This window comes from Crocuta crocuta, unplaced genomic scaffold (assembly GCF_008692635.1).
Source record: "Crocuta crocuta isolate KB4526 unplaced genomic scaffold, BGI_CrCroc_1.0 scaffold62, whole genome shotgun sequence".
NCBI lineage: Eukaryota > Metazoa > Chordata > Mammalia > Carnivora > Hyaenidae > Crocuta > Crocuta crocuta.
Genome location: NW_027529173.1, coordinates 7979148 through 8123326, shown reverse-complemented (window position 1 = coordinate 8123326; position 144179 = coordinate 7979148). Strand labels below are relative to the sequence as shown.

General features: G+C 36.3%; 1 protein-coding gene across 4 annotated transcripts; it reads right to left on the bottom strand.

The window, feature by feature from the left end:
* Nucleotides 1–26669: 26669 nt before the first annotated feature.
* ETV1 (ETS variant transcription factor 1) lies at nucleotides 26670–118380 on the bottom strand. Of its 4 annotated transcripts, none has more exons than XM_077757673.1 (14): nucleotides 118286–118380; nucleotides 116988–117184; nucleotides 116727–116858; nucleotides 115833–115920; nucleotides 114383–114430; nucleotides 105156–105209; nucleotides 69117–69246; nucleotides 66409–66597; nucleotides 62176–62420; nucleotides 43832–43898; nucleotides 41919–41989; nucleotides 38741–38910; nucleotides 33518–33619; nucleotides 26670–28487 (listed from the first exon to the last, which is right to left on the bottom strand). In XM_077757673.1, the coding sequence occupies exons 3-14, from the start codon at nucleotides 116769–116771 to the stop codon at nucleotides 28266–28268; spliced, it is 1431 nt and encodes a 476-aa protein (XP_077613799.1). In that variant the 5' UTR covers nucleotides 116772–116858; nucleotides 116988–117184; nucleotides 118286–118380; the 3' UTR covers nucleotides 26670–28265. The 4 variants fall into 4 exon arrangements, with proteins under 4 accessions (XP_077613799.1, XP_077613798.1, XP_077613800.1 ...); XM_077757672.1 differs by lacking the exon at nucleotides 118286–118380 and adding an exon at nucleotides 117283–117338; XM_077757674.1 differs by lacking the exons at nucleotides 116988–117184; nucleotides 118286–118380 and adding an exon at nucleotides 117283–117341.
* Between the last annotated feature and the right edge of the window lie 25799 nt (nucleotides 118381–144179).

Here is a 144179-nt window from a genome sequence, read left to right as displayed (position 1 = left end):
AGGGGTCTTGGCAAGGATTCTTATATATAACACCTAAAGCAAAAGCAACAAAATAAAAAATAAATAAGTGGGAACATATCAGACAAAAAAGCTTCTGCACGGCAACAGAAACCATTAACAAAGTGAAAAAACAAATTAGGGGGTAGAAAATATATGTGCAAAGCAAATACCTGTTAAGGGATTAATATAAAAAACATAAAAAGAACTTTTACAAAGTTCAAAAATAACAGTAACAACAATAAAAATAAGCCAATTAAAAAACAAGGACCTGGATAGACATTTTTCCAATGAAGATATACAAAAGTCCAACAGACGTATTAAAAGATGCTCAACATCACTAGTCACTAGGGAAATGCAAGTTAAACCACAAGATGCTGGTATACACATGAAACTAAAATAACATTGTACTTTAATTACTCTTTGAAAAATCACAGTGAGATATCATCACATGCATTTTAGAATGGCCATCATCAAAAAAGACAAAAGAAAACATATATTGACATGAATATGGAGAAAAGGGAACCCTTGTGCACTAACGGTAGAATTGTAAATTGGTACAGCTGCTATGGAATACAGTATTTAGAATCCTCAAAAAATCACCAAAGGAACAACCATATGATCCAGCAATTCCACTTCTAGGAATATATCAAAAAAATAAATGAAATACTTTGTCAAAAGACCATTCCTGTGTTCATAGCAGCATTATTTACAATAGGCAAGACATGGAAACAACCTAAGTGTCTATCAATAGAAAAGTGGACAAACAACTTGTGGTGTATGTATTCAATGGAATATTATTCAGTCATAACATATGAGGAAATCCTACCATTTGTATTAACACAGATGGCCCTTGAAAGCATTATACATTGTAAAATTAGTCACACAAAGGAAGACAGTGTATGACCTCACAAATGTGTGGAATATAAATCAAACAAACACAGAAAAACAAAAATCATGTTGCTAGAAAAAGATACGACATTTGTAGTTACCAGAGACAGAGTAGGGGGAGAGGGAATTGGAGGATGGTAGTCAAAAGGTACAAAGTGCCAGTTGTAAGGTAAGTACCAGGGAAATAGTGTACAACATGATAGCTGTAGTTAACATGCTGTCTGGTATGCAGTAAAAGCCATTAAAAATAAATCCTGAGAGTTCTCATCACAAGGAGAAAAAATTTTATTTTTCTTCTCTCTTTTTATTTTATCTACATGAAGGGATGAATGCTAGCTTAACTTCTCATGCTAATCTTTTCACAATGTATATCAAACCACCATGCTGTGAACCTTAAACTAACAGAACTATATATGGCAATTATTTCTCATTAAAAATGGAAAAAAACACTTAAAATAATAAAATAGTTAAGGACGGGACAGAGGAGTCACCAACTTTAGCCTTCACTTTGTCAACTGTTGGGAGTTCAGATATTCTGGTAATATCTGTAAAAAGGATGAAAAGAGATGAAAACTACTTGCATGGAGTACTGTGAAGCCTCCCCCAGCCAGATCTCATCCCCAGGGGAGATAGAGCGATCGGTGATCAACGTGCTTCCATACTGCAAGGAAGTATAAGTTTCCCTTATTATCAGAAGTGAAGAGTTATTCTGAGCACAGTCTCATGTCAGAGTGTCACTGGCTAAGTGCCACAGAGGTCTATCTGGGTCCTAATGGAGACAGGACTTGGAGTTAAAACCAAAAGGACATTTTGAGTTAATTTGTGTGTGTGGTGTTACAAAACGGTTCAATTCCATTCTTTTTTTAAAAAATCATTATGCCATACATCTAAAATGAATGGAACGTTGCCCGCCAACTATACTCAAATAAAAACTACAAAAAAATTGTTTTTTAAACCCAAAGGTACAATTTCACTGAAAACTTTTAAGCCCTGGAACACAACTTGTATTGTTTTGGTATGCCTCCAACAAATTTTTAAACACAGTGGTGATACAAGACATTCTATTCCAAATTGGCCAAATATCTGTGAAGCTTTTGAGGCCCCCTATAATGCCTGGTGGCCACAAATATATCTAGTAAGAGGCTCAGCAGGGTAACAGAAACTGCAATAGTCCTTGGAAGACACCAACAGGGAAGCAGGATAATAGCTTAGATGAATATGAAAGTTAGGGACAGTAGAACCGATAGTGCTTAACGTATTTAATTCACCCTAGCAATAATGCTGATAGAGAAGGATTGTTATTATGCCCATTTGATACCTGAGAAAAACTGAAGGCTGAACATTGGCAATGTGTAGTCCAAGGTCACCAAGTTAGCAGACAGAATAGAAAGAATTTTAACCCAAGCAACAGGCTTTCCAGAGTGGAGACTTTTCTTAAATGCATGTTAAAAACCCTCTAGTGTAGAGGTCAGGCATTTTTTTTCCCTGTCAAAGTTCAGATGATAAATATCTTCCTTTTAGAGAGCCTTATGGTCTCTGTTGCGACTATTCAACTTTCTCATTGTATTGTAAAAGCTGCCAATGACGATATGTATAAAAATGGGCATGGTTGGGTTCCAATAAAAACTTACTGCAAAAACTGAGTCTGCCAGATTTGGCCCACAGGCCATGGTTCGCCAACTCCTGCCTTCTTTTTACTGCGGTGGCAAATGATTTGCTCAGCCAGGAAAACATGACATATAAAAACAGCTTTTGGGCCCAAATCGCCCCTTTCGCTTCTTTGACTCTTATCCCCCGTGAAACTGCTAGATGCGAGTAATCAGTATTGACTTGTTTCACCTAGTGAGACTAGGCTCCTTCAGTAACAGAAATAGAAATAGATCCTTGATGTGAGTTTTCCATAATAAATCATTAATTTTTGTACTTCTTATGCTGCATCTGTTCATCACCTGTATGCTGCTTCCTTACATTTACCCTCGTCTTTTCTGATACCTGTACTGGTCCAGATCCTCTTTACCTTTTACTTCTAAGCTACCTTTTAACTTTTTTTCTCTAAATTTATGACTTTTCCATTTGCTGTTCCTATTTCCCATATACAGTTGTGATTGCAACACATTTATTTATACCTATAGCCTCTCTGTTTCTGTGGACACCACATAAATTCTATAAACACTTCCAATGATTAAAGAATTAGCATTGGGTGGGTAAACCCTTAAGAGTTCAATGTTGTTCAAAAATTTAATTATGTTAATACAGTATAAAGACACGGAGAAAGAGATACAAGATGAAACAAACAAACAACTCTAAGGTGAACGTAAACTCACCACATTCCTCCAAGAGACTTGTAGGCTAGTCAAACGGGTCGTAACTATGAGTATACCACTTTCTTCCAACAGAAAGGAAGGAAGGAAATTAAGGGAGAGAGAAGGTGGGTCAGAGGAGGGAGAAAATGAGAGACATCTGGAGAAATTTCCCAAATTGGTTCTATAGTTAGTTAGTTTATTGAAGAGCTTACCCTTAAACTGAAATCTGCTGATTCACCAAGTAAGTTTTTTCCACCTACTAACAGGTGGGAAGAGAAACAGCATTTCTAAAATGTTCCTTCTTTGATCTAACATATTCCTAGTTCTAAGAACTCAAGCAAAATGACTGGGGCTTCTTCCTGCATCTTCAAATATAAGCGTTCATATTGGTTACATCTTTAAAGAAAGTCCAGTTTTAAATACTCTTCTCAAATCAAGCATTGTTCTTTCCTGCTGATTTTCACCTACAAAAGATTTCAGCGTGAGCTAAACCTGTTCTTTGTCTTTCTACCTGTAAGTTGAATTTTCCTAAAGCACAGTTCTGAAAATGCCACTCTGCTGCTCATTCAAAAAACCTTTAGTGGATCCTCAATGTTTCCTCATACAGGTATTTCCTAATCATATTTTGCTTTTTTTTAAATCTGCAACTCAAGTACACAAAGCATCTCTTTATCTCTCTTACTATTTTCTTGTCAAACCCCATGTATAAGTTTACCAGGGCCGCACTAATGAAATACCACAGACTGGGCGGCTTAAATAACAGAAAAGTATTGTCTCACAGTTTTGGAAGCTAGAAATCTAAAATCAAGGTTAGCAAATTTCCAGAAGTTTATGTGAAATAATTGTTTATTTGTTTGTTTTCTGAGGGAAGTAAGGGGGAATCTGTTTGAGGCTCTCTCCTAGTTTCTGGTGTTGCTGGCTATCTTTCATATTCCTTAGCTGTGGCAGCATAAATTCAGTCTTTATATGGCATTCTCCCTGTGTCTGTGTCCAAATTTCACCCTTATATAAGGACACAATCATATTAGATTAGAGCACACCCTAATGGACCTCATCTAATCTTGGCTACATAGGCAAAAATCCTATTTTCAAATAAGGCCACACTGTAAGGTATGAGGGTTAGGACTTCAATATATGAATTGGGGGGCGTGGGGGAGACACACAATTAAACCCATAACAATCCCATCCGTATTTCCAGGCCTTATGCAAAAGCACTATCTCCCATTAGACTTTTCCTTACCCCCTCTGAGAGAGTGTTTTCCCCTGCTGAGCCCATTCATGATAATTTCCTGGCCTCACTTGACAAATTTTTTGAAAGAGAGATTGTATTTTTCTCCATTTGCTACTTGATCCCCAAGTTGATCATGCTGTTTGACATGCAGTAGACCTTCCAGAAATGTTTGCTGAGTGGAAGATAAGGTTTCTGTTCCCTAGAGGTGAAAGGGATTTTCATGGGGCCAGGATATCCGGCACGGGCTCTGCCTCTTCTGGTACACGAGGGCTGACTATGTTCAAACACTGATTTTGTCACTTACATCTCCTTATAGCCTGATGATGTTGCTTAACCTCTCGTAAATTTCTCACATTTCCTCATTTATAAAGCATGCCTCGTCATCTGTGCCTTTAAGAATTTGACTGAATGTTAATTAGTACATACCACCTCCTAAGCAATGGCAGCTGATACTACTGTTGGTGGGGTGGCTACAAGCCCAAAGTGCTGACACATTTCTTAAAAGTTGCAAGAAGATGTAAAGAATTGAGCATGACTGTAGCAGAAAGGCCTCCATACACACATAAAGAAACCTTGTGAGCCAGATTCACGGAAGAGGAAAAAAAAATAAGGGACACTTTGTATAACATTAAGGAAACGGTGGTCACCAGTGGTCAAGGTGAACAGGCAGCAATTGTGCCGAATTAAGCTACAGATCCTACCTTTGACTTTTCAGTCACACCACACAATTAGCCAGAAGAGCCATTTTCAAATATCAAGGGCAATACAAATACAGTTATTATCATCACTCACTCTTCAAAGCAGTGACCTTTACTTTGGGCTACTTTCTTTGGCAAGGAAATTTGGCACAAAGCTACTAAAGTAACATTAAACAGCAAAAATCTGTTCTTGTAGCTACACTTTCTTAATGGCAATTTCACAAACACCTAACTTCAGGCTCAGAGGTAAAAATGCTAAAGATAACCCACCTGAGACTCCCAGGAAGCATATTTATCAAAACGAGTTAAAGTCACCTTCTGAGTAATTGCTGTGGAGGTGTTTTAGCACAGCAGACAGGCACATTTTCTGTGGTTTGAGCGATTGATCACTAAGTTCTAGTAACAGGTGCATCTTGTTTCTGAGGCCTTGAAACATGACAGCCCGTAGAAAGACTATTAAAATCACTTTGCTAACAAAGAAAAATCAATTGTTCTCCACAAGGAGGTGCCCTCCAGCACAATCAATATACAATAGTACAATGCTGGGCTGTAAAGCCTGTGAGCAGATTTAAGCTTTTGATTAGGTAAAAGGTGGCGGTTTTTCATTTCTGATGGACTAAGTGAGATAAAGGTGTATTTTGCTGCAGGTTGACTTTGGTTTTCCTCCAGTAGATCAACTTGTTAAGGGGACAGGTTTCTTTTTCTGTTGAGTCTAATCCTTTATAAAGTATCATTTTACCTGTTTTCAGTTAAAGTGTGTGGGAGAGGGTCAGAGTTGGTAAGGGGCATATTTATGAGACTAGTCTCAGACTCAGAATGAAGAGAAACATAGCAGTGGTGACACCATCAATTCCACTGTTAAGAGCCCTAGTTGAAAAATATATAATATTTGTGATTTCTTTGCTAAATGCAAGACATATATGAGTTGAGATGTCAGTAAGGTCTTGGTACTTTTTGTGCATTTTTCTACCAATAAATCAATAATCGTCTGTCATTTACAGACACATATTTCAAGAGTAGAAAAAGAGCATTTGGGGGGCATTTATAACCTCCATGTATTTTCATAAAGCTTTATCTGTGTGCCAACAGTCTTTGAAGCAGGTACAAAACTCAACATAAAACTCAATTCAGGCTATTCAGATGCAGAAAAAGCACATTCTTAGTAACAAAGACCTTTATGATGAGAACATGAAGTGCTTTTTTACTCAAAGGAATGTTATAGTTGAATAGTGCAGTTAAAATCCATTGAACAATTGCCAGTAATTTTTCATACTTATCTACAGTGTGTGTATATTAATAGATTTGAAGTTCAATGTCAAAAACATGTTAAATGGTCTTGATTTTACAAAATCAGCAATGTAGTTTAGTATTTTCATGGAAAATTAATTATATGTATTGTTGAGCATAAAAAAATGTCTTGTAGTTTACATGATTTTGAGAAATACACATTATTAAGGGGATACATTTTCTTCAACTAATAAGCATCATTTACTAAAATTTTTAGGCTCATGAATTTGAGTTTAGCCAGATTAACGTATGGTTATTCTTATCCCTGTGAGGCTTTTTGGCCATGGAAAAGTCAAGTAGATTGCCAGAAAGAAAGCAATTTGGTTCTCAGTCTATACAACCAAAATAAACACCCAGAAGTTTAACAGGTGGTTAGGAACTGAGGTCAAAACTCAAAGACAGTAGAATACTGTAGAGTCAATAACCACGAGAGGTCTATGAGTATTTACCCTAACAACAACCTAGATACTGCTGCAAGTTCTCAACTGGGATGAGTTAGACTTAGCTATAAATTATCCCTGATCTGCATCTAGTGGAAGAAGGCTATATTCATCTCTGCTCAGACACCCTCAATGCCCATATGTTTTACTGAATATATTCTAAAGGGAGTTCTTCAGAAAGATGAAATTGATGCAAGAGGGAAATAGAGAGATGAAGGGAAAATATTTGTAAGAGTGATATATTTGGAAACTTATATGGATATTGACAGCATAAAAGAAATAACATGTTTTTTGTTTAAAAATATATATAGTGGGGGTTCCTGGGTGGCTCAGTCAACCGTATGACTCTTGATTTCAGCTCAGGTCATGATCTCATGGTTCATGAGTTTAAGCCCCGCATCTCTGTCCCTCCCTTGCATGCACTCTCTGTCTCAAAATAAAAATAAACATTAAATATAAATATGTATGTACATGTATACATAGCATATAAAGGTCACTGTATTGCCTGGAAAATTCATTTATATTTGTCTTTCATCAGCTGAAAAAGAGTGTTGTAATCTCTAGGGTAGATGTTAATATGTCAAGGAATGTTGTAATAGTAAAAATAGCATAAGAATGTGTAACTAACAAGCTAATGGATGTCAAATTTAGTATTTAAACACAAACAAAAGAAAAAATAAAACAAAAGAAGGCTTAGAGGGAGAAAAAAAGGTACACAGGACAGATAGAAGAAATAGGAAACAAATTGGAAGATGGTAGATTTAAATGCAAATATATAAGGAAATTCATTGAATGTAAAAGTGAACTGAAATTACAATTAAATGATGAATATTAAAATAATTTTTAAAAACTAAATTCAAATAAACTACTTATAATAGATATACTTTCAATATTACAATTCAGAAAAATTAAAAATAAGTCACAGCATTTTTGAACAACATATTTTATATTTTTAGATTTTGAAACTGCACTAACATCAGACAAAGAAGACTGATGTAAGACATTATTAAAGATCAAAGAGACATTTCATAGTGATAAAAGGGTAAAGTCACTAGGAAAATATAATGGTTCTAAGTTTGTACATACCTCATAGCCTCAAAATAGCTAATGAAAACTGTTAGAGAACTATAAGAAAAATAGTTTCACAATTATGTTGAAAGACTTAAAACAACTCTTTCAGCTACTGTTAGGACAAGCAGGTAAGTCAGTAAGTATATAGAAGAGTTGAACAATATAACTAACCAACTTGACATAATTGACAAATATGGAATATTCAACCCAACAACTTCAGAATATAAACTAATTTAAGCTAAAAGTACAAGAAATTTATTGACTTAGTGTAATTTTTTATAATAGGGAAGTATGTACTCAAATCCTTGGGTTTTAGATATTGGACCCAAGGAGTTAAAAATATCTTATAGGCTTTTTTTTTTTTTTCATTTTTTCGTAGTTCAGATCTACTTTTTTTACATGTTTTAGATCTCTTTATCTTCTGCTGCAAATAAAGTGTCTTTTTGAGGCCTAGGAATATGGACCCAAGCAATTCTAAATTTATATTATTCTAGCATTGAGATTCCAAAGGCAAGAAACAGTCATCCAGAGCAGCACTTGCTAAAAAGATTTGGAGAATATCCTGATTGACCTGGCTTTGGTCTCATGCTAATCCCTGAATTAAACACTGAGGACAGGAAGGTGGGTTAAGGGTCTAATTCTACAGCAGCCTTATTAAAATCCCATGGAGCAGGAGAGAAGTTTGCCAAATAAAAATGTTTTATGACTTCATAAGGAGTTCTAAACTTGTATCTTCCAGTATTGTAAACCCCTCCCGCCAAAGACAGTCTTTGATGCCACATCATAATAGAAAAGTTATAGGAAGAATTATAATTGGTCCATTTTGGGTCACAAATTCATCCTTGAATAATTTTAGCCAAGGGAATATAGTATTCTTATGTTTTCTTTCAACTTTTCATTTGGAAATAATTTCAAATTTCATAAAGGTTGAAATAATACTATAAAGAACCCCCTTATTTCCTTCACCCAAATTCACTGAAAATATTTAGTCACATTTATTTTTTTTAATGTTTATTTATTTTTGAGACAGAGCATGAGCACAGAAGGAGCAGAGAGAGAGGAAGACACAGAATCTGAAGCAGGCTCCAGGCTACAAGATGTGAGCACAGAGCCCAATGCAGGGCCTGAACTCACAGACTGCAAGATCATGACTTAACTGAAGTCGGATGCTCAACTAACTGAGCCACTCAGGCGCCCCTGGTCACATTTATTTAATGTAGTGTGTATGTGTGTGTGTACTTGTATGTGCTTATGCTTAAACCATCTCAAAATATGTTGCAAAAATCATGTCTTTACCCTTCTCAGCATTCATTTCTTAAGTACAAGGAAATTATTTTGCATATTAGAACATAATTATCAAAATCAGGAACTTTAGCATTAGCACAACACTATTGTATAAGGTACAGTCCTTATAGAATTTGATTAACTTTCTATTGGATTTAACCAATTTTCCAATGTTGGATAGTCACGGTCTTCTTTTCATTACATACTAATTTTGATCCTATACCATCTGGACCTCTGCTTACCATAGTAGGCTCTTCATTTTCTACATCTCATTTGTCTTATTGTCTTCTGCTATTTCTTTCGCTCATTTCTTCTCTGTGTTCCCTCTATGAGATCCAAATATACAGTTGGTGTCTGCTCCTTTCTCCTGCTATATAGAGCTACACCACTGTGTTTATCTCCTCCTGATGCCAACAGCTATACCTATAATTCTATGGACACAAGATATTATTCACTCTAAACAAACAAACAAACAAACAAAAATCCTTCAGAAGTAGAAAGGAAACAATGTTTCCAGGTCTTCCTCAATGTTCTTCCTGAGCCCAGAGTGTATTTATATCTCCCTGTAGCTAGGAATAAGTCAGTTACTTGAATATTCAATTAACCATCCTGAACTTTTAGTGACTTAACTGAAAAAAATTTTATTGATTTGTTTTTGCATGGTTACCTTTTATTCAGGAATATGGCTTCGTTATTTTCTCTGAAATGACTTTGACGTGATTTTTTTCTACTTGATTAAACTTCAGCAAAAGTTTAAATAATGGCACAATAGCATATCCTGTGACCCAGAATTCTCACTCCTAAGAATTTAAAACTCCCCTTTAAAAAATGATAAGATAAAAACACAAAGATAATCTATCTGAAATTTACAATAATGCCAAAAATATAGAAGCAACCAAATATCCAAATCGGAAAAATAGTTAAATAAACCATAAAGCATCTACACAATTAACTATTGTATAACTTTTAAAAATCATAATGCACAATAGTACTTAACACAAAAAATTGTTCAGGTCAATAAATCAGGTGATAAACTGATTATTCTAGAATTGTTCCTATGTTAGGTAGCAAAAATTGGTATTTGATAGATTTCTTACTCTGGACACAAAAGGAAAACAGAGCCTAAAGCAAAACCTAGAAGTGTTCTTGAGGGAAATTATAAACAAAATCTATGAAACCCAAAAGACTTTTCTGTTTTCTGGGCAAAAATCTGTCTTGATGCAGTGTCTCCTATATTAATAATATTCAATGATATTATACATTGATAAGTGTAGCTCCCTCATAACTACTTGACTGTCAAATTCAGAGCTTCTTTATATTTAGCCTATACGCCTATCACACCAAGGATTCAACCCAGTAGCTTATCAAGCTCACTGAGAGGGCCAGACTCTCTCAGTAATGTATAAAGTTTATATTCCTCTTCTCTAACCCATCACTATTGGTCAACTCAAACACTCGTGCTATCTGTCCTAAGCTTAGTGGTGAAACAAAGAACGTAACAAAACTCTCCTTTATGCTTCCTCCAGCCTATAGGCAATGTTAGGTATATCTTACACCAGAAACAAAATGACTCAGTTGTCTCAATGCAAGAAACATTGGACATAGTATGGGCTCTGCAGCTGAGGGCAGGGTAAAGAAGAGGAAATCGGGTCTAAAATACACAGTGAACATAGTCCAGGATGATTTTGTACCTGATCCTTATGGTTTTTATCTTCTGTTTCAAGATGATAGTTGCAGGGGATAATAACAGCTTGCTTAATGCCTTACTTGGACCACATATAGAGGTAGTGAATGGCTGTAGAGTGATTAGCTCATTCATATCCTTGATTCTCTTGATGTTTATATACATAAAATATTTGGAATTCCATTGTCCATGTCTGTGTCTGTGTCCATGCTCTGTTGTCCTCTTGCCGTGTTAGTCAAACTAGCAGTAGTCCATGATTATCCAATGTTTGTCAATGTCTTATAAATACATCTTATAGAAGGTCAACTTTAAACAACTTTTTATTTCCATCTGTTATGAGTTACTAATACAGGGTATAGATAGAGCAAGGAGGAAGATATATCTGAAGGCAAGTTTTAGAAGATGTTTTAGAGTAAATCCACATACAAAGGGAACAAAGGGTGTGTTAGAGCGTAATTGTTGAGTTTTGTTTAGAACACATTAAATTTAAGAAATTTGTGGAAGATCCAGTTTGAGATGTCCAGTAGTGTGACATTAGGATTTGGAGCTGGGGTTAAAAATTAGATATTTAGAAGAAGTCAGAATAAACGGAGGTTGAAACCATAGGTTTCAAAGAGATAATCCAAAGAAACTAGAAAAGGGCCAAGGATGTCCACCAGATCAAGAACAGGGAACTGACAGGTATTGCCAAAAAGACAGGACAGAGCAACACCCTGAAACTTCTTAAAGACAGAGAATGTGGCCAAGTGTGACAAAAGGATTTGGTCTCTCTCCAAGCCCCACACATGTCATCTTAGAACTCAAATTTATGTAAATACTAGCAATATTTTTAGTATAACATACTGTCTCCACGCAGAGTGGAAACTGCCCTTTCTGTTCTGAAGTATCTGGGGCATGACAAGAGGGTTCCTTTCCAGTTTCCTGTGTGTAGCCTCCATACGTGGGTACATTGACTCTGGCTGCATCAAGCTCCAGGTCCTGTTATGATCCTTCCTGCTCCACTGGCTCCTACTCACCTTGATGACAGTTACACATTTTGTTTTGGTTGCTCCATCCTTTGTCCAGCCCCATCCACTCCTGTTCATGCTGCAATACCACCAAAATACTTATCTGGTTTCCATTGGCATCAAAAGTTTTCAGATATCCTCTTTTTTCTCAATGCCAGTTATCTTAGTATGTCCCAGTTATTATAATATGCTATTGGAGGGTTAATTTTGCTCTTTTGACATCATTCTGTTTCTAGTCTCTTTATGACCTATAATTGGGGCACTGGAAACAGAAGCCAGGTTGATTAACTAACTAGCTAGATATGTTCAAATTTATACAAAGACATTCTACTCAAATCATGTATAAAGGGTCATCTCCAAATATATTCAAAGATACTCTATTCAATAATGCATAAAAAGCCATTTTCCTCAAGCTGAAACCCCCAAACCTCAACTCTGGAATCTCCTATCAGAGCAATTTGATGGCTCATGATGGGTAAAGAATTAAGGCACATCTCCAATTCCCAATCTTCAGGCCTGAACAGTATTCTACAATAAGTTGCAGCACTGAGTAACTGCTTAAATAGGCCTGTCCATCCAACCTCTTCTGTCATTTATAAATGGACCCCAGTGCTACCACTGTGCTGATTTGGGGGACAGAATTTACCAGAACTTCCGTCAGCTTGTTTCAATCTGGGTATGCTGATCTCCCCCACCATCACTGGTGATGCATTTAAAAGCAGTCTCTCTACACTAGGGCACTGCTGTTCTTATTCGAGACCAAACATACACTCAGAACCTTCTCATACACCCTTTCTTGATTTATTTCTTTTTATCATTTAGGGATATCATATTGAAATATCCTTGAGAACAGAAATGAAGATGGTATTCTCCACAATCTTGTACTTCAAACATAGAAAAGAGACAATAATTTTGGGTGGGGGACAAGGAGGAACACAAACGTACGGCTCTTCTCTTAGGTTTTTCCCAGAGGAACTCACAGTTGCTAGAAAATGAGGCTCCAGGGTCTATTATAGTCCTCATCCATCTCTTGCGTCAACTAATTGCCTCCTAATTGATTAGCTTGCCTTCACTCTTGATAGGCTCCAATGTACCTACACATATCTATGAAAGAACATTTGTAAGACCAAAATATCACTCTTCACCCTTCTGCTTCATACTCTTTGATGACTACCTTAGCCAAAACCTGAGTTTCTAAAATGTGCTTTGTATTAAGAATCACTGGAGTCTTATTTTATTTTATGAATTAAATTAGCATACAGCAAAATGGACTTTTTCCTTTTGGTTTACAGCCTATAAACTTTAACACATGTTGTAGGCAGAATAGTGGCCCCCAAATTTGTAGGCACCCTGAATCCTTTATCTTGCCAGAGCAGAATTTCAAACTCCAGTTTCAGCCTCTCTCAGTAACCTCAATCCCAGGCATACTTCCTCATATATTCCATCTCAGGTAAGGTCAGCACATCACCTATAGCCTGAATCATATGGGATTAAGATTTCTGGACCTTTATCTTAGACCTACTGAATCTGAACCTCAGACATCTTTATCTTAAAACAAAATCCCAAGTGATCCCACTGCTGAAGAACCTAGTTTTAGTAAGTCATAGTGTGGAATGGCTGTGTTGTTCATCTAGGCTCAGGGTGCAATCATCTTAAAAGCTTTATTAGAAAAATGTGTTTTGGAGCACCTAGGTGGCTCAGTCAGTTAAGCATCCAACTCTTGATTTCAGCTTAGGTCACTATCTCACAGTTCTGCTCAGGTCATCATTGATCTCATGGTTTGTGATACTGAGACCCATGTTGGGCTTCATGCTGACAGCATGGAGCCTGCTTGGAATTCTCTCTCTCTCCCCTCTCTCTCTGCTCCTCCTTCTCCCTCTCTCTCTGTCTCTCTCTGTCTTTCAAAACTAAATAAACATAGAAAAAAGAATGAGTGTGCCCCAGCTTTTTTTGTGTGTGTCACTGGGAGTTGGGTGATTGAAGTACATATCTTAAGAACGTTTCTCAGAAGATTCTGATAGTCCCAGATTTTCATTCTCTCCCTCTCTCTCTCTCCTCTCTCTCTCTGTCTCTCTCTGTCTCTATCTCTTCCTCTCACTTGCCAGTCCCTATTATCTACTTGAAATTTTCCACCAAATTTTTACATTCTTGGCTCAAATATCATTTCATCCACAAAGATGTCTCCATATCCACATTTAGGAAAGATTAACTGCTCTCATAACTGTACTCCAATACTTACTAGATATTTATAATACAAAATTTCACATACTGAATTATAGTCAGTTGTTTCTTTCTTACCTATTAGACTGTGAGTTCCTTAAGAGAAGGAGCTGTGTCTTCTTTATTTTGTCATCTCCAGAGCCTGTTGAATAAGTATGTGCTGAAGTAATTACAAATTACGTTTTATAGACACAGAAAAACAAATATCTCAGTAATAGGAAAGTCAGTGGGATGGTTTCTAGAATGGCAATTTTAATTTTCCCAACTCCAGAAAACAAAGCAACTCTGTTCCATGTTTTCCTAGATTCCTAACTATGAATATCAGTGTAGTAACTTTCATCTGCTTTAAATGTGTCATTTCTGCTTTGGGAAACACTATGATAAATTTCAATATTATTTTCCTTGAAATTCAGAAAGAATAGTCAAGGCCAATGGTAGTTTATTCACTGAAATTAAATATCCCTCCCTGCAGAAAAGTTATATAGTCCCACTTTCTGGAACTCATATATGGCTAAGTGACATTCTTTGGCCAGTGGCTATTAACTGAAGTGCTTGTGTAAGTTCAGAGCAGAAGCTCCAAGAGCCAGCAGATGGTTACCATGTTTTCCCCCCATGCTGTAACAACCAGCAGTGTTCTGGTCTGCAACCGCACCATCACTAGCAAGTCTGAAGCAGGACTGCACCTGAGCCGCGGTGGGTAAGTACAGAGAGAAAGAAAGAAAAGTTGTTTGTGCAAGCCATGTAACACAACCTGGAATAAACTGACAACAAGCCTCTTGTGACGTTGGACCCTGGAACAATCACAAGTATCTTTGATTTCTCAAGCAGGTATGGAAATAAACCTGAATGTGGGAACCTTAACTATTGGTATGTTTTTATACTAAGGTTAGTTATAGTAAATTTTTTGAGCTTTGGAGGCACATGTGTGAATCAGTCAGTTAAGTGTCCAACTCTTGGTTTCGGCTCAGGTCATGATCTCATAGTTCCAGCCCCATGTCATGCTCTGTGCTGACAACATGTAGCCTCCTTGGAATTCTCTCTCTCTCCCACTGCCCCTCTCCCTCTCTTACTCTCTTTCTCTCTCTCAAAATAAATAATCTTAATTTTTTAAAAAAAAATTTGAGTTATTTTGGGGTGGGGGTGACATTAGGGACACTTAGAAGTGTGTGTGTTATATGTGTGTCTGTGTGTGTGCATGTGTGTGTATGGGGTTTGGCTGTTAGAGTTACTGGAGGTCTTACTGGCAGGTAGTGCCTTGGGGGTGCCAGATGCTATACATCCCATGATGTATTGGAGAATCTTGCTCAAGAATTGCCTAGCCTGTATGTTCACTGCTCTGGTGGAGAACACTAGACCACACAAAGTACTTAAAATATGCAAGTTAATTATGTTGAAGGTAGAAAGAAAGAAGGAAGGAAAGAAAGAAAAGGAAGGAAGGAAAGAAGGAAGTTATGCAGATCCAATAGCTATGTTTATAATGAATAAATGAAAAGTGAATATATCAGAATTTGAATTTTTATTCAAATAGGTTTTTTAATTTATCTGTTTGTCAAGAACATTCTCATGTTCCTAACAAATACTTGTTCTGAAAGCCATTGCATTTCTAATTTTATAGCATATTCTTAAATCAGTTCTTTAATCAAAGGGTGAAATTTGAAGACTATTTCTCAGACATATAGTGTCTCCCCCTCTCAGGATTTTAATTTTTACTAATGTGGATATAAATTTATTTATTGTCAGTTTTTTTTTTTTTCCAGTTGGGTGTTTTTCCTGCACTTCACAAAAGTTTTTATTCTCTTTTACCACTTTCCTTAACAGATGTTACACATCTCCAGACAAATGCTATAGTTCCTTTCCCTTTGAACAATACTGTACATATCTTGTGCCTTCACCATGAGCCCATCCTACCATTTTGCAGTGATTCTTTGTTGCTATACTATGATTTCCCTCTGTACCTTCTTGCTGTTCTAGAAAAGGATATTTCCAAAGGGAATAAATTCAGTCTTCCAGAAGGGAGTTTAGCATCATATTCAGAAACTGATAAATCTTTTCCAGTCTCATCTAATACATCAAACATTGTGCATCATATTCAGAAACTGATCAATCTTTGCCAATCTCCTCTAATACATCAAACATCATGTAACATCTCTTGGATGAGAGCTGATGTTGTAAACTCATATGCGGATTGCTGTTTCCTGTCATCTTGCTGCATCCTCTGGCATTACTGCTGAATATTTCTCCTCTCCTAGTCACCTGGGTGCTTTGCTTTTGATGTAAGCATTTCTCAGTTGTGTGAGGGCACTGCTGTCATTTTACTGGCCCCACTGCTTTTACTAATATTTCCCAATTTAGTATCAACAACTGTGAGTTTCACTGGAATGCTTCTACTCCTTTCTATTTATTTCACTAGGTATCACATTTAACTTGCACTATGGCGGCAGTATCTATCATGATGACTACACACTACAGTAGAATTCAGGTCTCCTGAAGACCTAAGAGTCAGGGAAACAGGAGAGCTTATGCTATCTACCTGGTACATCCTTCGTTGAAGTCCAGGTGGATTGGATGACGAAAGAATTGGCTTGTCTTGAGATACAGAAAAAGATCAAAGAACAGCATCATGACAGAAACTTAGAGCATTAAGTGAATTAAATGATCCAGTGACATAAGTAACTATTCTCAAAAGTGTCAGTATTTGAGGCCAAATCTATTCTCTCCTCCCGATAGATCTCGATGGATTGCATATACTGTCTGAAATCATGGGCTACATTTCTTTTCACCAAGCCTGAGAAAGCTGTGTGAATGTTAATGTGTACTGAATAAATCCTGTGATCACTGTAGCACTTTATAATGATGTGTTCTCAAGCTGCCATATCACGGTTGATTATTACTTCTTTTTCTTTGCAATCCTTCATTTAATTTCCACTCCTTACACCGGTGTTAATATTCCTGACTATTTGAATTCACTTTTGAGTTCATGAGATGCTGTATCAAATGTTTTGCTAAAATCCAAATGTATTACATCTCCCACATTGCATTCATCCACTAATCTTGTAATTCAATAAAAAAAAGCAATCAGATTTGTTTGGCATGATTTGTTCTGTGTAAACCCATGCTGCTTATTGCTCAATAGTGCTTAAATGATAAGTAGTGCTCAACGCAAATTTCCTCATCTAACTTCTCATTTTAGCTCAGAAAAGTCTATAGTGTTTTTGTTCATGGATTTTCTCCTGGCGCATTGCTAGTTCCCAGGTCCTAAACACCAGGGAACAGAAAGAAGATACTAGTTTTACGACGGTACCATTTTTCTTGTTTTGCCTTCCTATTGTTTTTCCCATTTGTTATCCCTACACTTTCATATCAGATTTTCATTACATTTATTATGTGACTAATCCCTTTATTCCTATTTTCCTATAACAACATTTTAGTGCTTGGTATTCTCAGAACACTGACAATAAAATTTATTTCAAACATCTTTGAGAATAAAAGGCAATACCTTGGTTCCATTTATGCAATGTCTTTATCCATATTTGTCATATAAGAAAGATAGAGTTGTAATTTCACACTTAATGAATGATAATAATTTCATTTTAATGGATTCTTTAGTTTTCACTTGGCCATAATTTAAATCCTTGTTACGGGTTGAACTGTGGCCTCCCTCCAAAAAAGAGGCATGTGGAGTGCTAACTGCAGTTCTTTGGAATGTGATTTTATTTGGAGATAGGATTCGTACAGAGGGGACGAAACTGAGGTCATTATAGTGAGCCCTAGTTCAATATGACTGACATCTATCTGAAAAGGAGAGATTGGATAAAGGGGTAGAATCACAGAGAAGACAATGTGAAGAGGCGCAGGGGGCAAAGGCCAACCGTAAGCCAAAGAGAGAGTCCTGGAAGAGATTCAGACCTCAGAAGCTACCAACCCTACCGGCACCTCGATTTTAAACTTGCAGTCTTCTGAAGTGAGACAACATTTCTGCTGGGTCAGCTCTCCTGTTTGTGCTCTTCGGTAAGGGAGTCCTAGCAAACTGAGTACCTGTCCCATAGGCATATTGTTTGTTTTCATCATTATTCCTCTTAGATTATCCTCTTCGAGAACTGGGTAAATATGTCCATGTCTTGATAATCATGGCTTCTATGCCCATGTACCATGTGAGCAGGCTTTAAGGTCCTGTAGGAATCAAAGCATTTTTGAAGGAAAGGGAAGCACAAAAAAGACATTCTATATTCAGCAGTTTCCCACTCTGAAGATGAACGCTAATATTATTTTTAGGGACTGTGAAAAAGACTAGATAGCCAGCAGGCAATTTTGATTCTTTTTAAGTTGCCAGTAACTTGAGGGAATTACTTCTCATGCATTGTACAGGGGCTGGATGGGGCTGTAACAAAGACGCCATGCCCTTTTAGAGGCAAGACTTAAGGACACAAACCAAGGGTCAGCTCTTGGGTTTTCTCTCCTGGGCTCCTGAATCTTGAGTTAAGTGATGTAAGAATGGGAAGACAGCTGGTAATAACTGATTTCAGTATTGGGGACCTGAACAGATTTGTCATTATTTCTCTCTACTATACTTTTTTTTTTTAAAAAGCTCAGTTCTTTAACATATGCATCAGTTTTGCCATCTTACTATCCTTCTACTAAGCACCTTTTCCACTTAAAACAGGTAGAGTCACAGTGCATTCATTTTCATGAGGACATATCTAAAATTCATAAACCTTAAAAAATCTCTCCAGTTCAGCTCCACAGACACCCAGATAGATGCCTACATCCCTAATGCCTATAAACCTCCACCATTCCCTGGATGATAAAGTAGAAGATCTAGGAATATAAAAAAAATAAATGTTTCGATAAAATACTATGAGTTACCACAGGTCTGAGGAGGAGGGATGTTACCTTTGTCAGGTCCAGGAAAGATTCCCAGTCAAGTAGATCTGTCCTGGAGGGATGGTTTGACAATTCAATCAACGAAAGTCATCATGCGAGGCAACCCAAAAAGAGCATTGCAATCAGGCTTTCTGCTATAGAGTGCAGGTAAAGAGTGAATTTATTTTCCAAAGTTTGAAAGTGAAACATGGGCACTGTTAATAATATGCAGGGGCAATAGGTAAGTTGTGCCAGGCAAACAAGAACTATCCTAGTATCCCAATGGTACTTAGGCAGGTATCAATCTACGAGTTATTTGCTATAAAATAGTCATTGCCCCTGCAATTATGAGATGGGGTGCATCAAAGAGTGGAAATAACTCAGTGTTAGGAGGATGCTTTACTCCTCTCTATTGACCTTTTTAAGCATCAGTGGTAGGGTAGGGACAGGGGCTAGTCTTCAGGGCAGGTACAAAGGAAAGCTACAGTGTCTACAAAATGGTGCCTCTTGGCTTTGAAACCTCCCAATCAGTGGTTACTGTTGCTTGGAACCATTAAACCATCAACCAAGAGTAACACAATAATCCCTTCATAACTTGCTATGGAATCCCAGTATGTACACATATGCAGCAAGTGGGCATTGATAAATGCTTTTAATCAAGATGTTCAGGATCAAGGCAGTCCAGAAGTTAATGAGTCAGTGGTCTGTTCTGCCTTGATTTATAAATTTTCAGCATTCTACTGCATTATGGGCCACATAAACTTACACTTAGTGATTAATTAAATGCCTCTTTTTATGGTAATAGGCATGATTGAACTTGTATCCTCATTATACTTGAATAAAAGTATCCCTGCTTCTCACTGCCACTAGCATTCTTAAAGCTACTTCTTTACCATACTTCTTTTGCAGAGTCTGTGCACTAAGTAATAGATTATTTTAGCATAACGGATGCAGCACATCATATAAATCTCTAAATCTATGTTAGATTTACATGGGTTAGTCTTATTTAGATTGAGGACAGGGGTTGCTTTTTAGATCTATTGTATATTTCATATAGTTTACCTGTGAAATGACACATTTAGTTTGAATGCAAAAAATACACAATCAGTTGATTTATAGCTGTGTTTACTATCAATCTGTGGAAGATTCATATTTGGGGATTTTGAGAGATTAAATCAGTGGATTTCCAAATATTGAACAAATTGAAATGAATCATCTCAAGTCTGTTCTAATATGAATGAATTAATATTCAGTCAATGAATAAATCAGTGTGCAATATACTTCTCCTTTGGGATCTAAATTTTCCAAACACTTATTTTCATTTTTCTCCTTGTTTTGATTTTAGAAATACTGCCTCAGGGTATCTAAATAATCATAATTTTTTGTGAAAATAAGTAAACAGCAAATTGTGGGGAAGAAGTCATTTTTCAGTTGATTCTATTTCATAATTTTCATAGTAGTGAATTTCAGCAGTAAGTATGCACAATAATTAGAATGGCAATATTATGTGCAGTTTGTAACATTTACTATTTACAAGATCTTCATGAAACCAGCAACAATCAATAAAGAAGATTAGAATGATCACATATGGATCTAAGATTAGAGAGCGGAGAAAAGATTAAATCTGTTATCTCTTTACATGCTACCCTTTCAATAATGAAGCAGTTTACTCCATAAGTGAATGATTCTCAACAAGCCACCTTAATCTATATGTGACTAAGTTCTAAATTGCAAGGAGTAGATTTTGAAAGGGATCTATTATAAGGGATTTGAAAAGTCAGAGAAAAAAATATTCTATATCTTTTAATTTAGAAAGATATTAGTGTTTAGACTTAAAAATTTGGTGAGAGGGTAGTGGAGACATGCCCATTTATCTTGATAGCTTACTGTCATTAATTAAATGTTATTGAAACTAGTAAGTGTGATTTTTTTTTTGAAAGAGTGTGCAAGCTGGGGAGAAGGGCAGAGAGAGAATATTAAACAGGCCCCATGCTGAGGGTGAAGCCCGACGTGAGGCTTGATCCCATGATCCCATGATCTTGGAATCATGACCTGAGCCGAAATCAAAAATTGGGCACTCAACCGAATGAGACACTAGGGTGCCCTGAATTTTTTTAATTATCTGAAATTATCACTGTCTTAAAAGAGCTTAAGCCTAGCTTCAGTACATTTGTGTTTTTATGACATGTTAATCAAATGTCACTTCAAATTTAAAAACAAGAATGCAAAATATCAGTTCATTGCTTGACATGGCTTGTGTAAAAGGGCTGTTTCATTTTTTAATGTACACTCAAATAATGGAGATATTTTCAAAATAGCCAATAAGCTGGTTATCTAAATGACCTTTTCTCCCTCCAACAATAATTGGGGCTTTCTAGTGTTTATACATAATGTTCATTTTTTTTTCCTTAATAAAGCTATTAAACTACAGGCTAAAACCAAGAACAACCTATTAATAAAGAAACTACAGGTAATATGGAATATTGAAAAGCAGAAATAGCTTCATTGTTTACTTTTCTAATTCTAATAGATAAAAAAGTACTTCCTGTAGTATTTTTAGTAATACTTTAAGAATAAAAGGATCTAGGGACTCCTGGGTGGCTCGGTTAAGCACCCACCTCTTGCTTTTGGCTCAAGTCATGATCTCAAAGTTTGTGACAGTGCTGATGGAGCAGAGCCTGCTTAGTATTCTCTCTCCTCTGTGTCCTTCCCCAACTGGTGCACACTCTCTTTCTCTTTCACTAAGAATAAATAAACTTAACCAAAAGAATAAAATGATCTCAATGTTTTAGAAATAGTGGGTTTGGTTGCACAACATGGTGAATGCAATTAATGTCAATGAATCACACACTTAAACATAGTTAAAATGGCAGGTTTTGTGTTATGTACATGTTACTACATTTTTAAAATAGAAAAACTAAAGGATTTAATATTTATGATTACTTCTTAAAAATTTATTTATTTTGACAGAGAAAGCACAAGTGGGGGAGGGGCAGAGAGAGAGAGGGAGAGAGAGAATCCCAAGCAGGCTCCCCACCACCAGCACAGGGCCCCATGCACAGCTGAAACTCACAAACCATGAGATCATGACCTGAGCTGAAGTCGGATGCTTAACCAACTGACCCACCCAGGTGCCCCAATATTTATGATTAAGTATAAAATAAAAAATTTTGTAGTATTAAAAGTAGGATAGCAGTTTAGCCTGCAGGTTAAAAAGTAGTGCCACACACATTGTCTTTTTTTTTCTCCCATTTTTTCCCACTACATTTTTTTCCCTGACAATTGAATTCACGTTAAACTATAGGATAAATACTTTTACTAACTATTCAGGAAATTAAAATGTATAAATATGTCATAGTTCACTTCACAGTAATGTGATATTTTAACAAATTAAGACTTCTTTGTAAAATAGTTTCTATGCTTTCAGCTCTACTTTCTAATTTAAAAATCTACTGCTCCTTCTGAATCATGTAAATTCAGATTTACTGTGCCTTAAAAGTTTTCTGGAAAATCTATTACTTTCACAAGTCATGTCTAATAGCATAAATCATGGGGGCAGTGTTTACAACTTTCTGACGAATTTGATCAGTACATCTGCCTCTTTTGCGAGCAGTAAGCTGTATGCTTCTTGAGTAGAAAAAAAAAGCCAAAAACAAAAACAAAGTGGTACTTCAATCATTCTGTCTTTAAAATGCTTCAAGATTTGGGGGGAAAATCATCATTTGATGTGTTGTTTAAATGGCACTTGATTTCTTTTCCAGATTTTTCTATAAAGACTATTCAAAAATGGTTCAAGAAATGTTTTAAGACTGCGCTTCAGCAAAATGTGAATCATTGTTACATGCATTTTTAAGTCATTAGAAATTTAAATCAAGAAAGTGGCTAGGTCCAAGTTACAGAAAAGAGTTAATGAATTTGCCTGTGATTGCATGACATCTTGACATGACACTTTTGTTTTGCCATGAGACTCAGCTTCTCCCCAAAAAGAGCCTGGAGTGATAGAGGCAGTGCTGTTGGTCACACTTACACACTGGGTAGCACATGGAAAACACTGAAATAACTCAGAGTTCCCATGAATTATTTGGGGACTCAGAGTCCCCAGATTTCTTCTTCATACAGGTGCTGAGAGGATTAAGTGAAGTAATGTATTAAAAGAGATTAGAACAGGGGCGCCTGGGTGGCTTAGTCGGTTAAGCGTCCGACTTTCGCTTAGGTCATGATCTTGCGGTTCGTGGGTTCGGGCCCCGCGTCGGGCTCTGTGCTGACAGCCAGCTCAGAGCCTGGAGCCTGTTTCAGAGTCTGTATCTCCCTCTCTCTCTGACCCTCCCCTGCTCACGCTGTCTCTCTCTCTCTCTCCTAGAAATAAATAAAACATTAAAAAAAAATTAGAACATGAAATTAAAAATAATTGATCACGTGTCCTGAGAACTAAGTTATCAGAAAGAGAACAATACGTGGGAAGTAGTGGACAGCAAAGATGTTACCCAAGTGTTCGGTCAGACATTAAACGATTAAAATGATTTTGATGCAAATGATTAGAAGCAAGTCAAAAATTTAGACATTTACCAGTTTTAGATGTGCCACCTTCCAGAGTGATCACGATCATGTTTTCAGTTTCTGGGCTTTTATTTTAGATTTAAGTTTTGAGCATATTTAATTTTCTATCATCACAAATGTCATAGCATGTTTTCTCAAACCATAAGTATAATTTCAATACATCCAAGTGAATTAAAAATGTTTTCCCCCTAGAAACATATATTGTTAGAATGAAAGTAAATAAGAATAGGAGAGCCTACGTGCAAAATAAAAACAAAAGCAAAAATACCCCATAAAATGCTACCTTACATATGAATTCAGAGACCATAGCTATTCTATATATAATTGAACATTCTAAAGCCATCATTACTTCAATAAAGATACCCACTACTCCACTCTCTTCTTAAACTATATTTTTCCATAATTTTTTAAAATAAATATTTCTAAATGCATGTTATGTTAAAAAAAATTAACTCAGGCCCTGAAAGTACTAGTTGTGTTCTGAATAAATTGGGTCAAGTTCTCCAGCACCATGTCCAACACTGCTATTTTATGGAATGTTGGCCGTTATGGAACTGTTACCACAGTTGTTTAATATGTTCATTTGCCTCCTTTAATTTCCTTCTATTTTTTTTTTACAATTCTATTTTCCCCTTCTTCCTCTCAAACTATACTGGAAAATAGCTCATTCACTTACTTTTAAATATTACTTCTTCTAAGATATCAAGTATGAACATTCAAATGGCCTTCTCCTCTGAAATGTTTTGTCATTATAAGCTCTTAAAATGTTGCCTGATAGACAAAGGGGCTCGTTTTAGAAACTCCCATGATCTGCTTAAATGCTATAAAAGTGGATAATAGAGTTCTTTCCTTGTCATATAAAGATAAGTTGACTCATATTTTAGAATTGTTCTTTTGAGAAACAGACACATTATAAAATTCTTACCTAATAAATAGTAATCCCTTGCAGATGTTAAGATTGTATAGTAACCATTCATACTAGCACAAAAAGAAATTTATTTAAAAAATATATCATCTGGCTTGGACAAAAGAATTAACTGTGCTACTACTCTGTATTTATCCCACCTTACTTTCTTTTCTCTCATCACATAATATTTACATGAGGGGTTATTAAATCATGTAATAATTTCATGCAATTACCAGATCCTTTACTGGACTAGTAAACTTTAATAGAATGCTTTCAGTACTATTTATGCAGAGTAAAGTAAAACTATTTCAATGGTAAACGAAAATGCTGTTCAGTAACTTCTAACCCTATCTCCATCAACAAAACTTTTGTCTGTTGGTAAATCAATATTTTTACTATAGCGTCTTCATCTAGGTGATAGGCTAAATGACAGCACCTTCCCAATGCCCCTTCACCTCCATAGCCAGATCCTGGGAAGCTGTGAATGATACTGGCAAAAGGGACTTCAGAGGTGTGACAAAGAAAAGATCTTGAGATGGATAAGTCATCCTGGGTTGTCCGTGAGAACCCTAAATGCAATTTTAAGTGTCCTTAGAAGAGGTAGGCAGAGGAAGATTTGACTTCAGTAGAATGAGAGATGTGACCACATAAACAAAGATCGTAGTGATGAAGCCAGGAGCCAGGAGTCAGAAATGTCAGTAGCCCCTAAAAGTAGAAGAAGCTAGAATGGGATTCTCCCCTGGAACTTTCAAGAGAAGCTCTACATGCACATCTTGATTTTAGCTCCTGTGGGCTCCTTTTGAACTTATGATCTCCAGGACTATAAAAGGATAAATCTGTGTAGCTTTAACCCATTACCTTCGTTACAGCAGCCACAGAAATTAAAACAATCTGTAGAGAGGAGATTCAAACAAATGACCTCCAACAGCCATCTGTGATTTGAGAAAACTGTTCAGCCCTGCTAGGCTTGTGGATTTTTATTTTTCAGTATTCTTCATAGGCATAACTTAAGAAAAGTCATTTTTCATTAGTTATTTAGAATATACCATTCTTTGTTGTAATTAGCCTATGGGTAATAGCATGTCCTCACCGAGAGGCAGCAAACACCCTAGGTGAGAGACTTCTTTTAATTTTACCAAGTTGAAGGAAAATGTTATATTTTTAATTGATTTTTAATAGCCAATTCAATTAGAAATTCAAAACACAAGAATCTTGCAGGAATCAGCTGCCAGATTTATTAATCTATCTGCAACTAAAAACACAAGCAAACAAAAAGTAGACTAAAAACAGAACTTTAAAAAAAAGAACTTTAGATACATTTCCCAAGAGAGTTTAAAATGTAACATTTGAATCCTTCTATGTTGGAAATATTCTTAATGTTGGCCAATTACTCATTTTGTTTTGTGAGTCACTACTTTAAGCAGAAAAATAGTTTGTCCTTAAATATTATATAATTAATACCAGTTCTTCCTTTGATCCATTAAGATTACTCGTAACCAATTCTTCCCCAATGGGAAATTAGAACTAGAATATTAAAATGAAAAAAGAAAAAAGAACAAAAAGGAAGAGAGAAAAAAAGAAAAAGAATCCTCAATACAATTTCATTTAGGTGCTATTTTAAAGACCCACTTAAAATTTTTCCTTCAATTTCTCCAAATATGTTAATACTCTTTCCAATAAATCTTTAGCTGAGTATTTTAAAATTTGTTTTTATTCTAAGTGCTGTAAATGGCCACATGAGCATAGTAGGGGGAAAATTCTCATTTTTAAGGCATACTTATTAACCCATAATGGGCCTAATGATATATAATGTATATGCAGAACAATCATTGAAATCACAGGTTACATACATACGCTGAAATTAAAATAGACCTTTTTGTAGGATTAAACGTGACTAGTATTGATTACAGTATATGGGTTTCCCAATAACTGTTCAATTTAGATATATGAGCTGTGATCTGTGTCATTTTGGAAAATGGGTAGCCAGGAAATCATCTTTCAACAATCGTTCCTGTGCTCATCAAGAAATGCTTTTGTAGGTTCATTTGGCTTTGTGTGTTGGATTTTTTTTTTTTTAACATTTCACTATATACTCTTAAAAAATGTCGTTCCTCTGGGATATTGATGGACTGAAAAAAATTCACGCTTCTTGTCTGAATGGTTCAGCCAGCTCTTCAAAGATATCATAACACCATTTACTTGGTCTTTTTTCAAGGTGAATGAAACAACATATTCTGCTTTCAATATTTTTTTTCCAAATGCCAAACAAAAACAAAACAAAAACTTTTGAAACTTTAAATCTTCTTTCAAACAATCCAATCACATTTACACAAGTGTCCAAAACAAGATGATGAGTATCAGTGCCAGCACTATGTCATACAGCAACTTCCTCAGATTCTTTGACAGTTTGTAAATAATTTTCTATTTCACCAAAAGTTACGGAAGTTTCCACAGTTTCCCTTAGCAAGCTGAAGCTTACTCTTCATTTGTCAATGTGCATAAAAGCTGCTTATAGCATAGCATGGCGTAAGCTAATTTTTAAGCAATAAATGGTTTGAGTCATCTATTTTGTCCTGAAATGCTATCTGTAGTTAACTGCATTGCTTATAAATGGTCATAGTAAATTCAGCATGAAAGAGAATATTACAGAAAAGACAGCAGCAGAAGCATTAGCATTATCTAATATTTATATATGTTATCAACATAACACAGCAGTAAAAGGTTTAAATGCATATCAATGGGTACCATGTCTAAAAATTACTATAGTACCTATTTAGTGTATTGGATATTTTTCTTAAGGAGTGCTTGCTGTACCTAGAACAGCATAATATGTGATTTAGTACAGTTAATTCTTATCGATTAAATAATGTCTTTTTATGTATTGAAGGAAGTGAGATAGATATTTTTTTGCTTCATTGTTATCCCGGGTTTAACATTTAAATGAAGATCTCAAAGGACCATGACATGTCATTATTTAACTGAAACGGGCTTCAAAATATTTAAACGACAGTATGATTTGTATCTAAACAGCAAGGTGGCACCAGATACATGTAATGCTACTGGCCTGTGACTCAGTTTGGAGCCAGAGTCCAAAATTGTGCCCCTCATTTACAGTCATGGTGATCACTCAACTTCACAGAGAATTACCCATTTTATGGTTATCCTCTGTGAGTCACATACAGAGCAAAACGAAACAAAAAACAGCAAATGCAATCTCTAAATACCTTTTTACAACAGGTGCAAAAACCAGTCATCTCTAACAAACTGCCATTTACAGTAGGGTTTTTTTTTTGTGTGTGTGGTTTTTTTGTTTTTTGTTTTTTTTGTTTTTGTTTTTGTTTTTTTTTTTTGTACACCTTGCAGAGACTCAGAAATGATAGGGGAAAATGCCCAAGGCTAATAGTCTCCAAGTGGATATTTACACAATGCGAATTAACTGTACCATAGATACCCAGAGAAAATGAACATTTTCTTAGGCTGTTATGAAATCAAATAAACATGATATAGCTTCATCATACTTAAAACCTGTAGGACCCCATCCCAAGCCTAAGTAAAAAGTAATCCCTGTACTCCCCCACCCATTCACCCATTATCTTCCTGTTACACAGAATAAATGTTTAGATTACTCCCACCCACCCTCAAATAAAGTGCGCAGTCCATGGCAGACCATAGAATAATGCAACAGGAAAGCCCCTTTTTGTGTATTATTATTTAAAAATAAAATACAAACAACAAAAATCAAACAAAGATTGAAGAGAACTCAGAGATTCTCTGCATCCTGCAAAACGAAGGAACACGTGAGGAGGCCCTGCTTCACTGTCACTTGTGTTAATACACATAGCCTTCGTTGTAGGGGTGGGGGTTGCAGCAGCCCCCTTCTGGCATGTAGGCCATGCTCTCGTCAAAGTGAGACAGAGGCACCGTGTCCTCTTCATTGATGTGACGTTCCATGTCCGTCTTCAGCAGTGGGCGCTGATTATCTGGAAAGGCCATGGAGAACAGGGCTTCGGGATCACACACAAATTTGTAGACATATCTCTCTCCAGCCACCTGATGAAACACGGAAGAGAAAAACCCAGCCTTATGTATAGTGCAGGATGTTAACTGAATTTAGTGTGGCGAGCATTTCATGATACATACGAGTAGTGAATCATTATGTTTTACACCTGAAAATGATGTAACATTATTTGACAATGGACATGAGAAGAACTGTGATCTTTACCATCACCAAATGATAAAGAGCAGGGAAAGCAAAGAATAAAAACATGGTTTAATATACCAGAAAGGATGCATAACTAAAGAAAAGCAACCAAGGGTTTGCAGATATCCATAAAAGCCAAAAAAAACCAAACCAAAACAAAACACCAAACAAAAGTCTTCTTTACTTTGTGGAATAAACTACAGTCCAATAGAGGGAAATGCGACCGGGAGTAAAGATTGACTTTGAGAAATAACATTTATTCCAGGCACAGCTAGAAGGCTTAGTGGTTTGCTTGTTTTAAATAAAAGGAAATTTACATTGTTATGGGGGTGAGGGGAGGGAATCAATGATTTCAGACAGACAACTCCCATCGGAGTTTTTTTCCCTTTGTTTTAAAAGGTAATTATAAAATGACTGGATCTTTAAGGTGTAGTGTCTCCCTCTTAATATTACATTTCTGAAATTGTATAAAAATTAAATTTCTAAACATTAAAAGAAAAATGTGTTATGCTCCTAATCCTAATAAGACTAGACTAGTGACTCACTGATTCACAGGGTGGATTGTTGTTGTTTTTTTTTCTTCTTTTTTTCTTTCTCTTTTTTGGGCACTTGTGTATTCTCATGGAAAAGAAAAACCCAAAAGATGCATAGCCCTATTTAAATGAAAGATGGATCAAGGAGACAGCATTATCCTGGGTACATCACTTTTAAAAATGAAGGCAAGATGCATTAGACAGAAGTTAAGGATGTGTGTAAAGTGTCAAATTGAAGTAAGAGGTGTAAAGAAGTGAAAGGAATTTAAAATATACAATGCATACGGAGGAAATGAGAAAAAAGAAATGTGACAGCTGTCTGAAATAAAGGAGAAGTAGCATAATTTGTAGGGAATGACATGTCCCAAACTTAAATTTGGAAGAATAATGTTTCTCTAGGAAATTATAAACAATAATGAAGTGAAACACATATGCACCCTCACCTCTATTAATAGACAAAACTAAGGTTCTAAAAAAACCAGGGGTGGGTTGGGGATAGAGGTGGAGGGTGTGTGTGTATGAATACAATTCTTTGTATTGACAATGACAGTAACTTTTCATGTGCGTGTAGAGATTCGTAATTTTAGAAAGGTGAAAATTACTCAAAACCTCTGGGTTCCTATGAATCAAAAAGGCACTGCTATTTGCTTTGTGATGCCGGAGAAGAGTAAGTTCATAGTTTATAAACTATCTGTATCTGTCTGGAAAAAATGAATCAACTACCAAAGAGCACTAGTGTTCTGGACTCAAGATTTAGAACATTTTTTTGTACTGAATTTTTTTTTTTAGCTTGTAAGTGCAACCAGCATAGAGAAACCAAATAATCTGAATATTCTTAGGTATGAAAACAGGGAACACTTAGTTTTTATAACTTTGGACATGTTTCTTAATCTGCTCTCAGTTCCCCTTTTTTGTGTGTGAAATAAAGTGGAAATGGCTCCTGTGGAAAGCCTCTTATAAAATTGAGATGGAAGTTTCTAGTACACTGCATCACAAACTGAGGAGCTGGCATAAATTTATTTACTTGTCCTTTATAAAAAAGAAATTAAGCTCATAAAGGTGGATTTACCATAAATATAAAAACAGGTAATATCAAAAACAAAGCTAAGATATGAAATCCTAGTTTTCCTTTTTTTTCTTTATTCAAAGCATTTTGAGGAAAAAAAATAATAAATGGCCTGCATACCTCAGAGCATTTAATAACCTTCTTTGTTTTGTTTGGAGTTTCAGAAAAAGAGGTATTTGCTTTAGGCTACTGGTAGCTTTTTTATCCAACCTGTTGCTATTGGTTATAATTAGAAATGATTTGATAAATCACCATGGAGAATTAAAACGTACAACATGCAATCAAGATTAGAAAAGTTCTTAAGGAGTCTGCCCTGACTCACTGCTTCCTGCTATTTTTCTTACGAAAAACATTTTTGGAGCTACCACTATATTTATCAGACTATGTTAGATGCCACAGAGTTTAGAACAAAGGCTGATAACTACCCGAGGGAAATAATGTGTTTTATTAGTAGTAATACAATTATAATGTAACAAATGCTGTACATTAAGTATACCCAAACTGCAATGCTGAGATAGAACATGAATTTTATAGGAGATGAATTAGAATTAAACAAGGAAGTATCTTTTGAACTGTGTTTTAAAAGACTACATATTTAAATTATGTGTTAAGTTTTAAAATCACAGAAGTAACACAGGGTAACTAGAGGAAAATTAAAAATTACACATTAAACCAAAGGAAACAATGATCTATCATTATATCATCAAGAAATAACCACTGTTAAAATACTTGCATGTATTTGTATAGGCATTTCTAAGTTTTGAAACAGAAGTGCACACATGTATGTACAGTCTAAAAGCCATACTCCACCATTTCTTCTCAAAACTACTGAAATAATCGGAATTTTTAAATATGTTTAGATCCATTTATTTTTATTTTCTAATCTTTCCATTTAATTTTCCTTGATGTACACCACATACATTCATAATTTTAAGTTTATATGATCTGAAGAGAAGCCAGAGTATCATAATTTTAAGTTTCTAAACATGTGTGGTCATATAAACATTTTCCACTATACACTGGAATATAAAATTCTATATCATACTTTTTTTTGTAAAGGATAGCATAATTTCCCTCAGTGACCCTGTTAAAATTTACTTAACCACTGGATTGATATATACGTTAGGTAAGACTCAGAAGGCAAGACACTCTATAAAGAGGGGACCATATCAGTGAAGTAATGAGGGGGATGGAGGTGTGTCAAATAGCAGCAAACAGAATCACTAAACACATATGAGGAAAAAGAATAAATATGTCTGTAAAAATTGTAAACAGCCTTCATTTATGTGCTGCCTACAAGAGACTTCAATTTTGTATGTTTCACCATTAAGTACCTTATGCTTTCTCACATTACGCGGCAACACCCCAAAGGGTGTGTCATAGAAAACACAGACATTTTGCTATCCTATACTAGCTGATAGATAAATAGGTGCCAACAGTTTCTTTTGGCAATTACATCCCAATAGGGGAAAATGTGAGGAGCAACACTATTTTAATCTGTATTTTAATATCTATGCCATTATTTGACAGCATCTTGTTTTATCAATCTATTAAAATAAGAGGTAAACACATGGTATATGTAATCACTGGATACATAAATAGGAACATGGAACATGGCGATATTAGTAATAAGAAGCACGTCTGAACACTCTTGAGAATAATTAAGACCTGGCGTGACATCCTGGAGATACCCTGTCAAACACTATGTCTAAAAGCTGAGGTGTAATTAGAGACCTTCTTTTTAGCTCTCTGTGAATGCTCCCTTTAATAAGAGACTTAATGGTCAGGACACACAAGCCAAATGTGTCTCAGCTTACACTGGCTTCAGGGTGTGAGTGGAATTCAGAGCTACCATTTGCTGAAGACTTCTACTGTGCCAGGTACCACACAATGGTCTCGGGTGCCTTATTTCATTTAATAATCAGAACAGCTTCAGGAAGTAAAATCACCACCATTTAGCAAGGAAAAAATCTGTTGAAAAAGGTGACCCACCAAGAAGTCAGCATGCAAACCTAAATCCTGAGTGCATTTTCTCTTACTGTTGTGCAACACTGCCCAGGACTGGGGGGCACATGCAGCACCAGCCCACGTGATGTGCTGGGACTAGGCATGCGGTGAGGGAAGTGAAAGGGTCTCACTGTCCATGGGAAGGGTGGGTGAGAAGGAGGGAGGAATAAAACAGACCCTATGGATGAGATGGAGAACACAGGGGAGCAAGTATTGGTTATATGTCTTGAAGGTGAGATTCAGGGCAATAGGAAACAAGAAATGGATTCAGCCTTATCTTTCAAGGATCTTGGCCATTTTAACTTCCGAGCTAACGAAGTCCAGAGCACCGATTCGTCTGGTCTAAAGACTCAATGATGCTGTTCCCTCTATTCCAACATGTTACATGTAGCAAATGGTTTAGTTTTCCCCGGCATAACTATCGTGGTCTAAAAATACGCCACGGTGTGGAATATATAACTATGTTTGTGTCCCCCATATGAACAGAGGATGCATAATAAAACAGTAACGTTCACAATGGATAAATCATAAACCTGGTTCACAGTCTACACAATTGGAATGAATACACACACAAGGCTGAAGGATCTAATAGTAACAAATGTCCAATGTTTTATCTTTATTCATCGGTTCATTCCCTTCTTCAAAACTTTTACAAACTCTTCTACATGGACTTAATTTGTTTTATCTTTCAAATACTAGGAGAAGCTCAACTGAAATGAACGAAAATATATTTAACTTCATTCACCAATGAAATAGTATCAAATACTTATTTTCCATAAATGGTTTAGAATTCTAAGCTGTCATGTGCTGAAACCAGGCAAGATCTCAGACAAGAAGAAAACATTTTTCAGAACAAGAAATGCTCTGAATGTTTTTAAAGGACCAGAACAAGGAGCGGAAGAAGTAAGCATTCAGTGTGTATTGGAATCTATAAATAAAAGCACTTCCAAATTATATAATTGTGGGGAATGCAGTGGATTACCAATGTCTGGGAAGATACACGTGAATATTAGTACTGAAACATTTTTCGCCAAATACGGCAACGTTGGAACTGCCAGAAAGTCTAGTAGTTTCTATATGATATTAGTACCCTGGTCTATAATGCCCAGGAATTTATAAATAGTAAGGCTTATACCAAAACCAAGAGCTAAGCATATGTTAAAATGAGTGAAAACCTTGCTTCAGCAATGCAATGATATGTGGCTTTTAAAGTATGACATGCAGATTATTGTGCAACATTTCAATGAATTTTAATGCTGTTTTAGCTGCTCACCTTTTGCATGATTCCTTTCTCATAATAATAGCGAAGCGAACGGCTAAGTTTATCATAGTTCATAGCTGGCCTGTTTTTCTGAATGCCCCAACGCCGGGCCACCTGCCACCAAAACAAAATGACATTGTAGTGTTAAGTATTGCCTGATCAAGATATTTCGTAAAACATCAGCGAATTAATCAGTTACTTCCAAATCTTCCAAATCACATCCAAATTAAAGACCTAAGTAAAGAGGCAAAAGCTATCATGATCTGAGTTTTCCTGTGTCCTGGTCTGGTTTTAAACCAGGCGTGCAGCGCAGTGATCATTCTGAAACTTCACAATAGAATTCTTTGTGACTATTGTTTTGGATACAAAATTAAATGGAAATAAGGGGATGTGTTTACAATGGGAACAAACAGGCTGCAATTCACCAAGATGAGGCAAGTTTCCCATTCTGAGATATACGGCCTGTTTTTCCCTCTTAGTTTTTCAGATGAAACCCATAGATCAAGAACAGCTTAGTGGTCTCTTTATAAAGGTGTTTTTTTGAGGTTGTGATAAACTAAAGAAAAAAATACCCTGTTTGATACTAAATAAAAGACGCACAAGTGGCATTTTATGTGTAGCAGAGGAAACACTATACAAATTCATAATCTGAACTGCAAATAATTTTTATTGCCTGAAGCAGCATCAGAATAAAACTGTAACCAATACTAAACTGGCGAATTAGGCATTCATTTAGACAACAGTAATTGGATACTAAAAATAAGAAGGAAGTGGAAAAGGTCACCATGTACACGAGTCCACAAACAAAAATCTCTAAAGCAGAATGTCGACTTTGTTATTCAGTGAAAAAATCTCAGAACTTTTTATAAATTGGCTTTGGAGGAGCGACTTATCTGGCAGAGGAGAGTTTTTCAAGAAAACCCCCTTCTTCCATATATATGTGTCCCCTGCGTCACCACTGCCCTGGGCCAGCTGAAGCATTGTATGGAACAGCGTAGCCTGCTTTTGCTACCCCGGCTAAAGTTGTATTCTCGTTAATTTCCATATTTTATTAGTCTGAGCAGACACTGCAGCTGTCATGCATACCTAGGCAACCTCAGGAGAGCATTATCTAACAGGGCTAGTGTTTTCCTTCATATCTATGAAATTCCAAGTTGTTGCTATGTCCCATACACTAAAATAGAATGCTCTTCAGAGAGATTAGACTGTTTTTCTCCATTTTATTAACAATAGGCTTTCCCTAGGGTTTTTTTCCTCTCTTTTGAAAATACTGATCCTTGCTATTTTCTATCTCCCTAATTTGTATTCCCTGAATAAACATACAATGTAATTTAGCCACATGCATTCCTATACTTTTTTAAGAGCAGAGAAATGTGATGTAACAGGGACATGATGACATACCCAAGTGGTCATCAAAGCAGGCACATCTTAATTGTCCAAAGATAAACTTCATTTTAATTAAGTGTTCTAAGCAGTAGTGAAATGGGAGGGTGGCAGTAAGAAATGAAAGCAATACTTTCTAAATAAAATGCCTCTTAAAAACCGAATAGACATCAGTAAATCTTTAAGAGATTCGGCAAGTGAACAGCATGCAAACCTGAGACATGAAAACAAACTTTTTTCTTTTATATATATATTTTTTTCTTTTTTTTTTAATATAATTTATTGTCAAGTTGGCTAAATGACAGTGTCTACAGTGTGCTTTCGGTGTTTGGGGTAGATTCCCATGATTCTTCACCTACATACAACACCCAGCACTCATCCCAACAAGTGCCCTCCTCAGTGCCCATCACCCATTTTCCCCTCTTCCCCACCCCCATAAACCCTCAGTTCTCTGTATTTTAGAGTCTCTTGTGGTTTGCCTCCCTTCTTCCCTGTTTGTAACTGTTTGAAAATAAACTATTAATATTTCCTTAAATTAAACAACGACTTATGAATACTTTTTCATTTATAAATGCTTCTCATCTAGAAACTCACCAGGATTCCCCTAGAAAGTAAAAAACCTGCAACCAACTTGAAGACAACACAGTGGAAGTCTCTAGGGAGAAAAAAGATGATTTTTTTTTGTACCATAAGCAGGGTCTGGCCTTGAGGATGCCAGGTAATTCTCAGCACAAGCGGGTATTACTAGATATTTTTAAACAATAGATTTATTCTTATAGTTATTTTCTTAATTTTTTAAATGTTTATTCATTTTTGAGAGACAGAGAGAGAGAGAGAGAGTGAGCATGAGCAGAAGAAAGGCAGAGAAAGGAGACACAGCATCTGAAGCAGGCTCAACGTGAACCCACCAACCATGAGATCATGACCTGAGCTGAAGTCAGATGCTTAACTGACTGAGCCACTCAGGTGCCCTAATTCTTAGAGCTGTTTAAATTGACTCAGTGTCATATTCATAAAGGAAAGTGTGACATACCAATATGCCTATGAGATGCAGACAAGTTATGCAAGATGAGTAAGTTCTAGAGATCTGCTCTACTATAGTGTACTCACAGTTAAGAGGACTATATGATACACTTGATAAGAGGGTAGATGCCATGTTAAATGTTGTTACTCCAATAATAAATATAAAAAAGACTGAAAAATTGATAGATATTTCAAATAATTTCCAGGATAGGTGAGACCACCTTTTCCAACTAGGAAAGCCCTCTCAGCCCTCATGTGTGACCCACCAGCACGGTTATCTTCATCACTGCCAAAAGCCAAGGCAGCATTTTCAACAAGGAGTAGGTGCAATGGTGGTTATATTTCCAGTGCCTTCCTTAGAATACTCCTCCAAGTGAAAACTTCAACCATTAGTGAGGAAACCAAAAAGGCAACTGTGCTATAAAAATCACCCCTATTGTCAAATGAAGTAAGTAGATTACTCAATTTACTTTTAAAAACGCATGCGAATAATTAACAATAAGCCTGGAAACCACAATCAGGGCCTGCTTATCAGACTTCTTGGTAACTCTTTCAGGTCAACGAGTTTGAATTATCTTTGAAAGACTTCTGAGTCCTAGAGATGTTTTACTATGTTAATAATTGTTCCCTGAGACAATTCCCAAGGATCCATGATTAATTTGAAAATAACATCTCAATATCTCAAATATCTCAAAAAGAGAAATAGTAAAGAGCCATGTGCTTGCTAAAGTTAGCGAAACACTGAGTGGATAATCAGCCACAGGACTATAGTCTCACTCAATATTGCAAACTGCAAAATGACATTTCTAAAAAGAAATGGAACCTATGAGTAATTCCAGCAAGGACGGCTTCAGAGGCACATTTCCAGAGCTGTGCTGATCCTCCAAGAGCTACTATGTAGTATGAGAAAGAGGGTGGTCATGGGCCGCAGAGGCTAAAAGAAATTTCAAACACTTTGCAAAGAAGATATTTAAAAGGCACAGTCATTGCCTAATGGAAGCAATCGCAACAGCGCTCAAAGCAGCAGCAGAAATGTGACATTTTGGGGCACCTGGGTGGCTCAGCCAGTTAAGTGTCTGACACTTGATTCTGGCTCAGGTCACAATCTCACAAGTTTGAGAGTTCGAACTCTGTGTCAGGCTCCCCACTGACAGCACCGACCCTGCTTGAAGATTCTCTCTCTGCCTCTGTTCCCATTCTCCATGTGTGCAACTACTCTCTCTGTCAAAGTAAATATACTTAAAAAAAAAAAAAGAAAGAAATGTGATATTTCATTTAAACAATTGCCTTAGGAGACTTAGTACTTACTAAACAATTACCATGGAGTTAGTTACTGCTTAGAAATGGTCTACTGACTCTGAATTACCTGGCTCTCTTCTACTTTGAGTCCACTACAGAAAAGGTATCTAAATGTTTGTTTGTTGTACTGAACAGATGTAACTGTATTTTTGTCCTGCATTTAAAAATCACAAAAATTCAGAATGTGATGGAACTTAAATGGTCATCTGTTCAAGTCTTCCATTTTACTTAATTCAACATAATCATTATGCAAGTCAACAATTGCTAAATAGAGAACTTAATTACATTTATAAGGATTTTATTCTCAAGAGGTCAATTATTACCAACATAATTCAGTAATTTTTTCACCTCAACAAATACATGGCAAAAAAAAATACAAAATTCTGCTTCTATTCACTTTATTTTAGTCACAGGTAGAGGGAAATAACCGTTTGATATAAATTCCTGTTGCACGTGCCCAGTTCTCCGATGAACCAACTCTTGCAGTGATTATTAACGTGTTCGATGACGTGAACGGCACACACTTCCATCACGTTAAAGGGCTTTCGAGTTATTTTACATTAAGTGCTTCGAGTCTCAACTTGTTAGTGCTTCACATTTTACAGTTCTTTAACTTACTCTTTAACTTATGTCATTTAAGTCCATCTACATAAAAACGAATTCCACTTGACAGCCAAATTAAGCTACGGAATTTCAAATACCCAAACATTTAGCCCGTACTAGACAATGGATATTTTCAAAATCTGAAATTTGTTGTGTGTGTTTGGTATAGGGCAATGGAGATGCAAAACTAACCCTCTAAGCACTAGTTATAATCTGACGTAGATTTATAATTATGCTAACCACCTCCTGTTATTTCAAACTTCTTTTACTACATATTTGAATCAGAAAACCTCAAATAAGAAAGGTGACTTATCCTCTGGATATCAAACTAGGACATGTGATCTGATTATAAATGAATACATGGTTTCAAAGGGCAGAAAATTTAAGAGTATAGGCTCATTAGCCTAGGTTGTAGATGTCCAGTCTATGTGAAACTAATCACTTGGGTTCAAAAATAGCTGGATATCTTACTAACTTTTTCGATCTTTCTGAGACATTTCGACCCTACAACCAAAATGATCAGTCACAGACATGTTAACTGAAAGTCTTCCATTGCTTTCTTGGCTAATGTAAACTAAAGTCCATTTTAATCGTAGCAGAGAAAGCACCTTTACTAAGACACAACCCCTACTTAGATGCTCTTTTAGTGACTTTCCAAGCATTGCATTCTTGAATAAAGTCTGATGCCCATGATATGTTCCAGTTGGTTTTCTTCATCAATTCCACAGGATGATATTCAACTGGAAAAGTGTGCAACATTTTCATTTCTTAGTTTAAATGTATAGATTTTTTCCCTTTGCCCACCTTTTAATTTAGGTTTCCCTAAAGTTTTAAAATTAAAAAAAAAATCTGGCACACTGATCAAATATATGTTTCTTTAACTTTATAACATATCTGGTTTTTCACACAAAAATCTATTAAACCCACCTCTTCAGGCTCTATCAGTTTAAATTCCATGCCTCGCCCAGTCCACGCAATGAAATGAGAATTTGAAGGGTCATCCAGAAGAGCTACCAAAAACTGCCAGAGCTGCAGTGACCCCCGCCGCTGGTATGTGGGTCCTTCCCGATACATTCCTGGCTCCTGTTTGATGTCTCCTAAGTTAAAAAAATAATGTTTCGATTATTAGCAATATTATATTTTATAAAATTTACATTAAACCAATCACTAATATGATTAAAACACAACCTCTTCATGGGTATCTATGAAATGTAATGTTATTGCTAAATGGGGCTTTAAAACAATGAAAGGATTTGATGTAAACCAACAATCTGTAACAAACTTAAAAACAACTATATATAACATAGAATGGTCAAAACAAATCCACACAGGTGCAGGATAAACCCACAGATGTCATTTACTTATAAAATTTTTGTATATTCATCCTTTTGTTTTCATTCATTTAAAAACCATATCATCTAATCACACTTCTTTTTGCTTTTATTGTTAATGACATTATTCACTGCTCTAAGCAACAGTGAAGAGAAAGTAATTTTAAGCTCTGAGCATTTTATTTGTACAAAATTAAATTAAATTAAATTTTGCAAACTATAATTTGTAATACCTCATTGACCTCCACATGACAAACTATTGCAAATTTTAATGCAAATATTTCAAAGCAAGTTTAATAACATCTTAAACACTGGGTTAAGTAATCTGTACATTATATACATTAGGAAAATCTCATAGGTAATTCAGGGCATATCGGATTATCATCATAGCATTCTTTTTCCAGACTTTCACACTGGCACTACCACTTTCTTAACTGGCAGCAAATCAAAATTTCCTTGATTTTCTTTATATCTTGCTTGAATTTCACTCATGTGAATTTAGCTTGCTAGTCTTTTTCTAAAAGTGCAATCTGAAAACATATATACTGGAGCATATATACTCTGTAAATCTATATTTTTAATCAAGAAAGTTTGGTTTGTGTTACATTTCTTTGTTATTTATACATAGTGTAAAAACCTATTAAGTAGATTACAGCAACACGGGCATTAGTATTGCAATTTTTCTGGCATAAATCTGGTCTTGCTTTTAGCAAAAAAACAGAAATTCAGTCACAGCTGCTGATTATTTACATCTACCTCCAGCCACCCACCTCCAAAATGTATGGAATTGGTCACAATGGGGAATGAATGTCTAGGGCCCTATGAACATATCATTGTTAATGCACGAATTTCTTGTCTCCACCATAGAAAGAATTCAGACAGAATATATTGAAGCTAATCTATTCACAGTGAGTGTGAATTATAAAGCAGACTAAATCAGTAGCCTCTTAAAACTTTCCTTTGGTTAGTACATAGAAACACACCTCTTAAAGTAATTACAAAAAGAACACTTTAAAAACCATAACCAAAATAAAATTATTCAGTCAATAGCTGCTAAAAATCATTATGTCATTTTGGTGTAAGCTAGATAATACAGAAGTGTCTCTTCATATTGATTTCAATGACAGTTTTATTTATCTCAGTTTTTCCTTCTGAGGCTCACAAATTTTTTATGGGGTTAACTGAGCAATTATACAGAGAGAGTGAAACACTGTCACATTTTATAATCTCTAGGTTGCTTCTGCCTCTTAAATGTGACTGACTGTACTGGACTTGTCAATGAAAAAAATAACCCTTTGTTTTTCTATTCTCTTGTTCTCTATTCCTTATAAAATATAAGAGTAACAAATACTATCTTCCAAAAAACGTTTTCTTAGTACAAAATTAAAGCATATTAAAAGTCAAAGGGAATGAATCATCTAGATAGATAGCTTCTCTGAACGTTGATGTGACTTAGGCCTGTTAAAGTCATAATCCTAGGGATAGTTTTGAGCTACTTTTTCTTCCTTATATGCCCATACTGATAATCAAGATTTCTTAAAATGTTAAGAATGAAGAAAAGAAAAAAAAAATCTGATGAAGGTCATTCCAAATAGAAGAAGAGAAAAGCCTGCATCTGAAGAATTGTGACACTCTGCACATATCACACTGCTGAACCTCGAAGCTTAAAACTAACATCTATTTAGAATAAGGCCAAAAAAGTGACCCCTACTGGAGCTTAACCCTGTGACCTTCAATGAATTTAGTAATTGAAAGGAAGACTAAGGAAACAGATCTGCCAAAAATTATCATTCCTTCTGTGAAGGACCAGAGTAGCAAAAACCTCAGGAATAGAGTAGTCTTCAAGCAACTAATTAGAGATGTAGCAGCAGTCTGAGAATGCACTTTGCTGTTTAAATAATGACAATTAAAAAGTTACGAGAGCTACCAAGTCATTACTGCCATGATCCCCAAAGTTTGTGCAATCAGCTAATCAGAGGGTCCCTGCTCATTTCCTGTTAAACAATCAAAGCAGGAAATATGGAGACCACTCCGAAGAACCACTAAATCAATTAGCTGTTCACTTTTTACCCAAGATTCCGCATGGATGCTGACTTCTGTCACCTTTGTCGAGAAAAATGAAATTCTATTTAACTTGATACTCTTTTCTAAAATCTGGGACCTTTTCACTGCACTAGAGAGTGACATTAAGAAGGTAATGCTTTCCTGACTCCATTTTAAGCAATTACAAAATAATGGCAGATTTGGAATGAACACCTTCCCAGGGGGGGATAAAAGGAAAAAACAAAAAGGACTAACAATCACTAACGAAATAGGCAGCTATGTTGTCCCTGCGCTCCATAATGCATCTTTTCATGAACAGTAAAAGGAAGAAGACCGCATTAGTCATCTGTGTATCCACAGTAGCATGCTTTCTGTTCTGCTTTGTTAATTATGGGATCAGCTTTCAATAAATCTCAAACAACAAGCTGCATGTGCTCAGCGGGGCAATGGAAAGACCCCTCTTACTCAACACAGAGCTCAGCAAGAATGATACTCTGGTTGTAACTCTAAAAACGAGATCTCTCCAAGGACAATAGAAAACAAAACTTCTGAATAGGGGAAGGAAGAGAGAATTTACAAAAGGTAAAGGTTAGCAAGAGTTGAAGACATCACACATGATGTGCGTAGAAATCTTTAAAGTAGAGATATCAACTTCTTTCAGGGGAATTGAGGGTGAACTCTCCACTCCCTCTTAGAAAAAAATCAGACTTGAAGCACAATGAAAAACCTACCATCAAATTTCTCTGGGACAACACAGGTGTCATCATAAAACTGCCTGGGGCCCTTTTCAAACATACAGCCTGTGGGGAGAAATAGGATACATTTATTCATGATAGAAATGAAACTCACAAGCAATTTAAAATATAGCCATTTAACACAAAAATTGGGGTAGAAAAGTGCTCTGCCATTTTTCAGCTCTGTGACCTTAGACACACTATTTAGCCTCTGTATCTCTGTATCCTCACCTATAAAATGGGAATGATACTAAATCACCTATCTTAAAGGGTTGTTGTGAGGATAGGGATTTAATATATGCAAGTTTGGAATAGTACCTAGTGCACAGTGATATATGACAGTTAGGCATTTATCTCATTAGTAACCCAAGAACAGAGCAGGTAAACACTGGCAAACTTAGAAATTATACTGTATCATCATCTCCTTCTTCATTCTCTTCCAAGTTTTGTTATTCATGAGACAAGAGGGAAATCAGGATGAATTACTTATATTTACCTTACATGATTATCCTGATAAACTGAAATACATTCAGTTTACCCCTTACTTCCTGGGAGAAATATTTAGCTAGGCTAACCTTCTCATGTTTTCATGTTCAAAAGCCAAGGCAGTTTAATTCTTTTTTTTCTGCCTTTTTCCTGTAACTAAACTTAAGTCCACAGGAAAAAAAAAAAAGGAGCAAAATATATCAACAGCTTTAACAGTCATTTTCTCCTCCATATGTCATTGACTGTGACCTTCACTGAACTGTTGTTGTCTTTGATCACCAGTAAGATATTTCATACAATTTAATCACAGTTTCATTTCTCAAATATTTCAGTCTCTACGGTGAGTACATAATATTGACAGCAGCGGCAATAATTACATCGCATTTCTGCAAACATTTTGGTCTCAAGTATTTCTGATTTACCAGCTCATTATACTCTTACTTAAATACAAGGATTTGGGGAGCCTGGGTAGCTCAGTCAGTTGAGTGTCCGACTTTGGCTCAGGTCATGATCTCACGGTTTGTGGGTTCGAACCCCGTGTCAGGCTCTTGTGCTGACAGCTAGCTCAGAGCCTGGGGCCTGTCTTCAGATTCTGTATCTCCCTGTCTCTCTGACCCTCCCCTGCTCATGCTGTCTCTCTCTCAGAAATAAATAAAAATCATTTAAAAAAAATTTTTAAATGAATACAAGAATTTTCTTCTACTAAGATCACTTATGCCAAACAATCAATGTCAAAGCATGCATCTATGTCATCTTCCTGAGGACACAGAACGCTTATGTCAAGAACCATGCACACATTTCCAGAAATATTTTAATAGGGAATGTATCCAAAGAAGATCTTTTTTATTCATTCCTTTGTAGGTATCAAAGTTCATTAGATCAAAGCTTTCCCACCATGGTTACCATGAACACACCCACAATAAAAACTCCTTCTGTGGGCCTCTTGTGTGAAATTCCATTCTTAACTATTATTGGCCTGAAAATGAAAATCCAGTATATTTAAAGGCAAACATATTTAAATCTACTGCCTTTTATTTCAAAACAGAGACTTAGGTCTGTAAAGAAAAACTGACATTCCTTGAAGATACATTTAAGTTGAGATTAGTAAGGTAGGCTAGTCTATAAAGCACATGTTCTATTTTAAAAGAATGTGCTTGTTGGCATTAAAGAAAAACAAAAACAGAACACAGAAATCCAATTTTTAGCTATTTGTATGCACATGACTCATGTTAACAACCAAATTCAAGATAATAGGACCCGAAACATCTTTCTTTTACTTGAAAACCATAAAGTTTTAAAATAGTGCTTTAGGGAATGTAACTGATTTTTCTCATAAAAGATAATGATTAATCATGTGATTGCATCCTTGGCACATCTGATTTTGACAGGATTTACAAAGAATTTCAATAATAGAAAACTTAACTTCTGTTCTGCTGGGATGAGCCAGGAAGCCTTCTTGCCTCATATAAATGGAGTGGCAGCTAGGCACTTCTGAAAGAAGAAACAACACCCATTAAAGAGAAGTCTGGAGCTGAAAACATGTGGTTATCAATGGACAGAGTGCAAAGAGGAAATAACCGAAAGTGACATGAGTGTCCATGAGAAGAGCTTGTCAACAGGGAGTTAACATTTTAGGCAGGGCCCACGTAAGAAATGGTGAACATGGATTCTCTTCAACAGGCATGTGAATTCACAGTTATACCCACATTTACTGAAGAGTGGTTCTCCTGCAATCCTGCATGAATAGGAGAGTGCCCTTGAAACAAATGGTGTAATGAATTCAGATACGTTTTGGGAACATTTGTGAGATAAATTTGTATATCCTGTGGTATTCAGAGCAAAGATCAACAGAAGCTCATTCACAGTTTATTTCATGAACACTGGGGGAAATTATTAATTAAATGCCAAAACTGCTCTATCTCTTACAATTATTCTAGCCTTTTAAGGTAATTGGTATTTTCACCCCCAAATTAAAGTATCATTAGCTTTTAATTTTGTTAAGCACACAGGTCATAGTCCAAACCAATGAGGCTATAAAACAGAAATCCCACAATTTCATAGCAAATACCATTATCACCCTAGGAGTTAGGTCTTACCTATCTGACCAAGTTAACTCATTAATGAAAAAATAAATTTGGCTAATGGTTAAAGTTGAGTTATGGTGATGGTTGTGTATTTAATATTTTTAGTAGGTTAGGGACAGGGACAAGGAAAGAAATATGGATTAGGAGACAAAAGATTAAAATTCAAGTCCTTTATTAACTACTAACAAAGCTACATGACTTTAGAAAAACCATTCTGTGTCTAAGTTTATATAAAATAAAGGGTCAGGTCAGATGTTATCTAAAATCTATTACAGGCTCAAGCTATTTGATTCTGAATATAGAAGTTCACTTACTTGACCAGAGGTCGGTGTCTGGAGAAGCCAATGAAGTTGTAGCTCCAGGAAGGATCCTCCACTTTCAGGAGTCCCTCCTAGGGTCTTGCCCCTAATTTTGTATATGCCATTTCATTTTTTTTTCTTTCAGAACGTTCCCCAAATTTTATGTTTTAGGTCCCACAAACCTGGGCCAGAGTCTGTATATAACATATACAGATGCTATAGGGGTGTATAAATATATGTGACTACATGAATTCAATCTTCTGTATGTATACTCAAATGTTTGAAACTTTGAACACATATAACGATAAACTTATAAAACACATATGATAAATGTACTATTTAATATGAGTATGTCTTCCATTCTACCACTTGTAGTAAATACATGACTTCTGAACACGTAATAAAGATCACTTATAAGAATTGGGATCTAAAGACCCTCATCTCTTCTTAACTATCCATTCATAGAATTTAATGTTGTAAATAAATAAGCAGCACCATTTATTTGGCCTAGAGGTCATTCTTTCTTAGTTTGGAATGTTCCATTTTTAAAGTGTATCTGCTTTTTTAAAAAATGTGCCTGGTGATTAATATCAACCAAAATAGGAGATATTTTTTCAGAGAAAATATGTGGTTTTAGTCAAAAATACTTTTTAAACTTTTTAAGTTTACTTATTCATTGACATAGAGAGAGAGAGCACACATGAGCATGGGAGGGGTAGAGAGAGACAGAGAGACAGGGAACTCCAAGCAGGCTCTGCACCATCAGCACAGGGCTCAAAAAGAGTGCCAGATCATGACCTGAGCTGAAACTGAGAGTCAGATGCTTAACTGACTACGCCACCCAGGTGCCCCTAGCCAAAAACATCTTAATAGAGATTCATTAGAGCAATAACATTTAAAAGTCTTTAGAAATCAACAACTTATGAGTTGAAAGCAGCATAAACTTATTATCAAACATTTTAGTATACTAAGCCTTCTTTATATGACAAATTATCTAGTATAGAATTCTGACCATACAAAAGACCGAGTTCATCTTGTTTCCTGATATCAGGAGATTTAGCATGGGGTTGTAGAGTGGTTGAACGTCTGGGTTACCAAACAGTTAGCAATCCATTTCATCCATACTTTTTAACCAGTGGTACTTCAAATTACTTTTTAATGTTATTTTGATTTATTGCCAGGCAGAGTACCCTCAAAGCAGCTGGGTCTAGGAGGGACAGTGTTAATGACTCTGCCATCAGCTCAGCAGCTGTTTAGAGGTAAGAATTTTGTTGTACCGATGTTGACACCCTGCCACAAAATACTTTTCCTGACTGCTGGCCAGCTGGAGTATGGCTGTAAAAACAGCTGGCTGGCTCTGACGGCAACTAGAGGAAAACATAGATTAAACTCTATTATATATAAGTGTGACTAAACGTAGTCTTTCCTCCCAAGAGGGAAAGAAGGAGAGGAGAAGAGGAATTGAAAGTACTTGTAAGAAACCCACTATATAAAGCTGAAGGAACATCTTATTAAAAAAAAACTACTCTAACATAATACAAAACAAGCATGATCTTGGACATCTGACATCAAAGATAGAATCTGATGATCATTTCAAGAATTCTCATGTATCTATTGACCTTGCTGATTTGTTATTTCTTGTACTAATTCTGTAATATTTTTCATAAATTGTTTGTTAATCTATGACATTTAAAGCATACTGATTTAAAATCCATAATAAATTAATCATTTGTAATAAGGCTAAAGCCAGGACCTCCATTACAGTTCTAGAGGCCAAGTTTGTGATCTAAGTTCTAAGAAAAACAAGCAATGGCAACTTAGAAAAAAATACATATACAAGAATAAGTGTGTTTTTCCTACTCTTAACACTATTTATTATACTTCAGAGTAATTAAAATTAACATCTAGCTTTTGAAACTGAGACACTGGCTGGCAGTGTTTAAATCCAGTCTATCCTTAAAATTGGCATCCTCTGTACAGTCCAGAGAAGCCTGAAAAAATATAGCTAAGAGGAGTTTATTCCCCTAAAGTAACTAAAGTCATGTTATCCTAAAGTGGTATCAGTTAATTTATGACTATCAGAGTGGGTCAGACTCTAATCAAATTGTAGAAACATTTCCAAAGTGATTATTCAATCAAATGACTAACATGGTTAATTAGGAGCCATAAACATTGCTCTGAAGTTCATCAAAGTAATGACTTGCCCAGAAAAATTACTGCTAATTAAATTGCCTGCTGCTTTCATTTCTACCTTATCTAATAAAAAATCCAACCAATGAAGTTTGGCATTACATTTTAACTTTTGCTAAATGCTCAACCAAGATCCAAACTAGCTAAGCGGTGACTTCAAAGGCAAATACTTCACGGCAGGAAATGGAGGCACTGCATATGTATACACTCACGTCTTTTCATGGGATGAAGGTTACAAAATTCAGCAGCGATAATAAAATGTAGTTTAACCTATGCACAGGTTACTATGACAGCATATTTATGCTGTTCTATTATGTGTCCATAGATTATAATTTTAGGATCATGAGCACAGCACTGTGATCACAAATAAGCACCTTGTCCTCTAAAAGATCTGGTTTTGAACCTTGGTTCTGGTATTTTGTGGGAGTGCGACATTTTGTTAGTTATTTAACATCTTGTGCTCTCAACTTACACATCTGTAAAATGGGAATAGTAAGGAAACCCTTCAAAGCGTTGCTGGGAGGACCATATGTGCAACATTTCACTTAGCGCTAACAGTGAGGATTCAGGCTATGGTGCTTATCATTAATAACAGAAATGATTTTTAAGTGGCCCTCACAAGTGTTTAAAGTGAGTGAACTACAGTACTTAAAATTAAAAATAATTACATAGTGAAATTATTTTTATATCTTAATTTGATGTTCTTAACACAATTACCTACTGAGGAGGTTGATTTGTTGCTTATTCGTATATTTTTTTCACTGATATTCTTCACAAATCCATTAACCCATGATATTTCAAACTTATAAACTTACGGCTTCTCAGGTTTCAAAATATTCAGAGGTACCTCTTTTGAACTTCTTTTTATAGTATTATGCCCTAATATTTGCTGTTACATGACTTTGGTTTAAAAGGTTTTAAATTTAATCTATAAATTGAAGTATGTAAAGTTAATTTAACACAAAGAATGTTGCATTATTTTGAAACCTATGGATCAAAGAGTGCTAGGACATGACCGTAGTACCGGCCCCGCAAGCTTGCAGAAACTACACTGCCTGTAATTTGTCACAGATGACCTTGGGGGAGGATAATCAATATGCCACAAAGATTCAAAGTGGCAAAGCATCACTGTCATTTTAATACACCAGTTAATGTAGGGGCAGTTAAGAAGAATAGTAAACAAACACCCCAAACTATCCGATTTGATTGAGTCTTCTCCTCTAATAAAGACTGTTAAAACTGCCTTTAAGATATGCAGCTATCTTAATAACAACAAAAAAAAACAACAAATGAAAAAGTTGTTTTTTCTGTCTCTTGCATTTCCAAGCCATACTTGGAAATAAAGCACCGATTTGGGGAGCTTTACCAAAAGTTAGGCCACAAAGTGGAATTATGAATTTATACACACCACACAGCTACACACTGCTCTGATTTGTGTATTTGCGTACTGCTGCCCAGTAGTAAAAGCAAGGATCCCCTTCAGGGCACGGTTTGCCTAAACCTTCTAGGAGCTGAATAGGCCAGATCCGAGACATACTTGCCAAGAGCATCTGAGATATCCCTACACTTTGCTGAAATTGTTATCAAATAGTGCACAAACCTGAAAATTCCTGGTACTGTAAACTCTGAACATGGAATAAGAAATTGTCCTCTGGACAAGGAATAAGAAACGCTTCTCTTTCACTGGATGTTTTAACTGAAATTCTTGTAGCAAGAATCAGTGGGATAACTTAATTAAGAATTAAGAGTAAATAAGAAATCCCTGTAAAATAGGAGTAAGTTTGAGGTATTTTAATGTGATGTTGCTTTCATTTGCGTGTGCAGTGGAAAAAGTAGGATTTTCTATATACTTGACTAACTCCTTGGGGAAGTGATCTGACAAAATCTAGTCTACATAAACTTATGTGTTACACATTGATGATGGTGGAAAACCTGCCGTATTAAACGTCCAGGGCTAAAATATGAGTGCAGACATACATCTGAAATCATCAGGTACTTAGTGAAAAATAGTGTACGTGTGTGCCATTAAATGCATGCATCAGTGTTTAAACAAGTTTTTCAGAAACACATGTTATCTATTATCTAAAGAACTAATTTTTGCAAGAACTAATGACATTAATCTCCTTCAAGAAAGATGAGCATTATGGATTATCTTCCAAAGTTTTACCTGTCTTGAACTTCATGTTTACCATTTTGTTTGTTTCTCCCCATTTCCTGGCACAGTGTTTAAAATGCAAAGGTTTTGGGGCGCCTGGGTGGCTTAGTCAGTTAAGCGTCCGACTTTCGCTTAGGTCATGATCTCACGGTTCGTGGGTTTGAGCCCCGCGTCGGGCTCTGTGCTGACTGCCAGCTCAGAGCCTGGAGCCTGTTTCAGAGTCTGTGACTCCCTCTCTCTCTGACCCTCCCCTACTCATGCTGTCTCTCTCCTAGAAATAAATAAAACATTAAAAAAAAAATAAAATGCAAAGGTTTTCTAGAGTGTATGAGTAACAGAAGCTTATGAAGATGTATTTTCTTTAATTTTTTAAAAATTTATTTATTATTGAGAGACAGAGAAAGAAAGAGCACGAGCTGGGGAGGGGCAGAGAGAGGGAGAGACACAGAATCCGAAGCAGGCTCCAGGCTCTGAGCTGCCAGCATAGATCCTGACGCAGGGCTCGAACTCACAAACTGTGAGACCATGAGCTGAGCTGAAGTCGGACTCTTAACCAACTGAGCCACCCAGGAGCCCCATGAAGATTTATTTAAATGCAAATGCATTCAGGTATTCCTTAGTCTAGCATCCTTTTACTATGGGCTTCTACTTGCCCCATAAATCAATCAGATGTAGCTAATTGAGAAAATTATATTTTATAAAGTTTTCCAAAAAGGATGCTAAGGGGAAGGACTTTTCTTACACCCATATGATCTATGATAGAACAAATCTAAAAGTAATTAACTCTAAAAATAAGACCCAGGATGAGTACATCTGAATTCATTTGAGAAAGAAGGCAAGTGGGATGGCAAAATAATAATAAATTTTTATAAGACCTATTTGTTGTTAGTCACAAAAGCCCTACCTGGATGTAACATCTGAGTTGCTGAACCTCATATAAAAAAAGCTAAAAAGTTGGAGTTGGCTGAAATCTGAAGAAGACAGTGATGAATTTTGTATGACCTCATTCACACTTAGATGCTATCTTTTTCATTGGGATTTTTAGTAAACTGTTAATAACATAAAATCTGCAGAGATATTCTTTTCCACCACAGCTTGGAAATACAGAATCTACTGTTAGCAGACTGAGGACAGAACGAGAACTATTTTGGTCTTTATATGCCTCGTGCAGTATATGTAAAGTATTTTGTTAAGTAATGCTCTTATCTGCATTCAGATACTTTTAAATAACATGAAGGAACAGTATAGAACAGCCTATGTATGAAACCACAAACGTCTCTTACAAGCATCGAAGTTTTGGGGGGATAGTTTCCTACACAAATAATGACCAGATTCAAACAGGATTAGCTTATATGATCTAGTAGGCTGACAATTTTTCAAGTTTTACAAGACTGTGAAGGTTTTATTAAGTTAGAGTTAAAAAGGAAATTGAAGTGATCAGAAATAGAAGCACAAGTGTAACTCTGATTGTTTACTAGATATTACTGTACTCTGACAATTAAGAGAAATTTAAAAGAAAATGCAGGAAAAGATAACATGAGCTGCTAAACTGAGGCCACAAAAGAATTCTGAAGAGGTAGAAGTGTTAATGCTGAGTTCTGATACCGAACTGGTCCACTGCTGGAGTCCACAGAATTTGAAGCAAACATGTCTTGAATTGCTGTGCCCTCTCCCTTTCACCTCTCCTTAGATCACTGTAATATTCAGATATTTATTCTACTTGCTTCGCACATGAATAAGACTAGTATCAAGTTCTCTTATGATTACTTCTCTATGTTGAAGATGGCAAAAGAGTTCAGTACATTGTTGGTCTTGCACAATAGGACTGTCTTCACATAAGAGGATCTCTCTCACTTTGTCTTATCCTTTAGCCCCCAAAAGGGTATTTCTAAATTTTAGAAATAATAATGGCTTCCTATTTGAGGACTAGCAGCCTTTTAGGAAATCTCTAGAAGTCCGGATAAAATCATACCTACAGATATCCTTTATTATTGCCTGGACCCCTAGGACTATATATATTAGTAACTTTACAAACGTCATCCTATCTAATCCTTACAAAAACAGAAAGGTAGAGGAACTATTTGTTTTATAAATAAGGAAACCAAGGACAAAAGAGGCAACAAAACATACTTGATATGACACAGTAAATAGTCATCGGGTGCAAAATTCAGGATAATATCTCCAGTGTCATACAAAGTGGGTGGTTTTGTTTCTGAATGCGAAGAATAACAAAAACATGCCGACGAAGCAGTGCACCCTGAGGCCCACACAGTGGAAACAAAGGTCACCAGGATGGAGTATTCAGATACTTCTCTAAATTTCAGAGAAGGGTAGAGAAATCACAGTGACACATCCTTGTCTTTCTGTTTTGTTTTGGTTGTTTTTAAATTATGTGATATTATTTAATTTATATGATATTCTATGATTAATTTGGTTGTGTTTAATTATATGAGCACAATTAACTTTGAATATCTCTCCTTGTAAAATTTTCCAGAGTATTCAAAACAACTAATTTAAAAGTCTCTCTCACACACATGAAAAAAACAATAATCATCATCTATTTAAGGTGATAAAACTTCCTTGAAAAGATTTCAGCTACATTACTCATGTGTTAGGCAAAAAGTACTTCATAGAAATAAAAAGCCTCCCTTTTCCTCTAAACTATGAAATTTCTCAGCTCACTGAAGAAACAGAAATCCTTTAAGTGCAAAAAAAAAAATTGTATCACAACATTCTAACTCTAAAAATATATATTCAAATAGATGCTTTTTAAAAAAAAATAATATTATCTTACTTCTCTTGTTCACATTCATGAACCACACACACATACACACAAATATGCATACTTAAACCTTTAATTCCAAATCTTAGTTGCACATATAAAAACAGTTGTATGTTCATTTTATCCCCTTGCAGTTCTGGGCCTAAGCATCCTGGTAGTTTTCTTTAAAAAGACACTAAAAATCTCACACTATGAAAGTACTGTCCCCTCCCCCTTCTAATTCCCTTTTTTGATGCTAGTACAATTCACAAGCAGATTATCCCTCCCTTCCCCCTTTCCTGCCTGTAAAATCCAAGTTAGACAAACACTGTGTGGCTGAAATGACATATTTGAATGGAATTCAGACCCACCAGTTCCTGTTTATGTTTCTGATTTGAGAATGTTGTCTTCTCATTCACTATACATTAGGAACACTGCAAGGCCATAAATAGTGTTGGGTTACATGCAGGCAGGACCAATGAGCATTAATCATTACTTCTAGTCAACTGGCAAAAGCAGCAACTGATGGAACACTAAACCCTTCAGCTCTGTATAAATGGACATTCCAGAGAGTGAGAGAGAGAGAGAGAGAGAGAGAGAGAGAGAGTGTGTGTGTGTGTGTGCGCGCGCGCGCGCACGCGCCTGTGTGTGCCTGTGCGTGTTTCCTTTCAGTCTCCATTTTATGAATGAAACTCCAGGCTCTATAGAGTCCATTCATGTAAGACAAATGCTTACAGGGCTCTGCCCCCGGGGATCAATCAGTCATGGGTAAAACTGATATGATTGGTTTAAGACAGGCTTCAGCCTTCCATTACTGACTTAAAATGCAGTCCCTGTCCATTTGACCTGTGTTAATGCATAAAGAGTAAATCCAGACCATGGTCTCAATTCTCAAATCAAATCACTAGCAATGCCACTTACTGTAACTGTAGATTTAGAGCATATTTAAGTATTTCTTAGAAAAAGCGATATAGTGGACCAGAGTATTGTTTGGGGAGATTTGCTATTTTAACTCAGAAGAATGAGGAAAATCCATTTGAGGCATGCTAGGCAATAAAAAGCAAAGTCAAGTTGTAAGGCCAATCCCTGACCTCTATTGTAATAACAAAATCAATTAGGAAGACATCACCGTCACTTTTCACAATTGAAGCACCTAAAAATCAGAGATTAAATGATCTACTCATCCACAAATCACTGGCTGAGGAAAAGAAAATTATCTTTGGATGTTAGAGAAACAGATAGAATGTTAACATTTTCTGAAGGATCAATAGCTCATTCCTTTAAATTCCCAAGTGATTCTCCAGTTGACTTTCTTAAAGCAATAGTTTTAAAGTTAAGATGGAAAAAAAATGACCTGCCATGTTTCAGAAGAAAATGTAACCATAAGCAAATGATGCTTACTAATGGAATAGGGCCAAGGCTTGGCCTTTGGGAGTGTAAAACATCAGGTACAAAAAGCCAAAGTTCATGGAACCATAATCATCACTGCGCTGGACATTACTAAAGATGGTAATGTTTAAAAACATCTAGAGTTTTTAGAAGAAAAAAGCTATTTATGAGCAATTATGGGAATGATTTGTGAAGAGTCAGTCCTATACCAAACATTGTTAAACATATAATAGGTTTTATCAGCCATCTGTAACTTAGACCTTGACTCTAAAGGGAAGAAAACACTTCTCTCTTCAGTGATCTGAAGCCATATAGGAAAACAGTTGCAGTCAATAATCTGTATAGATCTGTATACATCTCTAAACAATTTCTCATGAAATCTTTACCATGTCTGTTGAAGAGAGAATGAGAAGAAACATAAAAAAATTCCGAGTACTCATCTTTAAACCTGTGGAGGATTTTCTATTATGATGTAATGACAACTTAATATTTATCTGGTAGATATAACAGTAGAGAATAAGGAATTCCATAATCTCCCATCCAGAGAAAATATGGAATAGAGACAAGACCACTGAAGGGTGGACATACACTGAATTATTAATTCCTAAGTAACACTCTTTATTCAAGGCTTAAAAAAATTCAATATTCTTCTATTTAAAGTGGTTCCCAGATATGCAAATAAAATGATAAAATTAAGCTGAATATTTTCAAATGTAATTATTTTATATTTCTAAAATTTAAAATTATAATTATTGTCACAGGACCTTCCATTTTAGAGATGATGAAGGCTGGTAGTTTAGGGAAAGCCTGGATGTTCAAAATAAGTATCAGGAGCCCTTAGTCCCTCTGTTCCATCTGACTTTAATTAGCATTTTTCAACAGTTTCCTTTTGTAAACACTGCATTCCTTGTGTTTCTTGAACAATATGTTTGGTTGTTTATTTATGTGTAACTCAATTGTTCAGAAAATATATGAGAAAATGTATTAGTAAACACACAAGAAGTCAATTCCTCAAATATATTATCTCCTCTTGTAAATAAAAAATAAGATATCATTTAAAAGGATAATAAACCCTGGGCAACTCAGTTGGTAAAGCGTCTGACTCTAGATTTCAGCTCAGAGCATGATCTCATGGGTTTGAGCCCCAAAGAGGGCTCTGCGCTGGCAGCACAGAGCCTGCTTGGAATTCTCTCTCTCTCCTTCTCTCGCTGACCCTGCCTTGGAATTCTCTCTCAAATAAACCCTGATGACAACATTCCTGAGATACTATTCTAGTGGTAGCAAAATTAGTCTACTAAAAGTATAGAGGTACTGCCGGGGAATTGTAGCCTTCTGAATCTTGCTCTTATTTTTTGCTTTTTAAAAGTTTTATGTAATTTGTCCAACTAATTGGGGCCCTGAAGAATCATCTCCAAACACATAAAGTACTACTTACTCATATTTCTATGTGGCTGCAGAAAATGATTACATTATCTTGCCCTGTTATCCTCTAATTTCAACCTATAACTTCCACTTTAAAACCTTATTATAAACTCTGCAAGGGGAATCCGAAACAAGGCTTACTAGAAGCAGTGGTAGGAATTATTTGACTACTTTTCCTACTATTTGACCAAGATGAGTAGCTACCAAAAGAGCAAAAACACAGAATAGCAATGACAGTGGAAAAATCTTCCTCTCTTGCTATTTTAGAAATCCAAGGGTATTTATATTTAACTCTCTCGACTAAAGTGCCAGCTTGGGCCTACATGAGTACCAAATACATGTGTCAGCTCTGACAGATGAAAATTGAACATAAGCTTAGTTTTAACATATTTAATATGAGGTAAACATATTTTCAGTATTTATTTCATAATTCCTCTGCCTCTGTAACATTTTTCTACATGCTAAGTGCAGAAAATCATTCTCTGATAAAAATAGATAATGGTTTCTTTATTGGCCTTTATCAAAGTCCTAAGGTGATAGAGAAGGATATGGGGGAACTTGGAAAGGTTGCTTGGGTGAAGAATGGATTTAAAAAAAGAGGATGGAAAAGTCCCATCTTATTCTTCCAAATGTAACCTTTCCTTATATCTGTGTTACATAATGCAGTCCCTCATAAGCTTTCTGGTGGACAAATGGAATCATCTGAAAAAAGTTTGAACATGACTGGGCTAGTGAAATCTTAAGTCTTTGGGAACTGCCAAAAGATTTTTTTAAGGTTTAATTTTTTAAGTAAGCACTACACCCAATGTGGGGCTCAAATCTACCAATGCAAGATCAAGAGTCATACACTCTACCCACAGAGCCAGCCAGGCACCCCAAGAAATCAAAAATTTTAACAAAGAAAGAGGAATACCCAATAAGAAGGCACAGATAAACTCAAGGTTCATATATAATGAAGGCATTTTGGAGCTGGATGAGGTGTTAATTAGCTAAGTTATCCATCTAATTATTACTAAGCTTTTTCCAGAAGACCTATTAGGGAAAAATCACTTCCTTGACAATCTCAACCCTTGACAATGTGTATGTTATATATTTTTAAAAGGCGATAGAATGCATTTTGATCCTAAATGTCATTGGAGGTCTATATTTTCCTATCTCACAAGAGAGAACACATAACAATTAGAATAAAATTTGGGGACCATCTAAGGTAAAAAGTAGACCCCCAAATTAAGAAAAGTACACCTGAGGTCTCAATGCAGATGCTTTTATTGCTCTGGATCAGAGAGAGCTTTTAAAAACCTTAGAAAAACTTAGTCTGAAAATTAGGCCATGGTATCAACAACATATGTAACAAATGATGGATTAAAGTACTGTATTTTGGACAACTATGTGAGAAAAACTGACGGTGAACAGTGTATTAAACTAAGACTCTTTGGCTCCAGGTTCGGCTGTTTCACACAGTACCTGCATACCTGGAGACAAGGTGACTCGGATGAGCCTCAGGCGCGTTATCTGCACAACTGGGGTGCAGAGAAAAAATGTGAACCAGGTGATCCCCAAGAACATTCATGATTTCAAAAATTTATAATTCTATGAAACAACTATTTGTGTCAATTTCCAAATTTACAGTAGTGTTAGACAACATTTGCCTACCACATTTCCGTTACATGCCTCCCAACTGAAGGAAAGCCCTATTGGTACCAGCAGAGTGGCCCTAAAAAACACCATTTAAAAATATAAAACACTTTGTTCAGGAAACTCATGATGTCAGCCTTCTCCACTACCCCATACTTCTACTTCTTCCTCTCCTGAAGCTCAAGGTATACACTGCGTCCCATTCTCTGATTGGAGCATGTCCCTGAAAGTTCTCCTCTCCCCATCTCCATCCGCAGCTCTTAAACTGCTCTACCATGTGGCTGGGTGGCTGGGAGGCATGTTTTAAACTAATTAGAGTAACAGAATAGGCCTTGAGGGCTAAAAACATCTCATTAACCTGTTACCCTCCAATCAACTCCTAGGTTAAGATTTTTAATATACCCCATAGTGCAAAGGAACAAAGTACTAATTGTGGATTGCAAACACTGAGCAGAGATGAACCAGAAATCTGCTCCCACCTCTAAGGCAGTCCTGGACACAAACTAATAGCAAGCCAGATAGGTTTGCAGCCTGTGGGACTATAATATAATCCTTTACCTAGCATTCTTTCCACTTAAAGGAAATTTAATTTGGGCACTTCTTCAACTCCAAATGGGTTGATATTTTAAAACATAATACTTATTTTCTGTCTGATTAGAAAAGTAGTACCTAATTCTACAATTCTTTGCATTGTTAAAATGCAAAGTACTTCATAGGCGAAACAGAAATTGCTTAGGATATCATCATACATATAAAGCCACAATGTCTGGGGCATCTGGGTGGCTCAGTTGGTTCAGTGTCTGACTCCTGGTTTTAGCTCAGGTCATGATCTCAAAGTTACATGAGTTCAAGCCTCATGCCCAGCTCCAAGCTGGCAGCAAGGAGCCTGACTGGGATTCTCTGTCTCTCCATCTCTCTGCCCCTACTCCATTCACACTATCTCTGTCTCTCTCAAATACATAAACAACAAAAAAATTTTAAGCCACAGTATGTCTGTATTGAGTCTTATTTTGCATGAGTCATTTGGTGTATCTAAAATACTTTTTTTTTTTACTCAAGTCTCATTTAATTAAACTTTTTTTAAAAACCTGATTTCAAATGGTTGCTTGACATTTCTGTTATGGATAGCTATAACTTACTCTACCATACAACTACTATATACTTTTAAGATTTCTCCCTCTCACTCATTCACTGTGTCTTTCATTACTTAACATAATTTCCAGAGTGAAATGATCTGATCACAGTGTATGAACACTGTGTGCTGATGTTTTCTTGAGCCAAACTTCAGTTTCATGTAATTACCACCCCCCTAAAAATACTACCCCTAAAATCTATCAAAAAGAAAGAAAAAGAGAAACAAAAGACCAACCAATCAATGAACACAAACAACTACAATAAATTATGCTGCTATGAATATATAAAATATTTGCCTCGTTCAGCACTGTGAAATCAGTGAAACCTCATATGCAGGCATGAAAATAGGAAAGTGACTACGATTCTATGAAAATGGGGCACTGCATACGGCACTTCCACTGAAGCACTCAATGCATATTCAACCCATTTCATGTAGTCATTTGGCCATTAAGCTAAAAAGGGAAAACCACATTGGATTCAGGAGAAATCAAACAACCAACAAAAAACCTGTGTACTACTTTGTGTAGCACTATTAGGCTCCAGAAGAAGAGGAAAAGAAAAAAAAACAACAACAACGACAAATGTAATTGTTTAGAACTTAAATATCGTAATATAATGATGATCACACACACTGGTTCACCAAATCGGCCCTAAATACCATTTCTTTTCATCTTCTCAGGGTCTTCTGATCCAGGTTTTCTTCCCTTCTCTTGAATAAAAATTTCTACTCAACTAACATAATATTTTGCATTTTTTAGCTTGAATACTCTGTAGCTGAAATTGCATTCCTGTAATTATAATTATAACTAATAGACCTTCCATTTCCCATGTCATAATTAATGTCAGGCTTTATTAGAGCATAATCATGCTGCCTTTTCACTTACAAAGCTTCTTTTATTTTCACAACATTTATGTTATATTGAATTAAGCAATAAAGAGTTCTGGAGGCCTTCTGAAAGGAAAACCTTTGGATCATAGACGCTAAGTAAACTATGAAACATTTTTGCATTATTTTTAAATCACATCAACTATTTCCTAATGTCCTATTTGTTCAACATCAGTAAGTGAACCAAGAAATCAATGATCCAGTGATAAATACATTAGATTTCCTAAAAAGATTATTTAATGCACTCTCAGCAAGGATGAAAGAAGTAATGACAATGAAACAAAATATCTGGAGATCATATTTTTGGACTGCAATGTATGACATAGACAGATGTGTCAACTGGATCCCAGTTGGTGGCTAGGGAAACACATTTTGATACTTGCATATTAATTTTTCACAGGCCCTGGTTACACACTGTTACTAACAATCTTTTAGACCACAACCAGAAGCTCCAACTTTACAACTTAATTATTCAAGCAAAACAGAATGTATCCTATTGGCAACACTGAAATTAGCATTCAGAGGTGCTCTACAATTTTAGCAATCTGCCAGAGAGTTTGGAGGGTAGGAAGGAATACAAACAAACGGTTTCTCAAACATTAAACAAGTGTTCTACAAGTCATTTGCAAGGAATAATGAACACCTCACAAAAGACATGCCCCATATACCTTTAAAATTGGATAGAGCACATGAGTGGCTCACGTAGTTAAGAATCCGACTTTGGCTCAGGTCAGGATCTAACTGTTCCTGAGTTCGAGCCCCGCGTTGGGCTTTGTGCAGACAGCTCAGAGCCTGGAGCCTGCTTCGGATTCTGTGTCTCCCTCTCTCTCTGTGTCCTTCCCCCATTCATACTCTGTCTCTCTCTCAAAAAAATAAATAAACATTAAAACAATTTAAATTTGATACTGGACTATGACTGACAGAATGATTATGTCCTCCACAATTCATTGTAGACGCCCTAATGCCCACTGTGAGTATTTTTGGAGATGGGGCCTTTGAGAGATAATTAGGATTGGATTCAGTTATTAGGGCAAGACCCCCATGATGGAATCAGTGCCCTTATAAGAAGAGGAAGAGGGGTCAGAGCTCCCCTACTCTCTCACTCTGCTACCTAAGGAACCAGTGAGAAAGTGTCCATCTGCAAGCCAGGGAGAGGGCCCTTCCCAGGAACTAAATCTGTGGGCACCTTGATCTTGGACCTTCCCAGCCTGCAGGACTGTGAGAAATGTGTGCTGTTTAAGCTTCCCAGTCAATGGTACTTTTATCAGAGCAGCCTGAGTTAAGACATGGACTATGCTTTTCAGTCTGTATCTGTGCTTTGAGGGTCAGACAGTGACTGACTCTGAAGTTCATACTATGTATGGCCCACAAATAATGCAATCAAATCCTATACAACCCATTTATTTTTCTTTCTTTATTTTTACTTCACTGAATTATTTAAATCTCTTTCTTGTTTGGTTCACATTTCCTCAAAAAAAAGTTACACACATTCAACACTATGTGATACATAATTTAACCTATCACATTAATATGAAGAAAAAATACATATACGGAGCTAACTACAGAATCAAAAATAAAGGTTTCATAATTTTCTGAATGTTTATTTATTTTTGAGAGAGAGAAAGAGCATGAGTGGGAGAGAGGCAAAGCGAGAGGGAGACACAGAATCTGAAGCAGGCTCCAGGCTGAACTGTCAAGAGACAGCCTGATGTGGGGCTCGAATTCACAAACCACGAATTCATGACCTTAGCCAAAGTTGGATGCTTAACTGACTGAGCCACCCAGGTGCCCCCCAAAAACAGTTTCAATGTCAATCTTGCTATGAATTATACATACAAAAACATTTCTAGAACACACAGAGATACTTTCTAAATGCTATGCTCTAAAAGTCCTTTTGAACAACTTATTTGGGCTATTTTATGCTTTCCATGTAAAGTCCCTTAAAATCATGGTGACTTCAAAAAACTGTAGCAAATCAAAATATAGTTTGGGAAATAAAGAAAATATCTGTTAAAAGGACTTGAACTTTGCAGAGAAAAATAAATTCTATCTATAATAAATCATTATAGGATTCTTAACTATGGACATAAACTATGGACAAATATAAAAAATTCTAAACTGAAATCCCAATGATGCATTTCAGGTATCTGTAGTCTGTAAATGACAGGGCCTGAGAGGCAAGCATTCAAATAAAAGCCCTCACGTCAGAGGTTTAAATTTTTAAGATTGTAAACCAACTAACAAACAGATGATAAGTATGTTTTCTCCTCCAATTCCTTGAAATGAATGAACTATATCATAGATAACAACTGGAAGGCCAAGTCAAATCTAGAATTTGGCGAACTCTCTAAGATGAGCACTGGCATAGGATGGCATGGAGCTACCTTCTAGTCTTCAGACCCTAGCTCACCCCCCTTCCTCCCTCTTTTCCCTTCCCTTCACCCTACCCTGTCCCATATACCATGTATACCATGAGGGCCTCATATGCAAACACACAGGCACATCCAAGCTCCATCCTCAGTCTGACCCCAAGAGCTACCCGGAAGCTGCTTCCTTGGACCTAGGAGTGTACACGGAAGCAACGTGTTCTGCCCTGAGAAAGCTGAGCTTGGGATAAAGCTGCTCAGACTCCGGAAGTGGACTTAGGGCCAATCAGGCCAGGAATTCATATGTCCTTGGCAGCTAGTGCTCTTCCTAGAAGTAGAGGCATAGCCTCTGAGTAGGCAATTCCTCTTAATCCTTTGAACCTCTTGCCCACAGAAGAATGATGGCCAAAGGGAGACTCTCAATTGTAAGGCTCCCCTTTGCTGAGTTTCGAGAGCAGTTCATAATAAAGCAGGTAATTTTATGCAAGCTAAAAACTCAAATTAGAGACAATTTTTTTTCCTCAAGTAGAAGTAATAGAAAAACTCAGCAGAGTTACTCCTAGAGAAGTAATAGTTCTCTCATAAAGAATATCCGTAACTTTGCATCAAGAGGAAATTTCAGGTTTTCAGGTCGTTCCAAGTCCACAACCATCTATTCACCAGTTACAAGAACATTAATAGTATTTTATAGGAACATGGTGCCCTTCTCATGAGCATTAGCTTTTATTTCATACTTTTTTTCACAATTCCTGAGATGCCTGAAACACAGGCATCCTGATGTTGTGATTTACAGGTGAAAAGGAGTTAAGTAATTCTTCTTAAGTCTCAAGGTTACATGTTGGGGTGATATCTGTAACTTGTGTACATTTTCTTACTGGCAGGAGACCCCCTTTCTCCATCTTGATATATTACTTTGTGGGGGGCCTTCCGTCTCTGAGACCAAAGCTAAACTCTATGAATAAACCATTTTGAAACCCAGATAATTTTGCACTTCTTCTTTTAATATGTAAGAATCATTACTTCTGGACCATTGGAATACTGCCACCAGTAAAAGACAAAACAAACAGTTATAAGCAACAAATAAGCCAATACAAAAGAATAGTACTTTCTGCAACCACTGTTATTAAGTAACACTACAGTAGCAAAATGGAAAGAAAGCCCCAAATCCAAAGAATGACAATGTTACTCTTTTGGACTGAGAGTATGCCTAATTTTACAAATTATACTTTTCTTCGGACTGCTTTCATTTCTAGACACTATGTCAACCATGAGCTCAAGCCAAAATGGCTTGACAGTCCAACTTCACAAAGAGAGAAAGACTCAGAGGGGACAAAATCAGAAGGATTCCACACCAAATGGTCATGAGAGACCCAAGCAGAAGCCAACACTAACCAAAGCGACAAGCAAGTAAAAGATGTTTTAAAGGTAACTTAAAGCATGGGCCTACCTGAATCATATGCAAAGTCTCTGGGTTCTTGTTTAATCATCAGAGGAGGGAAGCTTTGGCTGGCTGCACCACCAACCATGGTGTTGTGTTCATACACTGGGTCGTGGTATTCCTGCTTAAAGCCTTGAGGGGGGAAGGGGATGTTTGGCTCAGACATCTGCCGTTGGTACATAGGACGTCCTTCCCTTGGCATTGTTGGCAAAGGAGGAAAAGAATTACAGGGTTCAGAAAGCTGGCGGCGAAATCTGGGAAATAAGAGAACATGTTTTAAATAAAAGGATAATAGAAATACTCCTTACAACACTGGTACAAGTTTTAACTGTTTTGTTAATGAGCCTGATACCAACTGACTTGAAGTGGAACTCTTTCACAAGGACTAGATTTCTCCTTCCTGGGTCAGTAGCATCGGGTTTTTTTACATCATAATATGACTTGTGTCCCTTGATAATTAGTCCCCTGTAGTACCATTTTGGAACACTACAGCGGGTGAAAGGTGTGCCTTGAGCAGTATACCACTTTGAGGAAACACACACCCTAACCGCTAAGATGCTCAATTCTAAACAAACTGGATCATTTACCAAATTTCCATATTAAGAGAGTCTCATATAATTATATACAAGAAAAAAAACAAACCTGGAAAACCACAAAGAATCTGATTCCAAACTGCACCCCCTATCTCTTAATTCTGTTAGCAAACCAACCAACAAACCTACTAAAAATCAACCAGGTTTATACTAACCTACTTTGTGGTTTTCCATCGCTTACCATCAGTTACTGAGGAAGCAAAAGAAGAATGGCCCTCTTCTCAAATACAAATAGATAGGACTCTTAAGTCTTCAACGATGTTCTAAATAACATTGTATTCTAGTGAGAACTTAAAAGGGGAAATATTACAAAGATCAAAATCTAAGCTGGTTTTTAAAAGACCTCTCTTTCCTATCAAACAGCAGCACAGCACACATGTGCTTCCAATGGCTTCAAACAAAATATCAGACTGATAAAAGTAAGCATACATAGTACAGCATACGGAAGGCAGAAGGAAACAAGATGTATTTGTTGCTGCATAGATTTGGGACAGTTTGTGCTGTTAGGTCATGAGGAAGTTTCTGAGGCCTCACTAGAAGCTGACAGTGAACCCCAAGGTTCCTTCCTTCTTGGTTATGCTGTGTAATGATGGGCTAATTACATCATTGTTCCGTTCCGTATTTCTCATCCGTAAAATCATTGACCTGCCGCAAAGATGTGGATTAATTAAAGATTTAAAACTGCTCTAAAATGCCCCAAGAGTGCTTACAAATAATCTACCCCACACTCCAATGCACAAATAGAAACCCATGAACCGCCCCCCCTACACTAAAAGCATTCCTGAGACTTTAATTTGGAGTGTTAAACATTTCATTCGGGTCATGTTAAAGGAAAATAAGGTAAAAGTGAAAGAATGGCAATGTGATTGCTTTAGCATTTCTACAAAGGCTCCTTCTCCTCTTCCTGTGATTTAACTCTATGTTTCCCGGCTGCCATAGACAGCACTGAAATTCCACCTACACCTGCAGAAAATAAACTTAGAAACTCGGATATTGCAAAACAGGCTGACTGGCACTGTATTCACTTCCCTTCTCTTGCTTATTTCATTAGCCAAAAAAAGAAACAGAAATTATCATTAAGAACTGTCAAGGAGTGAATCAGAAAATTGTAACTTGAGGTTAAAATAAGACACCAGCTCGCATGTGAAGCCTTAAAAGGAAGTTAATAACACTTATACTGAAAAGCTTTGTAAGGAATCAAGCCATTTGTTTCTACGATTTAACCTGATTCTAGTGGGTACATGCCAAGGACCACGTAAATAGCAAACACACAAGTGTCTCACGCCATTCGTATGAGGCACTGGGTGATGGTAAAGGTAAAGTGACTCAAGTAGCTTCTGGAAGAGCGTTAATGGGTAAGGAGAGCATGCTCATGGCTCTTGGATACAGAAAAACAGTGTATAAGTGCTGGGAAACACAGAGAAAGAGAGACAGGGCTCCGGCACAGTGGGTTCAGGAACAAGTGCCAAAGGGCTGGCCCTTGGAACAGAATGAGCCTGAGGAAAGGAGGCAGGGTGCAGCCCAGCTGGCCAGAGAGCCTTCCCAGAGTGAAGTGGGGTGCCCGGCCTGGAGGGGGCTATTTGGAGAAAGGATCTGTTTCCAGAGCAAATCTGCCATTTATAACCGAGGGACTGTCATTTGTTGGCTAGAACCCTCCAAGAATCCTCCTCAGAAACATACGGCTCCAGAGATTTTCCTGGGATTGGCCAGCTGGTACTGTCCTCAAAACTCAGTGGGGGGGCAGCGGGAAAAGACCCTGAGCTTCCCTCTTATAGTTCCGGGCCGGCTGTTCTCAGTCTCAGATATTTGACTTCAAGTAGAGAAACTAAAATGGATTTGGCTAAAGCATTTCGAGTTAGGTCACCTCAACACAGGCGTCCTGCTTGTTCAGCAGTTACCTTCCTTAAGAAATAACTGCTCTGCACAAACAGCCAACGACACCATCTCTGATGCTGGCATTCATTCGAAGTATGAGATCCTCGGGTGTCGAGAACTCTGGGCAGTCCGCAGAAGTGGACAAAATAAAACTTGCTTTTCTCGTTTGTACTCTTTCTCCCTTTCAGTCCTGCACAATGTGCATCTGTTCAATGGCCCACCCTGCAATAAGATTTCTTTCATCTGTATTTACAAAACTGTTTACACAGATGCACATACCATTATGCTCTGACAAGGTCTCGAGTCTACAGAGTGAGAAGGGAAAGATCATACGAAGCATTTCATAACTGGAGCACAAGAACACTTAGCGATGGAAACAAAGGTAGAAAAAATACAGCTTCATTTCACATTGTAAAGAATGCTTTTATCTTATCCATCATCCCAAAAAAGATTTAAGTGAAATTGAGACTGAGTCACATTAAGTAACCTATATAAAAGCTGATCTGAGTATTCCCTTCTTCTCAGAAAGTTGCCAGGGACACATCTTCTGGTTTCCTCTGCTGATCTAGAGGATTCCTTCAGCTGAGTTATTTTTATAACGGTGTGTCAGAGCCAGTTTGCACTGGCTTATTGTTAAATTTTCAGAAATACTGTGAGCCGATTATTAAACACAGGATAATTCCTGTAAATGATATAAATTTATAACTTTTAAAAAAATATATTAAAAACAAAGGCAAGAAGTATTCAAAGTTCATCCTCTGCTAATTATTTTCCTACGTCTTGCTACTAACTATGTTCTGGAAGTTAACGTCTCCTAGATCTGTGTGGTAGAGATGCTATGTAAAGGTGTGCTACTACACGTGTGTTTCCGACTCTGTGTTCAGAACTGTCACAATGATGGCTCAGAGTTGCAATACTTATATCACAGATTCATCATATGCTATAGACGAGGCCTTCTGGCTTTTCTCCCATTAAGCCTGTTAAACATTTCCCTGCCTGCCACTGGCTGTCTATAATCACAAGGTAGAAAGGAAACGATAGATGCTATATACTATCAGCGTGTGTTTTAAGCTGTATTGTGCGAAGGGGCTCTTTTGTTTTATAAATATGAATTATCTCAAGGAGTCCAGAATTAACCACCAGAGCATCCTCATTAGCTCCATGCTCTAGGTCTTGTCTTCCTTCTTTCTAAGAAATAATAATTCAGTCTTTATCTCTTTACTTTGTAGTCTCAGAGTCCAGGGTCACGCATCTACTGACATTAAATATTCATCACTTGGAAAGGATGGAAAATACTTTTAATCAAATAAGTTCTATTCTGCAAAACTATGTACAGTTAAACCATTCAATCTAAGGTAAAGAACCTAATTCCATAAGCCACCTACTAAAATTAGTCTCCTAACTTTATAGAACAAGTACACACATATGCTCATAAAAATGGGATGATCTGATTTAAAGTTTAAGTGAGGCAATTTAATTCAGGCAAAGCAAAAGGGAAATGTTCAAATGTCAGTATATAGATTAATTTTCCACTTTAGCAACCAATTTAAATGTTTATAAAAGGAATGTTTATAAATGACCTTCTCCACAAATTATTTATAACTATAGATAGAGCAAGCTCTTTCTAAAAATATTCTGCAAAGATGTGCAAAATTAGTATGCTCACCTTAAATCTACCATAGGTCTTAGGAATTGGTCACAGAAACTGCCTTCAAGATGTTCAAAACATTAAAAAATATACTATATATATATATATATAGTATTTGCAGTTTACCTGTGGTCCATGGGATAGCTGCTGTCTTGTATGGTCTGCGATGGAGGGAGGTGAGCTGGGAAGGCGCGGTCTGGTTTTGGAGTATGAGTGGAGCTTGGAGATGCATGATGTAGTGGGGACACTGGGGTGCTGGATGGAGTTGGGGGGTTGGAGGGCCTCATTCCCACTTGTGGCTTCTGATCATAGGCACTACCCAAGGAAGGAAAGCAAAGAAAAGAAAATATAATAGGCTCAAGTCATAAGGAAGTGAGAATTTTACACGTGTTGGGTTTTGTGATCCTAAAACACATAACCTTCAGAATCACCACACACTTAAACAGAAAATAGGATAACTGATATATAACTTGGTATCAGCATAAATATAAAATGTGTATTTTCATACTTACACAAAAAACTTAGTATATGGAAAAGCACTATGAGAGCAGTGGAATTATGGAAATAATTATTGACATATCTATTCTAGATATGTCTCCTTTAGCAAGTTAGATAGATCTTACCTAAATCGTTGCATATTTGTTATTGCCATTGCTCCATATTTACGTAAAACTAATTTCAGTTTTGTAAGATGGAGACCATTCCTAGTTTGTCTTTATTTGGGATATAATTTTAAGAAGGCAATGCATTTGCCTTATTTTCATTTTTTATATAAAATAAGTGATACCTGGCATTAACTTCCTCCCATGGATAATAAAGAGTAATGATGCAAATTAAAATGTCTCTGATGGGGGGTGCCTGGGTGGCTCAGTTGGTTGAGCATTCAACTCTTGACTTCTGCTGAGGTCATGATCTCAGGGCTCCTGAGTTCGAGTTCCACATCCTTGCTTGGGATTCTGTCTCCCTCTCTCTCTGCCTCTCTATCTCTCTCTCTCTTTCAAAATAAATAAAAATAAACTCCAATTAAATTTCTGAATCAGGAAGATAGTTTGAAGCTAAAATAATATATTTTCTTTCAAAATAAAATGCGATCATCAATACATAGTTTTTGCTTTTTATAAAAAACAATTCTTTTTGGATTAACTTATGTAATAATTTATTCAGTTGATACATCTATCCACAGAAATACCTCCAAGCACAAAAACACTTCACAGAAGCGTTGGAGTGTGTGCTGTATAAGACCACTGGTGGTTTTAAAGCAAAGTCAACAGTACTTATATTATGTTCGCTTCTACCTATATCCTTTACCAATATTTCTGAAGGAGAAACTACTTATTTTATAATTAGTTTGCCTGTCTCATTCCCATGTAAAGAAAAAACTGATATATCCTCTGCCCTAGGACACTACTTTTTTCCCCCATGAAATACTGTATTGAATTATATTGTTTGTATGGATATGGAAGTACAAAAATTTAATCTATATATCACTGTGGAAATTATTGGTCCCCAAGAAGAACATGGAAATATTCAGGCAATTCATTTTCTATTAATTTATGAATGTCAGATATATCATACAAAGCAATAATTATTTCATAGCCACACCTCTGATCAATGCTGAAACGGAATGACAATTCTATATCTACCTGGCCCACTAACTTAAAATTCTTCATTATGCTAAGTAATTACTCTATGAATATGCAGTATTCTTAAAGAGAAAATGCAAAAATGAAAAACACTGTAAAGAAAACTCAGATTGATCAATATTATTTTAAGTGAACTCAGTAAGCTTTAATGTCTTCTATGAGACATCTTTTTTTTTTTTTTTTAAAGCTTTGCAGTTTCAAGTGAGCTGGCTCATAATTTCAGGCTCTGGTGATCCTCCTAGAAAAACAGATATAAGAGACAAATTTGCAAGAACAAACAGCAAGAGAATATCCCAACATTGGTCAGCTGCCAAGAGATTGCACAAATCTGAGTTTCTTGAATCTTATATATCTTGGATATAACATTACATGTTGTGAATATATGAGAATAAAGAAGGCTCCTTTGGATCCTAATGTATTATGAACCTGAATCTATGTAACTTCTATAACTGCAAATATTTGTAATCATTTTTATACATTTCCAAATGAACTCCTTTTAAGAACTAAGTATATACTGTAATTGAGAATAATGATAGTCAATAGACACGGCCAACTTTTCCTTATGCAATTAGAGGCAAATATGAAAAGTAACAATGCAATTTACTGTGAAGTGTTTTTAATGAACATATATGTTATCAAATCTTCTAACAAATGAGCAAAGTAATTTTACTGCTCCACCCTTTACTATCATCAAAAGGAACAACTGGCTTTTTAATAGGTAATAGTCTGTGCTGAGCCTTATAAAATTTGAACTCTATTGCCATTCTCCATGAACACATCTTATAGATCATCTGCAAAGCCTGTCAGATAACTAATGTACTGCTCAGACCTGCCAAATGTCTCATTTTTTTTCCTACAGACTCTATCTAAAGTGCATAATGCATTCGTTCTAATGAGAACTTTCAATAGCTGTTCATGCCAAGGAAGACCCTCTTTTCAAACCAGGATGCATCACTACGGTAGAAAAGCAACTAACGATATGGATGAAAATTATTGCTTTACAATGATTCTCAAAGTGGGTGATCAGATGGTGTGCCGGTTCCTCAGAACCTGCTGAACACACTACCTAATTAGCTGTGTAACATGGTGAAATAGAACTCATATAAAATATAATTTGAGACTTTATATTATTCTGGACTTTGTGTTTTACTAAGAACCACCACCCTCTGTATGTACACCTGACTGCTTTACCTGACATTATACAGGCACTTTTCTCCATAGCTGAATTTAAAGGGCTGTTCTTGACTGCAGGCAGAGCTGAGTTCTGAACATGGACTGTGGGGTTCTTTCTTGATTTTCAGTGGTAGGCCATGAAAAGCCACTAGAAAACAAAACAAAAATACCCACAAAAATGAAATGTAGTTAGAAATTAAGTACAGTAATCTGTTCCGCTTCACTTGGTTGAAATGGCCTTAACATTTCATATTAACTTACATAGCAAAGAAAAATCACATTTAATGAACTTCATGGATGGAATGACTATAGAGAGAATCTCTATATACTCTTTTTCTGCTTTTACTGTATAACAGAATGTGTGCTTGAACTCTCTCTCATTACTTCAAGTGAATCAATTATAATTTGTTTAGCTGATATTAACAATATTAAAAGCACAGTTTTCCAAAAGTTTTAAAAATACTGCCAAAAAATTCTAGTGATTAAAAAAGAAAAAACACAACTGGTTATCCAAGAATTATGAGAAGCCTGGAACATGATTTTAAGCATTACTGAAAGGCAAATATCTCAAACCCATCAATAATAATGGCTAAATGGAATGATAACCAGGCTAGAAGTGCAAGTCCCATGGTAACTGATGGTAGTTTGGGCACAAAATCTTTAAGGCCAATGTTCATTGACAAAATAAAGGTAAAAATAAGTGCCTATCTACTTACCAGAGTAGGGAGATAAAATGGGATAAATATCTGAAAACTTTTTTTCACATATAATCTACCATAAAATAATTCTTCTATATCAAATTATACTTTCTCCTTTTCATATGACTTAATGGTTAAACTTATATTCATTAATGCTTAATATATTATAAGGATCATATAATATATGAATTCTAGAGGAAATATGTATGTTTGGGAAGAGTCATAGCTTTAAGCCAATAAAGATATTTAAAGCCAATATAATAAATATATATTTATTCTTGTATATGAAATTGAAAATTAGAGATCCTATTAGAATAATTGAAGTGTTAGTAGTAAATGAAAAATTAGTAAAAACATAAAGGAAAGTAGACATAAGAATGGATTTTATTTTCATGTACAGTATGTACAAATATGAGTAACCAAGGGATAAACACAAGAAAAACACACATTCTAGAGATTTATTCTAACTCATGTAAGAACTGGAAACAAAACACAAAATACTGGGGTGGTTCAGTCAGTGAAGCACCCACTCTTGATTTTGTCACAGATCATAAGCTCACGATGGTGAGATCAAGCCCTATTTCAAGCCCTCTCTGTCAGGTTCCACCCTAGGTGTGGAACCTGCCTGGAATTTTCTATTTCCCTGTCTCTCTGCCCCTCCCCTGCTCATGAACATGCATGTGCACTCTCTCTTGCTCTAAAAAAAAAAAAAAAAAAAAAAAAAAAGAAGGAAAGAAAGAAACATTACAAAATATTAAGTCTGTTTCAATAAAGAGAGATATGACAAGAGAAACTTCATGGTTTATGATGCCACTCGATCTTGACTGTAACATTACAGCATTATAAATTTGCACTTGTTTGAATGTCACATATAATTTAATAATACTTTGATACCAAGAACGATCAGGCTATGGGCAAATATATGCTATTTGTTTGGATATGTACATAATTTTGACAGAAATGTTCAATGGTACTCAAGAGCCATCTGAAACATTGTGGAATATACATTTGCCAAAGAAATAAATAAAGTTCACCTAAATTAGCTGTCTAACAAAAACTTAACAAATAGTAATAAAATAATTTCACTGGGAGGTCTATTTCAAAGTTTTTTTTCTTGATGTACTGTGAGTTTAATAAGCCTATTCAAAGTAGAGAGTAGAGGAATAGAAACAAAGGAAAAATTACGTGTATTTTCAAATGCCAAGAGTACTCATGTTCATTAACTTTATGAAGTCAGAGGGTTATAAGTTATTAACCATTCAGACAGGAGACATTTAAAAACATGAGGATTTGTTAGGATTCTAATGTGAAAAAAAACAACTATAAAAAGGCAACTTGAAGACAAATAAGACATCTGCATATGGACTATGCATTAGATATTTAAGATATTATCATTATTTTTATTGGATGTGATAATGGAATGGTAGACACACAAAAAAAATAATGTTAAAGATTCATAAAGTATTTATAGAAAATAATAAGATATCTTGGATTTTCTTTAAAATGGTCTAGAAAAAATGATGTATGAGGAATGAATCAAATTAGAAAAATGCTGATAAATGTTAAAAGCTGATTGATGGGTAGGTGGGAGCTCATTACATTATTCTCTTTACTTTTAACTAAGTCTTATATTTGTATGATAAAAACTTTTTATAACATGAAAAAATCCAAAGGTTTAGAGTAAGACTATAAGAAAATTCTCTGCCTGTGTTTGTGTCTATGTGCTACTTCTCAGAATGACAAATATTGTATGATGTAACCATACTGTCTTTAACAAACAATTTTCAACTATTTATAACTTCTTTGAACATATATGGTAACAATGTGTATCCCCAAGTTTAGTACTTGGGATTATGTATTGGGTTTTACATTTTCCTAAGAAAAAGCAGTAGTAACACATTGGGAATTCAGTCTGTCATTCAGAGGAGTACCAAATCATTATACCTGAGAAAGCAGGTCTACTTCATATGAATAAAAACAGGTGAGACCTTGAGGATAAGTATGGAGTAAGACGAAAAGTTTATCGTATTCATCAAAATATCAGATATATCACAGACTACTATATCCAATACTAGTCCCAAATCTTTGGGACTATGAGGGAGGATAAGGGTAATAAACAGGACACTAAGAGTATCAACCAAAGAAGAAAATAACCTACAAATTTTCCTTCACTGAAATTAAAAAACTCTTCCTTGAAACACTATTAAAAGATTACAAAGTAAGCTACAGACTCCAAGAAGATGCTTTCAATAGGAAGATGTGACAAAAAGCTCCTAATAAGGATCAGTACAAATTAATAAGACAGAACAAATGACCCAATTAAAAATAGGCAATTCTTGAACAAGCAATCCAAAAAAGAAGACATCCAAATGGTAAAACAAACAAATGAACAACAACAAAAAGCATATATAAAAAGGTATTCAACACCTTTACTTATGAGGAAGATACAAATAAAATCACATGAAATTATCATACACACCCTAGAATGGCTAAGCTGCAAAAGATGGATATTACCTAGTTTTTTAAAGTTTATTTATTTATTGAGAGAGACAGAGAGAATGGGCAGGGAAGGGGCAGAGAGACAGGGAGACAGAGGATCCCAAGCAAGCTCCAAGCTCTCACTGCAGAGCCAAACCCCATGAATCTTGAGATCATGACCTGAGCCAAAATCAAGAGGCAGATGCTCAAGCGATCTAGCCACCTGTGCCCCAATATTACCAAGTTGTGAGGAAGACCTAGAGCAACAGGAACTTGTATATAAGCTGCTGATCGTATAAACTGATATACACACTTTGACAAATGTTTTGGCAGTATCCACTAAGGTTTCAACATAAACATACCCCATGACCCAGTGATTTCACTCTTAGGTATATATCCAAGAGAAGGCACTGCATATGTTCACCAATAGATAAAAATAAAAATGTTCACAGCAGCTTTATTCAAAATAGCAAAATCTGAAAAGAAATTCAAATGTTCAGTAGAAGGAAAATCAAGAAATAATTCACGGGATATTCATACAATGAAATATTATGCAGAACAACAAAGAATAAATCACAGATACATGCGGAAATATAGATGGTCTCCTAGATGTGAAGGTGTATAAAAGAAGTCAAGCATAAAAGAGTATGTAGCACTGGAATTTCAAGAACAGACCTAATTAATAGATAGTGAAAGAATTCCCTTCCTTTGGTGGACAGAATGTTAATTATTGATAAAGGGCATTGGTAATCTGCTACAATACCAGGGATATTTTGTATCTTGCTCTAAGTGGTTCTTATATGAATATACACATATGTAAAAATCACCAAACTGCGCAGTTAAAATTTTACATTGTAATGAATACATATCTCAATTAAAAGGTTACAAACATATGAGGGGTGTTAAGCAATTCTACACAACTTAAAATATTTGACTATGTCTGGACTCCTGTTTAAGCAGAGATAGCCGAGAATGTGTCCTTGGAAATGTGATTTTGTTTTTAACTCTACAGGATAAATCAGTCCAGATGAGTAAGGAGAGGAATGACAAATCTGGGGTACCATCAGGAATGGCTGCTCGCCTAACAGTAGAATCCTATCAATGAGTCTATTAATATCAGCTTAGGAGAAAAAGCGGGATCCACATTAGTAGATACATATACTGTCTGGAGCTCTATTGCTTTCACACTGGTTCCATGAGCTTCCTAAATACACTTGAGATAAAAGGATGTAAGGATCCCCACACAATGTGAGCAGAGGTAAGTCGATTCCTAAACTTAGGATGCTCAAATCTGACCAGTCATCAGATTTAATCAGGTGCTTCTGAAAAACACAGGAATTCATTCCCACACCTCCTATGTTATAGGTTGAATTGTGCCTCCAACAAAATTCACATTGAAGTCCTTACCCCAGTACACCTCAGGGTATAACCTTCTTTAGAAGATTAGTTAAGATAAGGTCATCAGGTAGAATGTAATCCAATAAAAGTCACGTCCTTGTTAAAAAGGGGCATGAGGATATAGAGTCCCTCACACAGGACAACGCCACATGAAGACGAAGGCAGAGATGAGGTGCTGCTTCTCCAGGCCAAGGAATGCCAAGACTGCCAGCAAATGCCCTGAAGGCAGGAGAGATGTATAGAATAGCTTCTGTCTCACAGTGCCTACTGACACCATCATCTTATACCTCAGGCCTCTGGAAATGTGAGATAATAAACATCTGTTTTTTATGCCACTCAGTTTGTGGTACTTTGTTATGGCAGCCCTAAGCAAGCTAATATACCACTCCCAAAAATGATGATTCACTGAGGCTGGAACATAGATCATGATCCTGTATCTTATAAAAACATCTAGGTGCTTCTCATAACTGGACTACTTTCAAATCCACTGCGATGCTTGTCCATAACTAGATCCACTGTGTGCTGCAATGAAATAGATCCAGTACTTGCAAAGACTTAAAAAAAAAGAAAAGATTTATCAATGTCTTTCTATTCAGCAGATGTCCGTCCTTGAGGATTTTCACGGATTCTCTAAATCCAGAAGTTTAGGGCTCCTCTACTCCTAACATAACTCCGTAACATGAATGTGTCTCTAACACATGCAATGTGTGTGGGACTCTTAATCCTTATGGGCCCTTGGAACTGTGATTTTTTTTTTCTACTCCTAAGCCAAATAAGTAATCCAATGAATTTGAGTTAGCTAGGATTATTTTTTAATTGCCTTGAGGAAAAAAAGAAGCCAACCTGATGATCTCCAACATTTTGCACAAGAACCCCACATGACTTTATTTTCCTCATTTTTACTTTCCTGCTTCCTAGAGATTCTATATCACAAAAGTGACTCCTCTTATTTATTCTTAAATAAGGAGAGCACAGAGACTCCCACTAGCGCGGGCTGAGCCGAGAGCGTGTTGGGTATTTCATCACAGGGCTGAAAGTCTGAGCGCCTGCTAACAGGCAGTTTTCCAGCTCACTGGCACAGGCACAAGTGAAAGCAGCACATTCATTTTGTGCAATTTGCTTTACCTTCCCACATGGAGTTGGTGCATGTAAAAGGCTGTTAAGTACTAAATTATTCCTTATCAAATCACCATCATCTGGAGTCATGATCAACACTAATTAAATTACTTTCACTGAACAGGGCTCCAGCCTGCTGCCGAGGCTGCTAGGTACATTTCATTTCGCTTACTGTACTGTCCTTGCTGGGTCTAAAACAGAGAACGACATGCATCTGCATTGTTTGCAGTTTTAATTAATGTGAATCTTTCCTTCTTCCAGGGTAACAGACTGCGTGAGTTAACTCCTTCATTTCATTTGCAAAGAAGTGATAGTTCAAATAATATTAAGTTATATCTTTATTCCTGAATTTGGACAGTTCAGAAAATTTATCCATGAAATCTGAAGTCTTCCTCAAGCATTCCTCAGATGTGTTTCCATGCAAACGTTTCTGACCCCCGACTCCTCTGAACAACCAGATTTTTAGAAGAAGCAGAAAGAACACTCCAGAGATGCATTTTTTTTTTTTTGATGGAGCCTTGACCTTTAAAACCACATCTTAAGGCTGACTAATGATGACTGAGTTCTTCTAATGGTTAAATTTAAGAGCTCCAAAATACCAAGACTTTTAAAACTGCACTTCCAAAATAAACTTAACCACTTCTTCATTTAGAAGTTTACTCGGAGTTATGGTATTCATCATAAAGTATTTCTTATATTAATAATTGTTTTCTTTTTTAATTTTTTAAAAGTTTATTTACCTTTAAGAAAGAGACAGAGACAGAGCATGAGCATGAGCAAAGGAGGTTCAGAGAGAGACACACACAGAATCCAAGCAGGCTCCAGGCTCGGAACTGTCAGCACAGAGCCTGACCCAGGGCTTGAACTCACAAACTCCAAGATCATGACCTGAACCGAAGTGGGACGCTAACCGACTGAGCCACCCAGGTGCCCCATTTGTTGTTTTCATTTTAGAACTAGGAACCTCAAGGTATCATCTTGCTTTCAGTTTATTTCTGTCTACATTCTAGAACAAAGGCAAAATCTTGCCATCATTCTACTGGAGCAAAGCAATGCCCTCCACCTCTCCAAGTGCAACAAAGCTGACATATAACCATGTCTTTCGTTCAAATTACATTTGAACACACTCACATATAGATGAAAATAATGAATTTAAAAATTTACTCATAAGAGAATAATTTCCTAAACAATCATGACATTGGAACATTTTTGTACCATTAAATTGAAAACAGAACATGTCTCTTATAACAGACTGGTTCGTGTTAGTACAGAGAATAAACAGTTTAATCTATAAATTAAGTTTCTGTTTATATTTCTATAGTGAAATGATGATGTCTTCTGATGCATTTAAGAAAAATAATATGTTTAAGTATAAGTGATGACTTATTGAACTGTGGTTGAATTTAGAATTGTGATTTAAAAACACTAGCTATAACACTTTTTTTTTTTAATGTTTTATTTATTTCTAGGAGAGAGAGAGAGAGACAGCGTGAGCAGGGGAGGGTCAGAGAGAGAGGGAGTCACAGACCGAAACAGGCTCCAGGCTCTGAGCTGGCAGTCAGCACAGAGCCCGACGCGGGGCTCGAACCCAAGAACCGCGAGATCATGACCTAAGCGAAAGTCGGACGCTTAACCGACTAAGCCACCCAGGCGCCCCAAGGTATAACACTTCTTAAAAAACCCTCAAAGTTTACACAGTTATTATCAAGTTTTCAAAGAATTTTCACCTACTCTATTTGATTCTCATCATTCAAGACAAGAGGCATCTTTATTATGCTTCCCTCTTGTGCAAATTTTTTTCTTCAGAAGACATAAAAAGCTAAACTAACCTATCCAAAGACCTAGGATTAATTTATAACAGGATAAGAATTAAGAGCCNATAGGTGGATTAGGAGGAACTTAATGGAGGACCATGGGGCAGAAGAAGGGGAAAAATAGTTGGGGAGAGGGAGGGAGGCAAACCATGAGAGACTCCTGAATGCTGAGAACAACCTGAGGGCTGACAGGGGTGGAAGAGAGGGGGAGGGGGTGATGGGCATGGAGGAGGGCACTTGTGGGGATGAGCACTGGGTGTTATACAGAAACCAACTTGACAATAAACTATTTAAGACAAATAAAAGGAAATAAACATTTTTTTAAAAAATAAAAAAAAAAAGACTTAAGAGCCCTAGAATGCTGGCTATAACTTTGAACTCCTGAGCATATAATTCAAACTTATTTTGAATAAATACAAGTATGATTTCCTTCATGCATAAGCACCACTGTAACTTCCTATCAGGAGTTTCTTTATCCAATCATACCTCTATTAATTAATTCATTTACTATGGCCCAGATACTACACTGTGCTGAGAGAGAAACAGAATGTAAACCTACAGAATAAACTGTAAGACACAGTCTTACCATTGAGAACTCACAACAGTCCAATTAGAGCTTTACTTTGTTTTTAAAGTGTTTTCTCTAATACCGATTTTAGCCAGTCTCCTTTAGAAGTTTGATTAATTCTCATGTGTGCAACGTATGTTCACATATATATGACCTTAATAATATATTCGTGCACTTCTATCTAAAACATTTCTCAGACTATTCATGCTTACTTCTAGGCAGTCTACTTTCTTTCAATTTATTTCTTTTCAATTTACTACTATGCATTTAAAAATTCACACCATTCATAGTCCACTAAGGAAAAATACTGCTATCCAGAATCTAAGCTTCCCCTAGAGTCCGGTAACCAAAATGTCACAAGTGATGGGTCCCCTTCTCTATGTGGACAGTGAATATAATTACAGTGATAAGTTGCCTTGACTCTGACCTTTCACTGTGCTTTCCTTCCAATCCTATCGTAAGAGTGAAATAGAATAGCAATTTCTGCGAGTACAAAACAATTACTCTGGGAAGAGAAACACATCACATTTTTAATTACTTCTTCACTAAGTGGAAGCAGGTCCTCAAATCAAATCTGTGTCTTTTTTTACAAATTTTTCACAAATGCAGTTTTTAAACAAAAACTACCTAGGAATACAGAGCCTCTATGAGAGTCTCCTGATTTTGATGTTGAGATTTCTGATCTGCTCAAAACTTCTGCTTTACAATCGTCTACTGTATGATATTCCAGAACAGGGGTTGGCAAATTACAGTGCATGGGCCACATGTGGCTTCCCACCTATTCTGGTAAATGAAGTTTTGCTGGAACATTGTCCCACCCAATCACTGAAGTATAGTCTAGGGCTACTTTGAGTTATAATGAACTATTTACGACAAACCCTATGACCTGCAAAACCGAAAATATTTACTGTCTGATCCTTCACAGAAAAAAGTTTGCTGATCCCTATTCTAGATTATGGCCTACAATGAAAGAGGAGAAAGAAAACATGAAAGTGAATGGATAGAACAGGACACCTGCTGCTGATAGGGTTTAGGTAAATTAGTTAACAAAGGCCATTTGATTTTGCTTTATTAATGCTCTGTTTACACTGAGTTTCAAAACCAAGTGTGCAGCTTTATGCAGCCAATTTACAGGGGCATACACAAACAAGATGAAAAACTACATGATACCGGGCCTCTAAAATACTACAAATTTACGTTCTTTGAGGGATTTCAAGGCATTTACATAGACCATGGGTAATAACATGTATATTTTTTTACACTTGTCTACAAAATATAAACGAGAAAGTCAAAACAAATCATTTTGTGGACACTAAAATGGTCATTAAAAAAAACAAACAACTTTCTCCTGGCCATACATAGCAGCAAACTAAAAATGACAACAACAACAAACAAACAAACAAAACCTCTGTAAAAATGGGAAAAAGTAAATGGCATACATAAATTAGATTATTTAAGACCAGATACAAGCATGGCATGAAAAATGCATGCAGCCTTTTATACAAATATATGCCGTTAGGGATACACTCGCTAGATGAAAAGCATTCACTTAAGTTAATATCATTTCAATTTCAGGTGATAAATGGGTGGCAATGACCTCAATTAGTACTCAGTTAAATTCCAGAAGCAAAGGGGGAAGCTTGTATACAAATAAAGACAATAGTGTCACATGCTCCGTAAATCCATCTTCCAAGACACACAGAAAAACAGAGGGCACTTCTGCCGCATCTGAGCCTCTCACAGATTCTTTTCCAGTACATTTACCTCTTCTAAGCCCTCCCCACCCTCACAGTGTGCACACACCACTCATACACACATACACACACCAACATCCATTACTGAAGGGCCTAATCTCAGATATCAGCAGAGTGCCTTTATGGGGCCATTAAACCATTTCTCTTGTTTACAGTGCCTGAAGAAAGATGTGAATTATGTCTGTGACAAAACAAGCGATAACATTTCTAAACTGCTATCAAAATGCAAACTGAAACACATTTAAGGACAGGGACCCTGATTCAAGTTTTTGCGATTTTCCATTATTTGCAGCTTCTGGAAATACATTCAACTGTAATATTTTTAAGACAGGAATTGAGACCATAGCATGGCAAGGTGATATTTATTTTCATTTCAATAGTATTCTTTAAGTAGAGTAGTTATTTTTTTTAAATATTATATCATGTTTTTAAAGGAATATTATCAGTTGGGCTAGTTCCCAAACCTAATTTGCCGTCTGATGCTATTTTGGCAATACAGAAGATGTTGCTTAGTGGTAATCACAAAGGCAGGATAAAGAAAACTCTCGCCCTTAGTTATGAAACTAAGAATTTATGAATTATAGAGGACATTAAGTATGATCCAGTTTTAGAGATGGAGCTAGTGTTTGTGCTCAGAAGCCATTGTACTAAAGGAATCACAGGTGGAAGTCAACTGGGTAAAAAATATTAAAAAACAAGCCGCTTTTATTAGAGGAAGGCAAATAGTCATCAGTCTGCTGCTGCCTCGCTCCCGGAAGTTAATACTCCCCCTCATAAGGAATTTCCTGTTCAGTATGAACACCAGAAATGAGTGCATGTCTCAGAAAAGGGAATCAAACTATTTTTCTCCCCAAATACCAAACTCCTATCAGTCTCCGTGTGTGTACACACTGCTGTAGAGATTCCTGAATGGTCCTGCCATGGATGCTTCTGAATAAACGAGACGTACTTTGACAAGTCTGGAAGGTGATCCTGCACCTCATGACCCCATCCAGAATCAGAGGTCCACAGACTCGGAAACCAGTGCTGAGGACAGTGCTGAAGTCAGAAGCCAGAGATCCTCACTATCTTCAGGGTAAAGCCTTCTGATGATGTTACACCCTCACAAGACAGTTATTTCTTTTTTTTTTTTTTTTAATTTTTTTAAATGTTTTTTATTTATTTCTGAGAGAGAGAGAGAGAGAGAAAGCATGAACAGGGAAGGGTCAGAGAGAGAGGGAGACACAGACTCCGAAGCAGGCTCCAGGCTCTGAGCTGTCTGCACAAAGCCTGACACGGGGCTTGAACCCACGAACTGTGAGATCATGACCTGAGCCGAAGTCAGGCGCTTAACCGACTGAGCCACCCAGGCGCCCCAAGACAGTTATTTCTTGAAAGTACACTTAATAATTCAACCCTATCTACATTGCCGAGTGCCATTATACCATCTTAACAGACAGAAGAGAATGGACAAATGTTCTAGGTTTGGGCCTGTGTAGCTTCTCTTCAAAAAAAAAAAATAGCATTGATATGGAGATGCAGCCAACTTTTACTCATCTGAAGGTCATTCAACTAGCAGTCCTGGTGATCTAAACCAGAGGTTGCCAATGTTTCCATTTGGCTGGTGGAATGGTTTCAAATCATTTCTTATTGTGATCTTTTAAAAATCAGCTTCACAATCTCTGGTTTAAAAATCCAAGTTTCTGGCTTCTCTAGGAAAGAAACACAATAGCTAGCAACATTTGAGTCCACTTTGCAGCCTGAAAAGCACTTGGCTAAGCCCATTATCGGCGCCCCTTTGGCCAGGATACACATTTTCCTATTGGCTACAGTCCCCACCATCCCCACCACTCCACATCTCAGTAGCTCTTGTGCTAAATTCACTTCACTCACTTAGATGCTTGGCCTGCCAGATTCCCATTGTTTAGATAACCATAGGTAAGAAACCATCAGTGCATGTGTTTTCTACATGTGGATGTGTACATATGTGTATGCATGTACACACACACACAATCCCTCCTAAACAACAAAAATATTATAAAACTCACATCACTCTGTGTCTTAGATCAAGTACTCGAGTGTTCTCAGTCAATAAGGTATTGTGGCAGAACTAAGAGACACTTATATCTGCCTACTTTCAAATCTCATACTGCAACTTGCCAGCTCTTAACAATGGGCAAGCCAGGTAACCTTTCTGTGCTTCAGTTTCCTCATTTATATAAAACAAAAAGAGATAATAGTACCTGCCTAATGGAGTTGCTGATATGATTAAATGAGACACTGTGTAAAGTATGCGGAAGTGCTTAATAATGTTAGCTATCGGTGCTATTATCATTCAAATGCAGAATCACTGGACATAACATCTAAAAAAGAGCACACAGATGGTTCAGAAACAAAAGAGCATAGCGGTAAAGAGCACGGAAGCTGAATCTGGGCTTTGCTACTTACATGCTGAATGACTTCTGGTAAACTGAGTAACCGCTATGTGATTCACTTTCTCCCTATGTAATAGGAGACTTTCCTCATGGTTTGTATGTAAGAATTACATGAAGTGATGCACAGGAGAACCTAAAATAGTACCTGGAACATGGTGAATACTCAGTAAATGTTAGTCATTACCATTATCAGTTCAACCATTTCCTTTCAGAGAGGACAAACCAAGACTCAAGGAAGTAACGTGACGTTGCAAGAACACGACTTCCAGCCATCATTTATTTTGCTACTTTTTCGATTGCATCCTGTTTCCAATTTTATTGTGGCCCATCAACTACACACTAAGAGCAAGACATTTATACATGGAGAAGACTGTAAGGAAAACGTATTCTGACAGAAGTTGAAAGCCTACGGTGCAGCAGGCCAACCGAGCACCAGACGAGGAAACAAATACAGCTTACCCCAAACAACACGGGTTTGAACTATGCAGGTGCACCTCTCTGTGGAGTTTGTGACAAATAGAGGACAGCAGCGTAAATGTATTTTCTCTTCTTTACAATTTTCTTAATAACGCTTTCTTCTCTCTACCTTACTCTACGGTAAGAAGATAGTATGTGATACGTGAAACATAGAAACTATGTGTTAATCGACTGACAACTTAAGGTTTCCAATCAATAGGAGGCTATTGTTAATTAAATTTGGGGAGAGTCAAAAGTTATAAGTGAATTCTCCGCTGCGCAGGGGCTCAGCATGCCTAATCCCCACACTGCTCAAGAGTCAACTATAATATTTACCTAGTTACTCCCTCACCCATAACTCGCTGTGTGATCATAGATAAACTGTACCACCTTCCTGGGCTTACATTCCTGCCTATAAAATGGATGCATTGGACTAAGCAACCTTTCCTGGTGGTTCTAAAATTTCAGGTCTGGGTGTAAGTGCCTTCTTACTAATGCCGGAGAGAAGAGGAAAATGCAAAGATTTGATACGAGAATTCAAATGGCATAATATTCTGAGTCCACACAGAACTCTACACACCTCATTAAATAATGAGGGCATTACCGCCTTTCAGCCAATAGTGGTCACTGAAATTTATGACCATAAGCCTTAATCATCATGAAAAAACAGAATCAGGTGTAATCTACTATATTCAAGAAGGAAGGGTACATAACGCATATTAGAAAAGTGTACATGCAATATGTCAGCATTTAAAAATGCCTGATGCTTTAAAAGGTGTTTCATGGACCACCTACTTTCCAGCTGATGGCAGTAATATGTTATTATATTAATAAAACACAAAGCAGAATCAAAAGACACACTCATATTCCTAATTTTAAAAGCATCATAAGCACCATTAATTGAAAAATAAAGAGACCAAGTACAGAATGCATTGATTCATTCCTCTAAATTTTAAAGTCCAATTCTGCCCTAACAGTACTTGAGCGGCCGTGGCACTAAATGATCCTCATCTTCACAGACTCCGTGCCAGGAGAAAGTGCCTTGGGAGGAAACTGGTCCTTCCATCTGGAAAAGGATAAGAACAGGGAAAGGAAGGCCTAATGTATGAACAATCCAAATCGAATCAGTTTGCATTTTGCATTGGCTTCAAATCAGATCTTCCTACCCCTACTGGTCCAGTAGATGGAAAGCAGCACGACACTATTTTTTTGGAAACCAATTCTGTACAGTGAGCCCAAACATACAGCGCTTTGTATCCAGCTGGCAGGAATGAAACCTGAACAAGCTGCAGCTATTTGAGAAAAGAGATCTAATAAAAGGAAGAAAAGTTCTGAATCAAGATGTCCAACTGAATCTGTAACCTCTCAAAAATGGCTCTACTTAATGACCTGATTATGACCTTTATACATAAGGAAAACACCTCTTGTGCAGAACCTGTTTCACTTTGCCTTAATATGGATATTCTTTAAGCCCTACAAACTTAGAAAATAAGTATTACTTCTCTGCCTAGTAATTCTGTAATTCCTTTCAAATGATAGAGAACACTATTTGGAAAAGACTGGGCAGTACTTAATGATTGTTCCTAGCCAAGGGGAGGGAGGAAGATCCCATCACTGCCTGGTGTTTCTCAGTGTAGCATGAAGAAGTTTAGAGGAATGCATTGGCACATGGGCCCTGACTAATACCCAGACACCAAGAGTGCTCTGTCCTCACCACTGTGTGACTGTGACCACAAAAACAGGCCCTTCCCATAGGAAGAAAAGCTGAAAGGTGGCACTCTGGGGTTTGCTCTGGAGAGGGCATCCTCTCTCTTCCATCCTCCGTCCTCTCCAGAGCAAACTCCAGAGTGCCACCTTCCGTAGTCTATCTCTATAGACCCCTCACAAATAGTTCAGGGGGAGAAAACGTGGTAAATATATTACTTGCAATCAAATGATACAAAAAAGAAAGAGAGCTAATAGTAGGAAATAATCAATGTGGATGGTAACACGCAGAGATATTTTACTAAGAAGTAAGACACAATAAATGTGATCTTTAAGTTTCCCTTGTTATAAATCACAAACACAGGAGCTTTGACATAAAATTTTACATTAATTACTCCATGGACCATAGTAACACAAAAATACAAGATGAAGATACTATCTCATTGCCAAAGAAGACTGCCAATTACTAATATGCCTGTCATCACTTTGGAATAATAATTACTAAAAAGACCAGCAGTTTTTAGGGTTTGTAAGTTTCATTCACTAAGGACAACTATTCACACAAGTAAGTTTTTTATGAAATAAAGTATAAATATTTTAACCAGTTTCCATGAGAAATCACTATTCGTTCAGAAATATTTTGCCCATTTTAAAAGCAATGAAATAAGTAACATAGTGATGCAAATACTTGCGTGAATGAATTTACTACCATGTTCTTCAGCACGAAAGCAATATAATTCTAAATTTAGAATTCATCTCACATGCATCAGCATGATCTGAACAAGTCTTTAAATAAGCGCAGAGGTAAGAAAAATGGTGCTTAGCCTGCAGAATGAATGCCACCACGAAGCCAGCTGAAATTTTAAATCCACCCACCTCCCTCTCAAGTCTGATAAAATTCTATTAGTGTTCCATGCCTTGGAATGTTTGTGCTTTACTTGTTTTAGTATGTAGCCCCTGGAAAGGCTCATTTCATTTTCATTTGATGAACCTGCCCTGCTTGGAAAATTCCATTTGCTTTCAAGTGAGTGAATCCTCACTTTTCATTCATAATTTTTCTTCCAGGCTATATGTGAAAAGAGCCCGTAATTTAAATGGTCTGAAATTGAACACTTCAGTATCAAAATAACACAGTAGAGAAGTAGGAAGCAACACTCAGGTGGCTGAAGTACACCTGTGGCATTCTGATGTCACCCTACCGAAGACATGATGGAGATCAATTCAGTTATTATTAGTCATTTGGCTCCTTGTTCAGAAAGATCCCACTGTAGACAATCAAAGTTGAAAATATGTGCTGAATACCACAGCTAGAAAAGTTTGCCCAAAAAAAGAAAGCCAGTTGGCTAGTGCAAAAAAAGAAAAAGTACCTTTTCAATAAATGCTAATAAAACTTTACAGGCTGTCCAAATAACAAAGGTATAATAATTACAAAGGAAACTTTGCAATTTTCATGACAATAAACATGCTCTTAAAAAGAAATTATCTGTCATCTGGCCTCAACTGTTACAGCTGTTAATACGAGCTAGGGTAAACCCTACAAACAGTTTATTTAAACAAACTACTAATTTGCCAGAAAGTTTTTTTAATTTCTTCCCCAAAAGAAACATTTGGATTTTCTTTAAAAGTGACCTGTAATATTAAATTCAATGTATATTAGAGCAGTTTCCATGAGGAATCACCATTCCTCTAGAAAAGCTTCTACACAAACTATTTTACCCATCTAAGAAAATGTTCATCTAACTGTATCAGATTAAGAATTCCTCCCAAAAGAAATGGGAGATACATGACATATAAGAATATGACTACAACTAAGAAGCCACATTTTTAACCTCAAAAGAGTCTTTGTGCAGGAAAAAAAAGTCCACGAATATTATGTAGAAACATCTAGCAAAGTGCATTTAATCTTTTACACAGCAGATAATATCAATGTTACCCAAACTTTCTTAGAAAAGTCCATGAGACTTTTTTTCTTAACTTTATTTATTTTTGAGAAAGAGTAAGAGAGAGGGGTGGGAGGGACAGAAAGAGGGAAAGAGAATCCCAAGCATTCTCAGCACTGTGAGTGCAGAGCCCAAAAGAGGGCTTGAACTCAGAAACCATGAGATCATGACCTGAGCTAAAATCAAGAGTTAGACGCTCAACCAACTGAGCCACCGAGGAGCCCCAAGACTTTCTTGTAAATACTCACAGCTAAGAACCAGTGCTTGCTTTCTATACTGTGACAAAGCCATCATCACCTCCAGATGCCAATCAAGCCTTTTTTGTCATTTCTTAACAATAAGTATTTAAAAACATCTACAGCTCAAGAGTGATATCAGAATAATGAACTATAAAAGTCTCTACTGACACAAGGCCAGCCTTCACCAATAAAACAAGAAGCAAACAACTGAAAGGTAATAAAGAAAACCAACCAAGAGAATTATGGATAGGCTTAACCATGGCCATGAAATATCATAAAAGATCCACAATACAATAAACTGATTTGACTGTGTGTTGTGTGAAGCAAATGTGAAAGATTGATAGGTGTATACACAGATCACATTTCCATAGCTAAAGGGTGTAACCCCAAGGAGACTGTCATTGGACAGAGACTTTTAGAATTATATCAGCATCTGGTAAGCAATTTTTGAGATTTAACATACTCATTTTTTAATAGATTGCTTTCTTTGAATATAAGCTTTTTTAAAAAATGTATTATAGGTTAGATTAAAAATTATTTTTTTCCTAATGGAACATATCTCTAATTTTTAACTGGCATACAGTTGGATGTTACAAATTACAAATGAATCAAATCTGATTACAGTATCTCATAAGAAGTTTAAGAGATTGCTCTTGTCCACCTTCACAAACTCTACAATGAGCAGTTATCAAGAAGTACTTCAATCATGGATATACAACTTTTTAAATCTAATCTCTCTACCCTGTAGCCTAATTTATATTAAAACATATTTATATAAAGTTACAAAATACATTTGACTTGGTTGATATGCACCTAGGAATATATAATTATTAGAATAGCTCAAAACATAAACTCGAGTTTTATGCCACTAATAATTATATACATTTGTAACCAAAGACATTTTCTTAATTTTCACTCTATTTACAATATCCCAGAAATCCTTCTTGAATGTGTAGAAAATGATCCTTAAATTTTTTAACTTTCTAGCTAGTAGTTCAAAAGATGCCTGTTTCTTTCTTTCTTTCTTTCTTTTCCCCCTGTTCTAGAGCCTCTCCCTTGCACAATCCCACAAGTGCACTCTTGAGGCTACATAACAGGAGAAAACTCCTCATAATAAGATCATTGTGATCCTTCAGGAACCAAGCCCTGTCTGATGAGAACCAAGACAACTCACCAGTTACTAAATCTGGCTTCATAACAGTAGTGTCATGGCAACATTCCAATGTATTTTTTTTTTTTTTTACTTTGACTTGCTAACTGCAAATAAGGGGAAATTAGATTACCCCATTAAACATAAAATATAGAGCGTAACTAGGTAGCAGGGTAGTACAGGTGTTATTGGAAATAAAAGATAGCAGCATGAAGGTAATAATATTTGAAGATTACAAATCTCTTTACATCTGTCTTGGGCAGAGCATTTTGTGGTAACATCAAAATACACATCAGATCATAATAATCCTTGCACAATGCAAGTCTTTTATGTTACTCTTGATATACAGATGCACTAACTAGGATGTAAATTCTATTATCGGATATTATTTTCACATAAATTTCACTTAAATAAATATTGCAATCACTGATGCTTGCAGGTTTTTAAAATTTAGATGCAAGGTATACATAAGTGGATCCCTCTTCTTCAATAAAGTGGCGTACAATGAAAACACTCAATGTATTCTCAGGTTTAACTGCTTTCTTGTAAACGGTCAAAACTGTTATTTGCTGCTATGTCAACCTAAAGCACTATTTAAATTTAACCTTTTGAGACTCTTAGATGTTAAAAGCATGCCCGTGTGAATTAACAGATATTACAACGCCTGCTATAGGTCACAGGTTATACAGGGATAATCATTTCTCTATAATTTAGTGATCAAAGAGGATGATAAACAATGACAACAGCATTCGTTCAAGCCCCTCAGTGGTTTACCAACACAACGCAGTGTAGGAAACTCATGTGTAGAATGGGGTTCTGTTATAGGTTTCTTTTGAACGGTACATTCTAAAATACAATCGAATGCTTCAGAACACAGAGCTCTGCCGGGGCGCCTGGGTGGCTTAGTCGGTTAAGCGTCCGACTTTCTCTTAGGTCATGATCTCGCAGTTCGTGGGTTCGAGCCCCGCGTCGGGCTCTGTGCAGACTGCCAGCTCAGAGCCTGGAGCCTGTTTCAGTTTGTGACTCCCTCTCTCTCTGACCCTCCCCTACTCACGCTCTTTCTCTCTCTCCTAGAAATAAATATTTTTTAAAAACTTAAAAAAAAAAAGGAACACAGAGCTCTGCCAATGGGTCTGCTGTAACTCTATGTATAAAGTGACCAGTAGGTGTGTCAAATACTGCAGCCAGATGATATATGCAACAGCTTACATTAGCACTCAAACACACAAAGAAGATTTATACAGTCCTCCTTTGTAATTGATAGTTCCAAGAAATGAGAAAAATATGAAGATGAAAGAGTCCTTCTGCTCTCCTTCCATGTGTGCAAATAGAAATGAACTTTGGAGGAACACATGGATACCACCTGCAAAACAACTGTGTGATCACAAACATAATAGGCCTGGTTTGCATTCTCTTCCTTGCCCTTTGAAGTTAATAGAGGCTTTGTAAATTGAGGGTGTGCACGGGGATAAAAATTAAATCAGATAAAGCATGATTTAAAAGGAGTCTTCTCTTACAATGCATACATAAATTCTTGGCCAGTGAACATTTGTTTGAACTACCACATCAGATTACACGAACATAATTATAAAATTTCTGATATATATGCATTATACAGTATGCTATTTGTTTTAAATATACTTAACTACAGTGTCCTTATATGTTCAAAAACATTTCCCTGACGCCCCCCCCCCAAAAAAAACCATTTTATATTCATTCCCCTTTGTCCTTTTCCTCTCCACTTTCTCCTTCTCAGTAATGTGACATCAAAATTTTCATGCTTAGGAATTTCCAGGCTGGCCCATTTGTTCTTAGGATAAACCCTAAATATATGGGATTAACTTTTGCTGACCCATAAATTTGACTTTCTCTGACCTATCAAACTTTATCTCCACCACTATCCAACACACACCTCTATCTCCAAATGCTGCTGTCATTCTCTAGTGGGACAGAGGAGGCACTTGCCTAGTTCATAGTAATTAACACCTGGTCTTTATCCCATCTAATGGGTCCTCCCTTCATTACTGTGTAAATCACATAAATAGTGAAGAGCCACTTGAGGTGTGGTAAGCACAGTTTGAAATTGAAAATTAGATACAGAAGAGGATTAAGTTCCACTTTTATGACTCCTACTCAGGCACTAACTTCCTGTCACCTCGGACAAACTGTTTAGCCCTAAGCAACTTATGTGTGGCATGCAGCTTTATCTCTAACAGTTGTAGGGTTGTGGTTAAGAGTGTAAATTTCAGAGTCAGATCTACAACTTGGTTGCTGTGTGTCAAGAAACAATCCATTTAACTACTCTGGGGCTCAATTTTTTTTCATCTGAAAAAAAGCACATAATAGTTCCTACTCGATAAATTTGGCTGTTGTAAAGACTAGATACATTAAGGAATAAAGGCTTAGAAGAGTATCCACAAAGAAGTGAGCACTATGCAAATATTAGCTATTATTATCCATCAAATACAGAGATACTGGGTAGATGATCATCTCTAGGTTCATTTCATTTCTACCATTTCATGAGTCTAGTTTCCAGTTCAAGGCATGTTTTATTTTCTTCATGAAGCCATTCTCAACTATTCCAAACTATGCTGACCACTTAAAAAAAAACTATAGAATTTACTATCAATAACACTCATTTAATTTTGGTCAAGTGGTTTTTTATTCTTAATAATGTAATAAGAGTGGTGTTAACAATTGTAAATGTCCTGACCTATTTTACCCTTGTTCCAAAACTCTGGTGGCCTCCAAAACTACTGTGAGCCTCTCTGTAAAAGAGGAAACAGAGTATTCAGAGATTAAGTGACCCACCGAAGTCACCCAGCTAGAAAACAGTAGATGGCGGCAATGATGTCATGACCTACACTCTTAGCTACTGTGTTAACCCCAACTCTACTGTATCTTAACTATCCCCAGAATGTTCTCTCTTCTCCGACTTCTCAGTATGCTTTTTGAAGTCAGGAATTATTTGGTTGGGGGAGGCATTTTTGTTCTTTATTAATGCATAAGAACTGTATCCTACATTAATAAATACTTAAATATGTGTCTATTATCTTGGCATTTTAGCTACACAATTTATACAATTTCTAAAATGGAATAACTAAAAAACATGGCTTAAAAATGGTTTGACCTGCTGAACCATTATTTTTCTAATTGTGAATTATGAATAGTCATGGGTGCTTCCTAGAAAACACTACGCATAGACAATCTGCCATACAAACTAGAGAAAGAAAGGGGTCTTTCACAAATTTGTAATGTATACGCTGCCACAACTGTACTATTTCCTCCTTTTGGGTTGGTAATGGAACAAAATGGAAAGAAAGCTAATATTTACTTTTCAGAAAACAATTTATTCAATATACCTATCTAGGGAAGGTGTATTAGCAGCATTGGTAGGCAGAGGAACAAATATCATAAACCAAACCCTTTAATAATTTGGCTAGATCAACCAAATGCCATTATTTTGAATTTGTTTTAACTGTACGGTTGGTGTTACTGTTTTGAAAACTGTAGCTTATAAAATCCTCTGGCCCCAAAACAGTATATATGTTAAATACGCACCGACAATGTCTTACTTCTGTAGAACCACCGAGTTATCAATTATTAACCTATGTGCCAAAACTGTAACATAAAATATCTCATTCAGTCATTATACCAACCCATTTACTTTCCATAACTTTTACATAGGAGGCTCAACAAAGTTAGGTGATTGGCCCAAGATCACAAAAATGATAAAATATGGAACGAAGCACTGAACCTATATGAGTTGGCCTCCAAAGCCAACGGGTCACCTTGTGAAATTAGAGCTACTTCAAGATCTTTTCTTCAGGCCTGCATAATCCTCTAAGGTAATTCCAGGACTTCTTTCAGGTACAGCTAGAATCTATTTTTCTTACATTTAGCATGCAGAGGCCAATTGTTAAAACTCTTAAATTTGAATTTGTCTTCCTGTGGTTTTCCATTTTCCACGGAAGCTAAAAATATAAGGATGCGGTACCATGTAAGAATGAAATACTTTAGGTACACTAATACCCACCTAAATACACTAATACTCATGAAATACTTTGGGTCAAGCGCATCTAGTCTGGTAGAAGCCCAACCACTGCCTAATGCTTGATTCATGGGAGTAGAAGCCTTTTATAAAAATGATCTTAGGTCATTCACAATTTAATCAGCTAATTACTTTTATATGGGTTTCCAGAAGGCCATCTCTAAAGTCAAATATCATTTCACCACAAGTGATGTTAAAGCAATGGTCCCATGGATTAATTTTTATTATTTAAATAGGAGATGATCATAAAATTAGCACCCTTCTAATACAGTTCTCATCTCGATTATTGCTATTTAACTGGTGAAATTTTTTTCTTCAAGATGAGTGAACACTATAATTATTATTGCTTGCATTGTAAAGGTTGCATCTTAATTGAAAAATCAACACTTTTTTCATTTTCAATGAATACATGAACTTCAAAATCAACAAAAACATTGAAGATGTAGGCAATTTTACTAGACCCACAAATTAGAGTGTCCTCAATCAACCAGAAATCATAACCCATAATCTTAAATGTAAGATCTTAACCGATCCTATAACCAGGCCAGTATCACAAGTACCAAATGTTTTCAGCTCAACTTTCCACTTATAAATCCCTACAGTCAAAGCAACAGTAGGTTTGAACAAACACTTCTGAGTGTCTTCGGACAGTGTCACTGTGAATAGGTACTGAAGTGTACTACACAGTAAATGGTAAAAGGTCAAGTTGTTCTTACAATTATTTTTCAGTATGTATGGAGACAGCCTGTAAGTTATTTGGATATCATTTCTGAGTATGGCAAAAACAAATAAACAAAAAAAAAGTAAACCAATCAAATGAATGCATTTCATAATAAAAATTATAATATGAATTCTATATTTTGTATATTTCATATATATTTGTAAATATATAGAATAAAAGCTTGTACCATTTCCTTTTATGTCCAAACATACATGTCTAATATATTCCATATAAACACACATAGCTTTATACATATGTGTGTGTGTGTGTGTGTGTGTGTATGATATTCAAGTTTTCCTAGAGGAAGGTAACATTATTATCCCTGTTATATGTGGAAAGAACTAAGGCACAATGATGTGAAGTTGCTTATACAAGGTCACATACTATTACATGGCAGAGATCTGAACTCCAGTGTCCACGATCTAATACCTTGCTCGTATGCAGCATGCTGTTCTCCGTCCTGAGAGAATGCTATCACTTCATATTACACGACTTTAGTGTTTTGAGTATCAATACTATAGATAAGAGCATCAACAGATATTTAAAATGTAATGTACTGTCATCAGACCCAATGTCAAACATGATGTTCAGCTAAATTTAGCATATTAGTAGCAAATACTTCTGACCTAATTATATGATACTTATAGATAATCAGTGTCCCAAGCACAATTTAAAAATTCTCTTTTGAGAGCACCATTATTTTGTTAACCAAACATTCAGGATTCCTGAAACTAAAGGCTTATGTATACACAGAACTGAACCACAATTCTACCATTCAAAGCATGAGGATGAAGATTTTCATAGAGTAATCAGGAACTTACAGGGCTGTCTACTCCACCCTTGATTTCCATCTATGTGTTATTTTGTACATTATGTTATGAATCAGAAGACATTTATAAATAAGAAACATTTTTCTAAGTGTTTTATTTTTCCTAAATTTATATCACACAAACATATAGACTTACACCTATGTGTACATGCACTGGGCAAAAATATCTATCTACATGAATTTTTGTCCCTTGTGGAGTCATAGCCCTTCAATAAATGAGTGGTGACCACCGTTGGCTATGTGCTATCGCGTGGACGAGAGCAAACGTTACCAGATAAGTCCTGGTTCCGCCATTCACTATAGATAGGACTCTGGTTACTACACTTGAACCGCGTGAGCCTTGTCTGCTCTGCCACCATCCGCGGCCACAATGAAGAGCAAATTAGATGAAGGGTGTGAAGATGACCTATGAACTCTAAATGGCTAAGCAAATGAAAAAGAGATTGGTACTATCACTACTATTGTTTTTATCTTCCATTTCATAGCATCTAGCATAATACCTGGTACTCTGAATGTCGTCCAAACTTGTTTTTTCATTATGAAGAAAAAAAAGCTTTCTGGTTCTTAACCAAAACAACATGCTACATTTTACCAAAATAAAGATGCCAGATCTTTAGATGCTGAAACTGTTATCCACTTAACTATATAATTAATATCAGAATAAGAGTATATTTTTTCTGATTTCATAATCCCAGCATTTGTGTGTATTTTATGATGCTTCCAATTACCACAATTTTGCATTATGCTTTAGGAGGCATTTTAAAACCAGTCCTAACAAAAAAAAGGTTTTCTATATTTAGAGAGAAAGAAGGTAGGGGTGAGAGTTTTGCTGATGATTAGATTTTGACAAAAAGATTAAAGAAAAGTTAAGAATGGAATATTTAAATAAAATACAGAAGGCGCCATTTGGCTATGTCAGTCTCCTCATGTGTACTTCAGATAACTACCTCTAAATATATATAAATGGATAGGTCTATACAGTCCATAAGCACATTATCCAAACCTTCAGAAATTGCCATTTAAAGGCCAAGGGCCTAAATTTTCACTTTGTGATCAATGGGACAGCTTTATCACAAGATGAGGTGACTGAAGTTTATTGATTAGCTGATAACCTTCTAATGCACTGGCCTTTAATCTGCAATAAAACAGTGAATGTAAGGAGAGCTTTCAGAAAGGAATACAGGGTTTGATTATCCTACTGGAAAACAATGTGGAGAGGCTCAGGATGGCAAAAGACCCAGAAAAACAGACCGATGACATCTAGTTACTTGGCTTTCTCGGCAGACCCGTGAGTTGAGACAACTGTGTCACCTGACATTCTACCCCAGTGCCAAGAACCAGAGTGAAATCAAATCAACATAATAAGGCTGTTGTGTCCATGAGGATGGAGAAAAACAACCTCAAACAGCAGTAAAAGTTCACTTCACAGCATGACTGCCATTTCAAAGGAAAAGCTAACACTATTGAAGTGAACACTTCAATATTATCCATATATCTTGATAGGAATGAACCATTTTTTCTTAAGTCCAGCGGCCTTAATAGTATGTGACAGAACTTTTGCTGGCTAATCTGTGACTGAAAGAAAACCATAAAAACCTTATGTTTGGGCCTTAAGTATTAAAAGTTCAGGGGGAAAAGTGGACAAAGGGGAATAGAATTATATCTGACCAAAATTTATCCAGACTGGGTATTGGCTTCTAGGGTCTTGATCATAATTAAAGTGAAAAAAAACTAAAGAACAGTAAACTGTGTTTATGCACAAACACATTAAAACTGATCAAGTAGACAAACCTGGCATAAAGATATATCTAAGTGAATTCATTCCTTCCTACAACAGAAAATATATTTCTATTAATGAGGTAGCAAAGCTTAAAGTACCTTCTTTAACAAGAAAATGGTTAGAAAATTTTTTCCTACTCCAGTGTGACAAATCAAGTATTTGATAAAGAAAAGGTCACTAATAAGTGAAAGAATCTAGGTTTGTAAAATTTTTACTTGCAATTTTCCTAGCATGCAAGTAAGAGCATATGACCTTTCTTGTTTAAAATCACAGAGCCAAATAACCTCTCAGGACTTCAGTTTTTCATCTTTAAAACAAGAGCTTTGATATCATTAATCTATACTGTCTCTCCAAGCTGCCGCTCTGGGACTGCCATGAATATTTACTACTACTTAGGGGATGCCATGAACCCTACTACTATGACTAGGACCAATATTGATACTTCTGCTGCTGCCACTACTACATCATTTGCCCACAAGCTTCTTCTCCCACAGTGAGTAAAACTTATCATTTCGGCAACATTTTCAGGTCAAAAACTGCACATAAGCACCAGGCAAATATATATCATAAATCTCTATCGAAGTCAGAATAAGTAAGAGAACATCTTTGAGCAGGGAAAGGCAAGTTCTACAGCCTAGATGAAAAGGGGAGCAGTTCCTAAGTACCAAGTACTCCCATCTTCCTTTCCCATGGCTATGAGCTCAAATAAGTTCATAGAACATCTTTCTTGGGACAAACTCCTAGGGAAAGGTTCTCTTTGTCTCTTTACCTTGATAAGAAGAATTTTATCAATGCCAGTAACAATGACAAAATCAATGTCCTGTATGAAGAGCACTCTTTGTTAGTGATGAAGATTGTTTTTAAGAGTAGTAACAGTTGGTGTACAAAGGACAGGTCAAAGATATCTGTCTCTAGATTTCTGTCTCCACTCAGTCAGTGGAACATGCAACTCTCAATCTCAGGGTCATGATTTTAACCCCCATGTTGGGTGTACAGCTTATTTAAAAAAAAAAAAGATATATTTAAAAAAGAGTAGTAAAACTTGTACAAGTCAATAGAGTGCTGGCCCTCGAGAAAGGAGAACTCCCCAGACAATGCAAGTATGAGCTGGGGATCTGACCTATACAATTTCAACCACCTCACGTCTTAGTTATTTGATAATTTTATGCCCTAGGTTTCTTTCTATAAGAAAGGGGGGAAATACCAAGTTATTTTAGGATATTTGTATTAAGTACAGATTAGTGAAAAATGTGTTGTGAGATATGAGCATCAAATAATATTTATTAGAGAGCTCTAATCTGATAACAGGGATTGACCACTGACAATGTCACGTAAATGCAAATGGCTTTCCATTATCCCTCTAAGAAAAATGAAACATGGAAAAATAAAAGCAGATAAGTTACATTAGATTTCAAATGACTTAAGCCACCTGTACATAAATATGTTTAAAGCATTTTTTTAAGATTCTAAATATCCAAGAAACAATTCCTTCAATTCATTGAATACCCACATATGAATTATACCAAGATGTGTATGACATGATCCATCCTCTACAAACCAACTTAAATATTACTAAAATTGAGATATATATAAAGCATTTATGAGCACACAGAATTCATTAATTCTCACTAAGATAAGCAAAGAATAAATGACGTTCATGAAAGAAATGATTCACTAATGAGTATGATCTCAAAAAGTAGGGTAAGTCAATATTCTGCATATATAATAATTGCCACTAGAGTATATTACTCATTCAAACACATAAGATAATTTTCTTAGTCACTATCACAGGAATTTAGGCAAAGGCTAAGAGGTGCAAACATAGACAATGACATAATCTACTGGCAAGTCCGATGGCCATATCTTTGAGAAGAGTGCTTTTTGTAGACCATCATCTGAAAACACAAGGACTATGCACTCACACTGACTCCTATACAATTTCAATCCCCTGACATGGGATGAATATGACCTTATTTAACAGTTACATACAGTTTAGAATGTAAGTTCCATGAGAGCAGAGGTGTTTTTCATGTCTGTCCACCACTGTAACATCAGTGCCTAGACAAAACATGACACATAATAGACTCAAAAGATGTTCATTAAATGAATAAATTTTTAGAGTCTTATAAATCTATTTAGCATCCTCAATAAAACATTACAACTATGGACATTTGTGTCAGTAAATAATTGAAACTAAAATCTCCTAAGGAAAACACTAATTGTTATACTATTAAGATTTATTATTTCTATTTCAAATCAAAGAAACCAATGGATATGGCTCACACTTGTAAGAATATAACCATTCCAATTTTGCTAACAGAAAAATGAATATAAGATTTCCCTATAAAAAAAAAAAAAAAAGATTTCCCTATAGCAAGACATAAATAAAGGAGCAATCATAATTCAAGCCTCTTCTACTACAGGATCTAAAATCACCCCTAACATGATTGTAAAACCAAAAACTAGGAGTAACTATGAAACAAACCTGACTGGTTTAACAATATGGCGTCTACAGCAAAATGAACTTCTTTGCTCACCTTTAGATTTAAATAATAGACTGAAGGTAAAACCATTACACAAAGGTACTTTTTTTACCTGAACGTTTAATTAGATATTGTAGAAACTGGATTTTAATCTACCCATTTCTGACACACTGTCAATAACTGAGTTCTTGAGTTAACATCATCCTCAGCTACTGTCAAGCTCAAGAAATGCTTAATGGGTTGTAATTCGTTAGAGTTTTAAAAAGCAACCACCACTGGCTTATTCCCGAATTCTGCCACCAAAAAGAAGAAACTCAACCACATGACACCAACCATTTTCACTTACTGAGACACAGCACAAACCACCATGAGGAGAAAATTCAATAAAAGAAGCAAATAGTACTGTGTATCTTACATAGATGTTTATGTTATAAAAGGAGAAAGTGGGGAAAAAATAAGAATAAAAACCATAAACACACTAAACACACAGTTATGACATAAAGGCCCACATGTACTACTTTAGCTCAGATTATTTCTTCTTTATATCTGACTTCATAAAATTTACATGTCTTATGAAATAGTGGCCCAGAAATGTACTTATTTTCATGACTGCTTTGCCCTTATTTGCAAATACTAATAAATGTTTCCTCCGCTTTTTTAATTCATTACTATACATAAGCATATGTACATATATTAAAAATACTAGAACAAACAATATAGTATTTGCTTCTGTTGGGGCGCCTGGGTGGCTCAGTCGGTTAAGCGTCCAACTTCAGTTCAGGTCATGATCTCACGGTTCATGAGTTAGAGCCCCACATCAGGCTGTGTGCTGACAGCTCAAGAGCCTGCTTTGTATTCTGTGTCTCCCTCTCTCTCTCTCTGCCCCTCCCCTGCTCGTGTTCTATCTCTGTTTCTCAAAAATATATAAATGTAAAAAAAATAAAAATAAATATTTGGTCCTGCAAATAATTTCCCACTATCATTCCTTATGTAAACTTTCCAACAAATGTTGTTTAGGCTTTTAGCCTAGTAAGTCCAGTAACTGCATACTGATATATTAATTTAATATTAAGTAAAATTTAACCAAAGATGGCACAGACCACTTGCTTCAAAATAATTTGTTACTAATTATAGGCAGAGTAAATGGAAAGGATTTATTGGCATACTTCCTTTGACCGTTATTACTGAAGTCAATTTCTAGGATAATGTGTTAAACTAAAGGCAAAACTTAAGAGGATATATAAAATAGGAAAGAAAAGGCTAAAAATTTGGGAGTGAAATATTTAATTTCAGTTTTCAGCCATAACAAAGCAACAAACCCCAGGTTTGTGGGGAATTTAGTATTCCTTTGTCTTCTGGTTTTCTCTTTGAACTATCAACCTTAGGAAGAATGAGTTGATAAAACCAAAAATTTTGAAAAGAACATACCATAACAGACTTGATTAAAACTGATGCATATTTCTAGCTATAAGTATAGTTACTTACAGTAATTTCTACTTACATTTCCCCATTAACTGTGGTTTTTCTAAAGTCTACCATTTTATAACTAGCAAGCATTCACCATATTAGACACTATCCATTCTTTTTTCCCTGAATGGGGAAAAAGTGCCATAATTATAATGTGTTCTGGGCTTGAGAGATTATTTATTTCCTTGTCATTTTACACATAAGTAAACAAAGGTTACCTGACATGCCCAAGGTGTATGATTTAGAGTTTGTTTCTTCTAATGGACTGGATAGAGTTCTAGGAGGTTATCTAAAGCCAAGTTTCTTGTAAGATGTAGCTTTTCCCCCCTGGGTTTCTGTTTTCATTTTAAAAATATGTTCTTAGTGAAATAATCTAGCATCAAACTGTTTGTTTTGTTGACAAGGTCACCACTGGACACTAAGCTGTGACAAGCATTAAGGCAGATGTGCACAACCAATGGAAGAGTAGACAGTCTGATGATGAGAATCCCTAGTGGATGCACCTGTATAGGGTGGACCACCATTGTTTGGTGGTCCACCCTATACAGGTGCCTCCTGTATTTTTACCATGATTTTCTCAAGGTAAAGGTAAGAGAAAAGAAGTAGAAAGTCATCTTTGGAACTGGAAAGTACAAATAATTCTAGCAAAGAAGATAAAAATTAAGGGGCTATTTTAACAATATCATTTTTCTGTAGACTTCATTTTTAATTTCCTGATATATTTAAATATCAAAAGACAGGGTATTACTTATATAAAATTTTCCAGAAACTACATCTATCACATAATGAATTGTATATGGTTATGAATAGAGCCCATCCTAAACTTAATTGCAAAATACTGATACTGCTGCCGTTGTTGCACAAATAAGTAAATGGCAACATAAGCAAAATGTCTAGCCTTGTGTTGCATGGAAAGCCTACATCAGAATTATCTAACAGCTCATTAGAAATTTGGGGGCCCAATTCCAGACCTGAAAGTCAAGCTCTCATAAGATAGGGAACATGAAGCTGCATTTGAACAAGCTTTCTAAACAATGCTTGTTCGTTCTCAAGTATGAATAAGATGTCAGGACTCATGTAGAATTATATATCTGAGCACTTTCAATAAATTAATTAAAACACATTTCAAATGCTTATCTTCCCGAATAGGCTGCAAGATAAAATCTAAAACTGATAAATCAAGAAGTTGCAGTGCAAGGATATTTAGCATGTGGAACAAATGAAAAGGCATTAAAAAAAAACTATCTTATTTGTGGGGGTTTCCCCCTTACTCTATGAACATACTGCTTTGATAAAATATAAAAGAGACAAAAAAGTAAAAAAGCCCAAAACAAGTGAAACAACAAAAGCCATACACAAAGGAAACAGACTCTTCAAGTGCTAGCTATAGCTTAGGTCTCAAGCAATACTACCTCAGATGAGGAAGGCAGGAGGCTACTCATCCTAGAAATGGATGGTTTGAGTTTGACTATAGTGGCATATTTAAAAATAACTCAATATTTTTTTTAAAGAAAACAAAGCACAGTAACAAACTTAGTTTCTCAAATCCCAGAAATGGAATTCCTCTTTGATGTATGCTCACCTTCTGGTAAAAGAAGTTGTAGGAATGAAAGACAATGTCTTCCCGGCCAGTCATGTCCAAAAATTGAATCAGGCAAGAAAGGTTTCAAAATTAGTAATAAAAGGCAAACTTAAAAAATAGCAAACTTTTATAAAGTACTCACTATATGTGTAGAAAGGAACACAATACAAGAAGGTAGCTTAGTAGAAAAGCAGAAAAATAAGAAACAAAAACTATGCACGGAACTTCCTGATCCAGGGCAAGGATGTGTTAATGTAAAAGAAATTATTCAGTCAGGGTCTGCATAAACTTTTCTGACTTCAGTTTCTTAAAAAAGAGATTTATAATAGTAATCTGTTAAGGTCCCTCCCACCCCCACCCCATGGTAACTGCAAAAAGGACCAAAATATTAATTTAAAAACATTTTTTTAATTTGTAAGAAAATTAAGTGTAGCTATGACTTTTATTTATTTGAACAAGGTATCACTCATGTAAGAGAAGCTTTAAACAGCTGAGACCCCATACACCGGTTTGTCCTGATTCTTGTCAGTTGAGTCACCAGTGCTGTGTTACAAATTTCAATTGAAGTATACTTGCAAAGTTTTAATATTTGCTTTGTGATACACAAACATAGCAGAGTCAAGGTTATTACTATTCCTTTAATGACGCTAATTCTAACCGAATTGCATTCCACTATTCTTTCTTAAGTATAAGAGAAAGCAGTACCTTACAAAGATCTATCCCGCTGGGAATTTTTGCATAACTCTGGTTATACCCCTGGGAATGTTCTGGGAAGAGGTAAAATGTAAATGGAAACACCATTTATCATGTGAATCACTTAGAGAAAACACTGAAAGAAACCAATATAACCAAATGGAAGCAAACTAGTTAGAAAAATTGTAAGATATTACTGTAATGAAAAAAATGAGTGGCAGTAGATTTCAAAAGATGCATGCTGAACCTAAAATGCAAAGTATGTGGTTTAAAATATAAGATGATTAATGTATTAAATTTAAAACACGCAATCTATAAAAATTCAGTTTACATACAGATTCACATCTAATTTGGAAAGATAAGGCTACTTTACCTTCTAAATATTCTTTAAATTCTCTTTTCTGAAAAGACAGAATTCTACTTCTTCTGCTTTTTTCAATAGTGTCTAAGTTCTGAAAAGATTTGTTTCTAAGTCATAAACAATTTGTTAGAAGCAAGTAATCTTTTCTTTTAGTCTCTATTCACTTCCTAGGATGGACTTGTAGGGAGTTGTTTGGTTTGACTCTTTTTTTTTGTTTTTACTTTTTCATGTGCTTTTAATGTCTATTTAGGTGCTTTAAAAGTCAGCACCCTTTAAAAGATTAACAGCAAGCTATAGATCTTTATATTCTAGATTTCCAACTGACATATTTTAGAAATAAAAATAAAGAACATTTGGGGATATTTTTAGAGAAACCCCAAGTGTATGGTTTAATCTCATTTTTTCACCATTTTTTAATGCTCTGTTCTCTACTTTTCTACATAGATTGACAGTTTATTGACAAATGTATGTTCTGTAATCCGGTGGTGAGCAGACTTTGGCTGTTCATTCTCCTAACCTACACTTACCAAAAGGCTAAAGCAGTAAAAAGAGCAGCATTTTATGTGACTGAGGTATGTAAGGAAATCTGGTTATTTACATTTGGAAAAAAGAGCCCCATAGAATTTGTAGATGAGCCATGCAGAGTGGGTGGGGTTTCTTTCTACTAGAGATACGATGCCTCTGCTCCAGGAAGCATTTCCAGAGAAGAATCAAACATTTGTACTGGGTATTTAGCAGACAATCTAACCTTTCAGCTCCAATATTTGATAACCTCCTCCCTCCAGAAATCCTTAGAATTCATATACCCTATTTCTCTTTTTAAATTATTTCCCTTTGTTCTGCTCTTAGTGAACACTGAAATTAGCTGTTCACCATCTTCTGAACAATAGTCCTTTATGTCAATGAAAACGTGACATAAAGCACATCTCCATCTTTTTATTTAGACGATTTCAGATTTATTTTCACCTTTGTTTAGAGGTTTCTTTCATAATTAGGTGTTTTATTCACAAGTTCCAGAGCCCTATTTGTTAAATTGTAAATACTCACTACTAAAGAAAAATAGAACTTCACCATTCTGATCACGTTTGGTTAAACAATCATGGTTTTAGCATGTTTTTCCAAAATGAGACTACATCTATTGTTTTAAGGCATGATCATGTATTTCTACCTTAAGAAGGGAATTAAGACTTTGAAAACACTTAGAAGGAAAAAAGTCCTAAGTAGCTGGTCATATTTAAGGTAACCATTTTACCTTCTGTGCTTCTATATTTGCGAGGCAGATATGCTCCTACTCCTCCAAAAGTTTCTTGTTGAAGAAAGACACTTATCTCAAATGTTACAAGGTACTGTAGAGTCTCACTCTGCAGGGTATGGATGGCAAGACAAAGTCAGGAAAGACGTCAACGCAATGAAGTCTAAGCTGAGTCTGGAGCAGGAGGCCTACCAGCACCACAAAGCAAAAGTACAAGTTCATAAAGCAAAATGAGCAACACGTACAAAGACAGAGAGACCTAAAACAGCTTCAGCGGTTTAGAGAACTAAAAAATTCGAAGGGCTCACGCTCAGAAGATAGGGAGGAACCAGGTGCTGGGATGGCAAGAGTTAAAACTGAAACAGCAAGTCAAGGTCCAGATGGTAGAGTAATGTTCTGAAGGACTTTGCTCTGAAGGAAGTTTAAGAAGAAAATTAACAAGGTCAGACAGCTATGTATTTATGCCATGCACAGAATGCCCTGGGAGGAGGGAAAACTGAAGGCAAGAACACCAAGTGAAAGGCTTATGCACTAGATCAGTCAAGGCAGAATGTGGGTGTGAACTCAGAGGGTGAAACGGAGATAAGTAGAGACCACAAAAAGAAGAGATTTGTGAAAGGCAGAATCAACAACTTGATAAGGTAAGCAATTGGAGGTGTACAGCAAGGAACAGGGAGGGATTGAAGGTAAAGATTTTCAGCTTGGATGGTGATGTCATTAATTGGGAAAGGCAACAGAAGCAGAAGAAAGATGCTGACCAGGAAAAACTGTCATTACAATTTCCACACTGGTGTGGCTGAGCGGGAATTATCTTTGGAACCTCAAGTGTCACTGCGTTTTATGCCAAAGCCACACTAAGGGCTGAGGGTTGAGTCCGGAGATGTTGCATTTTTCTGACCTGGCACAAGGATCAAGGATCAGGTGGTGGATCAGGTGAAGATGTCCAGTAGACGGGGGCAGAGGGGACACCCAGGCTAGAGATAATGATGTAGGAGACACCACTACACAAAACTGGGCTGACTACTACAGCAGCCAATAGCCACAACATGTCAACTTATATCTAGAGTCATAAAGATACAACACAACAAAAAATTCATGTCTTCAGTCCCATTAACCACGTTTCATGCACTCAGTGAGCAATGTGTTTAGTGGCTATAATACCAAATGCTTCTGATACAGATTATTTCCATCATCATGGATAGTTCTATGGGAACTTGCAGGGATGGCACAAGTTAAAATAAGAGCAAAGCCATGTGGAAAGAACCCTAGGGAAACAGAAGGGCAAGCAGGAAGATGAGTGGAGTGAAAAGGAGTTGCCAAAGTAGTAAAAAGGGAAAGGAAAAAGTCACCCCACCGTGGACCAAGAGAAGACAGAGTTCAAGGAAACGAAAGAGTCAAGAATTTGAAAAACTGAAAGGACATCAAATAAGAAAAGGAACATTTTTTTTTTTGGTAGTGATGTTACCGTGGCATTTGGTATAGTATTGGAATCATTACCAATTTCTTCAGATGTAAAATGACTCAATGAGAATAATTCTCCCACTCAGATGACGGGTTTAGCTTTTAGAAAGAACCCAAATGTCCAGAAAGAGAAATGCTAGAAATGTGACCGTTCCCTTCCCACATTGCAAAGAAAGGAAGACCTTGCCTAGCCAGCATCCTTATCTGTCATTGTTCTGGGAATTCCTAAGAGTCTCTAATTAGTTCTATAGCATTGGTGAATAGGTTTCTTGAAATCGTCTTCTAATAACTATATTCAGACATTAAATAGCACACAAAATTCTCAGATCAAAAATCAAGCTGATAGAAGAGCAGTTACCAGGGGCTGGGGGCAGTGGGGAAGTTAGTTTTCAATAAGTGAGCATAGGGTTTCAGTGTGAGATGATGAGGAAGTTCTGGGGGTGGCCAGTGTCCATGTTTGCATAACAACAGGAGTGCCACTGAACTGCACACTTAAAATATAGCTAAAATGGTAAATTTTTCTGTTATGCATATTTTACCACAATTAAACCAAAAAAAAATTTTAATGCAGCTGAACTAAAACACAGGACAAATTCTAGATATAACGTCTCACAACTCTTGACACCTGGCAATTTAAAATACCAAACACAAAAGGAGAAAACTTGGCTTACAGACATCTATTTCTCAAAGTCACAGAGGTATCTATATGAGATGTGTGATATTGGTGTGAGAATATGGGTTTGATAAATTTTAAGGTCAAAAACATCTCTGGCTGCTATTGATACTGCCCCATATGAAATTGCCAATGATCTGGAAAAAAGTGAAACAAGTTAGAGCTTTAGGTGGTACTAACGAATGAAAACCTATTAGATCAATCTCATAATCAAGACGCCATTTATACTCCTTTCTTTACTAGTTACACCTCAGGTCAACAGGCGCCGTTAGCTGGTAGGATGGCAAAGCGTAAATATGAGAAGGAACCCCCGAGGCAGCCATGTTTGTACAAACATAATGCTCACTCGGGGATTCCTGGGAGGAGAGCATCCCATGAATCACAACTTACATATTCTCTGACAGGCCCTAGAGCAAGGCTCAGGGAAAGAAAAAACCGGAAGGGACCCTAAGAAAAGCCAAGGGCTACTTCCATTTGTGTTACTGTAACCAGGAAGCAGAAAACGAAGGTAAAAATTAAATGAAAGCAGGTGAACGTTCATGAGTGTAATATAATATGAGCCAACAAATTTTGTATAAGTTATTCAGTAAATAATCTCACATGGATGTTAATTAACGACTGACTTTCTCCCACCAGCATTTAGGAACGTAACAAAAAAACTGGAAGTAAACACTTGCACGTTCATGGATCGTACCCTATTTCTTCTCCAAAGATACTAACCAAATACATAGATTAGGACCATCTTTTAATCAAAACAGTTTTCCTTAGCTACACTTTGGAGCTCTGCTCAGATCATACAGGGACCCTGCTGATGTCACAACTTGACAAATATAATCACCTCATGACTGTAAGCTAGAAAGGTACCGACATAATTCAAGAACAGACACGGGAAGTAGAAACCAACCAGAGAGAAAGAATGAGAGAAGGAAACAAGAAAGACAGAAAAATTCAAGAGATGAGTCATACTATACTTACAACTTTCAGCCTGATAGTCTGGCACAAACTGCTCATCATTGTCAGGTACCTGAGCTGAAGAAAAAAAGAAATTAAAAAAAAAATTAAGAGAGAAACTGCCAAGGCATAAGGAATGTCAAGTAAGATCTTTCAAGTAAGATCTTTTTCGGCTCCGATCAAACCTATGATTATTTGCCAATGAGCTCCTATTTAAAATGGTATTGACTGCCGTACTTGGGAGGGAAAATAGAAGCAACCATTGATGTCAGCTAGAAAACATTTATGTCAGAAATATAATTGAGGCAGTTGTGGTCCCTCTGACTATCACCTGCCAGATGGAAAAAAAGAGAGACATACAAAATAGAAGAAGCTACAGGATTTCTATTAGCTGCAGTGCTTCTTTGCCAGAATGAAGTAAGAAGTATTTCAATTCCCCACAGCCAGTGCGTCAGCAGCCCATCTAAATTAACTACACAGTTCTTCCAAACGATATGCACTTACACACATTCCTCTGCATTTTCAGAAATGCCTGCTTTTGGTATATTCGGTCTATTGCAAATCAGACTGCTGTAATTAAAAATGTTCAATGTAAATTTGGCCAAAATATACTACAGAAGACTTTTTTTTTTAAACAAAGCACTGTCTTTGATTTTGGTCATATATAAGAAAATATTGTATTTTAGTGATTACATAACAGTGAAGTATAAATAATAAAAATAAACTCAATCTTTTCATGCAAATTCTTTTCCAGGCAACTATATAACACTAATGAAACAAATATCACTAGTTCATCAATCCTCATGTCAAATACCTTCCCTATTTTTAGTAAAGGGAAAAAATACTGAATAGCAAGGACTTAATGCATTCAGCAGCAATCAAAACACAAGTACACTTTTTCACTTCTAAAATATTTTCATCATGGTTGATTTAGACATCAAAAAAACCTATTCCAAATTGACAGGATATAACTAAACAAGTTTTTATGCACACACACAAATATACATACTCACAAACACACTACAGAAAAGGGAAGTTAGTTACTTTTAATTTGGTAAAAATAGGAATTATCCTATTTAATTTTAGCCCTGATGTGAGTATTAGTGTTACCCTACTAGTATTATCTAATGTTGAAACATTTTATCCAGTCAATTTATATGAAAATAAATGCCAATTAATTTTTTAAAAAGAGCCTACTCTGAATGGGGAATGTTTATGAACAGAATCACTCTCTGCTGAAAAGGTTTTGTGTTGATGGCTGAATAAGTTAAGAAAAATTCCCTATAAAAACAAATTCTATATTAAAATTTTATATAAAAAAGAAACACAACATAAAGAGGATTAAGTATTCTTTTATATTGGCTTATTTAACCACATTTGAAAAAAGGAAATATCCAGCTCAATAAAATTTATAGCATGTTATCAAAAGCAGAACCACTGATAATCTTGCCAAGTATTAAAATATATACAATGTAACATTATTTCCCAACATTCTCTGTTAACCAATGTATCAGCTTATTAAAGACTAATTCTATCCTCTGTCACCAAAAATGTGAAGAACTTTTCTCCAAGTTATAACTGATCAACCTATAATAGAAGAGATGTTTTTTCCCCTTCATATTCCAGTAATGTTTGCTACCATGGGTAACTAAAGTCACGCGAACTTCAAATCATAGTTTTATAACTTCCAATCTATGCAAACTACGTACATTATTTAACCCATCTGAACTGTACTTTTTTTCTCAGTGTAAAAGTGATAACACAGGTTTTCTGTAACAATTACATGGAATTCTACATGTGATTTACTTTTGCCAAACTTTCACCTCCCACCCACTTCTTTGAATTCACACACACACACACACAACTCCTCCCTCCCAACATTACAATGCATGTTACACAACTTCACCTCTCATGAATTATACTGGAAAGGGATTAAAAAACAAAACAAAACAGCTACAACTGGTACATTAGTATTCTCTAACTGTAAACATTTTTGACATTACAATAAGCTTCATTTTTCTCAGAGAGCAGTATAAGTGGAGCCTTCACACCAAAAAAAAAAAATACAAAAATGTTTTCAATATCTATTTAATAAATAACAGCATGTAGACAGAACCAAATCCTACACGTTTTTCCATCACAGCCACATGTTTTGGTTTTCCTTCTAAATTAACAGCTAAACAGACATAACTATTGAGATGCAAAATTATCAGTCACAGCAATTACTATGCTTTTTAAAAGCCAAGACTTACAAGAATTTAATAAAAATGTAATATCCCTTTACAGGAATAGTTAAAAATGGCTGGTGAGTAACAAAAACATATTTGTAACCGAATATGCTGGTATGAGTGTCCTAAAGTCTAGACATTATTTTTTCCTATCATAAGACAAAATTGTAACTCTGTGATATATATCACGGCAAGAGAGACATAAAAATCGCTGATGGATACGTGGTACGTGTTGTAATATGTTGGAGGGGAAAAAAAGCAAAATTTTAGAACAAGCTGGAAGTTATACTTCACAAATACATAGAAAATAGGTGCATAACAATTTGTAAAAAGAATAAGAATTGCTTTAAGAACTGCTATTTCTGTTCTCTCTAACATACTGCATAAATACTTCACACTTATGCCTGAACATATTACAGAATTTTAACAAAAAACATATGACTCACATTTTCACAGAAGCTAATCTTAAGAAACTGAATAGACCAAATGAAGCAGCATGCTACTTAAATAGACAAAGGCTTAAGTATACTTCTAATTTCAAGTTCAAGTAAAAGGAAAGCAGTTAACGAAAAACACACGTTGGATCTGGGCAAGGAAAATATGACAAAGTATTGCCACACTCGTATCATGCGTTTCCTTTTTTCCTCAATTCACGGGAATACTGTGAAGTAGCAAACTACAGCTGCCTGAAAATTTGTGGCAAGCCATACCAACTCCAAAGTGGAAAATTAACAATAAAGGCCAACTTTTTAAACAATACTATTTTCACTGCTATCTATTATAAACTATGCTTGGAATAATCACCTTTGGGGAATGAAAATGTTTCCCCACACCGTGTAATTAAAGAGGAAGGGGAAGAGTAAGAAAAGACAAGGGGGAAAAGTATATACCAAAAGACCAATAAAAGGCTTTCAAGAAGATTAAGCATGTGGATTTTATTGGTAAAAGCTGGAGCGGCTCTATCAGTTCATTGCACATTAATAGACAAGTTGCCATCAAGTCTCAGGACTTGAGCTTTAAAAGGGTAGAATCTGCACTCTCAGCTATTTGCTTCACCTAGATTATTATCCAAAGTTGTTGTTTCTCTCTCTCTCTCTCCGTTTACTGCGTAGCAATAGAGAGTATGAGAAACAAACTCACAAAAGTATTAATCATGATCTAGATGTCACAGAATCACAAACCCTCATTTTTAGTTTCAACATGCTTTCTTAACTAACACTTCTGGAGACGGGGGCAGTTTTTAAATAGAGTCCCTTTATTGCATGCTTATTTTGAAGTTTCAGATGAAATAATCATCACTTAAGAAAAGGGGAGGGTTTAAATATTTTCCAAGGTTGGCTGCAGGCAACCTGTTTCTTACACACTAGGTGTCCGTGAAGTTTTCTTTTAAAGCTAGGGAAAAAAGTGGGAAAATTACAAACGGAACAAATGTCAAGTATAAAAGGGGTTAATATTTAATTAAAACCAGTTCTATCCACTGTAACAATGACCTGGAGCCAAACAAGGCGGAAGATGTATGAGTCATTCTTTCTGCCTGTGAATGAGACAGCTGATCTCCTCAGCAATTCCTCCAGACAAGCAGGCAAAACTGGAGTTCTGCCTCCATTCACAAAAACCCAGTCCAGCATGAGCCATGTGGCCCAACCGCAATCTTTTCATGTCACACCCTTCCAGAGAGCTAAAGCGAGTCAACTTGAACTTGCAATAAACACATCCATCTTATTGCTCTATCTCAAATACGGCTCGGATTCATTAAGGTATACATTTAAGTAAATGACAAGTTTACAAAATTAAATCTATCTAGAGATCTAGAGATCTACAGACAGATAGATGATAGACAGATAGACAGACAGACTGATTTAATGTATCCCGCTTTATTGGGTAACTTGTCACAAAAATTTAAATGTCTAAAGCTAGGAAAAAAGGAGAAAGGGAAGGATGAAAGAAAGGAGGGAAGGAACTAAGAGAGTGGAGACAGGGACAGAGGAAGAAAGGATGGAAAAAAATCATTAAAGAAATGCCTTGTTTTTCTTGCCTATTATTCAAATTTTCTTTATCCTGAAATTAGAATAGATTATTGCTGAACTTTGTAGCATTTCACTTTGAATCAAAGAATTAGAAACGAGTTGCTCTGAATAAACTTAAATTTTATTTTAAATAAAGGTAAAACAAGAAAATCAACCTTTGCACAGTGGTATTCTGTGTAATCCTAAAATGAAGCTTCAGGCCACGGAACAAAATAATCATGAAGCCACTAAGCCTGGTTTTACACCACATCCGCTTTTAAAACTAAAAAGATTGTACCAATGTATAAGCATTAATTAATACGGTAGTATAAACATATTTAAAGAGACAAAAAAAGAGAGAGAGCTGTTTCTGCATGACAAAGACATCTTTAATACTTGATGCTCTAAAAGAAAGCAAACCATAAGTTTTAGTTGTCTTTAGTCTCAAAGCAGCTTGAATTCCTAACACTAAACTGACCTACAGTGACGTAAAAACTTGAGCAAGTCTTAAGAGCCGTCTTCTATTTTCTCTAATACTACGGAGCTCTGACTTTATTATTATTACCATTTTAATTACCAGCTTGTACACAGGTCAAAGGGAATAGTTATATTGTGAAATTCAAAAAATGACACATTTCTTGTAACTGAACCAGAAAAGCAGTACTTCATTAACACTTATTAGGACCTTCTGGAAAAACTGTATCTAAACTAGACCAAATCCAAGTTCTATCTAAACAAAGTTTGGGTTTTTGGGGGGTTTTTTTGGAGGGGGGAGGGAGCATTGCAAGTAAACCCTAGATAAAAAGGCACTTAGAGAATTCCAATAAACATTTAGAAATATGGTATTTACTCTACCTGCTATCTTTTAATCAAGTCCAAAAGAGAAGCCTTGTTCTCATGTTTTAGAGTATATCCTGGTACAACAAAAAGAGGGGTAGCACTCCCTCCCCCTGCACAAGAAACTATTCTTGCTCAATACTAAGAAATAGAATGGACTTCTGTAATTTAATGCTTTATTCTCATTTCCTTTTTTACAAAAACCACACAACATAATGTAGTTTTTAAAATCTTTAGTTTTTACTGGATCACATTTAAAAGAAAAAGCAATACATTAATGTGCACATATCCAATTTATGTTCCGTTTCAACAAGAAACAGTTATAATTTTTGAAAAATAAAAATGAGTACATTAGGACCACTGTACATTGTTGATGGCATTATGTATAGCGAGTAACAACAGCATCTATTATTTAAAGGGGCTTCATAAGAAACTATTTTGAATGTACATTTAGTATCAGCCACTGAAGTAAAGGCAGACATCTCTACTGTTAAGTCAACCTATTATTTGAAGGTCAAACAAGACAAAAGGAAAAAAAAAAAGCCTTATCTGCAGGAAGCAATAACCTTTGGTATAGAAAGCCTGTTCTTGAAGAGAAAACTTAGATTTAAGTGTGGGGGCACCAGAAAACTTGACTTACTGTAACACCATTGAAAAACATCTACCCTGTGTTAGCGAATCACTGTTGACTTTTGTCCTTAATATTACTGATGAAAGGGAACCTCTAGAATGGCTAGACCCATACCAAAAACGAAGTTCAAAAGTTGCTATGTATTTACATAGAAAATTTATGTAGATACATAGGAAATTTATGTAGAAACATAGGAAATTTATGGTTTCCCTTTAAGTTATGTTATAGTAGGTAAGCTCTAGTAAGCAACTTTGGAAGAATGCAATCCTTTTTAAACTCAATTTTATATCCTTCTATTTATCTTCCTAACACACAAACGGGGCCATTTTAACTGTGAATTTCTAGGACACTATCACTAAAGCACCACTTAAAACAGGTTGTTCAGAGTAAGACGTTACCATGATGTTGATAGGATTGATATATGAACTCATTATTTCATGAAATCAAATAACTGAAATTGCCTTTCTGTCAGTAGCAATCTAATTCAAAAGACAAAGAATCAATAAAGAATTGTACATAGTAAAATTATAATATAAAGCAACCATGGCAAAACTTAACATAGACACATTATTTTTTGAAGTGCTACTCTGGTCACTGAAAATATCTTTCCAATTTTCTTCAGAATGAAATGTGAATATATTAAATTGTGGTATACAAGTTAACAGCATTTAAATTGCAGTGTTAGTACTTAAAAGTGATTCTAATATAAAGTTATATTCTTCACATATTTTTGATCCCTGCCTAAAATTTAAAATATATTCCCATTCTTTCCCCTAAATTAGAGGACTTTAGTAAATTGAAAATACTGGCTCCAACCTTCACCCTCAAATAGTCCTCCCTTATCTATCCCAATTTGTCCTTAGACATAAAACACATTTCATAATCCATAATATTTTACCTATGACTAATCCCCATGTTGCACTTTGAATCTAATTTATAAAAATTCTTACAGGAAAAAAAACAAATTAAACACTCTAGGATATATCATTTCCCAAGTATTTAAAGGCTTTGATAACTTTTTAAAAACATGATTTTCATACAACACTACTTGACTCTTATATCTAATAAGATTTTTAGACCTGTTAAACTTCCCAGTGGGTTTCCAACTCTTGAGAGGAACTTGGTTAACTGCCCATGATCTTTTTTAAAAGGGTCAAGATGCCTTAAAATCCCTTGGTCACGTTTTTGGCTACCAAGCATTATGAAAAGAAATATAGAAACAGTTCAAAGTCTGCCAATTTGGTAATGTTTTAATTTGTGGATGTCCAGAGGGACATAAATAGACAAATCTAGCTACAAATAACCGACTGTAATTTTAAGATCTCTTCTTAGTTCAAGATGTGGGATAAGTCAAGTTAAAATGTTAAAGCAAATATTATTATTAAACAGAATTGCTAAAAATACAAATAAATGTGCAGTCTATTAACAAGTAGTAAAAAAAGAACTCTCCATTAGTAAGATTTAAAAATTCATATTAACAGCACTGTTTCTATCATGATAGAATAAATTAAGGTAAACTATTTTGAAAACTGTTTGCATTATTCTAAAATGCAATCATATCCATAGTTTGTAAACAGTCGCTCACCTGGGTATTCACTAAAACACCCTGAGGATTAATTCCTTAACTTATTTAAGCTTATGAATTATTTTCTACGTAAAAGTCCATGTTCCTCCAAATACATCATTTTCCAGGTTTGTTTTACATAAAGCTAAATCTCTCAGATCTGATTTATAGGTACGTTAATAATCATGGGTAAGAATATATGCAGTGCAGTGTTTTAAAAAAGATTAACTTGGATAAGTTATTCAAATCACTTACCGGAGCAACAAATAAACAAAAGTAAGAGACTGTAGTAAAACTGATTATAAAATGGCAAGAGTCTGTCACAGAATCCACATTTTAAAATTCTAGAAAGAGAGTTGCTATGCACATTCAAAATCTGCCAGCAAGTGTACCGCCTTGGAATCAATGAGACTTAAACATCTAAGACCAACAAACCTTCGAGAACAATTAAACTAGATATTTCCAATTATTTTAGACAAGGAAACAAATGTCCTCCTAAACGTAATGTTCTCACAACCTTGAACTTTGCAAAACTAACAGATCAAGGTTAATACAAGGACCTCTGTGCAAATTTTTCGGAAAAAGTTAAGTTTTAATGCATGGTTCATGTTGCAATACTAAGTAATCTATTGCAATAAATTTCATTTACAGAGACAAGCAAAATGACCTTTAAATGTAACTAAAACTTTAATTAATACTCACCTTTTATGAACATGCAAATTCAATCACCCTTTCAAAGGGCTACTAGGAAAGCTATTTAACTTAAAAGATTTATAAAGATTGCAAAAGCTTTTAAGAGAACAAGAATATCAGCAAAACAAAGAAACTTATTTTACATGCTAACAGCAACTTGATGAACAGCAAGCAAGACCCCGGTAAAACACTGCAGCCAGCCTCAAAGTAGCAAGAACAACACTTGAGTTCCATTTAAAGAGACCCTCTCTCATCTTCCAACAATCTTAAAAATCTGTTCTGAAAACTGCATATCCATATAACAGACAGAAATACAAATTAGACTCAGTGCTTAAATATGTATAATTTTCTTTTTGTTCCCCATAAAACATATCATAGGATAAAATTAATATTTCACATTTATTATGATGACAAATCCGAAAAATTTTAAATTATGGACACTAACAAAAGTCCCTCAACATTAGGCATTTCTCAAGTTGTATTAAACCTTATTGAAGCATTATCTCATTGTTCCTGTAAAATAAAGTTGTACCCAATAAAAGATACAATAGGTTGCAGCACAAAATTTTACTAGAAAGTAACTAAAAATAAAAGTACTGCCTTTAGATGTCACCTTGCTGTCTTAAATGAATCCTAATGAAAGTGACATAAAAGCAAAAACCAGTTTCAACAACTATCACATAATAGTAACAAATAGAAAACATTTTTTCAATCCTTAAATCCCCCAAAGATTTCTTTTAAAGCCATAGATTTCCTAAGTATTGCATACACACCTAACGTTCTGTGTTGTGAACAAGGTGGAAAGAAGACACTTGCACTTAAATCTTGAAGCATCCCGTCCTGATGAACCCAGAGAAACTAATTTCTGCCATCAGAAAAGTCCTCCACCAGAACACCAAATAATGATATGCGCTGCTCTAAAAGAAACAGCAAGCCGGGTTCTGGCTCTAGGAGGTCTCTCGAGGTACAATAATATAAACCTGATCAATTGCAATTAAAATCTGAACAGAGGCTTAGAACTTGAAGTCTTGGTGCATTAGTTCTTGCCAAAAGCAGATGTGATTGTGAGCTGGAAGCAATTTCTCCTGGTAATTTGTGATGACACTGGGTAGTGCAGCCCCAGAGTCCCCAAAGACAAACTCATCAGAGACTCTAATGTATGCATGACACATGAGGTGGCTCTTTTAGAGCTCAATTAATTGGGTTGAACATTAAGACAGCAAGTTCAGGACTTTTTTTCCCCCTTCTAGAGTTGCTTTTGCCCTCCTTTTAAAGCAGTTTTTTTGCCTTACCTTCTGCAAGCCATGTTTCCTGTAATTGACTTAGATCTTGAAAGAGTTCTAAAAAACAAGTCAAAGACATAAACAAAAAATTTGAAAACCTTTAGGCTCCATTAAATGGAAATGTTTGTCATGTAATTGGTATTAAATATCAATTTAATTTAGGGAGGGGAGTCAATATAAAAAGAAAATAGGAATCATGACTTAAATAGCTCAATAACCCTGCCATTGTAATTGCTAGTAAGCAATGCTTCTTTAAAAAATTCTTTTAGTGAAATAAATAATAAAGGCAGGATTTCCCTCCTTTGAACCTAAAACTTAAAAAATACGATCAGGGACACCAAACACACATACACTAGGATTCACAAAAAGGCCGAGGTGAAGGCGTGTCTATCCACGTAAAGCTTTCTTAAATAGAGTCAACTCTTCAAGGGGAAAGATTAGAAAGGCTGCAAATCATTTTCTTTTTCTCTCCTGGATCTTATATAAAAGATTTAACAGAACATGGCATAATTTTTAAAGCACTGTATGTTTTGAGGTTCAGTGCCTCAAAACTAAAAGGGACAACTTTTAAATACAATATTTTAGAGGAAAATGTCTACATCAATAGGTTCTACAAAGTCAGTGAGGTAATTCCCTGGCACCTGTTTATTATCAAGTCCAAAACTGTGTATTCTGTCAGAGTGGGAGGGAGAAGGGTGTCCAATATGGATGAAGATTTGAGTTAAGTTTCAGAATTCAATATACCTAATCAAAATGGCAAACCGAACTTTGGTAATTAAATCTAAGTAGATTAAGTTCATTATGAATGCTCCCATATGGCCGGAATAGTTTATAATATATTGACCTTCTAACCAATAGTGCATTTAAAAAAAAAATCTGTAATCTAATTTTTCAAATAGTTATTATAATTATTAATTAGGCCTTAATTATGATTTGATGAATTCTTGAAGGCCTATAAACAGGATACTAAGACCTCACCACGTAGTCATCGAAATCATCCATGAAAAGTTTTATAATGGTATATGGTTTCAGTGTAAGGGGAATAGGACCTCAAACAATCATTTATATGTTTTACTTCTAATAAAGTAAAAAGGAAAAATTAAGTAGTATACATTGCTGCTTCTGTCCCACTGTGTTGGATATTTTAAAACTGTTACCTTAGTGTATGGGATTAGTTATATACCATATGGATAAGTATTTAAACACAAAAGAATGATTAAAAGAAGGATGTCACTGTTAAGTTTTCATTTCCTTCTTTCATTAGTTTGTGACAGGGCCATAAAATGCCCTCCAATGCAAACTGTCACATTATGGTAATTGCTCCAAGTAAAAGTCTCAGTTAAATGCGGTAATTTGAAAGAGTATTATTTTTAAGCTAAGACTGAAGGGTTCCTCTTCTTTATGAGGGTGGCGAGTATAGGTAAGGGGGGGGGGGATTCAGCTCAAAATCAAACCTCACCTTCTGAATCATGAGCCAGATCTCTGTTAATGAATTTTCTTTTCCTGACATTTGTTGGTTTCTCGTTACAATTTCTCCCACGCTGATTCTACAAAGGGAAAGAAAAAAATTCTTTAAAAAAATATGTAAACCTCAGATGTCACACACACAAAAACACATGCATACATAAGTCTACTAGGTCCTCTACATAGAAAAATAAAAGTCCATAGAATTCAAACTAATCTTCATTTTCTGCATTCATCTGACAGTGAAAGCTGAGAATTCAACAACCAGGGAGAGTTGTTCCCAGCGAAGCGGAACACACTACGACTTATCAGTCCTGTGTTCATGGCATCTCGGCATCAAAACAACATTAAGCAGTTACACTTAAAGTCGTTTTCAGCTAGATCAAAGCTAGACTATAATACAATGAGTTTTATTCTCTCTGATACCCCCCAAAACAAAAAACACAGAGTGGTGAAATGAAAAATATGAGGAAAAAAATGAGACGAGAAAAAAAAAAGAAAGAAAAACACCCCATGTAAACAAAAAGTGTCAGCATTAGTCTCAACTTCATTCTTTTCAATGTGGCAGACAAACCCAGCCAAAAACTTTGAGTGCAGCTGCTGCTGCCCTCCGTCTCCTCTTCCACTCATCTTGGGCACTTTAAACAGAAAAAAAAAAGGGGGGGGGTCTTAAAAACAAAACTATGCCTTATCCAAATCACTGAAAGGTAAGCTCATTTTGAAGACTGGGCTTCTAGAAGCAGAGTCGCCCTACAGTGGCAACAAAGCAGATAAAGTATCTGCAATCCCAACCCCCTTACCCCCTCCCTTCTCATTCTCTCTCTCCTCCCCCCCCTCCCCTCCGTTGGAGTCAAGTTTATAAACAGCAACTTTCGAACTGATCACTCACATTGGTGACCATGTAAGGCACTTGCTGGTCATAAAATCCATCCATTCTGCTGCTCTTCGCAAAGCTCAGCTCAGTGTTTTATATTTTGAGCATTTAGCTGGAGATTTCCTCGGGATCTGGACTTCTATCAACCTAGAGGGGAACAAGATGGCTTTTAGGCTAAAAAAAAAAATCATGAATGAAGCTCTTGAATTTGCATAGCTAATTACCCTCCGAGAGTCCCATTCACAAAAATAACCCTCCCTACACAGCCTCCTTCACCTGGATCCAAAGAGAGCCAAGAGAGTTCACAATTTACATATTTTCGGCAGTAGCAAAAATCCGAACAAGAGGCGATGTATTTATTTACACTCTCGATGTTTCCCTGCGCGGTCGGTGTACCCCGGGCAGCTCTGATTCGCAAACGTGTGCAAAACTAGCAATGGCGATCAACGAGACTTGCTTTGCACCTAACGGGACTAAAGAGACGGAGACACCTCTTTCATAAGGATAGTTTTTGCAACCCACAACCATGCAATTATCTGGAGAGACATAAAAAGTTGTTGGAAAGACCCACCTGAAGGCCACGCTAGGCGAACGGCTGCAAAAATTCCCTCCAAATTTAATAAAAACATTAATTATTGCCCAGCACTTCCCCCTTGGAAGCCGAAAGCGCCTCTGACAGAGCTCAATTCGGTGGTTTTTCCTCTACTTCTCCTCCAGGGGCCTCCAATCCAAACTGATGGATCGCTGCCTCCCATTGGCTCCGCGTCTCTTTCACAAGATCAGATTTCGAGCTGTCAATCAGGCGGCTCGCTGCCCCTTCTCCTGGATCCCTCGCGCCCCTCTGCCTACACGGATGTGCTGCGGGCTGGCGCTGGGTCCACAGCCTGCAAACGCCCAGGAGGAAATCAGCTGCCTTTCTAACCCGCTGCTTATTGTTAAGGCGCCCGGGACACTGAAGCCATGTGTCGCTAGTTCTCCTTACTGGTGTGTCTGGTCCACTACAGGGCTGATTCCCTAGAGCACTTTTGTTCGGTTCGGGTATAGACTCTGAAGTGCGATCCACCAACCCCTTGCCTCCTTATTCCTACGAACCACCTTCCTCTAGATCTCCAGCCCCCCGTACTTTTAACCTGATAAGGAGCCCACCTCGCTCTGTAGCCTCGTTCCCACTAAGCTTTTGGCCCAAATTCCTTTCCCGTGTTTCAACATCCAGCACCACCATAATGATTTATCAAAAACATTTCTTTTTAGCAGCCATCCCTCAAGTAAAACAAGATAGTATCGTTCATGAGACAGTAAAATAAAGAATCTATGAGTCAAAGCACCTGGCAGCTGAGGAACTGCCTGTCAGGAGGGGGTCTACTGGGAAGGAGAATTAGGACCACAGAGCAACCTAGGTGAAGAAAAGTATAAAAAACAAATGTGTCCCACGAGTGCACTGGGACAAGGTACTTCCAGTCCACTAGGGAGGTGGGGAGGAGCGGGGAGGGAACGGGGTGGCTCGGATATCCTAGGGACTCGAACGTTTCCTGAGCTTTTGTTATGTATACAGGGAGGCGGAGGGTGTCACTTACTGTACTTGACGCTTTCACTTCCTCTCCAGCTTCTAAACAGCCCAAGCCGGGAGTTGGGGGCGAGCGGTGATGGGGCTCGGGTTTCAAGGACAAAGATCGGGACGTTAACAAGTGAGGGCTGCGACCCAAACCACTCGCTCTGCCGCGCCTATGGGGGCTTGGAGATGTAAAAAGTCGCTTAGAAAGCAGGCTCGGCCCAACCGTGGATGGGAGGCCGTGGGGACGGGACCAGGGACTTGGTGCACTGTGTTGAAATTAACTTGTGATACTGATGGCGACCAGACCGAAGGACGTTTCCGGCAGCTGTTCCGCCCGTAGGGAAACGTGCTGCAGCTCTCAATTTCTAGAAAGTTTCGTCCCTTAAATGGAACGTTATGGAGAAGCGTTAAAATGAGAGTAGGAGCACAAAAGATTCATTTCTGGACTCATGGGAGGAAATAGGAGGGTAAATACCTACGTCAAAAAAATTTTTTTTAAATAAACAACAGAAAAAGTGTTACTGGGGAAACACCCATTCACTGTAGACAGCAAGGACACCCACGGTGCATTCCCTGAAACTAGTAAATCAGAGTAGCGGTTGCAAACGCGCGCACCTACAAGCATTTTGAGCGGGAACTCCACGTTCACCGCGGCCAGAGAGGGGTTCCGGGCACAGTCGGGTTCTCCAAGCCGGAGAGAGGCTCTGGAGTGCAATCTGAGGGTGCAATCAGGCAGGGAGCCAATAGCAAGGGTGTCCCGCCGCCCAGCATTCCCGGGATAACCCAGCCTCTGTAATGTGAGCAACAGTTTCCAAAGACCTCAGCGGCCAGAGCCGGACGGTATCCAGGGTAACCGGGAAGGGGCGGGGCCTCGGGGTAGGCCCCCGCGAGGTTCTCGCCGCAGCCAATAACGTCTCGTGTGTTCCCAGCCCATTGTTGTTTATTGCTGACCCCGCAGCGCTCCGCTAGGAGATTGGTCGCTTCAGGGAAGGGGCGGAGCTTCTCCCGCCCCGGCAGCCACCTTTCGGCTCCATTCACAAAATTCCGGCCTTTCCTGGTCACGTGGTTGGGGGCGTGGAGGGGCAAGGGAAATGACACAACAAAGGCCTAAGTTTCCTAAACCGCAAAACTTTTTTCTGCCTCGCTACCTCCTCTGTGATTCGTCCCCGAACAAATACTGTATGAGGAAAAGGAGCCTTAGGTCTGACAACAAGAGGAAAAGAAAGAAATCGGAAATTAAAGGAAGGCTCGCAGAGAGATCATCTCAGCGTGCACTCCCTATGAGAAAAGCAGTGAAAGGCTTTTTGAGAATTAAGTTCGTTGGGGAGAAAGCCTAGGACAGACTTAGTAACTTGCTTGCTGCTTCAAGGCATTGCTTTTAGAAGTGCGAGCAGTTCGATTACAGATGGATTTCAGTTTTCTCACCTAACTTGCTGTCATTTTCATTTTTACCTTAAATTTATCGCATAGTTTCTTTTTAACATTTTAAAGTTTCATTCAGGAATATTGCAGGATTTTGCTCGCTGACAGTTTTAGTTTCCATTTCCCAAGTCCTCACTCTTTAACAGGCTCCCAAAAGCACTTCCCCTTCTTCCCACCACCACTGGACTGGCAAACAGAAGTGGCGCCCTAATCCTAAAACTTTACTTCGTACTGAGGGGGGCTCCATATATCCCCCTTTGGATTCTATAAACACACTCAGCTCTTAACTATTTGATCTTAACAGTAACTGAAAGTGATATTATGTGAATAAGGAGACAGCCATTCTCGCTACAGCTCCGTTTTGTTGAGACAGCACAATTTTTCTGAGATTGATCTCATTTGCCCCTCTAGCAAGTGAACTATTAGACCATGCTCCTTTCTCCCACCTTCTCCTTTGTCCTTTTCTCTTTCTTTCCACTTTGTGCTGCCATACCTAGTGAAACGCTACCTTTTAGTTTGGGTGCTCTTTATCTTCTATGCTTGGCACTAGGAAAAATCAATAGACCTAGTTGCTGAAGACATTGGAAGGACTAAAAATATGTTTTTCAGAAAAAGTTACCATTGTGGAAAATGTCTACAGAGGCAGCTGTTCTATCCACAGAGAGGAACGTCAAAAGTTGCACAGAATTTCCACTACTTCTGAAAGTGAGTCTTCACAAAAAAAATCAGCTTAGAAAATGCCAATCCTTGAATGGAAAATTTCATTTTGGCAGGATTTCAGGCAAAGAATGGCAGAGCAGAGGCCAAGAGGCTTTGACATTTATTTACTTGTATTTTGAAATCCCATTTGGATCTTGAAATAGGAGCTCTTGAGAAAAAGACACCCCCCCCACCCCCTCAAAAAAATCCATTTCTAAGTTTGGAAAGTTTTTAACTTTCATATAAGCTACTTAAATCTTTATAGTTCCTTTGCTGTGCGTTAATAGTGTAAAATCATACTCATTAGCGGCTTTTCTACAGTTAACTTATCATTATACTGAAAATGCACGATGTTAAATACAGTGAGTTTCTAAAAGCAGCAAAAAAGAAAAATGATACTAGTTGTTTTAAATGATTAATATGATTAGAATTAAATTTGCTCGAATTGCATTAATTAAAATAGTGGCTTTCATAATTCATTCCTTAAAAATATTGTATAAAGCAAATTGTTAATGGCCTAGTTTTCACAGAGCTACATCAAATTGATAAGGAAAAAATAGACTATTAAGTAGGCAAATGTTCAAAGGAAATAAACAAATGAATATAATTCCAAGGGAAAACCCAGAGACCTGCCAGAATGGTACAAGATAATGAATGCCTTAGTGGGCTTCCTGTGAGAAGAAAACAGGGATTGGATGGGAGGGTGGAGCCTAGAAGGTAAGGGTATGGAAGAAATAGACACTGTGTACAATGTGTTGGCTCCCACTCTCAACCTTGCCATTGTCAGCTTGGGGGTATCTGCAAACACTCCAAGAAGAGGAAACGCAAACACATGACTAAGAAGTTCTAGGGGCACCTGGGTGCCTCAGTCTTTTGAGCCTTCAACTCTTGATTTCAGCTCAGGTTATGATCTCAAAGTTAGTCATAGTATCAAGCCCAAGGCCGAAGTCAGCTGGGCATGGAGACTGCTTAAGACTCTCTCTCTCTCCCTCTCTCTTTCTGAAAGAAAGAAGGAAATGGAAGGGAAGGGAAGAGTGGAGAGGGGGAGGAAAGGGAAGGAGGGAGGAAAAGAAAGGAAGAAGGAAAGCGAAAACATAAGAAGGAAAGGAAAGAAAAAAGAAAAATTAGAAAAAATTCTTAACTGCCCTATAAGTCAGAACATTACATACATTTTCAAAAATGAATGGCATTAAAAATGTTTTAATACCCAGGGATGTAAGGGTTGGGATAAGTACACTCTATTGCTGGTCAGAATATGGCTTTCTTATCTGTTTTAGATAAAGAGAGAAAGACAGAGCATGGGAGAGGGGCATATAGAGAGGGAGACAGGATCTGGATCCAAAGTAAGCTCTGTACAGGCAGCAGAAAGCCCGATGCAGGGCTGGAACTCATGAACCATGAGATTACGACTTGAGTTCAAGTTGGATGCCTAACCAACTGAACCACCCAGGCACCTCTCTGCAACATTTGTAAAATAAGTTTGCAATACCTACTAGCTCCTAAAACAGACAGTATCTATTGTGTCCTAAAATTAGACCCCATACTCTAATTTGGGATCAATCCTATAAAAATAAAAGCAATGTATATAAACACATTTATTGAAGTGTTATTTATAGAGGTGAAAATTTAGAAGCAATTTCAATACCCATCAATAAGGGAATGGTTTTGGGTTTTGTTTTTTAAGTTTCTATTTTCATTCCCATTAGTTAACAAAGAGTATTACATTAGTTTCAGGTATACGATATAGTAATTCAACAATTCCATAAATCACCCTGTACTTCTCACAAGTGTAGTCTTGAACTCCTATCACCTATTTAACTCATCTCCCCTGACCCTCCCCTCCAGTAACAGTTTGTTCTCTATAATTAAAAGTTGATTAATTGGATCGCCTGGGTGGCTCAGTCAGTTAAGCGTCCCACTTCTGCTCAGGTCATAATCTTGCATTTTGTGAGTTTGAGCCCTGCATCGGGCTCTGTGCTGACAGCTCATAGCCTGGAGCCTCCTTTGGATTCTGTGTCTCCCTTTCTCTCTGCTCCTCTCCTGCTCCTGCTCTGCCTCTCTCTCCCTGTCTCTCAAAAATAAGTGAACTTTAAAAAAAAAAAAGTCTTGTGGCTTGACTTGTCTCTCTCCCTCTATCTCTTATGTATTTTTTTTGCTTGTTTTGTTTCTTAAATTCCACAGGAGTGAAATCATATGGTGTTTGCCCTTCTCTGATTTATTTCACTTAGAATTATACTCTCTAGCTCCATCCATCCATGTCATTTCAAAAGGCAAGATTTCATTTTTTTTATGGCAAAATAGCATTCCATTGTATAAAAAAATTTTCCACAGTGAAGGAAACAATCAACAAAACTGAAAGGCAACCTATGGAATGGGAGAAGATATTGCGAATGGCATATCCAATAAAGGATTAGTATGCAAAATATATAAAGAACCTCTAAAACTCAACACCTGAAAAACAAATAATCCAATTAAAAATGGGGAGAGGACATAAACAGACATTACTCCAAAGAAGACATCCAGATGGCCAACCAACACATGAAAAGATGCTCAACATCACTCATCATCCTGGAAATGCAAATTAAAACCACAGTGCCATCTCATATAATTCCTGTCAGAATGGCTAAAATCCAAAACACAAGAAACAATGAGTGTTGGGGAAAATTTGGAGAAAAAGAAGGCCCTCTTGCACTGTTGGTGAGAATAAAAACTGGTACAGCCACTGTAGAAAACAGTATGGAGTTTTCTCAAAAAGTTAAAAATCAAACTACCTTATAATCCAGCAGTGGCATTACTAGGTATTTACCCAAAGAATACAAGAACATGAATTCAAAGCGATGCATGCAGCATCTGTGTTCACATCAGCATTATTTACTGTAGCCAAAATATGGAAGCAGCCCAAATGTCCATCAATTAATTGATGAATGGATAAAGAAGATGTGGTATAAATAAGGGAATGGTTTTAACAAAGTATGAAACTTTCATGTTTTGGAGTTCAATTCTAGTTATTTAGCTGTTAAAAAGTATGCAATGTCCTTGGTCCTTAAGCACAAAATACCTTGTTAAGAATCCTGATTCCTAGGTAGATCCATAGAGTTTCTAATTCAGTAGGCCTGAACTGGGACCCAGCAGGCACATCACACTTAAATTTTGTTGCTGGGGAATTTGTTGTAATTGGTTTCTGAATCTTTCTTGAGAAACCCTGGGTTGGACTTCTAGTAAAGTCCAAAGCAGAGGCTGCATGTTTATTGGCAAAAACATGTTTTGCTTGACCCACATAATGTTGACCTTTATGGGGAATTCATTATCAGCCTTTAAAATTCAGACTTCCATGGGGTGCCTGAGTGGCTCAGTCAGTGAAGCATCTGACTTTGGCTCAGGTCATGACATCACGGCTTGTGAGTTTGAGTCTCACATCTCAGAGCCTGGAGCCTGCTTCAGATTCTGTGTCTCCCTCTCTCTCTGCCCCTCCCCCTCTGGTGCACTCCCACCCCTCACCTTTCAAAAATGAATAAACATTAATTTTGGTTTTAATCCAGACTTCCAGTATTGTTTGTCAAATCAGAGAATATGATAACACTGAGTCCAAATTCTTCCATGATGACTATTAGCTGGACCTAGGTACTGCTACTCTTTAAGGGTAAAGTAGCATGGGCTCTTAATTTTGCTATGGTCTACACTCTTCCCCAATCCCTGGTTTTCTTGTTTGTGTTACTCACTTGACCCCTGTAAGTATTTGCATGTGTCACCCATGATTTACATGTGACATATCATGTCCGGTGAACAAAGCAGGAGACAGAATATGGAGAATAGTATATTCTGTTTTTGTTCAAAATATAAAATAATGTGCATGAAGGTGTACTAATATATACATATACAGATATATATACAATACATATATATCAATATTTCTTAATATTTTTCATTATTGCCCCCCAAGGAGACTTTTCAGACTTTTTAAAATCCCTAATTGCCCTCCTCCCATTAAATTTTAGTACCACAGATAATACTGTATATCTGTTCATGTCCTGTAATTCTTTGTAGAGTCAAAAACAATTGTTGTACCTAACATGCATTCCTCCAGGAATCAATTTTCAACACTTGGGGGTAATATCACTGCCAGCTGAGAATGTATAATATATATCTATACTTTTTTTTCTTCTTATGGATACTATATTTGTCTATACATATTGATTCTTTTTATCAAAAAGAAGGATACACATCCATCTTTTATTAGTCACATGTACCTCCAGTAGATATGAATGGAGGGTATGAAGTAAAAAATAACTAAATTTTTCTTCTATTACTTACAATGGCTTGTTACAATATGCTTGTATTATAATGTTTTTTTAATTCATTAAAAGAATTAATGAATTAGCAGTTGATATTAGAATTAGTTTTTTAAGAACCATAGGAGTTTTCATTTATAGAATAGCAATATATGTAGTTGGTCAGGGGTCTAAATTTCTAAGTGATACATGGTTGGGAATAAGTGATAAGCAAAGAACAAAATACAAATCCTTCTCCTTCTTTTAAAAGAGGACACCTTGCATATCTTTTAGAACTGAAAGCACAGTGTTGGCAACTTTAAATAGTTTAAAATAAAATAAAATAAAATAATAAAACAACAACAAAGTACACCAGTCTCTACTCTTAGAGTTGTTTTCTGAACCACCACAAGAGATACAGGTGTGGTTGCTCTGCTTTCCTCAAATGTAAAAGACAGGTTAGTTAACAAAGGCAAAAAGGTTTCTTCAAGTCCATTTCAGAAATGGAGTTTTATTCTTCTGGGACACAATATGATTTAGAACAATCTAAATCACTAACAAGTTAACTTGTTATGTGCATTAGACATTGGTGGGAATAGTCACAAAGTGCCTCTTCTAGAAAGTCTTCCTGGAAAGAGTTTGTCTTATCCTGTCATGATCACCCAAGTAGAATGAGGAGAACTCCTAATGGGCTCTCAAAGCTGCTATTTTTCTATAGCCCTAAATTATGTGTAAATGTTTCATACTGTCTTTCATTTGATAAACTCATTAGGATCTTGACTACAAGTGTGTTTGTAGTCAAAGAAGGCATGTAGAAGGTGTTTAATGCTTGCTGCAGGTTGAAAAAAGCAGTAAATGGAAAACATGCTGCAAAACTGCCTTACTCTACCAATATAAACAAATTTCAAATATTTAAGCAATGTTATGAGCAATTACTTTCTGAAAAAAAAATTACTGGATAACTGAAAAGGGCTGATTGATTCCCCATGTACAAACGGTACTTACTTAAAAGTTTGCTCTTAAAGTTATTGTCAAAAGGGAAACTAAAAGCTGCATTCAACTACATATATTTTTCATATTCATAGGCTTAACTCCTTTTTTAAGAAAACATTCTTGTGATTTCTAAGGCTGTGATATTTATATGACCAAGAGCAAAGTATCTGAAATAACAGAAATCAGAATCATAGCTTGTCTCAATGTGACCTATTTTTAAAATTTATTAAATGAAGTGTCTGTAGTAGATGCCCTTAGATCCCTTACAAAAAGAATCTCCCAATTTTCTTATTTTTAATCAATAGTTGTGTTGAACTCAACCACAGTGGTATGGTATGGAGAAAATACCATACAGTAGTAACAGGACTTGGCACCAGAAAGTGATGGATTTGAATACTGGCTCCAACAGAAGCTAAATCACTTTTTCTCTCTCAGCTTCCACATTTATATAATGTATATGAAACCTATTTCTTAAAAATTGTTGTGAAGGAGAAATGAGCTAATGTATTTAAATGGCAGAGTTGGAACTCCATAAAAGTTGCCTTTCTTATCTGTTGGAACTTTACTCTGACATAAGACAGTAGATCTTACCTCTGTTAGTCCTCATTGGCCTGATGCCATAGTTATATCCTTATGACTTTAGGGATGACTTTTAGAAGTGTCCTTGACACCTGGGAACACTTAGCCTGAGTTCTTACCCATGTTTAGAACAATTTTTTTCCCTTTCTATATATGTGGGGGGCAATTCTTGGACTCTAATACTTACCCTGCTCAGGCGGGGGACTGACACATTAGAACCCTCTCCCTGGTGTCTGGTGGTTGGCCGACTTGATGCCTGACACAAGAGGCCAATGATTTTGCTATTAAGATCTCATTATAAAGTTCAAAAAGTCTAGCATAGTAGTTGAAAGAGAGACAAAATATTATTTGACAAGAATTCACAACAGAGGAATTAGTTTCAAGAAAGTAAAACAGACTAGTTTTCCAAAATAGAGCATTTTCTGAAAAGGTGGCAAAAAAATGGCCTCATGCCCATAAACCTTAAAACCTAGAGAGTCTTCCTTGAACCAGGGTCACCAATGATACTCAAGTCAGCTTCTTGGTATTTGAAGAACAATGTGTCTTTGAACTTTGTAATAGTGATTTCACTTCTTTGTGATCTTCCTGAATTCCCTTTTATATTTAAAATGTTCCTTTTGTCCTGAATTTCTTCTCAAGTTTAAAAATAGCCGTTTGACTACAGGCATTTCATGTAAGCACATCAAAGAAAGCTACAAATCTTCTTTGTATCTGCATGACACACTCTAAATAAAACTCAGGTTTTTAGTCTTGGTTCACTTTTGTATTCCAAATTGAAGTTACTCTCTGTTTCTCTTCTGTCAAATATTATCAGTGTTTATTGGTTTATCAAATATATTTTGGGGCAACATGTTCTAAAAGAAGAAGTTATTTATGAATGAAAATCTTACCTTTGTTAGGAAAGATGAATATCATTTGAATTAATAAAGGAAGACATTATCAGAAAGGCATTCCAGAAGCAGAGCTCCATTGCCTCAGGTATGTGGATGGATGAGACCTAAAAATAATTTTTGAATTTAGAGTTAAAACCGATATTTTTTTCCTTACACACATTCTCACACCCACTCCAACTGAAATCTATTCAGATTTCTTAAAATAATAAGTGTTATCAGTTAAAAGAGAAGAAAAAGCCGTGACATTCTTTATAAATAGCTCTTGTTATTTGACTCACTCCTGATGTAATGGGAGATATCAATTCTTGGGTTCTGGATAATTTGATTTTACAGCAGGAACACGTATCCATAGCTCATCTAGTTTGTTATAGTGCCATAACTGGTATTATTTCGCAACACGTCCAGCCATGCTTAATAAGAACGAGTTAATTCTTACTTTAACCTTCAATATCTAATATAGTAGTCAAACAGTCAAATAGTTTGACTATTTGAGAAACCATTGTTTCTCAAACTTCCTACAATGAAAGACCTACATTGGTTATTTATACTGGGTAACAAACTCTCCCCAAATTTAGCAGTTTAAATCAATCTGCAATTATAACTTCATAGTATCTAATAATTAAGAACCTAGAAGCAACTGAGTTGCTTAGTTGGGTGTTTCTGGGCTCAGGATCTCTCTTGAGATTGTAGTCAATTTATGGGCTAGAGCTACAGTCATATGGAGGAAAATGTGCATCAAAGTGTGCTCACATGTTTTGCAGGCTCAGTTCCTTGTGACTATTGGTTATATAGCTCACCTCTTCACCATGTGGGTTTCTCCCTATGGATGCTGAGGGCATGATGCAAATAATCCAAAAAAGAGAAAGCTCAAGATGGAAGCCACAGTCTTGTACAACCTAATCTTGGAAATGACAAACCATCAGTTCTGCCTAATGATATCAGCCACAGAGACCAGTAAGATCATGAGAGAGGAATGGCACAAAGGTGTGAATATTAGGAGGCGGTGATCATTTGGGGGCCATTTAGAAGCTTACTATAATAATTTTTTTCTCTTAAAAATGTCTAATCTGGGGTGCCTGGGTGGCTCATTCAGTTGAGTATCCGACCTTGGCTCAGGTCATGATCTCAAGTTCAAGCCCTACACATCAGGCTCTGTGCTGACACCTCAGAGCCTGGAGCCTGCTTTGGATTCTGTGTCTCCTTGTCTCTCTCCCTCTCCCCTGCTGGTTCTCTCTCTCTCTCTCTCTCTCTCTCCCAAAAATAAATAAACATTAAAAATTTTTTAAAAATATCTATCATACATCGAACAGAGTTGTCATTCTAATTTATGCAAAATGGCTTCTACAATTAGACTTAAGGCTCTAGGGCAAAAAGGACTTTATCTTATTCATGGCTGTATTTCTACACATGACTGAGTGATGACTTGAACGATTTAGTAAACACATCCTATTTTTAAAGCTGCTAAAACAATGTTATGGGCTAAATATTGATATCCCCCTCAAAGTGCATATGTTGAAGCCCTAACTGAATGTGATACTCCTGGGAGACGAGGCCTTTGGAAGGTAATTAGGGTTAGATTAGGTCATGACAGTGGGGTCCTCAAGATGGATGAGATGGTTTATTGAGAAAGAAAAAGGGATTAAAGAGAAAGAGAAAAGTATCTCTTTCCCAACCTACTTCACCCTCTCTCCCCTATCTCTCTCTTTTTCCCTTCTTCCTTCCTCACATGCCCTGCTCATTTCTACTGTCTTCTGTCTCCCTCCTCCCCCCCACCTCCCTCCAGAAATAACCCCTGTAAGCACACAGTGAAAAGCCAAGCCAGGAATAGAGATTTCTAGAACATGACCAAGCTGGCACTGTGATATTGGATTTCCACAGAACTGTGAGAAAATAAATTTCAGTCATTTAAGGCACCTATTCAGTAGTTTTTTTTGTTTGTTTGTTGCTGTTTTAAGTAGGCTTCAGGTCCAGGATAGAGCCCATTTGGGCTTAAACTCACCCTGAGATCAAGCCCTGAGCTGAGATCAAGAGGTGGATGCCTAATCAGATGAGCCACCCAGGCCTCCCTAGACTAAGACACAAAGGAAATGCACAACTTCAATAACAAAACCATTTATGGATTTAACACTTCAGGATAGGGATATGTCCAGTAATAACTAAACTAAATCCCTTAGCCTGAAGTTTAAATTTATGCCCTCATATTAAATTCTCTGTTTGCCAGTCATTACCACAGTGAAACAGGCACTGTGTTATATGAGAAATATATAGATAATATGTCATCTCATCAACAAATGAAAAGCATAAACTAAAGATACAGTAACAGCCAAACTCCTCTTTAGAGAGGTCTTTCATGACATGCCCTCATGTTTCTCCTAACTCACTCTCCAGCGTATTAATCTGTTTTATTTTCATCATAGGTTTTAACTTGTTTAAAATTTTCGCCATGTGTATACCTATGTGCCCCTAGTTTTTGTTTGCTTCCTGACCTGCCCCCTCTCCTTCACTGACACAAGATGTAAGCTCTGGAAGGCAGGATGCATCTCAGTGGTCTTGACGATTTTTTCTTTACAAGCCTGCCTAGAACTGGACTTGGCTCCTACTGAGCATGTACCACATACACACTGAACGAATATAGTTGACGTAGGAATATGTTCAAACCAAGATGGTCTCTTTTACTCTCTTCCATAAATCCTATCTCTGAATGTCCACGACAAAGCCTATACTTCTACTTTTTTTCTTTTATGCCTTCACTTAAGGTTTTGGTTTTCAGGATTGTGATCACCGACTTTGTTTTGCTATGGAGTCCCCTCCTCCTAGCTTTTTCTTTCTTTCTTTTTTAATTTCTTTTTTATTTTATGTTTTTATGTATTTCTGAGCGAGCAAGCGAGAGAGACAGCATGAGCGGGGGTGGGGGGGGGAATGTAGGGGTCAGGGAAAAAGGGAGATACAGAATCTGAAACAATCTCCAGGCTCTGAGCTGGCTGTTAGCACAGAGCCTGACGCGGGGCTCGAACCCACGAACCTTGAGATCATGACATGAGCCGAAGTCAGACACTTAACAGACTGAGCCACCCAGGCACCCCTCCTTCTAGCTTTTTCAGTTGTGGAGCCAGAGTATGAGCCCAATATTCTTGTGTCTGTGCAGTGATGCTGCTTTTATCATTTACATTACCTCATTTAGTTCAGAACTAAGTGATGTCAAAGGGAGTTTTGCATGAATACAGACGGCAGACAAATCTGTTCCAATTAAATGGAAATTAAAGAGACATTTTCAAGGACGTTTATTCAAAAAATTGATCTGCTTTGCAATTAGTCTCCTGTAAAATTATTTTTCAGTAGCCATGGAAATCACTACCCCACTAACCCAAGGTGAGTAAAAGAGTTGACTTTCTCAGAATTTATAAAAACTTGGATGGGAAATTTTTTAAGTGGAGTTTTTTTGTTGCTAATTTTGAACTGTTCATTTGTGAATGCAGCGGGGTGAGGGATGGCTGGGGAAAAAACACTGAGTTCTGCTCTGGGTACTAGGCACTTGACAGACTGCTTGATTTTCCCATTGCATACTGAGGACAGTCCATGGAAGCAGTATCAGTATCCGGCTTTATAGTTGAGGAAACTGATACCCACAAGATCAAAGGATTCACCCACAGTCAGTAGTGCCAGCACATGGAGGAACAGAGCCATCAACCTCAGCTTCTTTGACTGTTATTCACCTCAAGACCATGAACAAATGGTTGCTGAATAATTGCTCAAGTCTGATTTCAAGCACATTCTAAGGCGTAATCTTGACAACTGTGGTTGCGCAATAAATGGAACACAGTATTCCAAAGTTTGTCCTGAGGGAAGGATATTATCTTGGAATACTAATAGAGGTTATCTTGGGGGGAAAAAGTTGCCAGGGGGAGAATTTAAGAAAAGCTGAGTTGAATGCAATCAAATCACTTTAAAATAAAGCAAAACAAATAACCCTTTGGCACTTATCAGAGACTTTAATATGCTAATGTTCCTTATGCTAATGTTCCTAGTGAAATTAATCTCAGTGGAGGAGGTTTAGTGCCTAGAGATGGAAATGGTGAGGAGAGAGGGTTGAGACAGAGTACACTAAACTTATCAAAAGTATTTGAACATCTAATACTTTTCCCTGGCAGAACATTTTATAGAACTAAAGCTTTATGGATTATGGTTTGTGAAATACTTGTATAAATTATTAGAGCAAAAACAAAGCAGCAAAACAGCAGGTAGAAGGAGTCTACCACTAGGACTACTAATTATACTGATTCAATATCATCATGTGGACATAAAAGATGTTCTTTTCTAAGAAAAGGCTATAATAAGAATACTAGAAAATTGGTACCAATTAATATTGATGAAATGATTCCCTCCACTCACTTCGCTTCCCCTGAGTCCTTTCTCCAATTTCCAGTTTTGTTTTTTCGGTCTGTAGGGCCCTAAGTCTCGGTCTCTGAGGTACCTATAGCCTTAATGAGTTCACTCAGAAAAGTAGAAATTGTTTGTCACTTAGAATATCAGGATGTCCTTTATAAAGACTTGATCAGTTCATCAGTTCTCTCAAACTGGGGACTGATAAAAATACAAAACAAATAAACAAACAAAAAAACCAAACCAAACCAAAAAAAAAAAAACTATGTAAGATTTAACATAAAGCTAACAGTCTTACCAGATAAGAACCCAAAAGTAACAAAAAAGGCAAAGGTGGGGATGCGTGGATATCAGAGGAGAGGGGAACTACTTATCTTTGACTATAAAATTAGTTTATAAAAGAATACATTAAAAAAAAAAAACATTTAAGGGGCACTTGGGTGGCTCAGTCTGTTGGGCATCCAACTTTGGCTCAGGTCAGCTCAGGTCATGATCTCACCACTGGTGAGTTGGAGCCCCGCATCAGGCTCTATGCTGACAGCTCAGAACCTGGAGCCTGCTTCTGATTCTGTGTCTCCCTCTCTCTGTCCCTCTCCTGAACGCATTCTCTTTCTCCCCAAAATAAATAAACATTAAAAAAAAGAAAATAAATTTAAAGTACATAAAGCATATACTTGAATAACTTTTATAAATTAACTACTGTGATCTCATAACACCCTTGTATAATATAAGTATGTATATGTGTATATATGTGCCTTAATCTATTCAAGCTGCTGTAATAAATATACATGGGGCAACTTATAAACATTGAGAATTTATTTCTCACAGTTCTGGAGGCTAGAAGTCCAAGATCAAGGCACCAACAGCGTCATATGCCAGAGAGAGCCCCCTTCTGGTTGACACATTCCCGCCTTCTCATTCATTCTTATATAGCAGAGGGTACAGACAGGATACAAGCATTCTTGTGACTTTTATAAGGACATTAATCCTATTCATGAGGGCTTTACCCTCATGACCTCATCTAATTCTAATTACCTCCCAAAGACCTGACCTCCTAATACTGTCATATTGGAGGAGGAGGATTTCAACATATGAACTGGGGTGGGCATAAATACGCAATCTATAACAATGCATGAAAAGATTTTTCTATATAGGCGCTTGACTGTGAGCTGCAAGTGGGGAACTACTATTCTAGCCTGTATCCTCAAAACAAAGTATGGGTCCTCAATTTCTTTGAAACTCTTATTATTTTTGCAGAGCACAGAAAGGAAATATGTACCTTAATACAGTGAATATTGAATAACGTTCAAAGAGTATGGACCTCTGGAATGTAACACAGTACTGTCTCTCTAGTAAAGCATGGGTATTCACACAAAAAGTAAAATAACTGTAGACTGTAACAAGGCCTGACATGAGTAAAGATCGGGATGCAACATTTAAACTGCCGTTTAATATTCAGAGTGTTTTCAGACCTGTGTTATCAATCCCCCACCCCCACCACCAAATATGGTGCTCCATAGAATTAATGAGGCCTAGTGGAATAACATGCTTGACTTCAGGCTTCTGTTTTGTGAAATTGACCTCAGCTACATTTTAGTGTCTAACAGCACTTTCTCTTATGAGTTTGAGTCTGGGATTTAGTAGCGATACGTGATATCTCCATGAAAAGGAAGATTCATATTTCTTAATTCCTTTTGGTTAGAAAGAGTTGGTGGAATGCCATTAACTGGGAAATAGGAAGAATGCTAAATAGTAAGTAGGTAATTAAGGGAGAAAATTATTTCCACAACTAAACTGAAGACTGTTTGACTGTGAAATTTATTATTTATTTATTTATTTGTTTGTCTTATTTCATTATTTTTTTAATGTCTGTTTATTTTTGAGATAGAGGGTGCATACTTGACAGCATGGAACTCTAGTGGGGGAGGGGCAGAGAGAGAAGGGGACAAAGGATCTGAAGTAGGCTCTGTGCTGACAGGAGAGAGCCTGATGCAGGCCTCAAATTCAGGACCTATGAGATCATGACTAGAGCTGAAGTCAGACACTTAACCTCCTGAGCCACCTAGGCATCCAGTCAACTTTGGACGTTAATGAGATGTGGCAGAGCACAGGTGCTAAGAACATAGCTGTAGGACATCTGTGGGACGTGAATGCATTTGTTTTCATAAGCTGTTTCCTTCATTGAAAAATACAAACATACATACATACATAAAATTATATTATTATATTTTAAGTATATGTTGACATAAGGAATCATAATTATATATTCAATATTATCAAATTCATTATATTTATTATATAATCAATGCTATTATTTTCATTTTTTGCTTCTGATTTTAGAAGAAATTCAAAGTAAAACATTTTTCTGTCCTCCTAAAATTTGGTGGGCCTTTGGTGTTGTGTCTGTGTGCCTCACAGACAAGTCAAGCCCTGATAAGAACACAGATTCTAGAGCCAGACTGCCATGGTGCAAATCCTAGCGTCTCTACTTTACGGTTGTTTGACATGAGGTAAGTTACTTTACTTTTCTGCACCTTAATTTATTCTGCAAAATGGGGAAAATAAAATTCCTACATCACAGTGTTGATAAAAGGAATTATCTTTTGTCAAGCACTTAGATCAATGCTTGTTACATTCACTTTCTCCCAGCTTATACATATTTATCTCATTGTTTTTTTTAAAAATTTGATAATGCAGCTGAGATTTTTCTGAATAGAAACAAGCTTCTTCTTGCCTAGGAAGACAATAATAATAAAGAAAGCATGTTGGATTCAACTGAAGAAGATGGGAGGGAGGGAGACACAGAGAAGAATACTTCTGGGGCTAGACTGCCTAATTGCAGAACTGGCTGCTGCCACTAAATAGCTGTGTGATCCTGAGAAGGTTATTTAATATTTGTAAGCTCTGTTTCCACACTTTTGAAATACAGGTAAAAAACAGCATCCAATTTACAAGATTACTGTTGACTTAAATGATCATTTAATGATATACATGAAACAGTGGCTGCATAATAAATAAAATTAACACATTTTTATTTCTTCATAATGTTTCAAGTGCACTTCTCCCCATTTGCTTTCTTTTTTCTTTTTTCTTTTCTCTTTTCTCTTTCTCTCTCTCTCTCCTGTCTCTTTCCCTCTCTCCTTCCTCCCTCCCTTCCTTTTTTCCTTCCTTCGTCCTCCTTCCTTCCTTCCTTCTTCCTTCCTTCTTCCTTCCTTCCTTCCTCCTTCCTTCCTTCCTTCCTCCTTCCTTCCTTCCTTCCTCCCTTCCTTCCTTGTTTCTCTCATTTTGAATCCAGCTCAAAGCCCCAACACTGTTGATGGGGAGACCACAGTGGTCTCCCATTCCTCTCTTGATTCTCAGTGTGTAAAGAAATATGAAACTAAACACTCAGGAAATCCTACAATATAAATAAAAACTCTTTATTTAAAAAAATATCTTTCTTGCTATTTTTTCAATAAACTCCACAAACACAAATCCTTTCTAAATTTGTGTTATCAATTTAGCTGTTACTAAGAAAACAAAAAGGGGGGCAGGAGGGCAGAGAGATAAGGAGAAAAAAATTAGGATGTAGGAAAGAAAAGTTAAATGTAACTTCCAATTAATTTGCTGCAAGTATTATCAGTTCTAAAGAAGAATCTTAGATAAATGACCAGTATCAAAAAGTGAAACATATATATGCAAGCCAATTCCTCATATTTTCATGATAATATAATATTTTGGGAGAAAAATACAAATGAAAGCCTATCTAAGAGTGGGGTCCTGGAAAAGTGTCAAGTGCCCTCCTGTCTTAGGACAGGACCGCTGAGATGTTTCACAATTCTCTCCTATTCTCTTCTATTCTCCCACACTTTTAAGAAAGAAAGGGGTTGGATATATATGTATATGTGGTATTCATAATCTCATTTTAATAGTTGGCTTGTATTCAACAAAAGTCCCTAATTCAATGAAGTGGCATGTCTTTAATGGAAGAATAACAAAGAAGGGGAATTTGCATTTCCTGTTTGGTAAAGTAAATACAATCTATAGAATTTAGGAAGTGGCTACTAAGACTGTCAGGAGGTTGTTTATGTACTATTACAAAAATTTTGCTTTCCAACTAAAGTCATGCATATGGGCATATTTTTTAGCTCTATAAAGGAAAGTGTTGAGAATTTTAAATTGGACAGAAAATAAGCATACTTTATAGGATAAACTTATGTGAATATGTAAATATATAAATATAAATACTTTTTCAAAATATGGGGCAGAGGAAAATATTTACAACATATTTGTCTATTCATACAAGATTTTCCTACAATTTGACTGCTTAACTTATTTTCTGCAGGTTAAGGAAACCAAGGATGAATTATTTGGTGATGTAAAAATTTCAGACACTTCATAAGACAAGCTGCAGCCTACCACAGATTATTTATTTGGGGTTATTTATATTTGTATTTAGCTATGTGTATTACCATTTCTTTAGAGAGTGGGTGAAAACTTACTTTATGGGCCAAAAATTCTTATACTTCTGTAAGTACAAAATGTAGCCAGAAACTATTGATGAGAGAATCAATCCTTCTGACTTTATTTTCAAAAACTGAAAGGTAAATGGCTTAAGATCCTTTATGTCCTAGACTTGATATTGTCTACTCTCTAACTTTGTGGAACTCACTTAATAATGTGTCTGCTTTTGTTTTCTTTACTGTACAATGAATTACTACCCTTTCTGCTTTTTTTTTCCTGTCCTCAAATCCTGTGGACAACTCTGAGTATTCAGAATTTAAGTGAATGCCTTTATTTTAGTCTCATTAAAGTCATGTAAATAATTCCTACTGATAAAAGCTAATGTGCAAAAATATGTATGCAAATTATAATTGTACAGTTACTGAAGTGATTTCCAGGAAACATCCCAAATCTTTAAATTCGAAAGAATGCTGGCCCTTTGATATTCTGGGTCTTCAGTTAGCAGTGGACACATGTCTAGCAGATGCCTCTATAAAAGGACATTTTTTTTTTTTTAATGAAAATCATAAATGAGTGTTCTGGTCCAAGATGGTGGTGTAGAAACACTGTTAACTCACCTCCTCCACAAAACACAGCATCATATTACACCTATTTAGAGAGCAATTCTTTCTGAAGAACTAAGGGCTGACTGAACAGCTTATGCACAACAAAAGATAGAATGGCAAAAGAGATGGAAGAGAGACAAAAGAGAGAAAGCAAGAAAGATACACAGTCCATTCCTTTAAACTTACAAGTATCTATTCTTTCTAATCTATAGGAACAGACACACAACGTCAAGCAAAATGGGGAGCAGAGAAATACACTCCAAAAGAAAATTATGAATAAAGTGATGTAAAATGGGGCACTTGGGTAGCTCACACGGCAAAGCCTGAGTCTACCTCAGGTCATGATCTCATGATTGCCCCATGTCAGACTCTGTGTTGGCAATGCCCTGTCTGGTTGGGATTCTCTCTGCCCCTCATCCACTCACACACATGTGCTTTCTCTCTGTCTAAATAAATAAACTTTTTAAAAATATGTAAAACATGACAGCGTTTACATAAAATGTGGAGGAATAAAAAATTGTTATTTAAGAATATGTTCAAACTTAAATGACCATGTGGTATACCACATTAACAAAAGATAAAAATCATGTGATCATCTCAATAGGTTCAGAAAAAGCATTTGGCAAAATATGATATCTGTTCATGATAAAAACTCTCAACAAAGTGGGTATAGGGAGAAAATACCTCAACATAATAAAAATTACATATGGAAAATTTGCAGCTAACATTATACTCAAAGGTAAAAAACTGAGAGCTTTTCCTTTAAGATCAAGAACAAAACAGCAAGGTTCATTCTTTCCACTTTTAGTTAACATAATACTGGAAGCCTTAGTCACCACAATCAGACCAAAAAAAAAAAAAAATGAGGCATCCATATTGCTAAGGAAGAAGTTAAACTATCGAGATTTATACAACTACACATAGAAAGTACTGAAGATTTCACCAAAAGTCTGTTAGAAGTAAATGAATTCAGAAAAGTTGCAGGATACAAAATCAATACTCAGAAATCAGTAATATTTCTATACATTAATACAAAGTAGCAGAAAAAGAAATTAAGGAAATGATTCCATTCATAATTGCACCCCCAAAACATAAAATAAAATACCTAGGAATAAACTTAACTAAGGAGGTGAAAGATCTGCACTCTGAAATCTATGAAACACTGATAAAAGAAATTGAAGACAACATAAACAAATGGAAAGATATTTTATGTTCATGGACTGGAAGATTAATATTGTTAAAATGTTTATACTACCCAAAACAATCTACAGATTCAATGCAAATCCTATCAAAATACCAGTAGCATTTTTCACTGAACTAGAAGAAATACTACCAAAATTTGTATAGAACCACAGAAGACCCTGAAATAGGCAAAGCAATCTTGAGGATGAAGAACAAAACTGGACCCATCACAGTTCCAGGTGTCAAGATATACTACAAAACTGTAGTCCCTAAAACAGTATGGAACTGGAACCAAAATAGACACATAGATCAGTAGAACAGAACAGAGAGCTCACAAATAAACCCTTGCTTATATGACCAATTAATCTATGAAAAAGGAGGCAATAATATACAATGGGCCAAAGACAAAGTCTTCAATAAATGGTCCTGGGAAAATTGGACAGCTACATGCAAAAGAATGAACTGGACCACGGTCTCAAACCATGCACAAGAATAAACTCCCAGATTAGAGACCTAGAATAAACTCGTAGATTCAAAATCATACACAAGAATAAACTCCTAGATTAAAGACCTAGATGTGAGACCTGACTCCATAAAAATAATACAGGTTTCCTAAGGAAAGGGGAAAAAAGCAAAAATAAACTTTTCGGACTACATCAAAATAAAAAGTTATACACAGTGAAGAAAACTATCAACAAAACAAAATGGAGAATGGGAGAAGATATTTGTAAATGATAAAGGATTAATATCTAAAATAAAGAATTTATACAACTCAACACCAAATAAACCTAAACAATCCCATGTTTGTTTAATCCCATTGTTTAAACAATGGGCAGAGGACTCAATAGATATTTTCCTAACAAAACACACAGATGGCCAACTGACACGTGAAAAGATGTTCAACATCAATAATCATCAGGAAAATGCACCTCAAAACCACAATGAGATATCACCTACAACTGCCAGAATGGCAAAGACAAAAAAACATATGAAATAACACATGTGGGCAATGATATGGAGAAAAAAAACAAACCCTCCTGCACTGTTGGTGGGAAGGTTAGTTGGTTCAACCACTGTGGGAAATAGTAAAGAGTTTCCTCAAAAACTTAAAAATAGAAATTCCATAGGATACAGTAATTACACTATTGGTATTTACCCAAAGAAAACAAAGATACTAATTTGAAAAGATACATGCAACTCTATGTTTCTTGAAGCGTTTTTATAATAGCCAAGATATAGAAGCAAACTAAGTGTCCCTTGACAGATAAGGAAGAGGACACACACACACACACACACACACACACACACACACACACACCATGGAATATACACAGACCTAAAAAAGATCATACCATTTGTGACAACATTGATAGGCCTAAAGGGTATTGTGCTAGGTGAAATAAGTCAGACTGAGAAATACAAATACTGTAATGATTTCAGTCATACATGGACTCTAGAAAACAAAACAATAAATAAACAAGTAGAATCAGACCTAAAAATACAAAGGACAAACAAACGTCTCTAGAGGAAAAGAATATGGTGGGATGGGCAAAACTGGTGAAGGGGAATGGGAAATACAGATTTCCAGTTACGGGAAGAATAAATAATGGGAATAGAAGTAAAGCATAGGGAATGTAGTCAATTATATTGTAACGACACTATATTATGAAAGATGGTAGCTACGCTTGTAGTGAGCACAGAGTAACACACAGAGAGGTTGAATCACTATGTTGTACACCTGAAACAAATGTAACGTGTGTGTCAACTATATTCAGATAAAAAATAAAAAATATATACATGATTTTGCAACCTCTCTGATGTGTTTCATTAGTTTAAGTTGTTATCGCTTCTGAGACTTACACATTTTCTAGAAATCCTAATTGAAATAGCCATTTCTATAAATATTTTTTTGCTTAACATATCTTCCGATATACTTTGGTATTTCATCTATTTTTCTTACTTGGGGTCTTGCAAGCTATATACATTGTTTTTAGTTTAGTTAATTAAATTTAATACAGATAAACATAAAAATCATAAAAGAAAAAGAATAAAAGAAAAAAGAAAAGGAAAACAACCAATGTGGTGAAAAAGCAAAATAGGCTTGAACTACTACTTTTCACCTCCTAATAAATTAACTCATAAATTCCAAATCAGTCTCCCTATATTTCTGAAGTATAATCTTCTGTCAGTTTAAAATGTACATATGCAGAAAATGAAGCCTCCTTTCTAAGCATTGATGTAAGTATGGTATCATTACATTTGAAGAAGAAGAATAAACAGTGTAAATATATACTCTTTCCTGCCTTGGCCTAGCACCTCCTACAATTAATGAAACTTTACTGATGTTTCGTAAAGAAAGAAGAAAAAATAAACTAAGTAAGGCAAACATACATTCCTTATATTTAGTGAATTAAATTCAATATATAAACTAAAGGATGATGCTTATTTCAAAGACACTGACATTGCTTAAAATACCTTCAGGTTTCATCCTTTATAGATGCCATCAGTGCTGGCAACTTATTTTTGTTAAATAATTTAAATATAACGAAGCCTTTGTGAATTTTCATTGAAACAACTTAAACCATTTGCAGGGTATCTTGTGAGTAAAAAGAGGTGGGTAATGTTGCCTCTGTTCAAATATTGGTGTGTTTGAAGTCACAGTATTGACACTTTGCTGTGGAATTCAAATGGACTCTGAAGACAACAAGAAAACAGAATTCTGAAATTGTTAGCTGATGCAAGAATCATTAGAGGGATTCTTTTAACTGGCCATAGTAGTACATGAATGGCGGTGAAGATAGTGGCTCTTGGATATTCGAATAAAGCCCAGGAAAAGAAAGTATTTGGAAAAAGTATAATAGAAAATTCAAGTTGGCTAAAGCTTTGGAATTTCTCATTACCATCTTTTAAATTTACAGATATCACTATGAATCAGAGAAGTTCAGCAATGTAACCACATCCACAAAGTTAAGGTCAGAAACCAGGACTAGAGTTAGGATACCTGACACACAGTAGAATATTTTTCTCACCACTACATCATGCTGACAAGTTCACCAGGCTATCTCCTGAAATAACTAAGCTTTGTAGAGGCAAATCTCTTGAATGTGTAGTGATGTACATCCATAAGTGCTATAAAAAGGCTGAATTTAAAAATTTTTACCCCTTAAGGTTGTAAAAAGGTTTGAGATCTTTATATTTCTCTGTGAATTAAAAAATCTTAGAGAATTTTTATCAACAATGATCCATGCTACAAACAATAACACTATTTTCACTCTATTAAATATATGTATGTATGTGTACACACACACACACACAGTTTGATTTTGGCCTTTTGATGTTTAGAGGGAAGGAAAATAATTCTACCTTAATTATTCAGTTATGTTTATATTTTATTTTCAAATAAATTTTTTACTGCTTAATACTTGTTGCCATTATAATTTTTAGTTCCTAAATTCACAAGCAATAAATGTCACATTATCTTTCTCATCGTTAAGTCAAATCAAATCTGACTCCAAGCTACTTCTACTTGCTTGGCTTGTAAGAGATCCAACTTCAGTCATTTTAGCCACATCTGTCTCTTTAGTACCACACAGGAATCCAGGAGTTTTACGGGATGACTGGAAGATGGCGGAAGGCCTTGGTTCCTCAGTCAAGCATGACTCTGATGACATACTCAATATGCAAACCTATTTATTTCTTCTTGAAGGTAGGTGGTGCCAGTCAAAAGAAGCTTTGTCAAGTACTTCAAGATGAGCCTCCTTAGAAGATCTATGTACTCAAACAACCTCCCCCAGGTTCTTTCAGACACCTAGGGTTTCTGAAAGGACTGAGGTGTGGACCCCTGTTAATCACAGGTCTATGAGCCATTCCTCACCTTCCTAGTTGAGACAATCTTCTTCTACTTTGATGCTGCTTCTCTTCTGGGTCTTCCTTGTTCCTTCTGCTTCTCTTGCCAGCCTCTAGCCTAACACCTTAATAAACTGAAGCTTTTGAAACAATCACTGGGAGGGAAGTTGATCTTTAGGTAACACAAATTCTAGGCTACTTTCTGAAATGACGAGGGAGTGAATTAGAGATACCCAAGTAAAAATAGCTCTTTTTCTGATCCTTCCATAGCAATGAAAATGAAACACAAATTAATATCTCAACAAATAACCCTGTCACATGTTCTACAAGGACCATCCTAAATATGCTCTGTATTTGATCGTTATGCATGCTGGTATATAAAAATAATGACTAAACACAATTCTTCATTACTACTTCATTCTATTATCTGATAAGACCTGGGATCTGATACAGTTCTAATTCCTCGTTTTATAAAAAATGAAATTAAAAACCAGATTGAGACATCCTCTTTCTTATAATTAAATATGTACTTTGGTAAAGGTAGTATTACTTACCAGTCCAGCATTCTTTTTACTGAAAAACTTAAACAGTTTTCCTTATGAAAATGAATAAATGATTTTAATGAAAGCCAATAAACTTTTTAAAGCATCAACATTGTCAAAATTGACTATAGTTTCAGAGTAACTTGCACATATCTCTTGCCTGATGTAGACCTGAACCCTAGTTGAAATTAATCAATACAACACTGAGTAGTTAGATAGAAATAAACAACTTACTTTTATTACAAATTATTTCAAATTAGAACATACTTTCTGCCTCTTCATTCTACCTTACAAAGACAGCAGACAATAAAAGTATTTATCCTGGAAGAAATGAATTGTTTGTGTTCCCTTTTTAATGATATGATGATAGTCTTGGGGGGGGGGGGTCATTTTCTTGTGATATCTTTCTTACCAATTCTCTATTTGAGGCAACTAGGGGCAAATAACATATCTGATGGGTTACATTCTTCAGAATTCCTGGAAAAAAAAAAAGAGAGAACCAGCAGTTATTAAACTGTATGTGAGAGAAGAAAAACAAATTCTGAATTACTAGGCTCATTTTGACATGAAATTTATAAGAAAGCTCGGCTAAGGATTTTTGGTAGACAACCCAACAAATATAAAATAACTGAGAGTTAATGAGAGTTCATTAGTGAATCTTTAAAACTGTGGCAATAATACTTCTTAACAACTCTTTGCTTTGAATTTTCAGACTCAATGTCTTAAGTATAACTACTATATAACAATTACTAGTTGCATATTAATTTCCAAGCAAAAATAAAACAATTAACCCCTAAATTTTTACTATTTTGAGCTTTCTAAAACTGTTCTGTCTTGTAAACCAGGAACTAGAAAGGTATTAAACATTTACCTATACCAGAATTATTTTGCTTTTAATTTTAGAGATAGAGAGTGAGTGCTGGAGAGGGGCAGAGAGAGAAAGAGAGAATTCCAAGCTAGAGTGGAGCCCAGTGCAGTGCTCAATCCCATGATCCCAGGATTATGATCTGAGGCAAACTCAAGAGTCAGCTGCACAAATGACTGAGTTACTCAGGCATCCTTGACCATCCCAGAATTAGTAAGAAAATCTATAGCTAAATGCATAATTATATATCTTATTAAGTATCTTAGCAAAGTAGTAAACTTTTTGAAATAAGATTAAATAGAGCCTAACAAAGTATTCTTACATAATATTTTGCTTAGACTATAGTCAATCACTGGCAATCCTTCAAGGAGGCAAAGAGTTGAATATTTTGTTTAATGATATAGTTTTCACATAGCTCTCAATATACACTGCTCTGCAGTGTATTTATAAAGACATGCTCCATGAGGAATCCTTTAAGAAGGATTTAATGAAATGATTTTAGACCACATGCATTTGATTCAACCAGGGTAATTATTAAAAAATTGTATCTTTGTAAAAAAAATGTTTATTTATTTTGAGAGAGAGCATGAGTGCACACAGGGTAGGGACAGAAAGAGAGGGAGAGAGAGAATCCCAAGCAGGATCCATGCTGTCAATGTAGAGCCTGACAGAGGGCCCCATCCAATGAACTGGGAGATCATGACCTAAGATGAAATCAAGGGTCGTTGCTTAACTAAGCCAATCAGGCACCCCTGAAACTTTATATCTTTTAAAAAATTTTCCCACGAATTTTCTCACTGCAGATTAAAAATTATAACTTTTCATTCTTCTGTTTGTTGGTGCAAATAGGAAACAAAATCTAAATCCCTTAATATCTTTAAGTAGAGTTTTATTTATTTAAGTTGCTAGCATGAATGAAATCACTGTAATTTCTCACACTGGCAGAACTATGAGTAATAGAGAATGGTTAGTGTAGGCCAATCATATAAGAACTTCATCAAGTACGAAGACAAAATTGAAAATGAATTTTTTCCAGTTTCATAATGGAGATATAGAAACTGAATTTCCATGTTGGTAGATTTTTACTTATTTTCAAGTTGCCCTTGTTACAAGGAATATCTATAATCGTATCTTTAAAAATGAACTGTTTTGACATACATTCATTTTTCAGGTATGAAATGTAACTGTAAACATAGTAA

What these genes read in the sequence shown, in the direction of transcription:
- ETV1 (XM_077757673.1), bottom strand. Translation starts at nt 116,771, where the DNA reads ATGGATGGATTTTATGACCAGCAAGTGCCTTACATGGTCACCAAT. An exon ending in AGACTATCAGGCTGAAAGTT is followed by an intron (nt 69,247 to 105,155) that starts GTAAGTATAGTA and finishes TTTGTTTTCTAG; the next exon opens with TGGCTTTTCATGGCCTACCA. An exon ending in GCTCATCCCAGCAGAACAGA is followed by an intron (nt 41,990 to 43,831) that starts AGTTAAGTTTTC and finishes ATTTCTCCCCAC; the next exon opens with AGGCTGTATGTTTGAAAAGG.